The 112,846-nt window shown below is 40.4% G+C and overlaps 3 protein-coding genes across 5 annotated transcripts in view; all 3 read right to left on the reverse strand.

Moving 5' to 3' along the window:
* Positions 1 to 769: 769 nt before the first annotated feature.
* ptk6b (PTK6 protein tyrosine kinase 6b) lies at positions 770 to 17,613 on the reverse strand. The gene is made up of 8 exons (XM_047370665.1): positions 17,075 to 17,613; positions 9,318 to 9,439; positions 8,496 to 8,656; positions 8,244 to 8,406; positions 6,060 to 6,218; positions 4,887 to 5,068; positions 4,644 to 4,797; positions 770 to 1,469 (listed from the first exon to the last, which is right to left on the reverse strand). The coding sequence occupies exons 1-8, from the start codon at positions 17,431 to 17,433 to the stop codon at positions 1,243 to 1,245; spliced, it is 1,527 nt and encodes a 508-aa protein (XP_047226621.1). The 5' UTR covers positions 17,434 to 17,613; the 3' UTR covers positions 770 to 1,242.
* A 9,110-nt stretch (positions 17,614 to 26,723) lies between these two features.
* srms (src-related kinase lacking C-terminal regulatory tyrosine and N-terminal myristylation sites) lies at positions 26,724 to 60,756 on the reverse strand. Its single transcript, XM_047370675.1, has 8 exons — positions 59,663 to 60,756; positions 51,713 to 51,834; positions 49,367 to 49,533; positions 40,896 to 41,043; positions 36,276 to 36,434; positions 34,636 to 34,817; positions 34,158 to 34,314; positions 26,724 to 30,116 (listed from the first exon to the last, which is right to left on the reverse strand). The coding sequence occupies exons 1-8, from the start codon at positions 60,040 to 60,042 to the stop codon at positions 29,917 to 29,919; spliced, it is 1,515 nt and encodes a 504-aa protein (XP_047226631.1). The 5' UTR covers positions 60,043 to 60,756; the 3' UTR covers positions 26,724 to 29,916.
* Positions 60,757 to 68,484: 7,728 nt separating this feature from the next.
* LOC124875590 (nucleolar protein 4-like) overlaps positions 68,485 to 112,846 on the reverse strand; it is a 135,675-nt gene continuing 91,313 nt past the window's right edge. For 2 of the 3 annotated variants that reach the window (XM_047378016.1, XM_047377936.1), the window contains exons 3-8: positions 88,046 to 88,527; positions 81,452 to 81,643; positions 80,567 to 80,755; positions 78,277 to 78,390; positions 77,773 to 78,004; positions 76,131 to 76,562 (exon numbers count right to left, since the gene is read on the reverse strand). In XM_047378016.1, coding sequence (XP_047233972.1) covers positions 76,318 to 76,562; positions 77,773 to 78,004; positions 78,277 to 78,390; positions 80,567 to 80,755; positions 81,452 to 81,643; positions 88,046 to 88,527 — 1,454 coding nt within the window. In that variant the 3' untranslated portion in view covers positions 76,131 to 76,317. Of the gene's footprint in view, positions 76,019 to 76,130; positions 76,563 to 77,772; positions 78,005 to 78,276; positions 78,391 to 80,566; positions 80,756 to 81,451; positions 81,644 to 88,045; positions 88,528 to 112,846 lie in introns of those variants that run through there. The other variant, XM_047377869.1, reaches the window with a different exon arrangement.

The raw sequence follows: 112,846 nt of genomic DNA on the forward strand, positions 1-112,846 counted from the left end.
GAGATAAATACGGTGCTAGAAAAAAGGTTTTCATTTTGTTTTCACTTATATGACTGAAATGTTTCAGATCATAAAAACAAATTTTAACACCAGACAAAGATAACCAAAATAAATAGAAAATTCTTTTTGAAATGATGGAAAAAATTAATTCAGAAAGACCTGACCTTGTGTGAAACAGTAACTGCTTCCCTTGTTAAGTTGTGAATTACCTGCAGTTAAGCTCATTCTTTGGTAGGCTGAGCTCAGTTTCACTTCCCACATCCAGGCCTGATCACTGCGGTGAAACCACTTAAATAGAACCTGTCTGAAAACATGACGTAGGCTTAAGGAGCAAACAAATGAACATCATACAGACATTCAGGCATGGTGGTGGTAGTGTAATGGTCTGAGGCTGCTTTGCTGCTTCAGGAATTGGGCAACCTGCTGGAATAACTGGAACCATGGATTCTGCTCTCTAGGAGAAAGTGGTGAAGGAGAATGTGGGACCATCAGTTTGTGACCTTAAGTTCAAGGCACAGAACAATGATCCAAAGCTCACCAGCGAGTCCACCTCTAAATGTCACAACAGTTATAAAGTTGGATTGGCCTAGTCAAAGTCCAGCCTTTGACTAGGCCGCTCTGGTTGAGATGCTATAAGACAGGCTGGAGACCAAAATTCATCCAAAGCGACGTAAAAGACCCCCTGCCTATTTTTGCAAACACTTGCTGGCAGTACGGTAAAACCATTTATTAGGTTGAGGAAGTAATTACCTTATTTCATATAGCCAGGTTGGTTTGGATAGTTTTTTATTCTCTTAATAAATAAAATCATAATTTGGACATTTCTATTTGAATGTACTCAGATTATCATTGTCTCATATATAAAATGTATTTGATGATCTGAAAGGGGACAAATAATTTTTCACAGCACTGAATGTGAATGCTGGATAATTTGCCTTTAACGTTTGAGTTTGAGATTTATACATAAGATCCAAACATTCACAGTAACAGAACAGGTACAAGATTTAAAAGAGATGTAAAAGAGAAATTAATCACATTTGTAATGAATATTTGGACGATACATGTCATCCCTATTGCACATTTTTAAATGTTTAGCCTTCACAAGTAGTGTAAATCTTCATTAGAATTAGTCGTCCCTTCAGTAGCCTTTTGCTGCTTTGAGCAACGTAAGGATTATGTTTCAGTTATTCTTATGACAATGAAGAGTCTTCTTGGTAAAACTATAAAGGTTCCTGCTCAGTATCACCTTCTCTGCTGCCCCCCTGTGGTGGGAGGAGTCAAAGGGTGTTCCTCCAACTCATAGGAGCTACTTTCCAGCATGATCTTGACAGCTTTGAAGTCCGGCCTGTCTTCCGGCTTTTCCTGCCAGCATTTTAGCATGATGCTGTAGAGAAAACTGGGGCATTTGGTTGGTGCCTCCATCCTGTATCCGTCCTTCACTTTCTGATACACTTCTTGGTTGTTAAAAACTGATGGAAAGGAAAGGGGGTAGAGAGAAGGAGAATGAAAAAAATGCAGAAGTGGTAAATATCTCTAAAATATTTGCAGACAAGGGCTGTCTGTTTGATTACATCACTGCAGCACACTTTATAAAGAACCCTAAGAGCCTGAAACATACTTAAGTATAGTTTATCCTCTGATTCACACAGTCACATGCAAGAACTATTAGCTAATGCAGGTTTGCTAAACTTCCCACCAGAGTAGATGCAACTTAACTGGAAACATATTTCATCATGCAAACATGCAATACCCAATAACATTTAAGCACAGCAGACATAAAAATAAGCTTAGTGGGATTTTCTGAGGCCTAAATTTCACCACCACTCTCTTCCACTGCAATATTGCAACACATTTAAAGGACTACGTGATCAGTTCTTTAAAGAATGTTATGCAGACTGTATGGCTCACTGTGAGAGAAATACACTGCTCAAAAAAATATAGGGAACACTCAAATAACACATCCTAGATCTGAATGAATAAAATATTCTCATTAAATACTTTGTTCTGTACAAAGTTGAATGTGCTGACAACAAAATCACGCAAAAATCATCAATGGAAATCAAATTTATTAACCAATGGAGGCCTGGATTTGGAGTCAAACACAAAATTAAAGTGGAAAAACACACTACAGGCTGATCCAACTTTGATGTAATGTCCTTAAAACAACTCAAAATGAGGCTCAGTATTGTGTGTGGCCTCCACGTTCCTGTATGACCTCCCTACAACCCCTGGGCATGTTCTTGATGAGAAGGTGGATGGTCTCCTGAGGGATCTCCTCCCAGACCTGGACTAAAGCATCCGCCAACTCCTGGACAGTCTGTGGAGCAACGTGACGTTGGTGGATGGAGCGAGACATGATGTCCCAGATGTGCTCAATCAGAATCAGGTCTGGGGAACGGGCGGGCCAGTCCATAGCTTCAATGTCTTCATCTTGCAGGAACTGCTGACACACTCCAGCCACATGAGGTCTAGCATTGTCCTGCATTAGGAGGAACCCAGGGCCAACCGCACCAGTATATGGTCTCACAAGGGGTCTGAGGATCTCATCTCGATACCTAATGGCAGTCAGGCTACCTCTGGTGAGCACATGGAGGGTCATGTGGCCCTCCAAAGAAATGCTACCCCACACCATTACTGACCACCACCAACATTCAAAAGTGACCAAAACATCATCCAAAAAGCATAGGTACTGAGAAGTGGTCTGTGGTCCCCACCTGCAGAACCACTCCTTTATTGAGTGTCTTGCTAATCACCAAAGATTTCCCCCTGTTGTCTTTTCCATTTGAACAACATGATGTGAAATTGATTGTCAATCAGTGTTGCTTCCTAAGTGGACAGTTTGATTTCACAGAAGTTTGATTTACTTGGAGTTATATTGTGTTGTTTAAGTGTTCCCTTTATTTTTTTGAGCAGCGTATAATTTTGTTGTTGCTACTGCAGCGTTTAATGGCGGTGGATTGTGACTCATAGCTGAATTATCTCCTCAGGCTAATTTATTTCTCTTCATTTTGGGCCTTGTCTTCAAAAAGGTTTGCATGTACAAAACCACACAACTGATTTGCGTTTGCAACACTGATCTACAAACGAGGTACTAATCATATTGCGTGTGTAGAATCAGCAGAAGAGCAGGCGCCATGTTTTCAGCGTGTCTGCCTTCATGAATATGCAAAACATGATAATGACCCAAATGCGCATATTCATGGTGGAGGATATGCAAATGTCATCCCTTATCACCCACAACGCGATTAATGAAACCTGAAACGGTTTGCCGTGCTGTTTCCGCATCTATTTAGCACGTTTGAAATGCAGGTTCTAACTGGGACACAAAACTGTCTGCTGTCACTGTGGCCAGAAGGAGGCATAGATAGAATAATAGATGACGGAGAGAGAGAATCTTCTGTACATCTGTCAACAGATTTAGGTAGAAAAATAAATAAAAATATTAAAAATAGGGGAGAATAGAGGATTCTATGTAGGATTATCTTTTTTCTTGTGTCTGGATCATTCCAACCCACCATCACTGTCAGTGAGATCATCTGCTGCTGAAACACAAACCTGATTATGGTGAAGTGAACATAACTGATCAAGCACGCACAGCCTGTTAACTGTAATTACACATCATGCACAGGACCCACTGTGCTGTGATGCGATAATATAATTAATAGGAAAGAAATAAAGACATAATAAGGCAGATTCAATCCTTCATTTGCAAACTGGATGCTAAAATCACTTTTTAGCAGGTGAAAAATCACCATTTTAAGGCATCCTATTCCATGTGGTGAGAAAGAAAGTCTATGCTTTAACCTTGTCACTAAACAAAACTAATTGCATTAGTGACAGTACCATTGTGTCATTGCAGAGCAACTGGAGCTGGATCAGTTTGATTACGTTGTTTAAATGTGAACATATGCCAGGGGAGGGTTAATACAATGAAAAAGGATTTTGTCTCACCAAAAAACTATTTAAACAATTAAACACGTTGAATATTGTTCAAATATTGGCAAAACAAACAAAACGAATTCAGTAAAGTCATTGGAAAATAATTCATTTTTATGTATAAATGTTAGATTTAAATTCTTTGCAGGACAGTGATGTGACGTTATGTACATACAGATAGCCAACTTCCACAAACTACATGTTTGTTGTTAATATTACGTTGAGGCTTAAATGGCTGTTAAAGACAAACTCCAAACTCTGCTATTAACACCAGAACAGAGAAAGCTGTGTTTTCTAGCGAGGTCGTAACACAGATTATATGGGTTCTGGTATTCTGATCGGGGATTACAGTTTTATATTAACAAGGGTGATCGTCATGTGCGCAGATGGTGTTGCAGAGGGGAGAGGACCATTTCTTTCAGTGATGTTACCCTTGGCGTCTTGGCGTGGGAGTTTATGTCACCTTCTGTAGTCGCTTACTGGACGCTGGCAGTACAGCGCTCAGTCAGTGACTTCCTGCATCCTACCATTTAATCTCCATTGAAGATCACGCCTGCAACCACTGGGCAAATACAATACAACTTCAACCCATCTGCTACATATCGGCCAGTTCCGACGCCTGTACACTCCCACCCACTACTCAGTCTGGTTGCTTAAGCATTTTTGTCCATGAGTGTAAATACAGAAAAGCACATCACTTCACTAACCTGGGTATGGAATACCTCCATTGGTGATAATCTCATAGAGCAAAACTCCAAAAGACCAGACGTCTGACTTGTTGGAGAACTTTCCATGGCTGATGGCCTCAGGTGCCGACCATTTGTAGGGAATCTTTTTATCTTCTGAGATGTAGAACGGCTCCTGAACGAAAATTATTTTAATCTCCATAGCTGCAAATGAGATTCAACATCAACCGGCCAATAAAAACCACTTCTTCTCGCCTGACACACCTTGATGATTCGTGCCAGCCCAAAGTCAGCCACCTTGCAGATGTAGTTTTCTCCCACTAGAACATTCCGAGCTGCCAGATCTCTGTGGATGCTTTTTTGCTCTTCCAGGTATGACATCCCATCAGCCACCTGGATGGCCATGTCAATTAGCGATGCAATGTCTTGATTTTGTCCTTCTGGTCCTGAGACAGGAAACAAAACGGATGTAACATTAAGGTCTGACACATCAAACAGCCAAAGACAGATATTACCGACAAGACACCTTTTTAACATACTGTCAAATGAGGCAGCTTTTATAATGTATGATAACAACATAAGCAACTTGATATTGGTAAAAGTTTTACCGCATCCTCCGCACCTACTGACACTCCTGGTCAAGATGTGTAAAAAGCCCCACAGTGGAAAAATGTAGAAACAAAATTTAATTTGAATACATTTGTCCAGTGGTGTCAGAAATCTCACATTAAGAAATAACGCGAGAGTGAGGTGACAGCAAAAGCAGCCTAACACACCCTGTCCTGACACAGGAGAACACTGTGAATACACACTCAAGGGCAAAAGGCACACAAATATTTAGAATGGAAGCGCATCAAAAGCAACACGCATACAAAGACTTGAAAAGACTATCTGTTATACAAAATCACCTTCACTTCCTCACGTTTAGGACGTACATAACTCGTGTTTTTCAATACACCCGCATACATGCCAGGATGGAAAACAGCAGCTTCATGAAGGTACATTTTAAAAAACTTCATCCAGGAGAGGCACCTTCGGGTCATCAAATCTCCGTCACAACAATAAATGGTGTCTACATACCACATAGATGTTTAGGAGCCAGGCAAGAAAAAAAAAAGAAGCATTTTCTGTCCTACCATCACAAAAGTAAACTAGATGAAGATGGAGCTTTTTGGCAACAAACACTCCAGCTAGGTCTGGCATGAAAGGATGATAATGTGGAAAAGCACCTTATATGAACTATGGTATCCATCAACTCTTCATATAACAGAGTATTTTAAATACAAATCTGCAAGAAAAGTGAAGGAATGGTCAAAGATCTCTCTCTCTGTATGTATCTCTCTCTCTCTCAGCTATCATGTAATTAAACAATTAAATATGCGATATAAACAGTAAACAGGAAATTGTAAATATTTTGCCCTAAACACTAAGGTTTACCTCTGAGAAACTTGAGCAGGCTGCCTTTCGTCATCAACTCGGTGATGATGTAATACGGCGTCGACTCCGTGCAAACAGCAAACAGAGAGATGAGGTGACGATGATGAAGGTTTTTCAGGATTTGAACTTCCGTTTGAAACTCTTTGTTGTCCAAAGAGTCTGTCAAAAACATAAAATGTCAAAGGAAGAACCAGAAACCGATTAAAAAGAGCAACTGCAGCAGGAGGAAAAGAGGAGTTAGAGGAGAAAACTATGCTCTCCTCTTGGATGATTTTTGTTCTTCTTGGTAGAATTTGGTTAAGCCTTGTATGTCCATCTGTTGTCCTGTAGCTGTTCCATAAACTGGAAAATGCTAGCTGTTCATGTTAATTAGCTTGAAAATGTTTGGCATTGTTTGAAACAAGCAGATAACTTTCTATTTAAGTTGGTTTCTGCAGAAAACAACATGTTTCCACAGAAATACAGCAGTTATATTCCTCACCCTAATATGTCAAATGCCCAATGCCAGGACTCTTTAACAGGATGGGGTTGTTCTCTGCTCTGTATCATCAAATATCAGGATTTGCAATCATTTTTTTCTTTTATTGAAAATCAAGGGATACTTGAATTTCTAAAGAAAAACTAAGAAGTTTGGATATTTTATGATAATAATTTTGCAACAGTTATACATTTACTTGTTAGTATGAGTAAGGATAATTAGTCAAGAATGAGTCAAATTGTTCCTGAGCTGCTAACTTGCAGCAAGCATTTACTTACTATTAGCATCTAACAAAGGAAGACCTGAGTGCACAGGATGTTGCATAGAAATGACTAGATTAAGAAAAGCTGAGATAGTTTACAGTGAAGTCTTCTCAGTTTAGACTGCACATTACACTAAAAGGCTTCAGTGTTAAGCCCTTTCTTAGCTCTAATGCAACGTTTCAGAAATAAGGCAAATCTTGAGATCCTCCTCAGTTTGAAGGTAATCATAATCTTTTAGTACCTGAAAGATGTTGCTTTGCACCCTCCTAAAACTCTATGCATCAACAAGACCTTCCTATGTGGATTCTACCATGTATGATAACTGCTCCACACTTGCAGGCCCTGGCCTTGCACAACTCAGTGTGACCACATCAGGATGGAGGCATGTGCTACATAATCACCCCACACAAGCACAAAGCTACTACCGCAGGTATAACGTCGGTCTCCATGACCTTATCACAAGCTGCAGAACTTTACCTGTACATTATGGTAGGTTCCACTGCTTCAACCATCAGTTTCAAACCTACTTTGACTGAGCGACACAAGCAGTTTATCAGCAGCATAAATGGATACAGGTGAGAGTTTCTCTGAACAGAGAGCTTTGCACTGCTGATGTGTTAACTTGCATGCAGGTTCTAATAGAAAACAGCTTTGTGTTTGTGTTTCAGTCTCTGTGAGCTGATCATTCAAAGGCTCCAAAGTGTGAAGTAACCTTTTGTTTACTGCAAATGTCCCAAACACCAATACAGGTCATATTGCTCTCTACTCAGTCGCTTTCTAGTTGTCCCTCTGTCCTCATTTTTCTCTTCACTAAATGCAATACTGGGTTTTTTCTTTGAATGCATTATAGATGCATGCTGTGATCAAGCTTTAGTCTGAAAAGGTAGGTATTTTGCTTGGTTTCCCAGCGAACAGCAAAGCTGAGCAAGCCTTATTACTGCAGTCAAGTTGGGGAGGATGTAGTGAGAAAAATGGTGTGGAGAAATAGCAGGTGTGCTGCCAGGACAGTGCGCAGGATAATGTTGCAGCCTTGCCATGAGGCCACTGTGCCAGGTCAATTCTTTCTGACCAAGACACAGGGGTGTTCATGGGCACATCATGGACACGCTTCCGGTGTTGCCACCACACTCTCCAGCGCTCCACCAGGAACCCAGATACGCTGGCCCTGCTATAATAAACCACCATGTTTCCTTGCATGCTCAAACCAGCGGGGAAGTCTTAAACTCTGTCAAACCTATTTGGGAGCTCACTATGTGCCAAAAGGAATCTGAATGACATCCACAACATGGCTTATTTATATCAGTGTATATTAGGACTTATTAATCTTCTGTGGGAACAAAACGATTTGGAAGTACTTTGAATCCCTCTACCCAACATTCTCTGATAATTAGATAGCATTTCTCGGAACTAGCATTCAGTGAATCCGTTTGGTTGACAGAATACCATTTTTTAAGATCTTAATGGCAACATTGATGTGGTTCTTCCAGCGGCCATGGAAGACCTTAGAAAAACAGCCAGTGCCGAGCTGTTCCCCAATGGTGAACTCATCTTTTGGCAGAATCCAACCATCCAGCAAATGGTTGATATCTTCGATGTTTGGCTTTTTCTGGTACAAGAAACACACAAAGGTAGTTTTAGGTGACCTTCACAGTTAGAGTGTGAAAATTTTTACTTAATTTCATTTCTCCTTCTTACCCTCTTGCATACACTCCCCAGGGACTCTATGTTGTTGAGGCTGTTTTTGCAGTAGTGATCCACCAGGTCAACCAGAGAATTGAACCGTTGATTTTGCTCCACATAAAACGTCTCATCTATATGGAAGATCTTAAAATGCCGGACCTGACTGTTCGATTTCACTGCAGAGAGATTTACACAGTCAGACAGAAGCAGAAGTGGCACAAATCAAAAATCTAAAAAATAGGATGTGAAAACTAAAGTCTGTTCTAAAGAAGTTGGAAAACAGAAGAGAGCCACTCTGGCACCAAAGAACCAGTGTCTGGTTTACCAGACCTGGCTTACGTGATTGGAGACATGCTGATGTGCACAGGGACCACCTCATGGACACACTTCCGGTGCTGCCACCACCGCTACAATAACCACCACAACGCTGAACTACTGACCCTTTGGAGAGGTCTCAAACTCTGTCAAACCTATTTGTTAGCTGACTATGTGAAAAAAGGAAACTGAATGACTTCCACAACGTGGATTATTTATGTAAGACAAAGCCTCTAATTTGATAAGCAGCGAAACATCTAAAAGATGCAGCCCTGAAGAAGCCAAATGTCAACTCCTGGTTGAGATTATTTTGTGAAAAAGACTGTAAGGTGGCAGCAAAAGGGTTCTTGGTTCCAATCCCAGGACTTTCTGAATGGAACTTTCTGCATAGAGTGTTCATGTTTACTTGCATATTCTTCCTCAGGCTCTCAAATGACAATTTCTGAGTTGTAAAAACGTCCTCCTTTTAACCCCATGATGTCTATGTGATCCTTTGTTCATCAGCACCGCCTCTACTCTTGCCTGAAAGAACATATCCAACGCCGCCCCTCTCGCTTTGTCGGATGAGGAAAGCAGACTCCTGATTTGCTGGCTCCATCAAGTGGTTTTGGGCTTCGAAGCGACTCATTGTCCCGTAAAACCATCTGGATGGAGACAAAAAAAATATCAGTGAAATCTCTGGGAACGAAATAACTGAAAAACAGCATGCTCACGAGGAAAATATGCAAAGCTGAGGATTTCTGAAGGTCTTAGCTCACTTAAATGTTTCAGACTAAAACCCAATCAATTAAAACAAAGAGAAAGACACAGGCCAAAAATAGCATCCAAGGGAGAAAGTATCCTGATGATCTCCAACACTTTTGGAAAACATTATTTGGACTGACAGCTCAACACCTGAACTCCAGGAAAACCTCAAACTCAGATTCCTCGCAAAAAATGGGTCATTTTGGTGTCCTCATTTTCCAGACAACTAAAATGTATCTACAGGTCCTTCTCAAAAAATTAGCATATTGTGATAAAGTTCATTATTTTCCATCATGTCATGATGAAAATTTAACATTCATATATTTTAGATTCATTGCACACTAACTGAAATATTTCAGGTCTTTTATTGTCTTAATACGGATGATTTTGGCATACAGCTCATGAAAACCCAAAATTCCTATCTCACAAAATTAGCATATTTCATCCAACCAATAAAAGAAAAAAGTGTTTTTAATACAAAAAACGTCAACCTTCAAATAATCATGTACAGTTATGCACTCAATACTTGGTCGGGAATCCTTTTGCAGAAATGACTGCTTCAATGCGGCGTGGCATGGAGGCAATCTGCCTGTGGCACTGCTGAGGTCTTATGGAGGCCCAGGATGCTTTGATAGCGGCCTTTAGCTCATCCAGAGTGTTGGGTCTTGAGTCTCTCAACGTTTTCTTCACAATATCCCACAGATTCTCTATGGGGTTCAGGTCAGGAGAGTTGGCAGGCCAATTGAGCACAGTGATACCATGGTCAGTAAACCATTTACCAGTGGTTTTGGCACTGTGAGCAGGTGCCAGGTCGTGCTGAAAAATGAAATCTTCATCTCCATAAAGCTTTTCAGCAGATAGAAGCATGAAGTGCTCCAAAATCTCCTGATAGCTAGCTGCATTGACCCTGCCCTTGATAAAACACAGTGGACCAACACCAGCAGCTGACACGGCACCCCAGACCATCACTGACTGTGGGTACTTGACACTGGACTTCTGGCATTTTGGCATTTCCTTTTCCCCAGTCTTCCTCCAGACTCTGGCACCTTGATTTCCGAATGACATGCAGAATTTGCTTTCATCCGAAAAAAGTACTTTGGACCACTGAGCAACAGTCCAGTGCTGCTTCTCTGTAGCCCAGGTCAGGCGCTTCTGCCGCTGTTTCTGGTTCAAAAGTGGCTTGACCTGGGGAATGCGGCACCTGTAGCCCATTTCCTGCACACACCTGTGCACGCTGGCTCTGGATGTTTCTACTCCAGACTCAGTCCACTGCTTCCGCAGGTCCCCCAAGGTCTGGAATCGGCCCTTCTCCACAATCTTCCTCAGGGTCCGGTCACCTCTTCTCGTTGTGCAGCGTTTTCTGCCACACTTTTTCCTTCCCACAGACTTCCCACTGAGGTGCCTTGATACAGCACTCTGGGAACAGCCTATTCGTTCAGAAATTTCTTTCTGTGTCTTACCCTCTTGCTTGAGGGTGTCAATAGTGGCCTTCTGGACAGCAGTCAGGTCGGCAGTCTTACCCATGATTGGGGTTTTGAGTGATGAACCAGGCTGGGAGTTTTAAAGGCCTCATGAATCTTTTGCAGGTGTTTAGAGTTAACTCGTTGATTCAGATGATTAGGTTCATAGCTCGTTTAGAGACCCTTTTAATGATATGCTAATTTTGTGAGATAGGAATTTTTGGTTTTCATGAGCTGTATGCCAAAATCATCCGTATTAAGACAATAAAAGACCTGAAATATTTCAGTTAGTGTGCAATGAATCTAAAATATATGAATGTTACATTTTCATCATTACATTATGGAAAATAATGAACTTTATCACAATATGCTAATATTTTGAGAAGGACCTGTATAAACCAGAGGCAATGTAAAATATTAGCAAATACATTTCTCAGTCAAGTTCACTGTTTAATTTTCTCGCAGAGGGTTTTATATTTTCTAAATTTAACAAGTTTTTCACAGTTTGTTGAAACGTTTAACCGAATCAACAAACCGCAGCCCTGAAATGGGAAACAAAAGTCAGTCAAACTTTGTTTCTTGAGTCTTGAAGATTCAATCAGTCATTTAAACATGTCTTTAGCACATTCCCCAACCTACTAAACTGGTAAACCTTACCAGAAATCAGTTACAGAAAGTTTTTCAACCTTTTCAGGGAATACTGCTTGTACCTGCTTACATCTGGGAAAACCGGGGCCACACACTTCCCATTCTGTTGAAACAATAAACGGTGAGAGATACTGACATGGAACAACAGAAGTGGTAAGGATCACAGTCGTAGTGTTCGTGTCTCCGTTTACATGACTGCTCACCGGATTGGAATCATGCTGGTATGAAAAGCATGACAGGCATTTCTCACAGTATTCAACAGGGAGTTTTGAGCAATAAATCTTGGATCCAAAGTAAAAAAGAAAGAAACTTGGTCATGTTGTAACAGTGAACTCAAAACTGCTGTTCCATCCAGGTAGAAATGGATCAGTCCAGTCTCTGATTTGGACTGGTGAAACTGGTGAAACAAAAAACAAGCTGTCTGACTGCTAGATTCTTGACTTCCTGAGTCTTCCAGAGATAATATGGATATAAAAGCAAAGACTCACGCCAGTATTTTGGAACTGATAGTTGTAACAGTTAAGTTAATTTCCACAGTAGTTTCTAATTTTGTCCAAAGCTTTACGCAGATCTACCTGACTTATGTTTATACAGTCTAACCTCCTGATCCAAGTCAGCGCAATGCAAAACGTTCACCGTTGACCTTTATGATCTATTTGGAGGGCGAAGTACCCTTAGATTTGTCTTAGCTCCTAAAAAGGACAGATCACACCTAGTTGATATACCTATTTAAAACCTGTGATCACTTAATTGGTGCATCTTATTAAATTAGAATATCATAGAAAACTGAAGTTATTTCAGTAATTCAATTCAAAAAGTCAAACTCATATTTAGATTCATTACACACAGTGATACATTTCAAGTGTCTTTCTGATCATTTTGATGATAATGGTATAAGGCTAATTAAAACCCAAAATATTACATGGGACTAATAATATTATGCTGTGGTCATGGTATGGCCTACACAATCATGGGAAAAACTGCTGAAGTGGTCCTGCAGACAGCTGTTTTAACCCCACACAAGGAGACAGGCAAAGTCAGCACAGACATCTACCAGTAAATTTTAGAGAACTTCATGCTTCCCTCTGCTGATAGGCTTTATGGGGATGCTAACTTCATTTTTCTAGCAGGACTTGGCATCTGCACACACTGCCAAAAGTATCAACCCCTGCTTTAATGACCATGGTATCAGCAGCAAACTGGCCTGACCTGAACGTCTCTGAGAATATGTGAGGTGTTGTCAAGAGGAAGATGAGAGACACCAGAGCCAACCGTGCAGACGAGCCGAAGGCTGCGATTAAAGCAATCTGGGTTCCCATTACATCTAAAAAGAGCCACAGGTTGGTTGCATCAACACTGCACTGATGCAGTAACTCAAGCAAAAGGAGACCTGACTAAATACTGAGTACATATACTGAACAACAGTGGAAATACTTATCAGTATCGCTGTATAAAAACATTTTTTAAAGGCTTATGATCTATTTTATTTATTTCTGCAACTTAATTTAATCTTTTCATTAGCTGGAAGACATTTTCATCAGAAAAAAACTAAATAAAGCTTGATATTCATCACTTTGTGTGCAATGAAACTATAAATATTTTTCTAATTGAATTCCTGAACTAAATTAACACTTTAATTATACTCAATTTTAGTGAGATGCACCTGTATAACAAACTGATGCATTTACAGTCATATTCAGTAAATTAGAATATAAGTAACTCAAACACAAAGGGAACCATATTATATACAGTAGATTAAATCCACACAGGCTGATGTTTTATAGCCTTTATTTGTGTTAATTATGATGATTTTCTGCTTACGGCTAATGAACATAATGAGATTAATGATGAGAATATTTAATCAGACCAATTAAAAACATGTTTAATACAGAAATGTGGGCTTAATGAAAAGTCTGTTTAATAAAAAGGTTGTTATTTTCAAAAGGTACTTTTGATCGGACAAACGAGCCTCAGTTTATTGAATACGACTGAATATATTTGGTAAAGTTAAGAGTTTCATTTGAGCAAATAACCGAAGCAGCTGAGAAATAAACTCTGATTCTGATTCACATGTCTAGCCTACTTCCTTGCAACAGGAATCGCTCACATTTTTACGATAGGGAACTTTGAGCCTTATCAGTTGCAGGACATTGTCTCTGCACAGCAGCGCCTTCAGTCACAGGCTGCTGGTTATTTATTTACTACCTTGCAGTCCCATCATCATCATTATTCTGGGTGTTCACCATGTCATGAAGTGTAAATGTTTAGTTTGCTATAGAAGTTGCAGAGTGATGGTGACAACAATGTCTGTACAGTGCTAGCAGAAAGTATTTGCACCCCTTTGCCTTTTCCACCCTTTCTTATTTTACATACTTATTCTAAATGAGAGATGAACATTTTTTCCTCACAAAGATCCACAAACAGGGGTCCATAATACCAAGGCAAAATCAACCTTTAGGAAGGTTTATACAATTTTCTATCAAGACTTGTCAATCCAGTGTTTTATTAGTATTTATACCCATGTCTTGCAGTTGAAGTACATTTGGCAGCGATCATAGATTCAGATCTTCTTGGCCATGTCTTTACAAGCTTGGTACATCTGTTTTGGGTATTTTGGGTATGTTCTGCAGTTCTTCTCTGCGATCTTCTCAAGCTCATTTGGCTGGGCAACATTGGTAGACAGACATTTTTAGGTCTTTCCAGAGATGGAAAGATGGTAGATGCTGCTACCGCCATGCTTCACAGTAGGCATGGTATTAGACAGACCATGAGCAATGTGTTATCTTCCAGACATGAAGCTTGGAGGTCAGGCAAAAAGGTTATATTTTTGTGTTTTGTAAGATCAGCTCATTTTGCTTCCAATGATCATCTCTAAGTTGCTTTTTGGCTAAATTTAAGTGGGCTGCCATGTGCCTTTCAATGATGAGGGGCTTCCATCTGGATACTGTATCATGTAGGTCTGAGTAGTGGAATGCAGTACCAATGGTTGATCTGTATAACTATAAGAAAACACTTAAGCTCCGCTGTGACCATTGTGTCCTTGGTCACCTCTCAGAGGAAAGACCTTCTCTCCTAATTACTGGTTGGGAAGTGTGGGCGAGGCTAGAAAGGTGGCCAAGATAACATAAACCACCTCTGGAACCTGACTGAAAATCTCAGGTGCCAGCCCCCGTGATTGACAGGCCAGTGTTGCTTGAAAGAGTTAAGAGTAAATAAGGAATACAGAGGAAATGTCTATCAACTGGCTGTCAGGATTGGACTGAAAGGAGCTACTTCTATACATATTCCTGGGTTAGGTTTTAAATTAATGAATATTTAACATCACATGTCGGTGTGTGAGCAGACTATGGTTATGAAAGGCTACAACCTAAGGTTAGTCTAAAGTTACATTTTATTACATTAATGGGAAAAGAGAGGAAATCCGCATCATTGTGAAGACTTAAATTTTATTCAAGTTACTCAGTGCTGGTTAGTCAGCATGTTTCAGTTTGGTTTTAGAAATTTAACTCTGCCAAACATAATCTTGATATGTAACCAGGTTGTCTTATTTTACATAGGAACCGATAACAAAACAAAAGGAGGAAATTTCAGTGAGTTTTGAGAAGAACAATTCAGGTGCATATCAGGTCCAGACAGACTCCAGTACCAAAATCATCAGCCCTGGAAGTCAGACTGACACAAGAACCCAGTTTAACACCAACAGTTCAGAGGCAGTAAACTGGTTACCAGTTCAGACACTGAAAAATGCAGCTTTTAAAAGGGGGTTTGACAGTTTTTAACATTAATTCAGCTTCTAACTATAGAGGATTTTTTTTCTGTGAAGTCGTTGCCTTGCAGTTATATTAAAATTGACTGAATTTATGTTTTTAGAATTTCTTTGGGGGTGATAGAGAGCCAGGGGTTGAACTCCTCACATCTTCATAAAGCACTCAAAGGACCAGGTGGTGGCCCCGTACTTACCTACCATAAATGGACCTATTTTAGCTTTTCTGACACGATACATTATAGCAAACACATGTATTAAAAACGGCAAGATGACTGCTTACACATAAAACTATAGGTTAACCACACTATTTAATATTTTATTTAAGTATGTGTCCATAATGAGGCTGCACAATATATAGCGATATTATCAGTGTCACAATATAAGTGTGTGCAACATTCATATTGCAAAGAACTGTTTAGAGAGCTATACTTGTTGGTTAATATGTTCTAGTGTGTTATTAACATGCATTTTTTATGTCCATTTAATTTTTAGCCAGTTGGTCAGAGTCTAACGACAGTCAATCCTAAAACTGGACACAACTGACGTCGCCCTAACCTTAAGGTCACAGAGTGATGGAAGCACTGAGGAGAGAGGAAGGAAGAAAATAGATACATATCACAGCTCATATTTTTGTCCCAATATTTACCAATATTACTGCCATCACAATATTTTCTAATACTGTGCAGCCCTAGTCCATAACTACAGTACTTATACGCATTCTGGACATCAAGAGATCCAGAGAAGAGGGTACAGCTCAGCCATGTCTGATAAATCATTTGGGATTAATAAAGTATTTTTGAATTTGACTTGAGTTTGAATAATGTTGCCACAAAGTCAACGATTAATAGGAAAGAGGACACTCAACAACTCTCAGGACAAAGCTCAGCCGGAGCACACTGTTAGTCCCAAAGTGTTTTTAATGATTCTGGGTTTAAACTTTCTGCAAAAATCAGAGCCACACATGAGAGACAGAGAGAGAGAGAAATGCATCTGGGTAATGAAAATGATCAAGAAGGTATGTTCCTGAAGCACCAGGTTAGAGAAACAGAATATTTTCTTTATCAGTATATGGATCCTCTGATAAAGTGCACCATTTGGCCACCCTTTGAATAAAAATCTATCCGCCACTGTTGGCTGTCCAGATCTCATGAAGGTCTCAGTGGTTCCAAGTTTATTTCATTTCTAAATAATAACAACCACAATTTTAGGATGCTCAGTGCAGCCAAATGTTTTGCATCTTTCCCAGAAGTTGTGCTTTCCTTTCCCTTCATCTCCTGGTTTCTGCTCTAACATGCAAAGGTGACACCTTACATAGAGGGATGTTTCACTCAAAATCATATTGAATCAGCTGAATTTACCACTGATGGACCCCTGTTAGGCTGCAGAGGAATCCCCAGGATGTTCAGCAGCTGAGCTCGTAGTGTCATAGCAAATGGTTTGAATCATCATGTAGTTATTATGTTGACTTTTTTTTTTTAGAAAGAAACAAATGTCTGAAAACACGTTTTAACATTGTTATTAGGAGCTATTCTGTGTAGATCTTTTGGAAGAAAGTCAGGTATGCCTGACAACATCTCTGTAACGTAACAAAATGTGGGGAAAAGTAGAGGGGTGTAAATACTTCCTGGTGGCTCTGTGGATGATGTGGAAAAACTACTCACGGCTGCATCTGCAGGGATTCAGCCCTCGCCAGGTAATTATGGGGCACTATCCCGGTGCCCACGACGCACCCGTTCTTGCCGATCTTCCTTGCAGTCCACCAGTCTCCGTTGCGGCTGATGACATCGAGCAGATCCCCCTCCTGGAAGGACAGCTCGTCCTTGTGCCGAGCTTCGAACGACCAGATCCCCACGTAGATCGCGCTGTCTGGCGGCCTCTCCGGGGGCGGCGGAGGGAACGAGGGTCTCTTAAAGGGAGGATTATCCACTTCGTCATCATCACCTTCTTTAGGCTTTTCTTTGACGATCCTCCTCCACAGCTCCTCCAGGCAGGGGCAAGCCGCCCGCAGACACTCACACATTACCGTTCAGGAAACGCGTCCCTACTGCGCGCTTGGAGCCGCTTTCTGCTTCAGTGGAGCCAACACCACTGATTTACTAACACCTGTCGGACAGGTAGAGAGAAACGCCAAGAATCCTCGGAATGTCTCACAGATCTGGTTGGGTTGGTTCTGAGAGTGTGACTAACAAGTGCATTCAAAAACTTCCTTCTAGTCTGACAGTAAATGACAGTCAACCCCGCCTATGATGACAGTCATAAATCTTTACACTCTGCTGCCACAATGACTACAGCAAAATAAGACCAATATGCTTGCATGCAGCTTGGTAAACTTCAGTCTCTGCATTGAAATAAAAAAGACTGATAGAATAACTGGTTTTATCAACATGAAATACAATTCAAGTTAAATAAGGTTAAAAATAATAACTGTTTAAACAGACTCAAATTAGTTCCAAGACCTGATAGACTGACAGTTTTAGAAATGTAAAATCACAACACTCCTAGGTCGGTAGATGATCAGAATCAGAAAAGCTTTATTGCCAAGTACGTTTTTGGACATACAAGGAATTTGTTTTGGCGTAGTCGGTGCAATACAATACAAATTAAACAGTATAAACATATCTACAATATAATATAAATATATGTGCACAGTTTTAAGTGAGTGAGAGTAAATGTAGAGCAGTATAAGATGCAAGAGCAATACAACAGTGCAGGTGATCATTGTGCAAGTAAAGCAGGAGTCCAAGCTGATGATGCAGTCAGTTTGAGACTGGGGGGGGGGGGGGGGGGGGGGGGGGGGGGAGCAGAATGGGTGGGCCAGAATATGGTCTGGGGCTAGGGGGGGTTGAGGGTTTGAGGTATGTCTGTATGTGATATGACAGCAGGGGACTGGAGGCTGGGAGCACCTCAGTGGTGTCTGCAGTCCTGGCCTGTCTAGCGGACCTCTGGGTGCTGTGCTTGGCTGGACCGGATACTCGGACTGCTCCAACTGCGAGGGGGCGGCGGCTCTTCTGTGGATCCTCCCTCGTGGTTTCTTTGAGGTTCTGGTCTCCGGGCTTGGTTTGCGCTGGACTGATGTGTGTGTGCAGGACAATAGGGGGCCAGGCCCCCTAGAGCAGATTCATGCTGGCGCCTTGGGGCCCACCCTCTCCTCTCTCACATTTGTAACACCACACAGCAGTGGGGTCTTGGGTGTGGGACGATGAACCTTGTGGGCATGGGGGGAGCACCATGCAGTGCCCCCACTCTACTATATTTGGTGCCGTCCTGGACCTCAATTTGAGGTTGGGTTGAGGGAGACTCTGCTGTCCAAAAACTGTGGCATCTCGCACACTCAAGCCACAACCCCAGGTTAAATGCATTGTATTATTATTTAAGTCTTTTTATTGAGTTTAAACGTTTTAGAACAGTACAGCCCACAAAGCAGTAACAACAGGTGCTACAAATCACAAAGGCAACAGTAGCGAAGGCAAGAGAAAAAAAGACAGAGAAGGGGGTAGAGCTGGCCTTCATTTCAAGGAGAATTCAGTTTCAAAGTACAAACGAAATAGCTGCCATGTGATATTAAACTTCTAAATAGAGTCACTGACAGTATGTTTCAACTGTTCAATTCAATTCAGTCAGTCAGTCAATCATCTACCGCTTATTCCATAGTGGGTCGCAGGGAAGCTGGTGCCTATCTCCAGCAGTCTATGGGCGGGAGGCGGGGTACACCCTGGACAGTCAATTCAATTCAATTTAGTTTTATTTATATTGCACCAATTCACAACAAATGTCTCAAGGCTCTTCACAAAGGGTTTGGAATGATGCAGGCTTGTTGGGGAAGTTAGAATAAACTACTGAATGTTAGAGTTTGGACATTTTAGAATGGGCTATGTGTAGGGGTACTAAGTAAAATAATAAACTGATAAAGTTTGTCCATGTAGAGCCCACTGGTGGCCATTGTTACTAAAAACCACAAGGATTGGGGATACCTCCCTCGGTCAGACTGATTATAACCATTGGAAAAGAGAAGGTGTCATACAGGTAGCAGAAATGGAGGGTGTGTTTGCACCTCAACCATAACTGAGAGGGTTTAGGCTAAACCTGACTCCCCCTTACTCCATCCAACAGTGAGGGAGGAAGGCAGAGGTAAAAATAATTGGAGAGTGTTGTTTCCTGTTACATTGTGTGAAAGGAGGGTAACTAAAATGGGCTAAATCAATTCAGTCAAATCCTATAGATTTCAAGTCAGGTTCAAACATTCTAATTAATCCTAACTATCAAACAGTTCAGTCAGATTCAGTTATTTATTCAAATTGGATAAAATGTTTTTCTATCTAAGGAAACCCAGCAGATTGCATCCAGTCAGTGACTTGCAGCATTCCCTCCTCCTGGATGAGCATGTAGAGACAGTGGACAGTCACTGGCATTGACTTTGCAGCAATCCCTCATACTGAGCATGCATGTAGCGACAGTGGAGAGGAAAAACTCCCTTTTAACAGGAAGAAACCTCCAGCAGAACCAGAACCAGGCTCAGTGTGAGCGGCCATCTGGCACGACCGACTGGGGGTTTGAGAAAAAGTACAGCTGCCATACATGTCCAAACATTCATCATTTTTACTGACTGAAAATTTTTTTTAAATGTAAAAGTTTAGGTACCAGACAAATTACATCTTTCATTAACCATGTTTTTTTTTTTTGGATAAACACAGCAAGTGTTTTTAAAAAAAACCGAGTGGCCCAGATCCCATTCTTGTTGCTGGTAACAGACTAAAACAAATTAAACCAAGAGAGTAAGAAACATTTGTCTCAAAAAAGGTAATAACGCAAATGTTGTTTGGGATCTACATTGATCCTTTTCTACAACATCCAACTACTTTGTTTTTCATAAAAATATAATATATAATATATATATATAATATATACAAATAATATATATAATAATTTTTTTTTACATTTTGTGTCCTACTAGAGCTTTCAACTTGATGATTTTGGTCCACATGGCAAACGGTTTGGACACTACTGAACCATTCTATTGCAACTGTGCTTTCTGAATGGGGCTGGAAGGTGAACCTCTGCCCCAGTCTAAGGTCTTTTGAAGCATCTAAGGAGGTTTTCTTCCAGGATCGGTCAGTATTTAGCTCCATCCATCTCTCTGTAACTCAGACCAGAAAAGTATGCTTACAACTTACTCTGTCTGACCAGAGCACCTTTCTCCACGTTGTAACAGAAAAGTTTGGAAATGTCAAAGAATTAACAATAACTTTGCAAGGCAAAATATTTTATCTGTACCCAGAGTCTTCTATTGTGGTATGACCCGTTCAAGTCATGTTTAACTCTATTGCTTTAGATTTACTTTGGTTTTCCATTGGTTCTTTAAATCTCTTTTTTTTTTAGCAAATATAAAAATGTAAGGCAACCAAATTAGTTTACCATATTTTTTCTACTGAGAAGATAAAAAATGTGTCTGTCCACCCATTAAACTACATTGACTCCTTTAGCAAGGAACTCCTTAGACAGTTAGAAAGTGACTGGACAAAAATAGCATCCACAGGAGATTTTCTAGGCCAGACCAAAAACACAAAGGTCCAGCTCATATTTCCACCCAAAAAACATCTTGATGATCCACTTTTGGGAAAATACTCGCTGGACCTATGACAGGAAAGTGGAGCTAGGGTAAAACTAACAGCATTTCAGAGAGAGAACGTCTTACCAACAGTCAAGCATGGTGGTGGTATTGTGATGGTTTGGGTCTGGTTTCTTGCTTCAGGACCTGAATGACTTGCCATAATTGATAGAACCATGAATTCTGCTCTCTAGCAAAAACCTTGAAGGTCATCAGTGTGTGATCTTAAGCAGCAGAATAATAATCAGAAGTATCCCTGGCTGCTGTATGGCCATAAACATGCTCAGAATCCTTCCAATATGACTTAAAATACTGCAAAGCAGAGTTAGACAGATTCCTCCACAGCAATGTTGAAAGACTTGTTGCCGGTTATCACAAATGCTTTACGGCAGCTGCTGCTACCATGGGGGCTACAACCAGTTATTAGGTTTAGGAGACAAACACATTTTCACCTAGTGCCAGGTGGTTTGGATAGCTTCTTTCCATAATAAATGAAATCATTTAAAAAGGCAAGTTTGGAATTACTCAGAATATCCTTGGCTGATATTAAAATTAGTCTGATGTTCTGAAATACTTAAGTGTGACAAAAAACCAAAAACAGAAGAAATCTATAAGGGGGCAAACAGTTTTTCACCTCACTGTACTTAACAGGTTTATCTGCCAGGTCACACTGGTCACATTTATTGCTCCTGCTCCTGCTACATAAGTCATAATCTGGCCCAAATATAACTTAACACACAACAATACATTTTTGTCTTTGTTTTATTTGCATCCTTTGCCTGCCTTTATTATTTGGGTCAACCTCTGTGTGTACAAATGTCTTTCCAACTTCTCTTTTTTTTATTTTTAGATGATTATGACTTTTTATGGGGCTGAACGGAGACACACAGGACTAGGATTCCTATCAAACAGTCGACTTATTTTTCTATTGACCAGTAAGGGTTTTGACCTCCGATGCAGGCTGGACAACTGCTGTTTCTCAGCTTACCACAAAGGAATGTACATACTGGAATTTATCATAATTTTCAGATATTACCAGACCCACTGTTTATTTGTCAAAAAATGCCCCCCATGGGAATAAAATGCATAATCCCAATAAAAATTCATAAGTTAGCAGTGCTTATGTTGTTAAGCACGTTCTACAGTTTGAGACTGTTAATTAGAATATTGAACACTGTAGAAATAAATGGTCTAAATTAGTCATTATTGGGCATAAAAATGACCACTACATGAAAGCAAAGTGCTTTCAATGCTACGTGTGAAATATGCATCAACGGGCAGTGGGATACAAATGCCACCTTAGCTACATTAAAAAAGCAGCTTGCAACAATGTTCTACATGGGGTAAAACAGCTCAAATCTTTGTATCTGTATAGTTTTGTCTGAAGATCTCTTCAGTTTTTTATTCAGTTTTATTTATATAGCGCCAATTCACAACACATGTCGTCTCAAGGCTCTTCACAAAAGTCAGGTTCATACATTCCAATTAATCCTAACTATTGAACAGTGCAGTCAGATTCAGTTATTTATTCAAATTGGATAAAAAGTTTTTCTGTCTAAGGAAACCCAGCAGATTGCATCCAGTCAGTGACTTGCAGCATTCACTCCTCCTGGATGAGCATGTAGAGACAGTGGACAGTCACTGGTATTGACTTTGCAGCAATCCCTCATACTGAGCATGCATGTAGCGACAGTGGAGAGGAAAAACTCCCTTTTAACAGGAAGAAACCTCCAGCAGAACCAGAACCAGGCTCAGTGTGAGCGGCCATCTGCCACGACCGACTGGGGGTTTGAGAGAACAGAGCAGAGACACAAAGAGAACAAAGAAGCACTGATCCAGGAGTACTTTCTATGGGAAGGAAAAGTAAATGTTAAAGGATGTAGCTCCTTTAGTCGTTTCACCTAGAAAGAAAGAACAGATAAACTCTGAGCCAGTTTTCAAGGTTAGAGTCTGAAATATAATTAGTTACAGTAGAAGCTCAGTCAATTGCCATGTCTAGGAGAGAGAAAGGGTTAAACACTAAAAAACAGGGCCATGTGGGTCATCGGTAGACGGTGGGCATTAAGTTGTTGCCAGCAGAAGCTCGGACGATGCCCCTCTCTAGAAAGGTGTCACAGGTAGACACAGAGTCAGGCCAGGTGTAGCTTCTAGGAAGAGAAAAGAGAGAGAACAAAGTTAAAAGCTGAAATAACAGGAAATAATGCAAAATTGGAGAGTAGTGTGAGAATGTAGCGAAGAGGGTGAAAGTGGTCATTATGTCCTCCAGCAGCCTCAGCCTATAGCAGCATAACTACACAGATAGTTTCAGTTCAGATTATTTAGTTAAACGGGGCTTATTTACAACAATGTCGTCTCAAGGAACCCCACAAAGTGTCCTACTGATGGTCATTGTTATACTAAAAACCACAATGATTGGGATGCCTCTCTCTGTCGGACTGATTATAACCATTGGAAAAGAGAAGGGGTCATACAGGTAGCAGAAATGGAGGGTGTGTTTGCACCTCAACCATAACTGAGCCGGTTTAGGCTAAACCTGACTCCCCCTTACTCCATCCAACAGGGAGGGAGGAAGGCTCCCTCCCTGATAAACTAAGCCACTCTAACTATAAGCTTTATCAAAAAGGAAAGTTTTAAGCCTAGCCTTAAAAGTAGACAGGGTGTCTGCCTCACGGACTAAAACTGGGAGCTGGTTCCACAGGAGAGGAGCCTGATAACTAAAGGATCTGCCTCCCATTCTACTTCTAGAGACTCTAGGAACCACCAGTAAACCTGAAGTCTGAGAACGAAGTGCTCTGTTAGGAACATATGGACCAATCAGATCTCTGATGTATGATGGAGCTACAGGGGTTGGACAATGAAACTGAAACACCTGTCATTTTAGTGTGGGAGGTTTCATTGCTAAATTGGACCAGCCTGGTAGCCAGTCTTCATTGATTGCACATTGCACCAGTAAGAGCAGAGTGTGAAGGTTCAAATTAGCAGGGTAAGAGCACAGTTTTGCTCAAAATATTGAAATGCACACAACATTATGGGTGACATACCAGAGTTCAAAAGAGGACAAATTGTTGGTGCACGTCTTGCTGGCGCATCTGTGACCAAGACAGCAAGTCTTTGTGATGTATCAAGAGCCACGGTATCCAGGGTAATGTCAGCATACCACCAAGAAGGACAAACCACATCCAACAGGATTAACTGTGGACACAAGAGGAAGCAGTCTGAAAGGGATGTTTGGGTGCTAACCTGGATTGTATCCAAAAAACATAAAACCACGGCTGCCCAAATCACGGCAGAATTAAATGTGCACCTCAACTCTCCTGTTTCCACCAGAACTGTCCATCAGGAGCTCCACAGGGTCAATATACACGGCCGGGCTGCTTTAGCCAGACCTTTGGTCACTCAAGCAAATGCCAAACGTTGGTTTCAATGGTGCAAGGAGCGCAAATCTTGGGCTGTGGATAATGTGAAACATGTATTGTTCTCTGATGAGTCCACCTTTACTGTTTTCCCCACATCTGGGAGAGTTACGGTGTGGAGAAGCCCCAAAGAAGCGTACCACCCAGACTGCTGCATGCCCAGAGTGAAGCATGGGGGTGGATCAATGATGGTTTGGGCTGCCATATCATGGCATTCCCTTGGCCCAATACTTGTACTAGATGGGCGCGTCACTGCCAAGGACTACCGAACCATTCTTGAGGACCATGTGCATCCAATGGTTCAAACATTGTATCCTGAAGGCGGTGCCGTGTATCAGGATGACAATGCACCAATACACACAGCAAGACTGGTGAAAGATTGGTTTGATGAACATGAAAGTGAAGTTGAACATCTCCCATGGCCTGCACAGTCACCAGATCTAAATATTATTGAGCCACTTTGGGGTGTTTTGGAGGAGCGAGTCAGGAAACGTTTTCCTCCACCAGTATCACGTAGTGACCTGGCCACTATCCTGCAAGAAGAATGGCTTAAAATCCCTCTGACCACTGTGCAGGACTTGTATATGTCATTCCCAAGACGAATTGACGCTGTATTGGCAACAAAAGGAGGCCCTACATCATACTAATAAATTATTGTGGTCTAAAACCAGGTGTTTCAGTTTCATTGTCCAAACCCTGTACATCATTAAGGGCTTTATATGTGAGGAGGAGAATTTTAAATTCTATTCTGGATTTAACAGGGAGCCAATGAAGGGAAGCTAAAATAGGAGAAATATGATCTCTCTTTTTAATTTTCATCAGAACTCTTGCTGCAGCATTTTGAATCAGCTGAAGGCTTTTAACTGCATTTTGTGGACATCCTGATAGTAACGACTTACGATAGTCCAGCCTTGAAGTAACAAATGCATGGACTAGTTTTTCAGCGTCACTCCTGGATAGGATATTTCTCATTTTGTCAATGTTCCAGAGGTGAAAGAAGGAAACCTAGAAACCTGTTTAATATGGGATTTAAATGACGTGTCCTGGTCAAAAACAACACCAAGGTCTTTTACTATATTACTGGAGGTCAATTTAATGCCATCCAGGTTAAGTGATTGACTAAGCAGTTTCTTTTTTAAAGACTCCGGTCTAAAGATGACAACTTCTGTCTTGTCTGAATTTAGAAGCAGAAAATGTAAAGTCATCCAAGTTTTTATGTCTTCAAGACATGCTTGTAGTCTATCTAACTGGTTGGGTTCATCAGGATTTATGGATAAGTAAAGCTGAGTATCATCAGCGTAACAGTGAAAAGTTATCCTATGCTGCCTGATAATTTGACCTATTGGAAGCATATATATAGTAAAGAGAATTGGCCCAAGTACTGAACCCTGTGGTACTCCACAATTAACCCTGGAGTTTAAAGATGATTTATCATTTACATGAACAAACTGGAATCTGTCAGACAGATAAGATTTAAACCAGCCTAGCGATGTTCCCCTGATTCCTACAGCATATTCCAGCCTTTCTAAGAGAATATTATGGTCGACTGGTTCAAATGCAGCACTGAGATCTAACAGAACCAGAACAGACACAAGTCCATTATCTGAAGCCATAAGAATATCATTAGTGACTTTCAGCAGAGCTGTTTCAGTGCTATGATGAGCTCTGAAACCTGACTGAAACTCTTCAAACAGGTCATTGCTGTGTAAATGTTCACACATTTGATTAGCAACTATTTTCTCAAGAATTTTAGATAAGAATGGAAGATTGGATATAGGTCTGTAATTTTTCAAGTCATCTCGATTAAGCGAAGGTTTCTTAAGTAAAGGTTTAATTACAGCTACCTTAAAAGCTTGTGGTTCTGATCCATTTACTAAAGATAAATGAATCAGATCTAAAATGGGGCTGGTAATCAGAGGGAACACTTCCTTAAATAATTTGGTTGGGATTGGGTCTAACATACAAGTTGAAGGTTTAGATGAAGCTAATATTTCTGATAACTCAGGAAGCTCCACAGGATCAAAACAGTCCAAACACAAATCAGGTTCTGCAGTTATTTCCAATGTTGTCTCACTTGCTAAGGATGAAATAATCATCTTCAGGAGTATGTCAAATATTTTATTTTTAATAGAATCAATTTTATTTAAGAAGAATCCCATAAAGTCATGAATGCTAAGATCTTTAACATATTGAAGCTCCATTTTCCAATATATTTTCTTTTGCTGTTTCAGGTCAATTTCTCCTCTAAAAATGAGTGAATAGATGACAAAGACAGTGAAAAGCACAAGTTCTTTTTTTTGTAAACAAGACATTAAATGTTTTATTTTTTGCATAATTTGTGTTTGGTACCTGAACACAAAAAGCCACAAATACAAACAATGACTCATAATTTGGTGATTATGGCTCAAGTTTCCCGAACTTGGCTTCATCTGCTGCAAATCTCATGCATAAAAACACCCAGAATTGGTTAATTCATAAATTGCATTGCAAGTTGCAACATTACAGTTTTATATGCCTCAATTGAAGATAACCCCACAGGATGTGGCTATGCCACCATGCAAGTCTTTCTCGTCCAAATGTCTTTTCTGTAGCTCAAATATCATCAGTTAACTGTGTGTACAGTCTGTATTGTAAACATAGGCACCGTAGTTGTTACTGGACATCAGTGTGGCTCATTCAAAGAGCTTAAGGCATGGACATATGGCAATGTGTTCCAGTGGCTTTTCAAGCGCTGGGTTACTCACCATTAAATGCATCTTGAGTTAATAAAAAAAAGCGTTTAAAAACACTTTTGTTAAGATGTTTCAGATATGTAATATGTAGCCAAGCCTCCATAATTCAAAAATACTTTATTAATCCCAAATGGAAATTAAGCCCCTACAACAAAGGGTAAACTGTTTAAAAGACCTTCTGATAACAAGACAGACAGAACAGATCTGCATGAAGTCAGGAAACAAAGAAGTGGACAAATAAAAATACAAAAATAGATCTTTTTACAGTCTGTCCTGAGAGCAGCACTGGAGCACAAGCTGAACAGTAAATGTTTCAGCCCCTGTTAGATTATCAGCCCGGGCCTCACCTGTGTTTTAGAATCAGAGAATAGCAGGCTAAAGAAACTGTGCTGAGGTGCAGCATGTACCAAACAAATCTGCTATTAGATGCATGATCAATTACCATGCTAACATGTATTACGTTAACATGCTTCCACACGGCAAGCTGTCATGCTCATCAGCTTCGAAACAACAATTCAGTAACAATAAACATTATTGGCATTTTTAGCAAGAGTGAAATAAGAACCTTGGTACCACATGGAAGACATGGGCTGCAGGATTTGGGCCCAGTTCAGCATAGTGTTGTAGAAAAGCAACCAATCATGGCTGCTACAGTTCTTAGATTTTAGTGCTACAAGCAAATATTTAAAGAAGCTAATGCAGATTACACCAAAAACACCAACTGTGGGCTCTAAATGTGTTTGAAGAAGCATTTCTAACATCAGATGGAGCTAGGTTAGCTGGTTCCTTTTGTTTCTAATTTTTATGCCAAGCTAGGCTAGTTTTGAGGGCAATTATTCACCTTTTGCAGAAATCATGAAGAAGAGAAATGGATAGACGATACAGCAGTCTCCTCTAAAGGCTGCTGTATAGAATTTAAATATAGCCAAAAGTATTTAGATTTCTACCCATGAGCTCTGCTGTCGCTGTAGCCCATAAAATGGCAACTAGAGTATTTATATTTATGTACATATTTTAACCAGATGGCAGCAATATGCCATATAAAGATATGCAGCTATTAGTATGTTTCTAACCCTGTATAACAAATCTTCAAAATCATTTCATTTTCTCAGAAAACATCAGTACTTTTAGAAATTTGTTTTGTTTGTAATTCATGAATTTGTTGAACTGAACAGTTTGGGTATTTGTCACATCATATAGTTTAGAATATTGCAAAGTTCAGAACATTAAATCAGCTCAGACATTTTTTCATGGCTGTAGGATTTAATCAAGGTGGCCCTTTTGAATAATGTACATTTTAACAACAATACTGTGTTCACCAACACTGAAAACATATTAATATACACCCTAGTTGCCATTTTATGAGCTACACACAAAAAAACATGCGGGCCCCATATAGATTTTGTACAGGATGGGTCGGTAGTAAGTGGACCTGGGCTCACAATGGGCTTCTTCACTGTGACCCACTTGGGTTGACTAAATGGGCATGTAAACCTTAGCTGGGTCTCAAATGGCTTAAGAAAATCATTTCATGCTGTGGAAAACTTTACCCATAATTATCCGAATCAACTCCGTATGGATAATTTTACTTGAGGCCTCTATGTAACTCGTGGACACCCTGATCTGGTGCTCATTATTCAGCCCATTTCCTACTTATACTGGCCCTATATGTAAATATCAGCTGGTACAACAGGGGTTGTGCAAAGGTGTGAACAATCGGCAGCCATACTTTAAATTCAATATGGCAGCCGGAAGAGGAAGCACCTTCTTGGATGTTTTCTTGGTGTAGACAAACTTATATACGAAACCTTGTGCTTTCTACAAAAATGAACCTTAGTAATCATTTGCCACTTTGCCAGAGGATAACATTAGCCTAATTATCTACTGTTGTGAAAACAGATAAATTCACATTTAAAAAGGTGTTGGCTTGTCAGTCAACATTTGGACTTTTTCCAAGTATTCCTTAAACTAAAATGCAACTCTTAGCAGAAAAACCCCCATTATTTGGTGTAAAGTTTATTCCTGCAAAGACTTTGTTCTCTTAATATAAAAGAAACACTGAGATAAGGGAGCACTTTAGTAATCATTATGTTTGAATATGGTTTAATGAGAAGAAAGAGTTCAGTGGAGGCACCAGGTGGAGTCACATAAAAAACCAAAGCTGTTCTTGATGAAACTTAAAGGTCCTTTAAGACCAAACTGCCATCCAGTCTTTTCCTCAAGATATTTAGCTCTGGAGCAAGAAGTGTTAAACTGATAAAGGAATACAATTCATTTTCTCTAGACTAATTTAGCTAAATGTGGCTTAAAATCCAGCTTTCATTTAAATATTGGAGAAAATATCAATATTTCACAATTTGTTTGCATCCAAAACAGAAGTGAATCAGTAACATACCCCCCAGCATGTCAGCTCGTAATATTTCAAACATGGCACATTTCATATATTATAATCTATAAACACACGAGTAGAATTTCAAACCAGTTTCAGGTGTTTGCTGAGTTCCTATTTAAAGACTCATCTCTGGCGTCTTGCAGTCACTCTCTGAAATACCTTCGGTTTTCTTCGTCCTTTTCTTCTCCAGCATTTTATCCATGTTGGGCTGCTTGTGTTGCTCTTCTTTTTCCATCCTCTTCCTTTAATACCATAGTCTTTTTAAAGCTTTTACAGATACCTCACAGATTCCTCATCAACATTTTCTTCTGTCTTTGTTTTGTAGGCTTCCAGTCAGCAGAAGAAGGTCACTGTTTACCTTCTACACCTCTACAGTCTTGTAATAAATCCGTTCATATATGGAATCCAGCTCGCTCTGCAGGGCGTGGAACGAAGGTCTTTTGGACGGCTCAAGATGCCAGCAGTTCAACATGATTCGGTAAATGTTCTGAGGACAGTGGTGAGGACACGACAGCCGATGCCCTGATGTTAAAATTTCCAGAACTTCTTTATTGGTTTTTCCTAAAGGGAAAAGGGATATGAGGAGATAGAAGGGAAAAATAAATGTAAAAAACAGTAGCCACATGGTAGATTAGCTAAAATAAATCCACATAATGGGTTCTGAATTCTGCCTGATCTCATCAATATTATCGATAAGATAAGGTTTTAATTGTGGGTGTTATTGTCGTCTTTAAAAGATAAAATAACTAACACATCCACATGCAGTAGCTTGCTGATGTTCACAACTAAACGATGCAACACAGATAAATTCTGGATTCTAACAACAAAAGGATTTCACCGTCTTCGGACCCATCCTTTCAACCACAGTTGTTTTGTTATCAACTCCTACATTATTGGTGAGAATATTTTCCTCTAATGGAATAAGTTCAGTAACAGAAACACTCCCCGGATCCACCTTCCTGGAACAGCCTAACCGGATGTTTGCATAATTGAACCTACAGTAGAAAATAATTGAAACTTATCCTCTAAAGCTTTTAAAGTTGAAACACTTTAGTACTAGAACACGCTATAGTAATATAAATAAACATAGAATGGAAGAATTTCTAGGTTCCTCTCTGGTAGAACCGGCTCTCAGTCGGAGATCACAAAGCAAACTCGGTTTACTCCTAAACGGACGGTTCAGATACGTCACAATGGAGTTCTGTTGAGAAGGTATGACCAGGACAGAGGAAGATTTGCTAACACAGAGGCCCAAAAATGATACAGGGGCTCAGTCTTGTCCGATAACTGAATCAGACTGCAACCTAAAAATAAAGTCTTGCGAGGAGACTGATGCAAATCAAAGGTTTCGTTTTTAGAGTTTCGACCTTTTCTTGGTGTATCTTCTATATGTTGCAATAACTAACAAACCCTGTATACATTGCATATACTCGTCATAATAAAACGCTGTTGTAACCTAATCCAACTGTATTACTGTTTTCTAATTCCTTTTATAAAATCAATAAAAGCCTTCCCTCTATTCAAACAGCTTTCTCTTATTTAGTACTGAAGTCAGACTGACATTATATGGGTCAGGGTGTGATGTGTGAAAAAGCATCAATACTTTTCAAATGTATTTTAAAATCCACAGAACTGTGATAGTGTAAGGAAAGGATGTTTAGTTTATCTTAAAAATCCACAAATCAAAAAAATCTTTATGTATTTGAGATTTCTATAATGAAATTATTCCTGAAAAAAGATTTCAGATATTCACAAGAACCTTCTTTCTTTCCAAAGTATCAAAGTCAAAAGTTTTCATTTTAATTTTTCATGCAAGACATTCAAAATATCTTTCTAGATGTTTATTTATTCATTTAGTTATTCAGTTGCTTGTTTGACATTTAACTAGAAATAATGTGAGTACAGGATATTCTACAGTACAATAAATTACAAATATCTAGAAAACGTTTACATTTTAAATATCTAAAAGTGAGCATTCAACAGATAACATTGGGATTGCAGAGGTATAAAATGTTTATGTCGCTTGTGTCAGAAGCCTATTAGATACAATATTTTTTTTATACAAAAGAAGAATGTAGATGTTAATGTTAGGAGCTAAAAGCCAAAAACACCTTACTGAGAAGAGTGGAGTCATTTGTCCATGGAGGGAAAATGTTTAGGATTGCTGAGCTGACAGATTTAGGTACTTGGATACCTGAAATGTTCTTTTTTACATGGAAAAACCAGCCAGTTTATAGATATCTGATTTAAAGATCCTGGTTAACTATTATATGATAAAACAGCTTGCCATCTTTCTCATGATAGGGCTGGTTTTTTTTTTTTTTTTTTACAGGAATGTATTTAATACACACTTGTGCATTAATTAGCATTAGAAAAGCCAGTACAACTCCTCCTGCTTTAAATTGTAGCTCCTTATAAGTTATTTTTATCTGGTCTCTGGCATCAGGAAAAAAACAATTTGCTCCAAAAATTTGCATATTTCTTTCTCTTTGGTCAGCATTGCTAATGCAGTATTGCTTCCCTTTGTGCCTCTGTTTGTTTTTACACCTGCTGCACACTAGCAAGGCTATCTAATGCAAACATGGTGGTGGTCTAAAGGTTGATAAAATTGTATAAGCATGAACTGCAATAACATTTTGTGGACTAGAGTTGGTTTGACACGACAGAAATCCACTTTTGTTTTTGCTCTCCTTTGACCAGTCGTTAGCTGAACAGCTTATCTCTCAAAGTGAGAATGATGAGAGGGTCAAAATACAGCAGGGAAGACATTATCTATTCATAAACTCCCAACAAATCCCATTAGCCACCAACTACCTTTCTTTACTTTGCCCATTTCTCTCTCTCCATATGCAGTATTGTAAGTGAGTGCTGTCATCATTATCTTTGTTTTGACATGACTTGTTTTTGTGCTCTTTGTCTCCATGACTGCCCTCCCTACCAAGAAGGGGCAACAAAAACAGACAAACTGGGAATAACTAATGCAACCAAACTGTAAAATGAAAGAAATGAATTGAGTTTGTATTTGATTTCATTTTCCTAAACTTGTTTGCTTTCTTTGTGAAATTTCTGTTGTGAACTGGTGCTGTCTAGATTTTAAAACACTGGACAATTATGTTATATTAAATCACAAAAAGCATACAGGTCCCTGCAAAAGTATTTACACCCCTGAACATTTTCACCTAATGTTGGGTTATGACCACAAAACATCAGTGGGATTTATAAACCAACATAGTAGAGCATAATTGTATAGTAGAAGTAAAGTTACTTATAGTTCTTATCATTTTACAAATAAAATGTGAAAAGTGCAGCAGTCCCCTTTACTCTGACACCTCTAAATGCAACCCAGTGTATCCATCTGCCTTCAGAAGTCAGTTAACTAGTCAATACAGTCCAGCTGTGTGTATTTAAATATCCGTACAAATGTACCTGTTTGTTTCTGGGCTCAGAGGTTGGTTAAAGAACCTTACAGAACAAACAGCATCATGAAGACAGAAGGAACATAACAGACAGGTCAGGCAGAACGTTGTGGAGAAGTTCAAAGGAGGGTTAGGTTCTACAACAGTATCCCAAGCTTTGACCATCTCACAGAACTGTCCAATCCATCTGAAAATGGAGCGAGGATGGCACAATTGGAAACCTACCAACACAGAGTCGTCCACCTAAACCAACAGGTATGGCACGGAGAGCATTAATTAGAGTAGGAGCCAAAAGGCCCATTGTAACTCTGGAGGAGCAGCAGAGTCTGACCTCAATGGAGAGTGGCAAGAAGAAAGGCCTATTTAAAGTTTTCCACAAGTCATGTAGTAGACAGAGATGATGGGAAGGTGGATCAAGCTACATACAGGGCAATCCCAGAGGAAAACCTGCTAGAAGCTGCAACAGACTTAAAAGTGGGGTGTAAACTCTTTATGTCATTTATATATATTACACCACCTTATGGAACTTGGTTTATTCAGACTAAGTGCTTTATGAATAAAGGTGGTATTCTATGGTACAATTATGCATTACTTATGCATTACTTTGTCTATCACATAAAATATAAATAAAATAAACTGAAGAGTCTAGGGCAGGGGTCTGTAACCTGTAAGTGGCTTTTTGGACTTTCCACAATCGCTCTTAATAACTTGACAAAGAACTAAGTAATGTTTTTCAAATATAGATATACTAACAAATGTAGGGTTTAGTAGTTTTTTTCATGGAATAATTGCATTTAACATCAATGGTATATCAACATGTCATAGAAAAAAATATATCTATCCTTTTTTTGCAAACATTTTATGTTTGTCAATTACAAGCTAAAAATGGAAATAAAATGGTGGTTCTTTAAAAATGTCACGTTTCCTATAGTACATATTTATCAAAAATTATAAGCTGTCTTTTTTATGTAACATTTGTAGCTCTAAACAAGTTTTATTTAGCTGGACTGAGGGCAAAAATGCCTCTTTGGATTGTAAAGGTGGTGGACCCCTGGCCTAGGGTATGAATACTTCTACAAGGCACTGCAAATACTTTCAGTGTTCCTCTTACTTTTAATGTCTTCATCTGAGGAACAAACTGGTTTGTACACAAATGAAACAAAGGAGGAGGAAGTGACTACTGCACCTTCGTAAGGCATTTTGCCACGTGACGTAATCTCATACAGAAGCACACCAAACGACCAGACGTCTGATTTCACAGAGAAGCGCTGGTGCAGTGCTGCTTCAGGAGCTGTCCACCGTACTGGGATCTTTGTGTTTCTACTGGCAGTATATACACTGTCCTGCAGAGATGGATGGCCAGAGTACACAGATAGCGGGTCAGTTTCAACAAATTTCCTTTAAAAATGCCCTGCACTCAATTCTGCTGTATTTTTGTGCAGGATGAGCAGGATTAGTATCAGTACAGTCTTATCATCAGGTTAGGAGAACATACGATAGAGTCTCAAAAGTTTGACACATCACTCATAAAAGCATCTAAAATGTGTTAAATGACCTGATTTTTTTGTGAAATATCAAAAAAAAACAACATGTTGAATCTCTTAGGAGCCAAAGACTTAGAAGAAATAAATAACAGTTGGCCATGACTCCTCAACCCTGCTTACCTTAATTATCCGGGCCAATCCAAAGTCAGCCACCTTGCAGACCAGATCATCTCCCACTAGAATGTTTCTGGCAGCTAGGTCCCTGTGGACAATGTGTCTGTCCTCCAAGTAGCCCATGCCGTCTGCAACCTGACTGCTCATGTAGATGAGATGAGCTGTTTTCAGCATCTGGCCTTCATTTGCTAAGAACACAATTTCACAATCAGTGTCTTTTTTAACCCACACACACAAATGTGCAAACATTTCACTGGTTTTAACCTCACCGCGCTGGTTGCCTAAAATGCATTCTTAAATGCCTCCCATTTTAGGATGGTTTTTAAATGTTTGTGTTTGTTTTTAAATCTTTAAATGATCTTGCATGTCCCTACATCTCTTAAACAAATCTTTCTTAAAAAAGAAAATGAGGCTTTGTGTCTCTTTGAGACTCCTGTATAAATACACGTTATGAATAAATGAATGAATGAACCAATTACCAAGTTTTGTATTGCTTTTAAGCATGTTTCAATCAATGGGGAATTAGGATCCCTGAGTACCGAGAAGGTGGCTCCACACTTGCTGCTGAATATAAGGCTGTTTACTGTCAATCTTTCAGTGCCCATTTGGGCTGAGGTGCACGTTATTCGATAACATCTTCTTTTTCTTCAGCGGGTCAGTGGGTGCAGAGAGCAGAAGAAGAAGGAGCGCCAATCATGCAAAATTCATCACTGTTTCTGGGTCTGCCCCTGGGTTCCTTTTCTACGTAGACTTGGCGAAAGCTGACTCATCTCAGCCACTTCTCACCCAGCTGAACAACACTACAACACACACTAAAGGTCATGACTTCATCTTTCCTAAAAAAAAAACCAGAAGATGCCTAACAGATCCGCATCACATGCAAGAAGCAGATATCAGACCCTGAGGTTCCCAGACCAGACATCCTCCACTCTATGACCACACCTTCAGACCCCGTGCAAGAACAGAACCAACAGGATTGGGGGGAGAGGCGGAGTCCATCCCGCACTGTGCTGCAGTATCAACAGTATAAACCAATATTTATTCTCCACTGTCGCCACATGCTTGCTCAGAATAACAGTCAAGCAATCAGCTGGGAGATGACGTGACCTGAATTTGACTATATTGTGTTAATTAGAACCATACTGGACTGTATGTACTTGAATCTGAATTTAAACTGGTAGAAACCTGGATATAAACTGGACCTGTTTGTCTTGTAAAGAGCCTGTAATTACTCTTATTATTTGACACCAAATAGGTCAAATTAAATGACTTGTTCATGAATTGTTACAAGCAGAGTTGAACTTTTATTTAGTTACATTCTGTCAAAATCAATATCACGAGGAACACATGACAAACTAACCTCCTTCACATATAAACACTCTGTCACAATTTAATGCTGCAAACAACTACAGACTATTCATTTGTTAATTTTATGTTAAAAGCTGGCATAAATGGTGAGATAATCTGTTCTTGTGTGATTAAGGATGACCTTATGCTCAGTCACTGAAAACTGATCTAATTACAGGCAGCAAAATGAAAATCTCCTGAGAGGAGTAACACATTCCCTGATAAAACAGTTAAGCTACTAGAAGGAAAGGTCATCTGGAGCACTTTCAGACCAGAGGGCAACAAGTGTGTGCACTTACAGGCGAGGTAGGATTTGAGGCTTCCTTTGCTCATGAGTTCAGTTACAATGTAGACAGGTTCTCCTCTGGAGCACATGGCCAGCAGCTGGATCAGTTTGGGATGGTGGAGGCTCTTTAGTGCCTGAACTTCCTTTACAAACTCATCCTGCTTTGTGTCCTCTGAGGAAACAAGAAGAAAAAGAAGGTTTGCTCAGATTTATCTCTTTTTATCTTGATTCTGTTCTCAGTTTAAAAGTTTGGCCATATGTGTAGGATTTTAAATGCATAGAACATGTCCCCTCTTTGTGTCATAGAACATATGAATTGCCAGGATATACTATTCTTTCTAAATCAAAAACTAAGCCACATGCAAAAGAACTCGATGAAAAACAAATTCCAATCTGTCTCCATAAGATGAGGAATATAAGAAACAAGGAGATACTACTGATCACAGGCAGTAAAATTGATCATTATCAGAGCAATCACCTCTACTAATGCAGAGGTTTGGGCTGTTTTGCTGTTCTGGAGCACGTAGGTGCGTCTTCACACTATGCCAAGGCAGAAAGACATCAGCAATGACCTGAAAGAAGCCATGGTTGCTGCCCGTCAGAAATTATCCTGAATAATTTGTTCTCAGGATTAACCCTGGTGTGAAATGTTGAAGACAGCCGTCCTGAGAGTGGACATCCAAGAGTGTCCAAGAGCAGTTATTTTTAATCTGTTTACCCTGCAGTGGTTTTATTTTAGACACCGGATTCAGACACATTCTTACAGTGACATGCACTTTCTACTAGCTCACAGCCAGTGCTGTTTAATCCCCTCAATATAAACAGGCTGATCCACCAGTCCACATGTGGGTCAGCAGAGGGTGGGTAAAACAGGATTCTGAGCGTTGCTTTTGATAAACATTACTGGAGAAAAAGATGAAAAGAACACAACCCAGGTTTTTAACATTACATCTGAATGAACTACAAGACCTCTGGATAACTTTTGGACAGAGGAGAGGTACCCTGACCCATAGGAGACAAACAGCATAAACACACCATACCAACTCTCAAGCACAGCGGTGGAAGAGTAATGTTTTGCAGCCACGTAACCTGGACATCTTGCAATCATTGAGTCAGCCATGAACTTCTCTGTATACCAAAGTATTCTAGAGTTGAATGTGAGGCAATCTGTCCAACAACTGAAGCCTGACCCCAACTGGGTCATCAGCAGGACAATGATTCAAACACAGCAGCAAATCTATAACAGAATGGCTTAAAAAGCAGAAGAATAGTGGTCTAAACAAAGTCCAAACCTTATCAACATGTAAGATTTTCAATTTACAAACACAGTTCAATTAAGCTGTAATATATTAGCTTCTTATAAACATAAAAGCTAAAAGGGGTTAAATTCTGAGACTTTTTTTAGAGATTTTATTTTATGTAAAAGCACCTCTATGAGGGATGTCCAAGACAACGGTTCTCTGTAAATGTATAACATCCTAAATAAAGTTTTTATTGAAAGCATACAGTTTTGTTTCAGACAAAAGATGAAATTGATTCTATTAAAAATAAAATATTTGACATACTCCTGAAGATGATTACTTCATCCTCAGCAAGTGAGACGACATTGGAAATAACTGCAGAACCTGATTTGTGTTTGGACTGTTTTGATGCTGTGGAGCTTCCTGAGTTATCAGAAATATTAGCTTCATCTAAACCTTCAACTTGTATGTTAGACCCAATCCCAACCAAATTATTTAAGGAAGTGTTCCCTCTGATTACCAGCCCCATTTTAGATATGATTAATTTATCTTTAGTAAATGGATCAGAACCACAGGCTTTTAAGGTAGTTGTAATTAAACCTTTACTTAAGAAACCTTCGCTTGATCGAGATGACTTAATAAATTACAAACCTATATCCAATCTTCTGTTTGTATCTAAAATTCTTGAGAAAATAGTTGCTAATCAAATGTGTGAACATTTATACAGCAATGACCTGTTTGAAGAGTTTCAGTCAGGTTTCAGAGCTCATCATAGCACTGAAACAGCTCTGCTGAAAGTCACTAATGATATTGTTATGGCCTCAGATAATGGACTTGTGTCTGTTCTGGTTCTGTTAGATCTCAGTGCTGCATTTGATCCAGTCGACCATAATATTCTCTTAGAAAGGCTGGAATATGCTGTAGGGATCAGGGGAACAGCGCTAGGCTGGTTTAAATCTTATCTGTCTGACAGATTCCAGTTTGTTTATGTAAATGATAAATCATCTTTAAACTCCAGGGTTAATTGTGGAGTACCACAGGGTTCAGTACTTGGGCCAATTCTCTTTACTATATATATGCTTCCAATAGGTCAAATTATCAGGCAGCATAGGATACATTTTCACTGTTATGCTGATGATACTCAGCTTTACTTATCCATAAATCCTGATGAACCCAACCAGTTAGATAGACTACAAGCATGTCTTGAAGACATAAAAACTTGGATGACTTTAAATTTTTTGCTTCTAAATTCAGACAAGACAGAAGTTGTCGTCTTTGGACCGGAGTCTTTAAAAAAGAAACTGCTTAGTCAATCACTTAACCTGGATGGCATTAAATTGACCTCCAGTAATAAAGTAAAAAACCTTGGTGTTGTTTTTGACCAGGACATGTCATTTAAATCCCATATTAAACAGGTTTCTAGGATTTCCTTCTTTCACCTCCGGAACATTGCCAAAATTAGAAATATCCTTTCCAGGAGTGATGCTGAAAAACTAGTCCATGCATTTGTTACTTCAAGGCTGGACTATTGTAATTCTTTACTATCAGGATGTCCACAAAATGCAGTTAAAAGCCTTCAGCCAATTCAAAATGCTGCAGCAAGAGTTCTGATGAAAATTAAAAAGAGAGATCGTATTTCTCCTATTTTAGCTTCCCTTCATTGGCTCCCTGTTAAATCCAGAATAGAATTTAAAATTCTCCTCCTCACATATAAAGCCCTTAATGATCTAGCTCCATCATACATCAGAGATCTGATTGGTCCATATGTTCCTAACAGAGCACTTCGTTCTCAGACTTCAGGTTTACTGGTGGTTCCTAGAGTCTCTAGAAGTAGAATGGGAGGCAGATCCTTTAGTTATCAGGCTCCTCTCCTGTGGAACCAGCTCCCGGTTTTAGTCCGTGAGGCAGACACCCTGTCTACTTTTAAGGCTAGGCTTAAAACTTTCCTTTTTGATAAAGCTTATAGTAAGAGTGGCTTAGGTTATCAGGGAGAGAGCCTTCCTCCCTCCCTGTTGGATGGAGTAAGGGTGAGTCAGGTTTAGCCTAAACCGGCTCAGTTATGGTTGAGGTGCAAACACACCCTCCATTACTGCTACCTGTATGACCCCTTCTCTTTTCCAATGGTTATAATAAGTCTGACAGAGGGAGGTATCCTAATACTTGTGGTTTTTAGTATAACAATGACCATCAGTGGGACCCTTTGTGGGGTTCCTTGAGACGACATTGTTGTAAATAAGCGCCGTTTAACTAAATAATCTGAACTGAAACTATCTGTGTAGTTATGCTGCTATAGGCTTAGGCTGCTGGAGGACATAATGACCACTTTCACCCTCTTCGCTACATTCTCACACTACTCTCCAATTTTGCATTATTTGTTGTTATTTCAGCTTTTAACTTTGTTCTCTCTATTCTCTTCCTAGAAGCTACACCTGGCCTGGCTCTGTGTCTGCCTGTGACACCTTTCTAGAGAGGGGCATCGTCCGAGCTTCTGCTGGCAACAACTTAATGCTCACCCTCTACCGATGACCCACATGGCCCTGTTTTTTAGTGTTTAACCCTTTCTCTCTCCTAGACATGGCAATTGACTGAGCTTCTACTGTAACTAATTATATTTCAGACTCTAACCTTGAAAACTGGCTCAGAGTTTATCTGTTCTTTCTTTCTAGGTGAAACAACTAAAGGAGCTACATCCATTAACATTTACTTTTCCTTCCCATAGAAAGTACTCCTGGATCAGTGCTTCTTTGTTCTCTTTGTGTCTCTACTCTGTTCTCTCAAACCCCCAGTCGGTCGTGGCAGATGGCCGCTCATACTGAGCCTGGTTCTGGTTCTGCTGGAAGTTTCTTCCTGTTAAAAGGGAGTTTTTCCTCTCCACTGTCGCTACATGCATGCTCAGTATGAGGGATTGCTGCAAAGTCAACGCCAGTGACTGTCCACTGTCTCTACATGCTCATCCAGGAGGAGGGAATGCTGCAAGTCACTGACTGGATGCAATCTGCTGGGTTTCCTTAGATAGAAAATCTTTTTATCCAATTTGAATAAATAACTTAATCTGACTGCACTGTTCAATGGTTAGGATTAATTGGAATGTATGAACCTGACTGTTGTGAAGTGTCTTGAGACGACATGTGTTGTGAATTGGCGCTATATAAATAAAACTGAATTGAATTGAATTGAATGAGCCAATTCCTGTGTTGTGCAGTGGAGTCAACTGCAGCAATGTACAGAGTTGTAGACCACTTCACTGCTCTATAGGTGGTAGTATTGGTCGTAATTTCAAATGAACTGCAGGGAAAAACAAACCTGCTATTAAATGTTAGCTTTGCATTAGTCAAAACCCTTTTGGTTTCACCTCTTCAACACAAAACCTCTTGTTGCCTAAAGGACTGCACCTTGTTTCAGCGTCTTTATGGCGACCTTTCTGTTCTCTTTGGTCCAGTAAGCTTCCCATACTTGTCCAAAGTGTCCTTCTCCCAGTTGCTTATTGAGTTTGAACTCTTCCCGCGGTCTCTCCCAAGGTTCCATGTCGAAGAGTTCCCGCTGGACAAAGACAAATTGACTCTGGTTAGCATGGTTGTCAAAGTCAAAGCCAGGTTTATTGTCAATGTGCTCTATATGCAGGACATACAGTATATGCTTTATCTTGAAGGTCCAGTTTAAAAAATAATAATAATATTTCCCGTTTGCCTTTTAAACCTTTTAAGCTATATGTACTATACTCTGCGCAGCAAGTGTTTATATGGGGAGCTACAACTGATATTTATAAAATGAAGCCCATAGAACCACAGAAACACAGACAAAATTTAAGCCTCAAACAAACAATCCCTGTACAACAACTCCGTGTGCGTCTATAGAAGTCTTGAACCTTGAGTTGCAGAACCTTCTGCTGGCCACCCATTTAATCCTTATGCATCTATAGTGTTTTATGTAGGAGAAATGGCAGGTTGAAGTGAGCCTTCAGTGTTGCATTTTTAAGAGTTGAAATATAAAAGGGAGGTGAATGAGAGTTTGGGTGCGTTCACTCTGCTTTCTGGGCTGATTAGACAGAACACTAGAAGTCCTAAAGTACAGGGAGACTCATTGGGTGAAAGTAAACCAAAACAGCTACATTTTCATGACTAAACCACATTTGGAGAGGACATTACAGACATGAATGTAGCTTAAATCAAAGTTTGTGGACATTTTGCAATGTCAAAATCTAGATTGGGTGACAGAATCACTCTAAATAGGGTTTCTGCTGGAAGGTATGGAGCTCCAACGAGGCCTAAAATCAATTCAGCAATTATGAGGAAAATGTAGCTGTTTTTTTCTGTCTTTAAAACCAAAACGTGGTAGAATATATCATTTCGTTGAAGTCAAAACACAATCGGTCACATTTTATGTTTGAATTGGTTTATCTGAAACTGGGATATACTGGGAAGACTGACTGAAACACAATCACAATAATAAATGTGCATAAATACTTAGGCAATACTTTAAAGTTACATTAAACTCAACTTTTATTTTTAATCACACAACTGACAAACATATAACCATCAACATAATAATAGAAGAATGAACAAAAAGAAATATAAATGGACAATCAAGCTTAAATAAATGAGGAAAACATTTTTCAAACTTTAGGAAAAAGTTATTGTAATTAAAAATCTACAAATCTACGCAACAAAGGAAAATTCTTCAACAAACAAATGCTTAAAACATAATTAACAAATGGATTAATTAATAATTTTGGTGAGTATAAATTATCTAAAAGTCATAAATCTTCTTTCAAGAGATTGCTGATAAGTCCCACGAAGCTGCAGGAAAGCAACAATTTGAAAAAAATGAAATTATGTAGTAATTGGAAACAATGTGAGAAAAGATACAGTGAAAAAGTATTTTCCTCCTAACCTCTTTTATTTTTGCTTCTCATCTATTTTTCCCCTAAAAAATAAAATCATTGAAAACCTGCCTTTTGTACTTTCTCAGGTTATCTTTGTGTGAAATTGAATTTTGTTTGAGGATCTGAAACATTTAAAAGTGACAAAAAGCTAAGTAAAAAAAACCAAAACCTATGAAATGAATAAGAAATAAAGTGAAAACAAAACATTTTGGTGCTTTTAGCCACTAGAAAGGAAGTTAAGTGGGATGAATATTACTAAGAATAAGAAGATTTGTTCAGGGAGTTTCAGTATTCAGTCTCATGCAACATATATTTCAAAAGATTAGTCAAAACAAATCATACAGAGAATCAGGTGCCATTAAAACATAAGAAATACAAAATGTATCTTTTAATAAAAGGAAAATTAATTTTTGAATTGTAACAGAACAAGTATTGAAATAAACCAAGTGGTTAAAAGTGCTGTTGTGAATATCAGACATGCAAAAACCTGAACTGCATTCGCCAAAGGGAAAAACAGAACACCTCAGGTTATTTAAAGTGTTGGATTTAAGGTTAAATCCAGATATTTACATACGCTGTAGGAAAAGACACAAGTTTGTCTGATATTAAACCTGACTAAACGTTCCTGTTTTATGTCAGTAGCGATTATCAGAAGTATTCCTGCTTCCTTGAAGTCAGAATAATGAGACACTGAAAAAAGTAATGAAAAAATAAACCTTTCAAATTTCAAATTCAAAAGTTTCCACCTATTTCCTTTGTACCGTTTAAACTGTCTGACTTTGTTTTGGGTTCGTTTCCATGTGTTTCTCACAATAGTTTGCTTGAATTTTGGCCCATTCCGCCTGTCAGAACTGGAGTAACTGGGTCCGGTTTGTGGGCCACCTTGCTCTCTCTCTCTCTCACACACACACACACACACAGACACCTTTTCACCTCAACCACAAATCTTCTCTGGGGTTGAGATCAGGGATTTGTGATGGCCCCTCCATAGATTTTGTTGTCCTTGAGCCACTTTGAGACTAACTTGGCGTTATACTTAGGGTCATTGTCCATTTAGAAAGACCTATTTTAGGCCAAACTAACTTCATGGCTGATGTCTTGAGATGTTCTTTCAAAAAAAATAATATTCTTTGCTCTTGATGCCATCTTTTGTGTGAAGTGCACCATTCCCAATCCTTCCTGCAGCAAATATCCACACAGCATGATACTGCCAACCCCGTACTTCACAGTTAGGATGAACCTCTCAAGATTAAAGCTTCGCCCAGTCTTTTTTTTAGTTTCAAGAGACCGCAGGACATGTCTCTAGATATTAAGCTCTTTTTCAATTAGTTTATTTAAAAACTGTTATTTTATAGCTTCTTTGTCTCTGATTGGCCTTTCAGCCCATGCTCTCATACAAGCTTCAGCCATCATTGTCCAAGATGTTTTGCTTATATTTCATCCAAAACCTGTTCATCTCTGGGTCACAGAACTCGTCTCCTTCCTGAACAATATGATGGCTGAACAATCCCACAAATTAACTTATTAATCAGGAGCTTACAAAACCATGACACAGTCATCATCATCTGGGCTTTTCCTAATTGTTTAAAGGTATAACAATCTTAAACAATTCACTGTCATTATTCTGCCATGGAGCAAACAAACTATTCTGTTAATCCTAACTGACCTAAATCAGGAAAGGTTTGGTGATTTAATGCAAGTCAGTGAGGAAAAAAAAGGCTATTGTCCTCCTATACAGTGTTCGTGTTTTGTGCTTTGCTGCATTAAAGTAGTAATTATCGACCATCTCAAATACTTTGCTTTTGTTTAAACTACAGAAAACAGGAATGATGTGGGTGCTGATGGTATTCCCTTTATGTGCCGTGTGTCAACATTCCTGGTCTGTGCTCTTTTAAAAGTGGCCAACCCTGCTCAATACATGCAGGTGACATCTAGCAACGCATGGAGCAACGCATTGAGCAACGCATTGAGCAACGCATGGAGCAACGCATTGAGCAATGCATGGAGCAACGCATTGAGCAACGCATTGAGCAATACATGGAGCAAAGCATGGAGCAATGCATGGAGCAACACATGGAGCAATGCATGGAGCAACGCATGGAGCAACGCATGGAGCAATGCATGGAGCAACGCATTGAGCTGTGCATTGAGCAATGCATGGAGCAATGCACTGAGCAACGCATTGAGCAACGCATTGAGCTGTGCATTGAGCAAAGCATGGAGCAATGCATGGAGCAACACATGGAGCAATGCATGGAGCAACGCATGGAGCAATGCATGGAGCAACGCATGGAGCAACGCATGGAGCAATGCATGGAGCAACGCATTGAGCAATGCATGGAGCAAAGCATGGAGCAACACATTGAGCAATGCATGGCCAACCCTGCTCAATACATGCAGGTGACATCTAGCAACGCATGGAGCAACGCATTGAGCAACGCATTGAGCAACGCATGGAGCAACGCATTGAGCAATGCATGGAGCAACGCATTGAGCAACGCATTGAGCAATACATGGAGCAAAGCATGGAGCAATGCATGGAGCAACACATGGAGCAATGCATGGAGCAACGCATGGAGCAACGCATGGAGCAATGCATGGAGCAACGCATTGAGCAATGCATGGAGCAAAGCATGGAGCAACACATTGAGCAATGCATGGAGCAACGCATTGAGCTGTGCATTGAGCAATGCATGGAGCAATGCATTGAGCAACGCATTGAGCAACGCATTGAGCAATGCATGGAGCAAAGCATGGAGCAACGCATTGAGCAACGCATTGAGTAATACATGGAGCAATGTATGGAGTAACGCATGGAGCAACGCATGGAGCAAAGCATGGAGCAACGCATTGAGCAACGCACTGAGCGTAGCATGGAGCGTAGCATGGAGCAACACATTGAGCGTAGCATGGAGCAAAGCATGGAGCAAAGCATGGGGCAACGCATTGAGCAACGCATTGAGCAATGCATGGAGCAAAGCATGGAGCAACGCATTGAGCAATGCATGGAGCAACGCATTGAGCAATGCATGGAGCAATGCATGGAGCAATGCATGGAGCAATGCATGGAGCAATGCATGGAGTAACGCATGGAGCAACGCATGAAGCAAAGCATGGAGCAACGCATTGAGCAACGCACTGAGCGTAGCATGGAGCGTAGCATGGAGCAACACATTGAGCGTAGCATGGAGCAAAGCATGGAGCAAAGCATGGGGCAACCCATTGAGCAACGCATTGAGCAACCCACTGAGCGTAGCATGGAGCAACGCATTGAGTGTAGCATGGAGCAAAGCATGGAGCAAAGCCTGGAGCAAAGCTTGGGGCAACCCATTGAGCAACCCATTGAGCAACGCATTAAGCGTAGCATGGAGCAACACATTGAGTGTAGCATGGAGCGTAGCATGGAGCAAAGCCTGGAGCAAAGCTTGCAGCAAAGCATGGAGCAACGCATGGAGCAACGCATGGAGTACAGCATAGAGTAAAGCATACCATGAAGGGTGACAGGAGCAGTGGCTGAAAGTCTGTTCCGGCAAACAGAACAGGTATCTTGTATTTAAGGAAAAATTTATTTTTCACTTTGGAGAGTGCCTGTGCATTAAGTGTGTCCCTGTATCCATGTTCACATTTGCACATAATGTGTTTACATGTGTGCATAAGGGTGTTTCTGCTTCAGTGCCCACGGCCTCAGACTCACAGCTTCCGCTGGTAGGGAAGAGAGAAGAGGGAGGAATCACCGATTGGTCTTCTATGAACAACTAACATATTTTTATTTATCCACTATGTTTTAAATGCCTCTGTCTGATCGCTTAGCAGGTGATGAGTAAGTCATTGTGTTGGAGGTTTAGAGAAAAAAGACAGCGGATACTGAGGAATGCTGTCTAGTTCTTTGCGGTCGGCTCCCGCTGGGCTCGAACTGATGAGCCATGAATACAGAAAGCAGCTTGCTGGGAGTTTAAAATAGCTGCAGTGCAGAAATAGCTATGTAATTGCTGCGTCTCTACATTGACACTCAAACTGTTAAGCATGCTTTATCCTGCTTAGTGATGCATTACAATCTAACCTCAAGTCTTCAAAAGACACAACAGACTCCAACATATTTTCTCAACAGAAGCAAAGACAAAACACACATGTGCTTTGTGAAAAACTAAGTACACCCCATGATTCAGCCACAGAACCACCTTTAAAAGCATAAACTCTAAGCAGTTGTTTTCTGCCTGACCTCATCGGTCACTCTAATCATTGTGGAGGAATTTTGTGCCATTTTCCTTCATTGTGTTGCTTCTGTTCATTGAGGTTTGCAGACATTTGTTTCTGCTCAACTCTCTTAAGGTCCTGGTGTTGTTCGATTCAGGCCTGTTGGACCCATGGCCTTACATTTGACTCTAGAATACTTTAGTATACAGAGGAGTTCAAGGTTAACTCAATGGGTAAGATGTCCAGGTTCTGCTGCAGCAAACCATTCCCACACCATGACTCCTCCACCACTGTTCTTGAGAGTGGTTATGAGGTATTTTGCTGTATTTGGTTTTCTTCGTGGTCATTGTTCTTGAAGTCATGTGGTCCATTCAGATACAGCTTTACAAACCTCGGTCATGTTGCCATGTTCTTTTCGGAGATGAGATGCCTTCTCCTTCAAACCTTCCAATCCAAGCATTCGTTTTCAGTCTTTTTCAGATTGTCCTGTAATGGACTAAACATTTGTTAACTGTGGCTTGTAGGCTCTGAGATGGAGCTTGTGGGTTGTTTTGTCAGTGCACGCTGTGTAATTGGGGTGAATAATCTCTGAAGTCCACTGCTGGGTAGACTGGAAGCTGTCTTAGATGTTTTCATTTGCTAATAATCTCTCTGTAGAATGACTGACTTCAAACTGTTTGGAAATGACCTTATAACACTTCCCAGATTGATGGGCAACAACAGTCTCTTCTCTAAGGTCATTGCTGATGTCTTTCTGCTGTGACATTGGCAAACTATCCAACTCCCGTTTTATACAGGTGCTCACACCGATAATGTAGTGAAACATTGCATTTATAAGTAGCGCCTAGCTACTACTTTCCCTCTCAAACTCTATGGAAGCAGAATGGGTGTACTAAGTTTGTCCACCTCCGCAATGAACATTGACAAAGACGATATAGATGATATTGAGAGATGATGTTTTCAAATTATAAACTGAAGAAGAAAAGCATAGTTTTTTAAATGATGTTCTTGTTCCCAGCATGTTTCCAAAAAGGTGGATCTCGTGTTGCGCAGATGTTCTAAATGTGAGCTGCAGCAGATTTGTGTCCTGTGATGCAGATCCATATGCAGTGTCCCAATATTGTCCCAAAATACAACCTCCCTAATTGCAGTCCGTTCATTTCTGTGCATATGTACAAAAATGGTCTAAATGTTGTTGTTGATGATTGGAAGAGTATTAACTATATTAATTAGAATTACATTTGTCGTATATATATATATATTTTTTTTCTGCAGATGACGTGGTCCTGCTGGCCCCCTCTAGCCAAGACCTACATCATGCGCTGGGGCGGTTCGCAGCCGAGTGTGAAGCGGCTGGGATGAAGATCAGCTCCTCCAAGTCCGAGGCCATGGTTCTCGACTGGAAAAGGGTGACTTGTCCTCTTCAGGTTGGAGGGGAGTTCCTGCCTCAAGTGGAGGAGTTCAAGTATCTCGGGGTCTTGTTCACGAGTGGGGGAAGAATGGAGCGGGAGATCGACAGACGGATCGGTGCGGCTGCCACAGTAATAGGGGCACTGTGCCGGTCAAAATAGCAAAGCTCTCGATTTACCGGTCGGTCTACGTTCCTACCCTTCACCTATGGCCATGAACTTTGGGTCATGACCGAAAGAACAAGATCCCGGATACAAGCGGCTGAAATGAGCTTCCTCCGTAGGGTTACCAGGCACTCCCTTAGAGAAAGGGTGAGGAGCTCGGGGTAGAGCCGCTGCTCCTCCACATCGAGAGGAGCCAGTTGAGGTGGCTCGGGCATCTATACCGGATGCCTCCTGGACGCCTTCCTCGGGAGGTGTTCCAGGCACGTCCCACCGGGAGGAGGCCCAGGGGACGACCCAGGACACGCTGGAGGGACTATGTCTCTCGGCTGGCCTGGGAACGCCTTGGGCTCCCCCTGGAGGAGCTGGAAGAGGTGTCTGGAGAGAGGGAATTCTGGGCGTCTCTGCTGAGTCTGCTGCCCCCGCGACCCGGTCCCGGATAAAGCGGAAGACGACGAGTACGAGTACGAGTTTTTTGTTTTTTTTCAGTCTGAAAGGTTTGGTCTTGATCTGTTATTTAGGAAGAAGGAAAAACATCCACACATCAAAACAGCTCCTAAACCTAACCTTAACCCTTTGCATGTTTTGTGCACAACAACCTTGAGATGACCAGATTTATTCATCTTAGTCTAAAGAAGGCATTGTGCCCAAAATGTACCTGTGTGTGGATCCAGTTCTTCTTTTTTTAATATGAAATTATTGTGTTAATTTTTACGGAACATTTCAATTGCACTGAGTTGTGAGAAAATGAAAGTAAAATAAAACAATAAATAAAAATTCCAATAAAAATAAAACTGAATACAAAATACATAAAATAAATTAAAAGATTCAAATGTACCGAAGCAAAGTAGACTTAAATAAACATAGTAAATATACTTAAAATTTAAATATAAAGAAAAAACCTAAAAAACAATATAATTATTAAAATTCTCTATAAAATTAGATAAATGTGCTAAACAAAATAAATACAAAATAGCTAAAATAATGGAAAAAGGAAAATAATAATAATAACTAAATTAAATAAATCTAGTAAAATAAAATAACTTACAGATAAAAACTAAATAAACTAGGCTCTATGAAAAAAAATTTAAAAAATAGATACAGACAGGTTCTGGTACAAAAAGACCCATAAGTCATTAGAATGGATGTGTCTCTCCCACTAGTAGCGAGAAGGTTTACATGTTTGTTAAAGAGGATAAATTTTGTATCATCTTACCTGCTGGGCACATGGCTTTACCAAGTTCACTCCCAGGTTATGTGGGTTTTTCTGGTAGTACGAGATCAGCTCACCCAGGGTGGCGAAGGAGAGCTTATCTGAGAAAAAGTATGCTCCAATCACAGAGCGCTGGATCCGGAAGTGGAATACTTTCCCCTCACTTCGGGCTGAAAACAGTAGCAACAGTTAGTGTGGTATTTAGAAAGGCCAGATCTACAAAGAGGAAATCAGAAAAACTGATGTAATTGTGTCTCTAAATATCTTTAATGCAGATGGGTGCCGAAAGAACAGATGGTAGATATTTCAGAGAATCTGAACAGAGAACTCTAAGCTGCAAAATTGTTTGCTTTGGAGTCATTCAAATCAGACCAAAAACACAATCATATGAAACACTGTGGACAGCTTAATTTAACCTGCGAGCTTTTCTAATATATTAGGACCATTGGCATTGGATATTTAATGTCAAGTTTAGGAATACCGAGAAATTCAAGTACTACAAATACAACAAAAACTGAAGAAAAGGGCAATTTAGAGAGACCAAATAACCCAACAGGCATGTCTTTGGAGTCTGAGAGGAAGCAGGAGTATCCGGAGAGAACCCACGCATGCACAGGGAGAACATGCAGAAAAACTCCAGACCGGGAGTTGAACCCAGGACCTCCTTGACCTACCAACTGCGCCACTATGCAGCCTTCCCTTTAAACATTTGATGTAAAATATAATAAAAAAGCAACAAAGTGAGGAATAAATTAGGATAGTTCATTTTTTTATTATTCTCACTTAAAATGGTTAAAAATCATATCAGGTGCAGATGATTAGAATATCATTAATCTGCATATTTAAAGGAGGTTTGCCTGTTTAATAAAGGGGAGATTAAAAGAGCTGTTTGAGGCCTTCAGAAATCCGAGAAAATCCACCAAAGACTGGCTGAAAATTAATAAATGGAAAGTCCTTGGCCTAGTCAAAGCCCAGATCTTGATCTCAATGAGATGCTGTGGGTGATTTAAACCAGGCTGTACATGAAAGAAACCCCTTAAACGACAGAAAGCAAGGAGCAGAAAGTGAGGATTGGGGGAACTTTCCTCAGACTGATGTCAGAGATGGTAGACGGCTGTTAGAAGCATCTCGATGAAGGTATTTCAACCAAAGGGGTTAACCCTAGCTCTTACCAGGTAGGGTTTCCTAACTTTTTCCTCAATTAGGATACCCTTCCTTTTTGTTCATATCATTCTAATTTATTTATATAGCGCCAATTCACAACACCTGTCGTGTCAAGGCATTTTACAAAGTCAATTCAATCGAATCATAGAGATTTCAAGTCAGGTTCATACATTCCAATTAATCATCAACCATTGAACAGTTCAATCAGATTCAGTTATTTATTCAAATTGGTTAAAGGTTTTTCTATCTAAGGAAACCCAGCAGATTGCATCCAGTCAGTGACTTGCAGCATTCACTCCTCCTGGATGAGTATGTAGAGACAGTGGACAGTCACTGGTGTTGACTTTGCAGCAATCCCTCATACTGAGCATGCATGTAGCGACAGTGGAGAGGAAAAACTCCCTTTTAACAGGAAGAAACCTCCAGCAGAACCAGAACTAGGCTCAGTGTGAGCGGCCATCTGCCACAATCGACTGGGGGTTTAAGAGAACAGAGCAGAGACAGAAAAAGATGTGTTCAGTTTAATAGGTAAAACAACTTTTTAATTTGTTTTTTACCTGTAATAAAAACACTTTTTGAAGAATGGATTATTTACTGGGTTGCTCTAATTGTTTTGTGACTTTAGGTGGGGGATGAAGGCATTATGTAAAAGCTACACAAGGTAGAAACAATGGAGAAACAATTATGGAGAAAATGAGAGAAAGCGAATGAGTAGATTTTAAATCTCCCTGCACCTCATTCTCAGAAGGGTTATTCAACTTGAAAGGAAAGAAGATGCCTCAAATCAACACATTCATATGCTCTCGGTGTGAAAGGTGAACAAAAGGAAAAATATGGTTTCATAAAAATAACTCGGTGATGCGTGTTTAAGTTCAACACATTCAATCAGAGGCGTCTCCAGAGAGTTTCCAAAGGGTGGCCAGAGGGGGCCCATTGATAATCTTGGGTTGATACATTAGAATCTACTCCATGACAGAAAGTATGTTGTTTTAGTCTGCCGTTTTCATAATAAAAGTCTACTTTTATTATGGGGAACAGGGCTCAGTGACATGCTGTGAAAAGGTGGAATAATACGTAAGGAACTAGTAAACATGAAATGTAAATTCGCTCAGTAATTCCTGCTAAGTATCTCGGTATGTTGAGAAGAGATGTTAAATGCTTAGTCGGGCATGTGGACCCACTTACCAGATATTGTGTACTCATCGCTGTGACTCTCACTGATGCGCACCAGGAAAGCTCCATCCTTATTTTGTGAAGCGAGCAGCAGCTTCTCAGATTTCATGCGGTTTATGTTCCCATAGTACCACCTAGAGAGGGAGGAGATGGACACGGAGGAGGATGAAAAGGTTTCCCTTACAAGAAGTCAGGATAAACGCAGAATTTCAGAGGACAAGAGCAGATAAGCACAAAGATAGACAGCACATTCTGGACCCTGCAAGCTGACACAGAGGGAAAACTGAAACATGGTTTTTACTAGTCCACCAAGTCAGCTGCAAACAACAACTTTTTAAAAACTCTGCTAAATTCTGTGCACAGCATCTCCTCCAGAAGGCCGCAGTAATGAAACGCTGCAGTGGTACAGCTTGGCTGAGTCCAACCTGTTTGCTCATTTCAGAAACTGATGGGTATTTACCCTGAGTTATCCAGGTGGGTGGGTCTGCTCTCTGTGTGCTCGAGTTTCACAGAAACTAACAACAGGCCATCAGCCAGATCTCAGATAAAATGCTGGGAAACCTTCAACAAATATGAAACATTCACAGATCGTCTCCTAAATGACTTAATACTATTATTCAAAATATTATAGGTAAACATTAACAATTATACAGCTGATTGATCCATTGACTTGCACATGCTTATACTGACACACACTCTGAAGACACGTTTTATGGTCCAAACAGGATTTTTGTGTTGCTGCAGAACAGAGGCGTTGAAAAGGGAAGAATAGGGAGAAGGATTCTAGGGGCCCATGATTGACAGGGGCCCAGAGAGGTCCCTAATGCAGTTATAATACTGACAAAATGATATGACACTCAGTAATAAACTTACAATCGAACATATATTTTATTTACAAATGTATTGGTAACACTAAGTTTATTTGTTTTGGAAACATTTCTCAATTGTTGTCCATCCCTAACTTTGTCCATAGTTTATAAGCTAGCCCACTTTTCTCCCAAATTAGCTCATATTTCTGAAGAAAGCTCTGGATTTATACATTTCACTGTTGTTGTAATTAATCAATGCAGGCAAACGTCTAGCAAGCTGCCCTGCTAAAAAAATGTTCCGAACAGACGCTTCAAGACCAGCAGCAGTCATCTGTCAGCTCCCCCCTGCACCAAGCAAGCCCAAGTACCGTCTGAGGAAGGAGGTGAGCAGCTGTGTGTTGAATTAATCGATTATGATGGAGAAAAAACATTAAAGAACAAAAAACCATTCTGAAATCAAAAACGCATATCGTCTGTATTTATTTCAGAACGATTTCAATGGCTTAAAAAGCATCAGCTATCACTGAAATATAATTTTTGGTCAGAACAGAGGACATTTCTAGTGTGTGCATTTTGTTTTTGATGGTGTTTTTTACTGAGATTTTATTTATATCTCCACAGATTATAATAGGATTTTATTTTAATGGAAGAGGTTAATTTGTATTTAAGTTTTGTATTTTTGGGTAATTACTTTTAAGAGAATATTATGTTCAAGTATTTAAAGCAAGAGATGTCTTTTGGAATATATAGTATCGGTCTTGCAGCAAATAATTGAGTCTAAATTAAATTAAGTAACTGTCTGTTTTTCTTTTCACAAATGTAATAACCAAAAATATCATTAAAATGGGGGAGATGCTGCAGAATGTTTTACATTCATTGACAAAAAGCTCCCAGACAGAAAACTGAGTGTTTTCCAGACACTAATAAAATCAGCCTCAATGGAGAACAGAGTTGGTGAACAGTAAAGGGCCCATGTCATTAGGGCGTTGCACCCCTTGAGCCAGCATACAGGGCGTAATTCATTACAGAAATGTTGTTCCCCCAAGGATTTACGTCCAAGCTGATCCCACACATGTTCTACAAGACAACCTTTAATATGAAGCAGACTGTGAGTCTGTGGAGATGCGTCTTCTTGTGGAAAGACTGTATTCATGACAGGTAAGACCTGAAAATACAGGATGTCACTGATGTCAAGTTGTGCCACCAAGATCCTCTGCTTCCCTACCAGAGGTGAATTTGGGGGCTTTGGCTCAACGCACCTTGGTTTCAGGAGGAACCTCAATGTACATCTTTCTCTGTAGCGTTAGCAGGCTCGGTCCTGTCCCCAGAGTTAAGACGGGTTGCTCAACTCGACCCAACACCACTCATCATTAGTCCCTGCTTCCCTGTGATGCTTCGGGTCTGAAGGCAGCCCCTGCTCTGTTCTTAATGGATGGGACAATGAGCCAGTTTATAAGACGAACAACTCTAATCTCCTGCAAATTAGTGCAATTAAAAAAAAAAAAATTTAAAAAGTGCTTAAATGCAGAAATATTTAAGAGTTCAGCTGTTTTTTTTAAAGGGAAAAAAAACTCCTCATCTGGACTAAACAACTGAATTTTTTCTTTTCTCAGTGTTTGACCTCTAATATTCTGTAGTAGCTCCAGCGTCTGACACTGACATCATGTGTTGTGTGATTTCCACAGTAGGAATGGAAATTCTGAGTTTGCTATCCGAGGTGTGCGTGTTGGCTATGCAGTGTGAACATAAGTCGAGAGAGTTTTGCTGAAACATGATGACTCCATGCAGGCTGGATAAATAATGGAGGCGCTGCGGCTGCAGGGTGTTGGACACTTGCATGAGCTCAGCTGCTGCACAGGAAACGAGTCCCGCTCAGCTAAGATGCTGCCAAGCACTGTGAACACTGAACCTAAGACTTCATTTGTGGTATGATTATAAGATTTTGTTAAAAAGACACTCTAAACAAATTAAGTGAGTAACACATTAACACCAAAACCTTCTTAATTTAACCTTCTCAATCAAAACTAAAGGTTTGCTGACTTTTTTGCCTTTTTTTAACAATCACCTTAATTTCTAACTACTGGTGGATCGCAGATGTGCACCAGACCATTATAAATAATTTAAATGCTTTTGTAACATTAAATTTGGCATACAGTTCAACTGAAAAACATAAATCTGTTAGAATGTTAAAAAAAAAACTTTAAATGCAATATCTTGTTACCAGAAAATAGCAACACCCTAAAATAAATTCTTTTAAAAAACACTTTTTCAGCATTCAGTGTTCTTTGTTAAGAGTATCAACATCCTCACATCTGGAAAATAACTAAAGTTCTAGAAATATCTCACACTGTGAGGACATCTGTTGCCCACAGACCTTTAAGGTGACAACACAGATTTTCTGTCTGATTTACTTCTGAACTTTGGTTAAGCCATTCCAAAACTTTTATTCTAGAACTGCAATTCTCTGGTCTGAACTCTTTGTTCTTGTAGCTCTTCGGGCTCCTCATTTACCCTGTTCTGAGGTGCATCTGAGAACAACTCGTTTTGGTAACGTCTCTTTAATTGCTGTTGAGGTGCTTCACACCCTGCCCCCCTTGAGATTAAGACCGCTCCACTTTGACCCGTTCGGCCATTTTTGTAGTTTGACAACAATTATCTAGCATCACAGAAACAAGACAAAAACAGCAAAAACGATGAAGACTGTCTATGTAATAATAATATTAAAACATGCAGTACGGTTCTGTCCTCAAGAAGCTAAAAGCAGCACACAACTCTAACATGTGCAGATATCATGATGCTACTGCTATCAGTATAATGACCAGGAAGTCATAACCACATAAAATAAGTTCATGTCTAAAATAAAGTTAGTCATTTTAGCATTATTTGCAGCTCACCACTTTGCTGCGTCTGTCTGTCCATAGACAGAAGGAACAAACAGACTCTGGTGCAGTTCGCTTCTGGTGTACAAACCGGCCTTAATTCGACCCAACTACAGTTAAACATACACCTTCTTGGACTTAACGTCAATGCATTGAAGTCTGTTGTTTTGCAACGCTGCTGCCAGCCTGCTGTGGCTCAGGGCATGCAGAGGACATTCTCCTTTGGCTTGCAGCACGCATTCACCGACACCGTTCCAAAATTAGAAATAGAAGGTTGCAAAACCTGTGATGAGTGAGGTGCTCTTGACTCACAATGATTCTGCAGCTGCAATAACGTCACAAATATGCAGAACAAAAATGCAGCAAGCATTCTTTCTATGATAGTTTTCCTTCATTTCCAGGTCTGTGATGTGTCCCGCCCAGGTCATTTCTGTCCAGTGGGAGCGACGATTGTCACGCGTGTGGGTTTGTCTACAGTATAATTCACTTGTACAATGTGAAAGTGAACCGCACCAAACAAAAAAACTAAAATAAAGTCAGCTATTGGTCTGTACCAAACTAGGGGACCAAATTATGTTCCTGGTGTGAATACACCCTCTGTGTTGCCCTGTGATGGACTAGTGACATGTCCAGGGTTTACCCCACCTCTTGCCCCCTGTGACCCTGCATGGATAAGCAGGTATAGATAATGGACGGATGGAAAGTAGTCACAGAGCATAATGCTGCCACCACTGTGTTTCACATGATGTTTTTTTGGTGGATAATGCTGTTCTCCTGACTGATACCTTTGAGCAATAAGATCTTTTCTGACCTCTCTACAAACTATGGGTTTAGCTAAAGGATGTGAATGTAAGTAAAATCCAAGTAGGATAGCTCACAAATGGTATGACAATAAACAAGACAATAAATCAGAATAAACTTTTCCTGTTTTTGGTCAGTTAGGTTCACCAAAATTAGAAATGAGATTGTTCTATTATCACCTTAAAATGCACAGGTTTTCTCACACTAAGGATATTATTTCTTTAAATTGGGGGTGTCTAAAGTGCAGCAGTGAAACTGGTTCATGCTGACGGACACGTTAACATTTTTTATGGCAAGATTTTCACTGACATAGGAAACCCATCTTCAGATGGTAAATGTCATGTTTAGCATATAGCATTCATAGTATTTTGATTTTAAACAGGAGCACAAACATGCAGCGCCTTGGGTGAATCCCTTCATTAAACTTGGCTGAATACAGCTCGTCCTGTCTGTGTTGCTGAGCACAGATTAAACATTTTCCTGGACCCAAATAGTATACAATCAATCCAAAAAATAATCAACACTGTTTGCCTTGTAATAAATGCAAATGTGCAAAACCACATTTTTCAGATCCACAATGATTTAAAGACAATCTTCCTACAAAAATCAAACTGCTTTCTTTGTTTCATGAAAATGTTGCAGATTGAGCTTATTATTGAACAAATTACAATAAATATTTTGCTGTTTTTTTAATAAATGAAGGAAATCCACGATTTGTGGTCTGAGTACTTTCAACCAGATGATTTTGGCCAACATGGCAAAAGGTTCTGACTCCACCGCTTTAGACATCGTGGTAAAACCCAGATGATGTCATGGCTTTGTAAACCGTAACATCTGAGTTAGAGGGAGGCAAGCCTGTGGATGCACCATCATCAAGGAAAAATCCAAAGCAATTAGCCAAAACATCATCTCCGGTTCAATTTACAGATGCCTGAAGGAGCTACGCTCAAACAATGATGCACGCACACACTGACCTAAAACAAGAAGTTTATCCAGTTTTAATATCTGACAGTTAGGAAAAAGGTTCCTTGTCATTTTATACAGTCTATGTAAATATCTGGTCTCAACAATGAATGAGCAGATTGGAGACAAAGTTGGTAAATTAGTGTGCTCTGGATACTTCAGGATGCAGTCTGAGGAAGCTCTGGATTAACTCTGATTTATGCCAACAATATCTCACAAGTCTAACGTGTGGACTAATAGTATCCTGAGGCTGCTGTAAGAAATGGGAAGCTTAGCTTTGAGACTCCCAGGAGCTTTTCATTCATGCTCTGATTGCTGGAAACGTGTATGGCCAATCGGACGGACCCTCGCTGCCCTACATGCTCACGATAACGGCTGCCATAGAGGTTCTGATTGCATCCGGATAAATGAAGGCAAAAGGCTGAATGCTTTACAAAAGCAGACGACTGATGTGCATGTACCACATCCATAAATTACAGTTGCTGTTTCCACTGAGGAAACCCTGACGTCAAACCTAATATGGCTGCTGCACTAATAAAATATCCTGAAACAAACTTTACTGGCATCCATAACATGCAGAAAAATGCATCACTGGCAGCTTGTGGTGAGCCTGCTGATCAAAATGTTGCTGGTTTTTCTACTGGTAGGCCCCTACCAGTAGAAAAGCCTCTGATACTGGTAGGAGGTTTTATTTAAAAAGGCAGATGACACAGACATGCATCGAATCAAACCTTGAAGTTGGCCAACATTCCCAGCAGTAGTAATTTCAGCAGAGCTTTTCTGCTGCTAAGCTGAGGTAATCAGTGTGCACACAGTGCAGAATGGTCTCATCCAGGGGGCTTCAAAGCCTGACACAGAAAGCCTTCCTGCAGGCAATGTCTGAAAAAATTTGACTTCACATTTTAGACCAGATTTGATTCATTCTGGGGAGGTAAAAGATCATAATGAAGCTGTTTAATCCTAAAACCATCTCAGGACTGTTTAACAGCAGTGCACTGTAAAATGCAAAGATGTTATTCCATGAATAAAGTATCTGAGCTCTTTCTTCTCATCTCCAGCACTCAAGTTTTTTTAAATGTAATGTTTTCTCACCTCCTTTGACTGTAACTTCCCTGAAACTGGGGGTGGGGTCTCTGGTGTTGGTACTCAGTCATACAGTCATGCAAACTATGGATGTACAGATCGGTTTTTTCAAGGCTGATACAGATTTCCAGTTTTCTTTGGGTTCTGATCTGCTGATTGCAGTTTTGACAGATTCCAATTTTTTTTCTAAAACAACATGGTTCTCAACCCTGGTCCACAGGTTCCACAGTCCTTCCTTGTTTAGATGTGCCTCAGCCTGTTAATCACCCAGGTCTGTGGAAGCAGGGAAACACCTAAAACGTGGAGGACAGTGAACCCTGAGGACCAGGACCTTACAAGCCCTTCACCCCCCAGGTTTTCAGAAAATGGCCTTTTGTTGGTACGTACAGTTAAAACTAAAGCTCCTGGTGAGGCGTCAAACCTTTGTTTTGCCGTCTCTAACCTCCCTGAAGTCCCAATGGAAACTGATTTAAAAAGCAAATCAAAACTTGTCTTTACAGCCTGGGTTTTACGTTTGTTTTGTTTTAGCTATGTTCTGTTCCTTTTTAATTTGATCCTAATCCCTGTAATTTTATATTTTTAGCAATATTTAAAATTTCAACATAACTGAAATATACTTTTTACATTTTGTTCATTGTTTTTATTATTGATTTATTTTTTTGTTTGCTTTAGATTTCCCCCAGATTGTCTTCCCATATTCTGTTAGGTTTCCTGCATTTTATTTGACATTTTAGAATATTTGTTTAATCATTATTAATAACTTCATTTAGCATTTTTTGTGTGTTTGTTGCTGGTTGCTGGAATACTTGTTTCACGTTCTGTCATAAACATCTGATCAAGTGCTCTATAATGTCTATCTAATTGGTTTCTGGGCCTAATTAAACACAGAAGATGCACCAAACAACAAGCAGGTTGAGCGTGTTTTTATATGTAAAATTAAGGGAATTTTTGATGCATTTAATGACTTGGGACTAAAATGATCAGATTTTTATTTTTCTGATAATCAGTTGGTCGAAGGAAAATTGGCTTTTCTGATCTCTGTAGGATTAATTGGTGCCAGCCTAGAACCATCAACACTCCAGAAACCTAAGAAAACATTTAAACGCAGATTTGAGTTTCTTCCAGATTATTTCCCCCTCAGTGACATTTGATGCATCAACAGCTCCCTGAAAGCAGAAAGGTCATATCCGGGTCACTGTCACTTTGTTTCCATTGAGTCTCAGGTGGAACAGGTTCTCCAGAACCACAGGAACTATTTAAACTGACTCTGTCCTCAGTCTCATCACACATGTGCTTCAGTCTGTGGGCTTTAACTGTCTGAGACACATCCACCATCAGCTGAGATAACTGATCGGACACAAACGATCAGGTGTCCTTATAATACAAGGCAAACAGGCATGTAAAGGAGAAGGTTCGGGAAGACTCACTTGTGTTTGGCGAACTCGTCCTGCAGCAGAGCCACATAGTTGGCCGGGATGAGTCCGGACTGCGGGGACCCGGTCAGCTTCTTGGCCAGCACGAACTCCCCTCTCTTCTCGATCACCGACAGCTTGTCCCCCTCCTTCACCGTCAGCTCGTCGTCGCTGCGGGCCTGGAAGTCGTAGAGCGCCGCGTACAGCTGCGCCGGCCGCTTCTTGGGCAAGGGGACGCAGATCTCGCCCGACACGGTGCGGATCTCGTCCGGCCGGGCCCCCGGGTTGGCGATGACCAGGTTCTGATTGGGGATGGGCGGGTAGCGAATGCCGGGCCAGATCCAGTTCCAGAGCTGGGTCAAGCAGGGACAACAGGAGCGGCAGCAGTTCTCCATCCCGGGACATTAAGGAGCGATCAGGCATTAAAGGAGCACCGAACCCGGCCTGGGACACACAGTCAGCCGCCTCTCTGTCGGGAAACATAACAATGAAGCGCCAGCGCAGGATGGGCAGATGAGCTGGAGGAACCGGTTTTCTTTTCTGTTGAGATCATGGATCTTAGCTCCACGCCTACAGTGCGCACGGCGGCTGCGGGATTGCAGAAACTGGAATCTCGTCGTTTTAAGACGGCTCGGTTCCCTGCAAGGACTTGGCTCCGTGATCCGAAATGAACCGCAGGACAAGGCATGGCTTCCGGGGGAAGATCAGTCCATCTCAGTATGAGAGGACAGCAGGAGCACCGCTGCGGCTGCACCCCGATGTTCAGGTGTGGAAGCACAGAAGTGACGCTGAAGGTGAGGCTGCAGGACGGTGCGTAAAAAGGTTTGGCGCTCCTCACAACATCCGGCTTCTGCAACACACACCTGCGCAGGATACTGAGGAGAGAAGACAAGGTGCAGCAGAGAGGGTGGGGTGGAAAGCGTGTTTATTTTTGCCTCTCGGGAAACATTTCCCTGAAGTTTGTTTCAGTTCAACACAACAAAGGAGTGTCATGTTTTGAGTCATCTCAACTAATGTGTATAATACCAGAACTGGGTTTAATGTGTTAGTTAGAAAAACAAATTAAAGCTAATTTATGCCGTCAACGGCTGTTAATATGTGTCCTAAAAAACTTGGATTGAAATCATTTGTATCTACCGCAATAATCAGAAGCAGCTGAGCGGCTCGCAATTCACTCTGTTTTTAGATTATTTAATTCAATTCAATTCAGTTTTATTTATATACCGCCAATTCACATCACATGTCGTCTCAAGGCACTTCACAACCGTCAGGTTCATACATTCCAATTAATCCTAACAATTGAACAGTTCAGTCAGATTCAGTTATTTATTCAAACTGGATAAAAAGTTTTTCTATCTAAGGAAACCCAGCAGATTGCATCCAGTCAGTGACTTGCAGCATTCACTCCTCCTGGATGAGCATGTAGCGACAGTGGACAGTCACTGGCGTTGACTTTGCAGCAATCCCTCATACTGAGCATGCATGTAGTGACAGTGGAGAGGAAAAACTCCCTTTTAACAGGAAGAAACCTCCAGCAGAACCATGAACCAGGCTCAGTGTGAGCGGCCATCTGCCACGACCGACTGGAGGTTTTAGAGAACAGAGCAGAGACACAAAGAAAACAAAGAAGCACTGATCCAGGAGTACTTTCTATGGGAAGGAAAAGTAAATGTTAATGGATGTAGCTCCTTTAGTCATTTCATCTAGAAAGAAAGAACAGATAAACTCTGAGCCAGTTTTCAAGAATAGAGTCTGAAAGAGAGCACATAGAGTTAGTCACAGTTAAGCTCAGTCAATTTCCATGTCTAAGAGAGAGAAAGGGTTAAACACTAAAAGACAGGGCTATGTGGATCATCTGTACAGGGTGAGCATTAAGTTGTTGCCAGCAGAAGCTTGGACAATGCCCCTCTCCAGAAAGGTGTCACAGGCAGACACAGAGCCAGGCCAGGTGTAGCTTCTAGGAAGAGAAAAGAGAGAACAAAGTTAAAAGCTGAAATAACAGCAAATAATGCAAAATTGGAGAGTAGTGTGAGAATGTAGCGAAGAGAGTGAAAGTGGTCATTATGTCCTCCAGCAGCCTAAGCCTATAGCAGCATAACTACAGAGATAGTTCAGGATAACCTAAGCCACTCTAACTATAAACTTAATCAAAAAGGAAAGTTTTAAGCCTTGTCTTAAAAGTAGACAGGGTGTCTGCCTCACGGACTAAAACTGGGAGCTGGTTCCACAGGAGAGGAGCCTGATAACTAAAGGATCTGCCTCCCATTCTACTTCTAGAGACTCTAGGAACCACCAGTAAACCTGCAGTCTGAGAACGAAGTGCTCTGTTAGGAACATATGGAACCATCAGATCTCTGATGTATGATGGAGCTAGATCATTAAGGGCTTTATATGTGAGGAGGAGAATTTTAAATTCTATTCTGGATTTAACAGGGAGCCAATGAAGGGAAACTAAAATAGGAGAAATATGATTTCTCTTTTTAATTTTCATCAGAACTCTTGCTGCAGCATTTTGAATCAGCTGAAGGCTTTTAACTACATTTTGTGGACATCCTGATAGTAAAGAATTACAATAGTCCAGCCTTGAAGTAACAAATGCATGGACTAGTTTTTCAGCGTCACTCCTGGATAGGATATTTCTAATTTTGGCAATGTTCCGGAGATGAAAGAAGGAAATCCTAGAAACCTGTTTAATGTGGGATTTAAATGACATGTCCTGGTCAAAAATAACACCAAGGTTTTTTACTTTATTACTGTAGGTCAATTTAATGCCATCCAGGTTAAGTGATTGACTAAGCAGTTTCTTTTTCAAAGACTCCGGTCCAAAGACGACAACTTCTGTCTTGTCTGAATTTAGAAGCAGAAAATTTAAAGTCATCCAAGTTTTTATGTCTTTAAGACATGCTTGTAGTCTATCTAACTGGTTGGGTTCATCAGGATTTATGGATAAGTAAAGCTGAGTATCATCAGCATAACAGTGAAAATTTATTCTATGCTGCCTGATAATTTTACCAATTGGAAGTATATTCATAGTAAAGAGAATATGCCCAAGTACTGAACCCTGTGGTACTCCACAATTAACCCTGGAGTTTAAAGATGATTTATCATTTACATGAACAAACTGGAATCTGTCAGACAGATGAGATTTAAACCAGCCTAGCGCTGTTCCCCTGATCCCTACAGCATATTCCAGCATTTCTAAGAGAATATTGTGATTGACTGGATCAAATGCAAATGTGCTTTTCTGTGATAATGAGGAAATCAAAAGTGGAACAGATTCTTTAAAGGTTGTTACAGCATTGTCTGATAATGATCTACTATAATGAAATTTTCTTTCAGGTGTGGAGTACTTGGTTAAATTAAACTCAAAGGTTATTCAAAAATGGTCAGACAGAACAGGGTTATGAGGAAATATCGTTATGTCTTTCCACTCAAAGCCATATGTCAGCACAAGGTCCAGAGAAGGAAGACAAAGGTGGGTATGTTTGTTAATGTTTTGAGCAAAGTCAATTGAGTCTAAGATAGCATTAAACGCTATATTTAGCCTATCACTTTCAGCGTCAACATGAATGTTAAAATCCCCCACTATAATAACTTTATCTGTATTTAACACTAAATCAGATAAAAGATCTGAAAACTGATCTAAAAATTGAGAGTAAGGGCCTGGTGGACGGTACAAAACAACAAACAGAAGAGGTTTTAGTGCTTTGCAATTTGGATGAGGAAAACTAAGGATTAAATATTCAAAGGAGTTGTAGCTATTGATTGGTCTGGGGCTAATCAATAAATCAGACTGAAAGATGGTTGCTACTCCTCCTCCTCCTCGCTCGGTATTTCGAGGAATGTGAAAATTTAAATAATTAGTAGTTGACTCATTTATAGCAACATAATCCCCTTGCTGCAGCCAGGTTTCTGTGAGGCAAAATAAATCAATCTGATTGTCACAAATCAAGTCACTAACTAGCAAAGTCTTTGAAGAGAGAGATCTTATGTTCAGTAAGCCACATTTAATTGTTTTATTTTTCTTTTTAGTCTGAGTTGTGTTTATTTTTATTAGATTTTCCTGATTTCCTCGTTTTAGTCAGTCAGTCAGTCAGTCATTTTCTACCGCTTATTCCATAGTGGGTCACGGGGGAGCTGGTGCCTATCTCCAGCAGTCTATGGGCGAGAGGCGGGGTACACTATACAATTTTGGCCGTGGGCGAGACACTGTCTTAATAGGGTAATGGGTGGGTAGCAGTACAGAAGCTGCAGAGAGGAGTATTAAACTACGACCCTGCTTCCTGGTCTGAACCCTGGGTTGTCAGAGGTTTGGAGAACTAATAAATTCAGCCAGATTCCTAGAAAGAAGAGCTGCTCCATCCAAAGGGGGATGGATGTCGTCTCTCCGGATCAGACCAGGTTTTCCCCAAAATGTTTGCCAGTTATCAATGTAACCCACATCGTTTTCTGGACACCACCTAGACAGCCAGCGGTTGAATGACAGCATGCGGCTAAACATGTTGTCACTGGTCAGATGGGGGAGGGGAGAAAATGACGGAGTCCGACATTGTTTTGGCAAACTTACACACCGAAGCAACACTAACTTTGGTGACCTCCGATTGGCGTAACCGGGTGTCATTACCGCCAGCGTGAATAACAATCTTATGGGGTAAGAACGCTGTCAAAAACAATGTGTATGTAAAGACGGAAATGTGTGCATATTAGTCAATAGTTGTGCATAAGTAAAATCCAAAAGAGGTATTGTATATTTTCTCTATAAGAATACAAAATAAAATGTTACAGCTTCAAGAAATTACAAACACAAAGTTTAAGTTTACACTTGTGGTTTATTCTTTATGAATACAATATGCTATAACAGTTTGTGAATACGATTTATTTTCTTTGAGAATACGAATTTACATCAGCGACTTGGTGTCACATGATCTCAGGCTGGTTAGTGGAGCACAGAGTTAGTCGCGTTGCGCATGCGCTGTCACACTCCTCACCGCCAGTAAACGTAGTGCCGGAATGGAAGATAATTCAGTCTAAAAGGAATATCAGGAACAGAGGGGAGATAGGGAGGAAATCAAGAGTATTATAAATGAAGCATTGTTCTTATTTTTATGAAATACAAAACTAAAACAGAATATAGTGGGTGGAGTTATACAATGATGTACAGTAGGTGGCAGTATGCACCTCTGAATTTCTTGTGCACCGCCAGCAGAAGAAGAAGCAGCGGCACTAGCGCCAAGATGATGGACCAAGAGCATATATTAACGACATTAAGACATATATAAACTTTTTACCATTACCTGGCTTTGTACCGTAGTTTCTTGGTCCGTTCTTTTGGCGCTAGTGCTGCTGCTTCTTCTTCTTCTCTTCTTCTGCTGGCGGTTCGCAACAAATTCAGAGGTGCATACCGCCACCTACTGTACATCATTTTATAACTCCACCCACTATATTATGTTTTAGTTTTGTATTTCATAAAAATAAGAACAATGCTTTATTCATAAGACTCTTGATTTCCCGCCCTATTTCCCCTCTGTTCCTAATATTCCTTTTAGACTGAATTATCTCCCATTCCGGCACTACGTTTACTGGCGGTGAGGAGTGTGACAGCGCATGTGCAACGCGAATCGACCATGGCCCTGTCCCAATACCCGCACTTCCACCCTTGTGTCCCTGAATTGCGCGTTCCCGTTGATGGGTTCGAGTGTGTGGTGTGTCCCAATTCTCCAGAGTGGTCCTTAGCCCCGCCCCCTTACTGCCCCACATGCGGACTTCGCCGAAGTATATTCACTGCTGCAGATGACGTTCTGAGCAAAAACCAATCACAACCGTCAACGTAACCAGCCATCAAATCAGAATAATAAGAACTGCGTAAACTTTAGACAGCAAGCCGACAAATATATATTTTTTTTACTGGTTTTCCAGGCTCAACATTGTAAGATACCACTGGGTTCAGAGTGAGTCTGGGCAGTCAGTAGGTCATAACACTGAAGTTACCTTTCAAACAAACACTGACGCGGCGAGAGTCTGGTGTATAAGCCTCCTTCGCTTCCTGCACTGTTTTCTCCTCAAAACAATTGCTTGTTGCAGTTTTAAATTGTTTTTTTTAGCAGCAAGACTGTGAAAACAGCGCTGGTTCCCGCCCTTTTTGATGTTGCAGTTACGGTGCAGAGGTGCAAGTTGATGACGTAACCCCCACTGTCCCAATTCTCCAATTTTGCAGGTTGTAACCTGCGCACTTCAACCCTTACATGCACTTGTTCAAAGTAAACACTTCATAGAGGGGCGTAGGGTGTAGTGTGGGTATTGGGACAGGACCCAACTCTGTGCTCCACTAACCAGCCTGAGATCATGTGACACCAAGTCGTTGATGTAAATTCGTATTCTCAAAGAAAATAAATCGTATTCACAAACTGTTACAGCATATTGTATTCATAAAGAATAAACCACAAGTGTAAACTTGAACTTTGTGTTTGTAATTTCTTGAAGCTGTAACATTTTATTTTGTATTCTTATAGAGAAAATATACAATACCTCTTTTGGATTTTACTTATGCACAACTATTGACTAATATGCACACATTTCCGTCTTTACATACACATTGTTTTTGACAGCGTGATGTCAGCGTGAGGTGCTCTTGACTCACAATGATTCTGCAGCTGCAATAACGTCACAAATATGCAGAACAAAAATGCAGCAAGCATTCTTTCTATGATAGTTTTCCTTCATTTCCAGGTCTGTGATGTGTCCCGCCCAGGTCATTTCTGTCCAGTGGGAGCGACGATTGTCACGCGTGTGGGTTTGTCTACAGTATAATTCACTTGTACAATGTGAAAGTGAACCGCACCAAACAAAAAAACTAAAATAAAGTCAGCTATTGGTCGGCACCAAACTAGGGGACCAAATGATGTTCCTGGTGTGAATACACCCTCTGTGTTGCCCTGTGATGGACTAGTGACATGTCCAGGGTTTACCCCACCTCTTGCCCCCTGTGACCCTGCATGGATAAGCAGGTATAGATAATGGACGGATGGAAAGTAGTCACAGAGCATAATGCTGCCACCACTGTGTTTCACATGATGTTTTTTGGTGGATAATGCTGTGCTCCTGACTGATACCTTTGAGCAATAAGATCTTTTCTGACCCCTCTACAAACTATGGGTTTAGCTAAAGGATGTGAATGTAAGTAAAATCCAAGTAGGATAGCTCACAAATGGTATGACAAATGGTATGATGTCGCCCATTCTGGCCCCTGGCAGACATTTGACTATGGTCGCTGGTGTCTCTAGTGCCACGTTTCTGACTATGGAGCTGCCAATTACCAGAGTTACCTTCTCAGCGGGTGTGTCACTGAGCGGGGAAAATCTGTTAGAAACACAGACAGGTTGGTGGTGACTTGTGGGCTGGGATCTAGGACTATGCTTTCTACGCACTGTCACCCAGCCGGCCTGAGGCCCCGGCTGCGCGGGCTCTGCTGGAGGACTGCTACGGGGAGCTACCCTCGGTGGCTCCGCGCTGGCTAAGGGGCCTCGGCTATCTGCTGGTTTTTCAACAGCGCGGAGCCGGGCCTCCAATTCCGACACCCTCGCCTCCAAAGCTACAAAAATGCTACATTTATTACACGTCCCATTATCACTAGAGGAGGCAGAGGAGTAACTGAACATCTGACACAGAGAGCAGGAGAGAGGAGAAGACTCAGAGAGAGAAACAGCAGAACGGGTAGCCATGGGGGAGCTAACGCTAAGCTAGCGACCCCTTACCACTACTAGAAAAACCGTGTAAAACAGAATGAGTCCCCAAATGTTAAAAGTAGCAACAGGAAGTAAGTTGCAGAGCTTTTAGGCAAATTTGTGAGTGAGTGAGCTCCCCCTGTACGACCCTGCACATGAATGGTCTCAGGATGCTTCACTGTTTGCACAACACAGGCATAGCACTCATGGTAGCGTCCACCAAGAGGGCTGCAATGGAGAGAAGAGCTTTACTCCATCTGCACTTCCTGCAGAATTTCAGGCTGTCTAAAATGTTTTCTTAGAAAGAAAATTTGCTGCCCATCTGGGCACCAGGCCAGCACCCAAATGTCTTTGCCTAACTATGTATGCAGAAACACTCCAACCTGACTGCTGCTATTCCTGAACAATCTCTGCACTGGTGGCAACACAATCCTGAAGTTGAATCCTCTTGAGATGTTCTTGACACATATCAGAATGTTTGGGGTTCCCCAAAGCATTTTTCAAAGCAGGTGAGCAGTTTTTCCAAGGTGTTTTTATGCAACATATGCACACCATTTCCATAAAGAATGACACTAATAGTGTAAAGGAGTTTCATTTTTATTAAGTGATTTATTTGCCATTTGGCTGCAAATTGCTTGCTTTATTATGTCATTTTCTTTAAAAATGTCAGATTGAGGAAACTGTATCAAACCTAAAGCCAAAGATAAATGTTTGTTTCTTAATTTAAAAATCTAAAATATCCCAGACTGCTATAAAAACAAGCAATTTTGTTTTGCACAGTCATGTTGCTTTTGTGGCTCTAAAAGTTTGTTTAGCTGGAGTGAATGCAAAAGGAGAACCATGGTAACTCTGGATGACCTGCAGAAATCCACAGCTCAGGTACAGGAATCTGTTGACCGAATAACGAAGTTGTGCGCTTTATAAATTGGGCCGGTATGGAAGAGTGGCAAAAAGATAGTCCTAGTTGAAAATACATTACAAAGTTCTGACACACAGAAAACATGTAAAGGTTCTTTGGTGAGATGGGACCAAAACTGAACTTTTTTGGTCTACTTGCAAAATGCTATGTGATATGAAATATGAACAAATATGAAATGAACAAACAAGACAGGCTTGTTCCATAATGAGCACACTGTTTTATTAGTATATTTAGCTTTGTGACATACAGCTCAGGAGGAAACAGAAAAAAACCCCAAAATGAACAAACTTAAATAGTCACAAATCTTTCAAGTCCAGGAAAATTTCAGCTTTAGCAATGACATCACATAAAGTAAAGTTTCTTTTTTGTCATCATGGACCAGAGTGATATGTTCTCATTTCTGGGCAAAACAAACATCTCCCAGGCAGTTAACAGAAAAAAACAGATTTTTTTTAAATCTTTTTCCCCCTTCATGTATATTATCAAGACTTGTCTAGGGAATCCAAATATTCAAGCACAGGAAAAAAGGTATCCACTGGTAATTATAATAAACACAATAAATATAAAAAGAATTTTTGATATAATTTATGTGTTATCAAAGAGACGGGGAATGGGCCTTCAGTGGTTTTGTTTTTACAAAAACGTGTTTTCCTGAGGTTGAGGTTTTTTTTAAGTTCTGCTAAATACACTAATAGACTCGACACACCGGGTCTGTAATGGCTTATCATTCGCTGAGGAATTCATTCTCTCCACTGGACTGGGTTACACCAGCGGAGGGTCACTGTGATTCTGTGCCCACCCACTCTTAGAGACAAACCAATACAAATCTCAACCCCACCCTACCCCAGAACCAGGACGCCTCGCAGACATCAGCTTCAACTGGGTGACGTTTCTACACGTTTAGCATGGGTACAGTACAATGCTGATAATGGTATTTTAAACACTGTCACCTTTCCCTTCAGTGTAAAGGATGGAGAGATGGATGGAGGAGGGGGCAGGAGAGGGAGGGTACAAATAAGGGAAGAAGCAAGCAAAAAAAATCAAGCCAGGGAGATTTGCAAAAATCTGTACATGTAAACATCACACTTCCACTGAGTCAAATAAGAGAAATACAGGTTTCACATTGGTTTTACTGGAGGTACAAAGGGCTGGCAGAAGAAATCAAGACAATCAGGAGTGCCAGCATAAAGTCAGGAGAAGACAGACGGAAAGAAAGGAGAAACGTACAGATGTTTTCAGTTGTAGCTGTTCAGTCTGGTCTATTAGAATAACACAAGAATAGGCTGTTGTGATTTTTCATTTATGTGTTTGGTGAGACTTAATTCTGTAGCAAAGAATCGTGACCTGAATGACACCGTGATCTTTATCATGGACCAGAGTCAAACATTGTCATTTCTAGTCATTTTATCTTGTTTCTAATACTGAATACTGCTGGAGGGAGGTTAGTTTGACAGCTTTAGTTTCATTCCCTGGATTTGAACAAAAACTTCTACTTGCTTTGGAAGTATTTGTATATAAATTGTTAGCTGTCAAGTTTTTATTACTAAATATTTTTGGAGGTTCCTGATAAGGTCTTTGGGGTCTTAGCAGGGACCCTGTAAGGTCTTGTTGAGGTAACTGGGCTACTCATTTCATGTGATGGAGCATTTTAGGTCATGAAGGATTTTGACCATGTATGAAACGTCTGTAGCAATGTTAGCTTGGCTGAATATTGTGGTGGAAGTATTGTGGATTATGGCGGGGCAGGATAACAGTGTTTCCTGCTGAACTGGCCATGCTGGCCTCATGCCTGGGCATGATAAACAATTAGTAAAGTTATTTAAATTTGACCTAAAAGCTGGGAACTGCAGAAGTTTTAAAAATCAGATAACAGGTGTGTTTAGTTTTTCCAGTTTTTTATCCCACATTTTCTCCAGGAATGAGCGGAAAGAATTATGTTAGACATTTGTTTCCCTGCTGCTTTTTAATCTGTAACTAAATAAAAAAAATATAAATCTTGGTCAAAAACCTACAAAGTACAAAGTTTATGATAATATCTCTTTGAAAAGTTAGACCTACTCTAACTTTAAGAAATGTATTTTGGAGCAGAAATTCAATGCAGTTAACTCAGTTCAATGCATTCATTTTAGGCTTTGATTTGATGTTTAAGGACATGATGCCAGTCAGGTCCATGTTTGGAATGTTCTGTATTGGAATATCGACTAAAGATGGGGGATAAAATACCTTGCTCCCCCCTACAAAATACATCTAAAGAAACTTTTTTAGTAACAGTTGTATTAAAAAGTAAAAATCTGATAGAAATGTAATGGCTGTTTGCCACTGGAATCAGTAACACCTGGAGAAGTTCTGAAGGGAAAACGCTTGGATTTTGGTTCCACCTTTCTATCGATTGTCCTTTGCTACGTTTTATGTTGTATTTAACAGTTTTTGGGCGTTTTAAATTATTTTTATCTTTTTGATGGGGGAGGCAGGGGTGCGGTACTGTGGATGTCTAGTTTTGAGGTAAACCTTTTAATCAAAATCTGACTGGATGATATACACAAGACCATAAACTGCTGATAAACAGCTGCTTGGTCCATAGACCTCCATTTGCTCTCAAGATTACCAACAGGAGACCTTCCAGGTCAACCACAAAACCTAATGGGTGTTGGGGGAGGCAGAACAGCAACAAAAGCCACTTGCCCTCTTTTAGAGCTCCAGAAACAGCAGAGTTTGGAATGTCGTAAAATGGGGGTTTTTTGGCCCTTTTTCCCCCCTGTGCACCACCGGGTCTGTTTCTCTCCAGTTCCGCACAGAATCATACATCCATAACGGGAAGCTTAATCCCATTTACCTTTGCTGTTGTAAAAACTCTTCCTCTGAATGGAAAAAAAAAACTACCATTGTCATCCTCTTCCAGACAGCAGGGGTAATTAATCAATACAGCTAACCAAACAGCAGTCAGGCAGAACGTTTCCTCACACCCCTCACAGTGGAAGAAGACTTTGTTTACGATGTAAAGACGTTCATGACAACTTAGATGGCGTTTGCAGGATGGACTTGGTGAGCTTTTCAGTAGAGTGAGCAGTGGGCACCCTACAATGCATGTTGGAGCTGGAGAGTTTCCAGAGAGGTTTAAGCATCCACACAATTCTGTAGCAAAGTTGTGGTGGTTTAAACCCATGGTAGCAGCATATCTGGGCCTTTGGTTGAGCATGGGGAGAGTGTTGGCAGTGTATCCAAGAGGTAGGGCTTTGCACCCTGTGGTGAGTTTGGTTGAAGCAGAACCAGGCCAGCTGTCACCATGCAGTTGCAGTAAAATCTTACCCAATCCTTACCCACCCAACAGACAGTTAATGCAATGCTCTTGGTAAGACGTCTGCAACAGATACGCTTTTCAACTGTCGTTCTCTGACCACCAACAGCAGAATTACAATCTCACCAAGTGGCTGCAACAACCAATCCCCAATGTCAATATTGTAGACACTGGGCCAGCTCAACTGACCTTTATTCACCTTTTGGACGCAAAAGACCAAAGCTCGACAAGGTTGTGGAAACAACCTAGTGCAGCTATAAAACCCATGATGGTAGTGATCTACTACATGAATCTTCCCCTAATGATGTTTGGATTAGTTGTGCAAAGGTTGGGTATAGTGTCACCATAAATTGTATGTGGGGATAGAGATAATAGCAGTGAAAAACTCATCCAGCCACTTTCTAATGAGTCATGCAGGTTAGGAAGCTCATAGTATTTTCTTCATGCAGTGAGGAGGGGTGTAAAAGGCAGTAAAACACTCACCTAACTATTATCCCTTGGTTCTAGGTGTGAACAATCCAGATTCCTGACCAAAGCAGCAACTCAGAAATTAGCTGAAAAATCCTTCAAATTAGGATTAGGAAGGAGCATTTCTCTCAAACACACTTAATTAACTAATTAATTTAATTAACATGTAGGATTTCTGTTTCAAATCAGGTTTAAACTTGATTGTAGTTTCTTCAGTATTCAACCTCTTCTGCAAAGGTGTTGCAGCACATGTCTGAACTAATGGCATAATTCTTTCTTGCTCTGTCCTAACCTGATCTTACCTTTGCATATAATTCTCATGATTCATAGATAAATGCACTGAAACAAATATCTCTATAAAAAAGGGTTAAATTAAGTTTTTACTGTTATTACTTGCCATGTGTCATCCAAACAAAAACAGATGATTATCAACTACATTGCAAGATTTCTCCAGTGTACGTTTAAGGTTGTTCTCTCCAGGACAACATGCATTTAGTCACACAATCATAGAAACCTCCCCTTTAACACCACAGATCACTGATGTTTGGTTCACTGTGCAAAAACGAGTGAAACGTTGAGCCACAGCAGGAGCACAGTAACCAAAACGTTGTGAGCCAAATCTAACGATGCCAACTGAATTCATCACCAGCTAAATTCAACAAACTCCAATGACAACATCTGGAATTTTTCCTGCCAGCTGAACCAAAACATAAACTCACAATTTGCATGTGAAAACTAAAGCTACTTGTTGCTAATATCTTTTATTAAAAGGTCTTATGACATATTGTGGTCAAGCAAGTTTGATTTCAGATTTAGATTTAAACCAGCTTCAGGTAGCTGACATTTCTGTCTCAGGTTTGGTCAATTAGTGACGGAGAGGTCAAACTAATAGATGCTACAGGTGCAACATTGCATTAAGTAGTGCATGAATGTTAGTGAGCGACTGCTCCTCTGGTAGTCTCAGTCTGAGCACTGATCAGAATTAGTTCATATTCTGGTAAATATCCTTACTGTGTGGTGGAACTCTTATTTTGTAAAGTTAACCATGCCCAAGCCTACAAAATACAATGTTTATCTTTGCAAATTTGAGGATCAGGAGTAAACCATCTATTTATTTTAGCTGTAAGAGCAACATCATCCCTTTTATGGCTTAATCAAACATAACAGCTAATTAATTAGCTTCTGATGTGTCCTTAAGGTGGATTTGTGAACCAGAGCCAGACAGTAGCTTATTTTGTTTCTGTTTTCAAACCTAGTGAGGCCAAGCAGCTGCAGTCCCAAAGTAAATTAAATTAACCAACAAAAACTGTCAGACACCCAGCAAAGGTCCAAATCAGACATGATTTGGACCACATGCAGACCAGTGATGCTTATCTTAGTGATTCAGTGTGCAAGGAGCTGACATGTGTAGCACAGGCACCAGGGAGCAGAAGCGGTGCCATCATGAGAGGAATGACTAGAAGCTTCATAGACATTTAAGACAGCATGACACATTTTGGTTTGGACAGAGTTGAACAGCTGCTTTGTGCACCAGCCCCTGGTGATAAAGTTGTTTTTTTACTGGTTTTCCATAGCCAGACTGCCAACTCATGTCAATCTCTCATTTAAAATGTTTAATCCTCTCTTGTTTTCTGAATTTCTGCAGGATGGTAGTAAAGGGAGATGACTGAACTAAACGTCGTCTGAATATACAGCTAAATAAATACTTTTTATGATCCCAACAGGCCTTTTTTAAATCTCTGAACAGCACCAGAACTAGTTTTTTGTGTCACAGAAAATGTTTTTGGTGGAAACAGACAAAGAATGGTCTTAAGAAAGCACTAGTACTGGTTTGGTGGGAATCAATTCCCCTGAAAGTTACCAGATGTTGCAACCAATGTGCATCCTCAGACCAGGTAATGTTCTTCAAAGCAAATACCTAGTGTGGTGCACAGCTGCGTGATAAACAAGGCCTCACGTAAACCATAAACATGACTCTTAAAAAATGCTGTGAAGTGCTGGTAACTCTGTCTAACAAGGCATCCTCTGTGTCTGGTGGCCCTCAGTTGTTTCTTCTCATTGACCATCCAGGAACCTTCAGAAACTGCCAGTAGGCTCCATTCTTGAAGCCCCCACTAATGCTTTTTTGTGTCTGTTTTAGACGTGCCAACTCTTAGCAAACCAAAACATTTTTATTCCCATCACTGATCTGCTTGTGGGCCAATTTATGTCCAAATCAGACCCTTCCTTCCAGGAGCTGCACTGTTTTTAATCAATGAGTGTATTTAGGGCCAAGCCCCTATATGGTCCTCAAGAATATATTCTGTACTAATCTGCTTTGTTAACAGGTTGAAGTGTCTGCAGTTCTCATGGAGAGAGTTGTCCTTGGGCTGTAAAACCTCATAATACATCCCTTACTGCGCCCCCTGAAGGAAGAAAATATCAGAACAACAAGAAATAAAGGCAAAAAAACTGAGATTCACAGTTAGAAGTCACAACCACAACATGAAGTGAGCCCTATGAAGCAAAAAAGAGGCGGCCAGCCAGTGTGAGACGGAGGAGAAAAGCTAACAGAGTCCCGGTGGTTTGGTTACAGTTTGAGGATGAGGCAGCAAGAAGCCTGCGGGTCGGTCAGGTCTCCACAGAAATCTGCAGCCGCCCAAACGAACGCACGGCCGGGTTGAGGTTTCAGGTCTGTGGTAGAAGGTCCGGGTTCTCAATAGCAGCAGCGACATGAAAGTTCATAGAATTATCATAATAAGAATAATAATAACAGTAACAACATTAACATTAGTAATGGCCATTTCAGAGTTTAAAAAGACAAAAACACAGAAAGCGAGAGCATTCCTCGTCTGTCCTCCAAAGCCTGGGCTGGAGACCAAGAGGAGGATGTTTAGGTCCACGACGAGGAGGAGTGTGGAGAGAAGGTCCAATGAGGAGGATGGGAGGGGAGGAGTAAGAGGTATATTTATCCGAATGATGCTGAGGTGTTCGTTTGTAAAGAGAGAAAATAGGATCAGGAAATAAACCTCTCTTCCATCCCCTCTGCGCACACACTGCACACACACACACACACACTGCACACACACACACACACACACACACACTGCACACACACACACACACACACACACACTGCACACACACACACACTTTTCCTCCCCTTTAAGAACAAAACTATCTCACAGAGAAACACACTCCTTCCGGCTTTAGCTCAGATTCTTCAAGTTTCAAGTTAAACTGGTTATTTACAGCAGCACATCAACAGACCCGCACAGAGAAAACAAAAGTTCAGAGTTCAATAAGTCCTTGAAATGCTTCAAATCTGCAGGGGAAAGACAGCAGGGGAGAAGTCAAAGTAAACTGGTTTTTGGTTGGGAGTGTACAAGAACCGAAAGCAAGGTTGGCAGGTGTGATCTGAGGTAATTCCTGGTGCTCAAAAAAATGGCGTCTTGAATGCATAAGTAAGTAGCAAGTTGCTCCCTGGGTAAAAACTGTGAGATTCAGGAGGTTTGAGGAGAGAGAAAAGTGCTGTAGGACACAGAGAGCAAATATGTACAAGCAAGCTCAAAACAATGAAAAAAAATCTCTTTTTCTCCTTTAAATTAAAGATTCTTCTTCCCAGTTTCTATCTTTACTTTGTCTGGAGTTTTAGGAAATTTAGTGCTGAGTTTTGAGATCAATCAATTAAAGAAGCAAAGAAACAAACAAATGCTGCTGCTCATTGAAAAAAACAATCAAAAGTCATTCTGGGACTCATCGGATAATAGCTTAAATTGTTAATGATCAACGTTTCAAGAACTTTACCGGAAAATAAAAAAATCTCTTCTCTACTCAAATCTGGAAAGTCTTTAAAGTACCATCAGTTATTCCTCCTTTTCCAGATCACTTCCGTTTTCCTCCCCTCTGTACAGCTGATTGTGAGGCGCTTCCAGACAGGAGAGGAGGGAATGTTCCTCTGGAGTCCAAACTCCCTGCTCCTTGTTTTCCTCAAAAGAAATATTCCCCACAAAATATATATATATATATATTATATATATATATATATATATATATATATATATATATATATATATTTTATATATATATATATATATATATATATAAATTTATATATATATATATATATACACGAATTTCCAAATTTTCACTCCATGGCCATACTTCCAGCAGGGACAACAGATGGAGAATAAGGAGGTCTGGAGACCATCATATGCGAAGCAGACACAAAACAAGGATTACATGAGGTGTGTGTGTGTGTGTGTGTGTGTTGTCTCCCACGTTTTTCTCAGTTCTGCTGCAGGATGAGGTTTTCCAGCTCATCAGCCGAGCGAAGCAGGAAGGCCGCCGACTCCCGGTAACCTGCGATCAGCTGACGCACGGCTGTGATCTCCGGTTGGCTGAGCTGTGCGGATGCCCCGCCTCCTCCACTGCCCCCGCCACCCCGCCCACTAAGGTTGTTGGTGGTGGTGGAAGAGGAGACGTTAGTGATGTTGGTGGAGGAGAGAGACTTCATGCTGAGGTCTGTGGGACCTGGAGAGGAGACGGTGGAAAGAGACACGGGGACAGTCGATCCAGACGTGGAGTGTGGCCGGAGAGAGAAAAACAGGTTTAGTTAAAACTCCTGAAACATAATTAACTTTTCAAAATGATTTCCCTAGGAATCTTACTATAAACCTCTGGTGTTCCGTTAAATCATCTTATGGACTTTAACTGCAGCTGGGAAAGAACTGAAGAGGTAAATTAAACCGACCAGCCTCAATATAATTACTGTGGATATGAGCACCGATTTTACTATCTTTGAAAATGCATATACAAATCTGACATGAAATGAATTCTTGTGATTTTGACTCCAACTGTCTGTGATGTTGTGCTGCTGCCATAGACCCAGAAGACGACTCTTCTACGGCATGGCCCAAAAAATAAACAGCTGCAGACTTTCAGAACCTCTGTGAAGCATTGAAAAGACAAGATCTTGTCTGGTTCCTGCATATGCAGAGGAAAACATTTCTAATTTAACTTCTACTTCTAGTGTATGGTTAGGGCTAAATGTGTGAACTGGCAGCACCGGAGAACAATGCTGGCTGTTGGATGCTTCATATAGGATTGGTATATAGGCAAGGCAAGTTTATTAATATCACACATTTCAGCAACAAGACAATTCAGTGCTACACATGATGAAAAAAGTGTGTGGTGATGTATGGCTGCTACCACAAGGTGGCAGTAATGCACTCTTCTTCATCAGAATTTTGATAAAGAAGTGGAAGAAGATGATTCGTAATCAAAGTGTACATTTATAAGGAATACAGTTTAGTATACAGCTGACTGTTGTGTTCATTGTATTAATTATTATTTAATAACCTCCTACATTTATTCTACTTTTAATGAGCTCCCTTCCAAGGGAACAACAATGACTCTGGATGAGCTGCAGGGATTCACACCTCAGGTGGGACAAACTGTTATCAGGACAACTGTTAACTGTTAACTCCACAAAACCTAATCTTTATGAAAGCTGCAAAAAGAAGTTCACTGTGTTAAGAATTTCTTTTCATCATGAAATCCCATAATTTGTATGCTGTGTCGTCCTCTCCGCCTCATCCCTTACTCCCATGCCTGCTGTTTCTTTTCATCCCTCATCAGTCTCATTATTCTCCCAGCTTCCCCTCTATTCTCTCTCTCCACATCCATCCTGCGCTCCATAAGGCTAACCCCTCCCGCTCCATCCCCTCAGCTCTAGGCTCACCGTTGCTCTGAGTGGCAGTGCCGGTCGTCAGGGAGATGGGATGTTGAATGGCAGCGCTCAGGCCCGGGTATCCACGGTAACCGTAGCTGAGTCCGGCCCCGTTGATGTAGAGCTGCGTGTCCTGGGAGGGGAAGGCTGATGCAGCCAAGGAGTAGGCAGAATGAGCGAGGGACGCCGGCTCCCTCAGAGCAGCGCCACCGCTGGACGGCTTCTCCAGGGATATCTGCTCATCCTGGCAAAGGGACAGGAAGGCAGGAGAGTAACAGGAAATGATTAAAACAACAATGCAGGGGGGCGGGGGGAGAGTACAACTGATCTCAGGGAGACAGAGACTGTTAGTTATTGCTGTTTTTATTTGTAAAATGTTTCTCTTCAGGACCACCTCACACATTAGTGTTCCTTTTATTGTGACCCTGATTTATACCTAAAATCAGCATCGTTGACTCTTCTTTGGAGCATTGAGACTTTAGATGGATCCATACACACTGACCAACACACACTTACGTGGTAGGCTTCGAGGCGCATCCTCTTTGCGGCGTTGCGTGATTCGCTCTCGCAGGCAGCAGCCAGGATGTTCTCAGCCATGGCTGAGGTGAGGTGAGGTGGAGTCGGACGGGTCTGAAAACAGCACATTGTTACAGAGAGAGACTTATGTATTTGTTATGTGTGGTTCTAATGTCAGTCCTGTGTTACGGTTTAAAAGATCCATTATAATCCTTTGACCTGGAGTAGGTTCTACTGAGGACTTTGTGCGGTGAAAGTTGTTGTAGAAGCGATATTTTCAATGTTTTCTAGTAAAACGGAGAGAAAACACAGATCACTGCAACTCATACTAGATGAGGCCACAGAGGGGCAGTACTAACATTAGCATCACTTCCTATTGAAGCCTCATCAGTCCAGGTTAATTAGGAGAGGCAGTGGCATTTGCAACCGTTTCAGTCCAAAGAGCCATTTTTGCCCTTCCTAATATAGAATTTATCTAGAGCCACAGACTCTACACAAACTATTGTATACAATAAATAACTATGAATAAAAGTAATAATTTACATGTATTAAATAAATGTTGATCAATTAATAAATTGCTTGTTTTTTGGTGAACTTTAAGAACCACAATCTCATTGTTATTTTTTTAGATTTTAAAACAAAAGGAAAACATCAAACTTTTAGAGTAAATGAATAAAAACATGTTCCTTAATGCAGTGCAAGATAGACCTGTTAGGACATACGTAAAAATTCATACAATAAAAATTTTTTTGTTACCTTTTATATGTCAGAACACTGCTCAGATTTATATTAAATAGCGTTATTATTATTGGCCACTGTGGATGGCCTAAAGAGCCACATGTGACTACAGAGTTGCAGGTTGCAGACCCCTGGTCTGTGTGTGTGAGGGTAACAAAGCTACAAACTAACATCTAAATCTGAAGAAATAAGCTCGGTAAGTTTTCAGGTACAGTTTTATCCAGACTCAAAATTTCAGGGGTTTTCAGTCACTTTTCAGTATAAACACATTATGTTATGTTTATTCAAAGCGTTTGAAATCCAGTGGTTAAAATATGAGTTATACTCTGACTAGATATTTTATTCCTATAACCAAATCATTTCTAGAAAGTTCCAGCTTTCACCATGTATATCTAATACACCCTAAAATAATTAAGATACATGAGATATATCATTTTCGAATATATTTTATGAAGTATTAACAGATTTCTGAGTCAGGGGATGGGGTGCTGTTGGAGGACAATTGTCCAATCGACACATTTTTAAACCATGTATGAAACCTAACTAAATAGACAAAATTACTACGCTACAACTAAACGAACTCACCTATAGGTCTGTTTTTTCAGATTTGCATCATTTGAAAGTCAGAATAGGATACAAAGCAGGAAAAGAAATATGCTTTTCTGTATCTGGAAAATATCAAGACATATTCCATTCTTTTACATAATGATCAACACTAAAACAAACGCTGTTTTTATGAAAATAAAATTACTGTGGCATTATGAGCTTTTTAAAACCCCAGTTAACACGATGCATGCATGCATATGCCAGATTGTGCTTATTTTCAAATTACCTTGAAAACTTCATAAAGACCACAGAGTGAAAATAATTGCACAGTCTTAACATTATTTAACGATAATTCTTGTTTCAGCCACTCCCTCTAGAGGGAGCCATAGAAGTGTCTCCTTTTCACCCTGGGAATCCTGTCCGTTCTCCTTCTTTACATCCATGGACCTTCTCTGTGGGCTTCCTCTTTTCCTCTTCTCTCCATCTCCAACATACCAATATTTCCACTATGACCTCTGTAGATGTTCAGACCACCTCAGCCTTGCCTCTCTAGCTTTGTCTCCAAACTGATCATCCTGAGTTGTCCCCCTGGCCGATCCATTTTAACCACCCCTGGTGAAAATCCAACCTTTTTCTTCTTCGGTCCACTCCTGATCACACCCATCTCCATCCACTCCACCCTACCTGCACTCGTTTTGGACGCTTGACCCCATGTAGTTTAATTCATTCACCCACAGCATCTCTACTCCTGCACATCTATTCTGACTTGCTGCTACAGACGGTCATTGGTCTTCTCTGCAGACCAGACGTTCACCTCTCCAGCCTCTGTTCCACCATTGCCCTTCTACTACTAATTTAATATTAATTATGAGCCAGAGAAATCATTAGCAGTCACATTGATAGTTAGTAAATATTTAACAATATTTGTGCAAAGGTCGATAGTGTATCCTAAGACAAGACTATAAATACCATCCGTCCAAAGACCCAGCAGGTAAAACTATCGTACCTCCATGCCGTTCTTTTTCATGCGTCGGCAGGATTTGAGGTAGGTGCGGATACGCTTGCGGGCACGTTCCTGGAATTCTGGGAATTGTCTGCTGCAGGACTCGATAATGGCTTGGATCTTCTCCTTAGGCTGCTTAGAGATCGGTACCATTCGGTCCAAGTTCTCATCCACAAACAGACGAACAAACATCTGCAACAAAACACAAGATGGCTGGTGATGAAACTGAGTAATCTGCTGAGGTAAATCAGGGGTTTATTGGAGTCCAACCAGTTTGAAATTGTTAAGTTAAAAGTAGCCCGGGGCCACAAAAATGTGATTTTTAAATTAAAATGCAAAAAAAGATTCATTGTGATTTGTTTTTTACTTTTACAGACTGAATAAACTAAACATGGTATATAAGAAATTAAGCCGACTGATTTTTGTTGAAAACTGGTTCTTTAATTCATGTTTGATCTGAAACATAAAAACAGTGTTACCTAATTAAAAGAAAGACCTATAATGTTCAATAATCTTCAACTCTGCGACAAGAACAGGATATGGGTCACTCATTCCTGTGCTGGTCGGTCAAATTTGTTCCATTCTTGAATTGCAATTGGGGGCCGCACCAAATCATTCTGAGGGCCTCAAATGGCCCCCGGGCTGCACTTTTAACACCCCAGGTTCGGGGGGGTTTATGTTTTCGGGTCGGTGTTCTGCATGCTTCACCTTCCAAGGTTTTTTAAAAGAAAGCTGGCATTTAAAACTCTCTAGAGGTTAAGATAATAAATGGAAGCAAATCAAGGTGATGATGTCAGATATCTTCCTCCAGACAGTTTCTAAAGACACAACAGAGTCTTTCCACTGGGAACGTCGACCATTAAGTAAGAAAGGAATCTCCTGACTTACATTAAAGGCCTTTAATCTCTCAGGATCGACACCCTCTGTGTCGTTGATCTTGTCGTTGTCGTCATGGTCGTCGTGGTCATCGTCGTCATCATCAGGAGCGACCTGGGTGCCGTGACGGCCAATGGTGAGGTCTTCTGCGCTCACTTCCACCTTAATGCTGTCGTAGCTTCCCCCTGAACTGTACTGTGGGGACTGAACACAAACGTTTAATTATTCTTCTCTAAATCACATTTACAGATTCAACATTTTGTTGTTAAATTACCTGGTTCTGAGGTTGTGTAAAATAAATGATCGGAACATTTTTTAAGCTGATGGATAAACCTTAAATCAGACTGAGTTCTGGTAACTTATTACAGCATTTAAAGTAATGCTTTTCCTCTGAAACACTGAAAATGTTTCAGCAGGATGGTTAAATGTGAATCCTGCTCCCATTCTAAAGTTTTAACGTATTTATCAACACATTCAATCAATTAGTTGATGTGTTGAGCTTCGTTTGTTGGGTTAAAAGTATCTTCTGAAAATAACCTCTAAGCAGATATTAAACATACTTTTTATTAAACCCATATTTCTGTATTAAAGATATTTTTTTATATTGGTCTGATGTAATTTTCTAATCTAAAATGTTCTCAAGTGTTTTTGTTTGCTGATGGCAAAAACTCATCATAAATCGCAGAAATAAAAGCTTTTAAACATTAGTGTGTGTAATTAATCTATATAATGTGTTTCACATAGCGATAGAGTTTTTGAAATAAATGAACTTTTCAATAACATTCTAATTTTCCCGTATAACTGCTTAAATCTTCACTAATTGGACAATGAAATTCATTCACAGTATGATGCTTCCAGCTCCATGCCTCAGAATGGAAGTTATGTTATGAAATGATGAAACTTATTGGACATAAATGTAACATTTTGTCTGAATTAGTAGATATATTTCCATTCAGAGGTTAACATACACTTATCAATAACAATGTCAGTAGGACTGTTTGAATTCATTGTGGATTTTTATAATCATACAAGATCAAAATTACAAGCATAGGTGAAAATATTTACATTCACCTATATTCACTTTGACACAAGAAGAACTTTGAAGCTGCGAACATGAAAAAGTCAAAAAAGCTTTCAGAATGAAACTATTATAGTCAGATAAGATGAAGACTAAGCTGTTTGGTCACAATCTGTGGTGGTAGCATCATGCTGAGGGTCTGTTCTGAGAAAGGTCAGAATACTGAAGAGCCAGGATTACATCCAAGTTCTTCAACATCTCTGCAAATTAATGTCTACATGGTTGAAACCTGGACACAGCTGGACGTTCCGAAAGCCCAATGACCCCAAACACTAAGCTTTATGAATGGTCCCAACATCGATCTTATGGTAAATCTATGGACAAGTCTTAAAAGCTCAGTCAGTCCCAGAAAAGCAACAAAAACAAGCGAACTAATCTGCAGCCAGCCAGGACCTTGCTGGTGGGAAAAAAAGTGTGCTTTCTCTCCGCCGTGCTAAGGGGCATCGGGTCAGCCATTAATCTGGGGGGTTTGTACATTTGTCAGCATGTAGGTATAATTTTCTCCTTGTGTGGATGAGAGAAACGCCATAAAAAGTTCAAACTTTTGCACCAAATTCTTGTTTTGAAAAATCGCAGATGTTATTTGGGGAATTAAAACGGTTCACATAAATGATTTTTGAACTTCTAACCATAACTGTCTGCAATTTTAATGTAACAAAAAGAGTATCTGCTGCCATCGGTTGTTAGCTTAAAGCTTCAAGGTGAAGCATATCAGAACACCTCCAGTTATCCAAGACCGTGGTTTAGGAGCTCAAAAAAGGGGAAACATGGATATCTCTGTTCCTGGTCATGAACTCACAATCCTCAACAGTAATCCAAATAACTTCCCTAATCATATTGTTGTCATTATTCGCATCATCAAACTCATTTTAATGACAGACGTGAAAATATAACTGCTCCCTAAGCCTATTAACCCTTCGTTTCGCCCTTGGCAGCAACAACCGCCATCAAGCATTTATGAATATGGTAACGAGTCTTCAGCACCACTGTGGAGAAACCTTGAACAGCTCCTTCTTGCAGCGATGCTTTAATCAAGCCACATTGCTTGGTTTTGAGGCACAGCTGCACAACACCACATATTTAACTGAAATCTCAGTTACTAAAAATGTGCATCCTGTGTGGGCATTGAGGGCAGATAAGAGTGCATCCAACTGGCCCCGTATATTACTGATATGTAGAGTGTGAATGCCTGACACGTAAATTATACCATCCAACACAATATTACATCCAAGTAGTACGTTGCAGTTCTGACACTGAGCACAGTGACTGTGCAGCCCCATTTTCAAGTGTGAATGGCATGTTTAAGATTATGCCACCGCATGAATTGGATTAAAGTCCACACTTTGACTAGGCCACTGCAAAAACCTTCATTTAATATTTTTATAAGCCATTCAGAGGTGGATTTACTGGTGTGCTTGGATTATTAAGCTTGCTATTAAGCTTGGGTTCATGATTTAACAGGGGGGTATATTTTCCCATAGGGTCAGGCTTGTTAGGAATGTTTTTTTCCCTTAAAAAAGAAATAATTTGTTTTAAAATGAATTTTGTATTTAATCTGGTTGTCTTTGTCATTAAAATGAATTTTATGATCTGAAACATTGAAGTGTGACAAAAAAAGGTGAACAGAAAGAAATCTTACAATCAGGGCAAGTGTGAATAAAGTGAAAATGTCAGAAACCAAGTCGGCAGGTTGACTCCACCCGATGGGAAATCAGTGAGTGAAGTTCTTCCACTCAAACAGCAGAAAGAATAGTTTTGAGAAAGGGATAAATTAGCTTTCCAGCTTGCAAACATTCACTGAGGTGTCGAGGCCTGCTGTGAAGGTTAGCTGTCATGGCAACAGATGCTTTGCTCTCTTTTCTGCAGCTTACCAACGAGTCACAAAATAATTTTCATTTACTAAATATATCTTGCTGTCTTTAGACCTGCTCAGTTTATGATCATGTTTTGATCCACCTGCCTATTCATCGACTGCTTTATTTCGAATCTTTTACTTCGCTTTTTAAATGTCAACTTCAGAAAAACTGTACAAACTTCTTGGTTTCTGCTTTCTGTGCTTAATGTGAAAAACCAGTAATCTAAACCAAAACAGTTACATTCTTATTTCAAAGTGTATCTGTGGGCTTTATTAATTTCAGTACATCTTTACTCTGACTGCTGTTGTTTTTAACATACAATGACAAATTCTGATTCTGAAATTGCACATGTAAAGATGAAACTACAGACAGGTCATCAAAGTAGTTTAATCAGAAAGTTTATTAATATTTATGTAGTAAAATCCAAAGAAATCTTAAAAGTTGAACTGTGATTGTGTAAAAACTGTAAATGGTGACCTAATGCAAACACTGTCAGGGGGAAAATCAATGTTCTGAGAGCCATTTAAACTTTGAATTGTGTTTCTATTGAAAGATATGCAGCAACTAAGAAGGCTGGCTTTTCCCATTTCCCTCACCAATATCCCATTATGATCTAGGTGGGAAATTTTATGTTTTTCCTTTTTTTAATAAAACACTTAAAAACACTTCAAACACATCAATGTCACGAGTACCGAACAAAAAACCCTTAAAGAAACTGAAGAACAGGAGGTACAAACATTCTGCACAATAAATGTGCTTCAGTGCCTTTAAATTGGTAGCCTTGTGTCATACATTTAGTATAATTGAACAAATCTTTCCACCACTGCTGATCCTGTAGGACTAATGATGCTACAGACTGAATGCAAAGACGAACAAACTCTCAGCTGACCTTGTGTGTCACCTGCAACACATTCATCCCTGCCAGATACACCATTGTGCAAACATACACACATTTACACTCAATGTAAAGTTATAAACCTTCAGCAAAGTAAACGGCAGGAGAAAAACAGAGTGACATGCAGAGTGAACTTTACACACCCCCACAACGCTGGCGGTGAAGAAATGTTGCGAGGAAATGTGAAAGAAGTGTTTGTTGGCTCCATAATGGCAGCAGGCTGAAAGTGTGTCTGTTTCTGAGACTAATGTGAGGGGATAGCGAAAAGCTGCGCTCATGTCCTACGCTCGCTTGGCTCTGGCAGAAATATATTTACCTTCAAGGCAGGCGGTGCGTATTGTTCGTTAGTATCTGCCATTCAGCTTCAGCACAAAGATGGTGAGAGGAGGAAGGTAGGAGAGAGAAGCTCCCGCTTTTACTTCCAGTTTTTGATTTTTTCTACTTCAGTGTTAATACTTTACAAAATGAGACAACGTGGGTGTCCTTAATAATTAACCAAGCAAAGAGTTCATGTTTCTATAGATTACTTCTTCAGTTTTTTTCACACTGAGCCTGAACAAAAGGAGAAAAAGACTTCTTTCAAACAGACTCTCTTCAGCGCACAGTGGCCACAGAGAGCAATGAAAATCACAGTGAAGAAAACATGGCTTTTCATTTTGTTTTTATGCTTTCGCATTACTTCTATCTTTTCTCATAAAAAAGACCCAATTTCATTCAGTTATTGTTTGTTATACTTTTCACCAAGCATGCACCGATAAAAAACTTGGGCCGATATTTACATCCAGCACTAATATTGCTGTTATTGCCGATATTTACTGATATATATATCTCCCTACCCTTTCATCATTGTTAAAAACAACCACACTGCTGCACATTGCTTCTCTGCTACAGTTAAACATCCCACAATCCTGTGCTGCATCACTATCACATGACCAAACAGATACCACAAGGCCAACTCCGCCCCTCCCTGACCAGAAACACAAACGGCAACAAGACGGAAACAAACATCGGTTGTTAACATCGGCAACAGTTTAGCAACTAATCACAGTTACAACATAAGATTTTAGTTTTTACCCTCTGAATCAATAACCTCACATTCGTACATGTTTCTATCAACAGTGGAAAACCTAAAGAGGAAATATTACAAGTGTCTTGATGGTAACTATGGGTGTCATAAAAATGTAACTGGAACCAAGCGTTTTGGCCGGGTGAGACCAGATGAGGGACCGTTTCCACAACAAACATGCCAAATGAGTTTGGTCTGAAACAAAGGCTGAATTTAATTGACTCCAAAACTGGAACTCTTTAGGATTTCAATTAAAAAATCTTGCTTCTAAATGTAAAATTACACTTTATATTTAAAGTCAGATGCTCTTTTTGAAACCTTTCAATGGATATTTGTGGAACCACAGGGAGAGAATAAAGCCAGGCCAACTTTACACAGAGCACTGACCAAAAAATCAGAAAGAATAAGGAATTAAATAAACAATAAAATACAAGCAAAAGCATTGGTAATGATACAGAACATAAAGATCATAAAAACAATAGAGTTGGTTCTCACAAGAAAACTAAGATGATCAAAAACTGAGAAAAATATTTTTCCACGAGAGCAACAATATGCAGAAAAGCATCTCATGCCCACTGTTAAGCACGTTGGAGGACCTATGATGCTGCGGATCTGTTACTCTTCCAAAAATCCTGTGTAGTTTATGACCTCTCTAAATCACCAGGAGATTTTAAATGAAAATCTGGTGGCGAAAATGGGTCGTCACTGAGAATTTTAGAACGGTAATAATGCAAAACGTATAGCCTTAAAGCAAACCAAGTAAATTTATGATACTTTCTGCGTTGCCAAGAAATGACAAAACCAAGTCAGCTCTGCTGTGTTACAGTGTACACATAGGTCCACACAGTGATTGCTGACTTTGAAAAGCGACTTGTCAAATCATTCGCTTTGGCAAGTAGAGCACTTTATCCCTGATACGATGCACCAAGCTGCTCCGTCTCCGAGCTGCTCTAACGCTCCGCACGTTTGATGGTACAAACCTGTGATAGCAACCCTTCTCTGTGATTCAGATGAACAATGAATCAGAAATTCGTTCCATCAGCAGTCACTGCACAATTTCCCTCGAAATGATCAGACATTGCTTGATAGAGTAAAGAGAGAGGTGGCAGTGGGTGCAGCTGGCACACTGACCGAGCGCAGACCACTGATTCAAGCTTACAACCAGAAATTAGTTTTCTTCCCAACAAAAGATGTTGCCAACAATGGCCAGTAATCACACAGTCTAAAAGGTTTCCACAAGATTAATGAACTTGTTCTCTGACGTTCTCTGGAAGTTATATCAAGTCCCAACTTGAAAGACAGAAATTATGAAGGAAATGCTAAAAAAATCTACAAAAAGAGCAAACTATTAGGGTGATGGCAAGGAGCCCTTCCAACCTCAAACACTTAAGAACTCGTCACAAAAGATAAATCATCAAAACACCAGTGGAAATATGCAAAAAGCTGCTCAACAATTATAAGAAAGGATTGATTGTTTAAATGCCAATAAAGATTTTCCATTAAATATTAATAAGATTAGGAAAAACTTTCAGCATGTCATTTTAATAAAATGTTAAAGAAATTAATAGTAAGAAGGGCATTGGACAATTTAATGCAATTTATTTGACTAAATCTGTGTGAGATAAATGAAGCCTAGGCTGGATTTCTGTTGGTTTTCTTAGGGGAGATCTAGGTTTGTGTTTTGTAGGTGTGTGGCTGCATGTGCATTCACCTTGCTCCCGTAGTCCCTGCCATCTCGGTCCAGTCGAAGCTCTGCAGCATGTGTGTGTAATGGAGGGTGTGTGTTACCAGTGTGTGGGTTGTGTGTGTGAGGAGTGTGTGCGTGTGGCAGAGGCAGGGCCGGGTGTGGAGCCAGGGGAGGTTTGGGAGCCACCGGGTACTTCCTCCGGAGCTCCTCGGGTGCGTTGGGATGCAAAGCGCCGAGCAGCGCCGCAGCTGCTGCAGAGACAGTGATGGGTAGGTGTGAGGCAGACAGGGGCAGGCGCTGAGAGGGCGGCTCGCTCAGGTTCACCGGCTGCTGGTCCTCAGATGATGAGGAAGAAGAAGTCGGCCTGCTGAAGTCGAGAGGAGCGGAGCTGCTGCTGCCGTTGAGCCCCTCCGTTTCCCTGGCGATGGCACCGTCCATCACAGCTGAGGTGGGTGGGGTCAGGGCAGGTAGGCCGTTCCCGCTTCCGCTTTCTGATGAGGAATCATCTGAAGGTAGAGACAGAGACAATAGTTGAGCTCTGCTTCTTTGCAGAGTTCCTTTTTTTCTTGCTAAGGATAAAAAATAATCCTAACCTTATTTTCCCCCTCAAACAAAGCTTCAATATGATTTAAAACTAAATTAAACAGCCTCATTAGTCTTATTAGTCGACAGTGTTGTAGACTCTCACAAACCCTGGACAGGCAACTTATTTTAATAATACTCAAAATTGCTACACAGTTTCACCTTTTTTTTAATTGCAGAAAATGCACTTTAGAAGTCATTAATTTCAGGACAGAGGGGAATGAAATTAATCACTTAAAATAGCTTAATTATTTAAAATAGGGATCCTCTTGTTAAGTTAAAGCCGTCTTAGATTCTGTTTCCAGCTGTGAGTCTCAGGCTTTAAACGAGTTAAACGTTCAGTAAACCATGGATGAGGTAAATGTTGCTGAATGTCTTGCACTGGACAGACAAACTGCAAACAAGCCCAGGGTGTTGCTATGGACTGGCTGTGGAGATGATAGTGGAGCATCACCCCCTGTGTCTGCAGTGGACCACTTCCTAGGAACCACCATTTCTCGAGACCAAACCGTTCCTACAGTTTAAAATCCTTTTCATGAGATGCCAGGGAAGGTATCAGAGGGACTATAGTTTTCTCCAGCTGTTTGAAGTATAGAGTGCTACATCACAAACTTTCACCTTGCTTACAGAAGACACGTTTTCAGCTGATTGGACATATTTCTGGTAACAAAGACACAAAAAGTGTGAAAGCTACAGGAACGATGTCCACCACTCTCATTAAAGTAAAATTGTTTTAAAAACACAGCTGGCTAGCTATGAGGATGTCTGTGAGTATTATTCTGCTTGATCAGCATAATATTAAGGGTCTGATTTACAACACAAAAACTCCTAAACTACTATTAGAAGGTGCTTAAGTCCATGCATGCATCAAAACCAGCTAATAAATAAATGTTAGTAGGGATGCAAAGATTTACAAAATTTAAGCCAGGGTGATTGGCTGCAACATTTCCTTCAACATGTCCTCCAGGACTCAGAGGCGAGCAGGAAAGATTACAGCTGACCCCTCCCACCCTGGACACAAACTGTTTCAGACTCTCCCCTCTGGTAGGAGGCTGCGGTCCATCAGAATTAAAACCTTTCATAACGAAAACAGTTTCTTCCCATCTGCAGCTAGCCTCATAACAAGGCCCTGGTCCCCCACCGACATTTTCCCTTCCAAATAGTACGAATATCTCAGCACGTGTAAATACTATTCCATTTAATTCTATATTGCTGTTATTGAATATATTGAATATTTGCCAAGGTGCATTTCTGTACAACTTGTTTCTGTTTTTTAACTACATATTTCCAAATGTATTTATGTCAGCTGTATGTTTTTCTATGTGCAGCACCTTACCACCAAAGGAAATTCCTTGACCATGTGAAACACTACTTGGTAATACATTTTTTTCTGATTCTGAATATTGATATCTGATAATAATCTTTACCAATTACCTATCAGACAAGTAACCTCATGTTAAACTCTAGAATATTTTGCTACACAGAAGTTTGTGATTGACTCAACAACTGCACGGTGCCCAGGAGCCGTGGCTACAAAACATGGCCAAACCATCAGCCTCCCACCGCCGTGCTTGACAGTTGGTGTGCGCAGAACAACCGAACACTTCAGTCTCATCTGTCTGCGGAAGATCACTGCAGAAGTCTTATTGTCTTAGACGTTATTGTTCATACAAAGCTAATTTTAGCTTGGTCTTTGTGAAATAAATAGCTTTCGTTTAGCAGGGACGGGAGAATACTTGGAGTCTCAGCTGCTGTATGGTGAGAAGGAGAGAGGGGTGAAGAGGTGAAGAAGTAAAAGTAGGAAAGGTACAGTGAGGCAGAAAAAAAGAGGTCAGCAAAAGGGTGGGAGGAGGAGGCAAAAGATGAAATGGGGTTGGGGGGTCATGGCTGACGGGGTTGGAGGCAGAAGGAGGAGAGAGGAGAGGTTGAGGCAGGAAAGACATGGGGGATGTAGGGGGAAGGGTGCAGAGAGTCTGTTACAAAAGGATGGACACATGGGGGAGATTCTGCATCTTTATCCTCGACCGCTTTCAGTCCGTTCTTTTATTGGACATCCCACTTTATCAAGCATGTGCAGAAAGGCATGTAAAAGCACATGCATATGTATGTTTAATTATACAGTGGGCTCAACACTACATTCTTCACCACTGCACATTCATCTCAAACAACCTTCAATCTGAGGAATGCATGGTTGAGATTTATGTGAAGAAAGCAAGTGAAAGAAAAGGAAAAAGCTCTGCGGCGTGGCGGCGAGTGTCCATGAGTGTTGAAGGATCATCCATGTAAGGAGAACATGAGCCAGGGTAATTCCTGCTACGCTGACACAAATGTCCCCTCAGGACTAAGACCACTCTGGGAGGGATTCTCTGCTCTGCTTTGCTTCAGCTACATGTACATGACACTTTGGTCTATCTGTGCCAGCTGAACAGGGTGTGGTGCTCCCTTTCCTATTTGCTGCCTCTCCTTTCGCTTTCTGTAAGCCATCAACCTCCAGTGACCCCCCCCCCCCCTCCGTTTACTCTCTTCTTCTCTCTGACTTCAGCCACCAAAGCAATCCTAGAGCTCTTGCTTTGCTACTTCTCCTCCACATCTCCTTGTAGGCTGGAAAACAAAACACATCATTTCCCACTGAGTGGAAGAAAAAGCTGGTATAAACAGTTAATCTATGCTGGTGGGTTATTGCTGCTTTTCATCATGCTACCTTGCCCTCTTTGTTTAAAATATGAGTAGAAATAAAAACTCTGAAAAGTGAATCAGCTGAATACGCTGAGAGTTGTTTTGATCTCTTGTAGCTGTTGTTTTATAAGAAAGGCTGAATAACCGCATACAGCTGAGCTGTAGCAGCATCCACTCATAAAACATTAATTTTCTAATGATTTAAAAAAAAAACAATCACCAAAGTAAACAAATACAATAATAAATATTTCACCAGTTCTACTCTACTGCTACAGGGAAAAGCTTTCGGATTAAGAAATACGAAATTTCAAAAGAAATTTTAATTTTATCAAGCTTTCACTGGTCTCTCAGGAGTTTAAAGGAAGGGGTTTCACGGTTTATAATTCTGAATTATAAGATTTGACTTTCATTGGTTGACAGTTTAGGAGGAGGAAGCCCCAATGCCAAGGATAAAACAGGGAAGAGAAAGGGCTGTTTTTGGAACTGCCAAACCCAGACCCAGCTGCACAGAGAGGCAGAATTCGTTGTTCCTGAGAACATGCCTCCGCTAGGATCCAGTGGCTGCGTGCTTCACACCAGGGGATCTCATGCTTTGCATCGCACACAATGATGCAAGGCTTAGATGCAGCTGCTTGGCCTTGGAAACCGTTGTATGAAGCTCTCTGATCGTTCTTCTGGAGCTGATCTGAAGCCCCATGAAGGTTCTACATTTGTAGCGATTGACTCAGCAGAAAGTTGACAACCTCTGCACTCTGGGATTTAACATGAGCGACCACTTAGCTGAGATGCTGTCCTTCCCGATCGCTTCTACTTCGTTCTAACACCACTAACAGTTCACTGCAGACACTGAACGGTGAGGAAATGTTATGACTGGACTTAATGCACAGGTGGCATCCAACACAGCACCACGCTGGAATAGACTAAACCCTTGAGAGCGACCCCTTCTTTTACAAATGGGTGTGGAAGCAGTCTGCATGCCTATGTGCTGGATTTTAACATCTGTGGTCATGGGGTTGGTAGACCATCTGAATTAAATGCTTTGGATGGATGGCAATATAGTCTACATTAACCCTGTACTGAACATGCGACACACAGGCATTCAGATAAGACTCTATGAGCATGTGGGAGTGATAAAATAGGGATTCATAGACACCATCAGTGTGGGATAAGAGGCTGTTATGGCTAACTCTGCAGACCATCAAGCAGATTTGGAATAGACTAATAATAGTCATTATTAATGTTTTTACCTTTTCGGTGTTTTAATATTAAGTCTCGATACAAAAACGTTTTTCCAAACTTCTCTACGGTTTTCCATACGTAATTTGCCAGACTCTTTAGGACTATGAAGGAACCCTGAATGCACATACTAAATAGCAGGCAGCCCAAACTCCATCACTGCCCAACACAACATGTCTTCTCCAGATTTATGAAATCCAAGTTAAGTGGACTTCCAAACTGCATGACCCCCCTCAGCCTCTCAGTGAGGGTGAAGGTCTGCTCCACCGTTCCATGAACCAAGAAAAGCCACACTTCTTCTGTTTTAGAGGAACCTTTAACACCAGAGCTGACTGATAACTTCCCAGGTTAGATGTTTCATTTCCTCCATCTCTACCACACGTGTTTCTTCTTCGCACCCTCTCTCCTGTAGACAGTGGACAACAGTGCAGAGACTGTGACGCATGGCAGTATTCAGTGCTGAGGGGTGTCCCCAGAGGCAGCAGGACACAGGGGCCCTGATGTTGTTCAGAGGGGCAGGTGTCTGCTCACATCAAGGGCACACATACACACACAAACCTCACCCCCTGTCCTCCAGACGGAAGCTGGGCTTCCACAGTCAATCACTCCTGACCTGACAATCCACTGGGAGGTGGTGGTGAAACAGCAGCTGACCTGGCAACAAGCATCTCTCTCGACAAGTGCTTCAGAGTGGACCTTGAGCTCAGAGAACCGATGTGTTTCAGGATCCTGTGTGTTTGCATGTTTAGGTGAAGGTGTGCCAGCTGTCACATTTTATAGACAAGCTGCTAGCTGAGGCGGACTTTCACTCTTCGTAAATCATGCACACCATGCTCTCTTCAATTACTCCAATGTTGCTCTGTCACTCAGATGAAGGGTGAAAAACACACCGAAGGTGAATGAGAGCATCATGGTCCTTGAGACATTTAAAACGTTGGCATTTTCTCTGAAGAGGAAGACATGAAAAAAAAAAATCAGTCTTCATCATCACATGTGATTTTTGAAACCAACAAAACATATTCAAAAAGAAAAAGAAGTTGGAAAGTCCGGCTGAATTTCAGTAGTTATACTTTGTTCTGAACTGCCAGCATCTCTGGGGTCAGAAATGGGACCTGCAATGTTTAACATAAAAATTAATGCATACTTTATGTTTTAATGCAAAGTTTGGATCAAGGTGTTGTGTACTGTAAATTATTCTGAGATGTTTAACCAGCAGCGTTATGATGAGCGAGTTCAATGCAATTTGTCTTAATACAGACATTTAAAAGGTAAAGTTTAAATTTTGAAATAAACAATATCAATGAAACTGTAGTTGTGACTGTATGTCTCTCTGGTTACTTTTGAAATTCTGCTTTAAATGCAAACATCTTCAACTTTATTTATGCTCTTTATCCTCTATATGCAGAACTTGAAAAAGAATGCATTACCTTTGATAACATTAAGCAGCTGCACCAAGATAATCATATTTTTGTAAGTTAACAGGAAGTCACTTTGCACAAGCTGATTCTTTTTTAATTAAAATGTAATTATAAAATTATATTATGTTGTTTCACTTTGCTGTTCAGAACTTTCATTCAGGTTACATGGTTTAAAAAGTGTTCTATAAATAAACTACTTCAGTCTCTGAATGATACTGAGCGACCTGACCGTTTGAGCCAGTTGGATTTAATATGTTTCTCATTTTAACCACACAAAATGAGAAAACAACAAATCAATGTCTGCATTGTAGTGATGAGGGCAGTTGTGCCCTGATTTAAATAAAGCAGGCAGGCAGAATGAAGCAGAATGGCACTAATTAAGCAGATTGTTCCTTTACTGCAGCGAGGAATAAAGGCAGCCTTGGGGTGCATGGTCCAATAGGAAACCCTGCCCACTGAGGGGGAAAAGTTCTGACTCGCTCCAGTCTTGAACCATCATCTTTCTTCATCAAGCCTTCAACATGTTGTGTTCTCATGCAACACAACATAAGAGCCTGAACAATGGAGCAAGCAAAGCAACTGCTCCCTCAGCACTTATGTTTCTCCTCCACCATTTTTCAAGAGAATGAGGCAAACATGCAACGCAAGCTTGAAAAAGAAATACCAAAAACTTACAAAAACTGATTTATCTCTGCAAATGTCCCGCCGTTGTCTTTGTTGGTCTGACTACAGGTGGTGATATGGCTGCATGGTTGCAGGTGGGGCTGAAACAATTCATTGGATTAATCATGATTAATTGATTATTGAAGTATTTGTCAATTAATTTAGTAATGAAAGAAACCTGAAAGAAACATAGTTGTTGAATACTGTGATGGCAAGATTGATTGCAGCTCCACAGACACCAATATCTCGTTTCCATCAATGGTCCTATCACGCTCCTCTCAGCTTCATGATCTTGGTCACTGAGATCTACGTTACGTGTGCAGCGAAGGTCCATCTAAGTTAACCCCCCAACCCTGTACACACTAAGCAGGTTTAGCAAATGGATGGAAAATATGTGACTAAAAACAGCTTTGTTTGCTCTTTCAACCGCTGTAGGTGTCTCAATTATCATAGATTCAGTCTTCAGTATAACTAAAGTATGCTAAAAATAATTAGTGTCAATCAGAGGGATGTGTGCTCACTTTGACAAAGAGGTCAGGAAGGGGCCTGAATGCATCAGCAACCAGGCAGGTTTTATCTGCTTGCTTTATTCTGATGCCTTACGCTCATGTCAAAATCAAACCTGTAGCAGGACAATTGTTGGAAGCTCAACAACAAGTCCCCTCCAAGTTTTGGAGTAGCCAAGTCAAAGTCCAGACCTAAATCTCATGAATATGCTGTGGTATGACCTCAAATACGACATTCATGCAGATAAACCCTCCTATGAGCCTGAATTAAAACAGCTCACCAAATAAGGAAGGGATGAAATTCCTCCAAAAGGACATGAAAGACACATTGGTTGTTATTTTGGCCCCAAAGCTGGAATAAGTAGTTATTAAGTTTAAGGAGGGGAATAATGTTTTTATACAGATCCAGGTTGGTTTGGATCGTGATTCCCCTAAACAAACTAAATATTTCATTAACTTTGATCCTAGAAAACCTCAAAGTAAAATAACATGAGGAATCTATAAGGGGGCAAATACCCTTACATCCTGAACAGCGAATAAGTGTGATTGAATCATTTTTATATACTTATTTCAAAAAATAAAAACAATTGATTTTCACTCTTCAGAGAAGACATTCCAACAAAAGCGTTAGGAGAGGACTAAAAGTAATTTAAACAATTTTTAAAGAGAATAACAAATGAATAATTGATTTCAAAATAAATTCCCTGCAGTGCTTTTTCCTATTTTATAATTATCTGTCAGCCATTAGGAACAATGGATCGATTTGTGTGCCATTAGCAGGACTCTATTGCTGTATAGAGTTCAAAGGTAAAGGAGGAAATCAGGAGAGAAAACTGAATAAAACAAAAGGACAGATAAAAAAGCTGCAGAAAGAAGGGGAGAAAGATTAAAGAAATGAAGAAGAAAGAAGCCAAAAAAAACACAAAGACAGGGAGAAAGTATGAGGAAAAGGAAAAATAAAGAACGAAGAAGGAAATTTGATTCAGAAAGTGGCAGGAATATCAGGGAGTGGGTAGAAATAAAGGTTCAGAGAACAGTAGAAGATGGAGAGGGGAGTGCAGACGGGTGGATGGAGGGATGTGAAGAGGAACAGAAAGGGAGAGGAGGGGTAGAAGATCTAATGGCTCGCCCCTCGTCGTATTTCATCTGAAGCTCCACTATCCAGTGCCAGTTAGAGGCTTTTCTCCTCTGTACCTCTCCTCCTCCCTGGAGCTAACCTGACCAGGGAGTAACAGATGCTAATTCCTTCATCAGCCTCCTCTACCCCCCACCCCCCTTTTTTGGGGGATCATGGAGAAAATGAATGTGTGTGAAGTGTGTGAACAGGTTAGCTGTCTGGCATGGGCTAGTGACATCCCCCAAGTGGGATAACAAGGATTATCTTTACAGGACACGGCACCCCATCTTCCTGGCTCTCCGTGCCAGCCTACCACACCCAACCGTGCATCCTGTGGGTCATGTTTTCCCCGCATAGTCATAGCAACCCCCTCCAACGCTTCAATTGAGACACACACACACGTTACCCCTCCTCCTCTTGATGGTGATGGAGAGCCCCTCTCTGATGGGACTAGCTGGTACAAACAGAACCAGACACAGCCAGGCTTACGGGCTTCCAGCTTCCGGGGGTTATCCTTTCACAAGACAAGTATTCATGCTTTGGTCCCGAAACGTATTGATTAAATAACACAGGATGGATGGATGGACGGATGGATGGATGGACGGACGGACAGACGGATGGATGGGATTATTTTTTTTAGCCAAACACCCGAGTAATGACAGAGAGAATGAAGATGTTTTATTACTTCCTTTAGAGTCACAAGTTTTCATACACTAACATTTCATTGCCTTTAAACAGTTAATTCTGTTAAAGTCCAGAGGATGATGTCATGGCTTGTAAGTAACTAACAGGTTTATGTACAACATTTGAGTTAAATGAAAACACACGTATGGATGTCTTTTAAGGTATCGAACAAATGATTTCTTGTGTGACATCATGGAATAAAGCCGAATTAATCAGCCAAGATTTAGTGAAGAGAGTTGTGGACCTCCACCAAACTGGTCATTCAATGGGTACAATGTCCAGATGGCTGAAGGTGCCACATTCATCTGTTCACACAATTATACACGAGTATAAACAGCATGCCATCATCCAGCTTCCAGCCATCACACTGTTCAGGAAGGAGACGGGTTCTACTGGACATGGACGGGCTTTGGTGCAGAATGTCCTTCTCAACCCCGAAACAAACGCAAAAGACCTTGTAAAAATATGGATGGAAATATGGAAATCAGGAGAGTTAATCGCACAACAATGCAAAAGTGCAAGAAACATTCCCTGTGTTGGGAACATGGAAACATGTCTGAAAGATGTGTGGTTTAACAAAATCTGGGAGAACAAGCATGGCCTTTGTAAATTAGTGTGTGTATGTGTGTGTGGTGGTGGCGTTGCGGGGGTGGGTAGGGAGGGTCATAGCTTCTTCAGTGTATTGGGGGTGGGTTGGGCAGAAGGTCAAATAGGAAGATGGTACAGTTAGCAGAGGAGCAACAAAGACACTGCTGTCACAGCCTGCCACTGCCTGTTCACCATACCCCCCAATACCCCTAACACACACACACACACACACACACACGCACACACACACACACACATCTAAATTACCCCTCATCTCAGTAAGCTTTGTTTCACAGACAGCACCTCCTTTTAGGCAGTCGCTAGCCCAAAGACACACACACGCTGCATGTTTCTGGTTTGGGTGGGATCCAGTTGGGTCCAAACACTAGCCTGGGTCAAAGTGTTAGAGAAGTGCAGCCTAAAATAAGAGTGTACACAGTATTAGTAACAACAACAACAAACTCACAGCAAGGAGGCTCTTGCTGTGGTTACAGTGACCAGAGAACCCCTAGAAGTTTTTACTTTGATATTCCAAATATTAGGAGCACAAGCAGCTGGACCCATTTCAGAAATGTTAATCATCTAATGTTCTTCAGATTATATGAAGGCAATCTTTTAATTTTCTTCAGGATATTTGTTGGATTACCTAAAATTATGGATAACAAATGACAGAATAACCTTGGTAAATTACTCAAACCCAATGAGCCAAATGCTACAGACCAGATGGAAATTATTTTTTAGGGTTTGTTTAATTTATCATCACTGCTAAGGATGATAATGAGGCAGGATCCTGTCTGTCACGCTTTAATACAGAGATGACAGAGCAATGCAGGTTCCATGCAGTCAGTCAACGAGCTAATAGGATGGGACGAGCCCAATGCCAGCATCATGATGGCAGCAGGGCAGCAACAAACAGGAGCTGTCTGCAGGGGACACACAGCCTCCTGCACACTCTGTCATTTACAGTTCTGTCTTACACCACACTGGCTCAGAGCTACTGTTTCTCCCTCACACTCCATCCCACTCTCTACCACGCTCTACAGTCTGATCCATGAAGCTGCAGCTCGAGGCTCGGATGAAAGACTGACATCAAAACCTCAGCACAAAGCTGGTGGTGGTCATCTAAAAATGTATTTAGACTTTTTATTCAAGACTTCAAATGAGTCAACAGAAAGCAAAGGATAAAATCTTTTCCATTTTCTGTAATAATCTGTAACGAGGGCTAAATGATTCTAAGAAAAAAATAAATATAATGTCATATTAACCTACATTCTCCTTACTTTTCTCCTTCTTTTCCATCATTGTGACATCCCTATCACTGTCCCTGACTGTTAGCATCTTGGTCACTAAGATCTATGTCAGGTGTGGGAATTTAGGGCAGATCCATTTAAGTGGCCAAACATATTATTGGCTGAATGATATTTTTAGGAATGCTGGTATTTTAACTATAACAGCCTACCAAACATCAATACCAAGCAGTTCCTTGCAACTGAAATTGTGGAAACGCTGAAATCGTGATGACGACTGTGATTTGATAAACTGTGCAGCTCCTTCAGTGTAAATGGGTAAAAGTGCCATTACAGTTTGGTGCATCTTTTCATTTGGAAACACAGCAGCTGCTTGTGGAGGAAGGTTAGTATGGAGCAGTTAAATAAAAACTGTCATTATTTTCTACTCTGCTGTATAAAGCATCGAGTATTTAAATTTTTTTTTTCAACTGGCATCAAGTTTACATTTTTAGTAACAAGACAATCTTACAGAGAGCACAACGGATATACGTGTAACCGTATGCAGACAATACTGAGCTATTTTCTTGAATTTAGGGGGAGAATAATTTTAACAAAGACCTGCATAGCTTAAATGCATTAAATTAGAGGCAACCAAATTTCTAATCTTTGCTGCACAAATAGCTACAAAATACCAGAAGGAATCTGTTTCACTGTTCTAAAATAGCTGTGGCAATATGTCCTTCATTAAACTTTAGTAGAAGGTCTGCTTTTCTGCAAGTTTTACAGGTAATCAATATTTAAAGTGCAGAAGTGAATTTCTATTTAAGACATCTGCTTCTTGTATGTCAGCCATGCAATAGAAAAACAAAAAACATCTTCTCTCGATGCTGATGCTGATGATGCTAAGTACAAGAGATTAAATAAATAATAATATCACTTTAAGCAGGAAAACATTTCAGATTCAGATCTTTCTCTTTTAATTTATAAAATGTTACTGATAGAACTATGCAGGAAGTGAAAAGGGAGAAAAATGTCCAAACAAATATTATAGCAAGCGGAATGAATATAGATGACAAAAATAGGTACAAATTAAGAAAGAAGTAAATCCAATTAAAAGATTTTTTTATGATAAAACGGTGAAATCCATGACATAATGAAATTAACCCTTCACTGATATTTCTCATTTCTAAACACCTAATAACCTGAAAGGTGCTAGAGCAGGTTTCAGGTTATTCAAACATCAGGAGAACATTTTAAACCATGTCCTCATATTTGGTTGGCTCGGATTCGTTGAGCTGCTGGGTTTACCCAACAGGACCTCGTCACACTGACAGAAATATTTCATGGTTGCATTTTTTCCCTCCAAATGCTGCAGGGACAGACACGTTATGTCAGTCACTATAAGCAGCACAGTTCATCCTGCTGGTCGCAATTTAAAGCTGAACAGATCAATTTCCCCATTTAATGAGAAGTAATCCTCTGTGCCAATCCCCCTGTCACTCATGGAAACTGAAACCGACTGATACAGGAGCAGAAAGTAATTTAATGTAATACCTAAATATTAGAAAAACTCATTATATATGTATCTTTGGAAACTTTGACTCATTTTGAGCCTTTTAGCTCATTTGTGTGCAAGAGGTCAAAGTTAGAACATAGTGTGGAAATAACCCATTTTCACTGTGCTTTTACACAAAATGATGAGCTAAATTCATGTCAGTCCAGTCATATCATCGGGACAGTTGAAGCAGTGAACGAGTCCACCTGAAACACTCTATGCATCCGAGTAGCAACTCGGTCGAACCGACTGCTGTAAACAGGCTGACGTCATTGTCTTCTTGTGTTCGGGATGTTTACCTTCAAAGAAAAGCATTTATTCATGTATTATGTGCAGGAAAATGATGCTGTTATTGTTGCAGTTGAAAAATCAGTTTCTGAATCAACAAGGACTTCAAGGTGAGATGATCAGCTGCTTAGAAGAAGGCTTCCGGACATCCAAGAGGACCATTCAAGCTCCATGTATGTCTCCCTCCACCATAGATTTTACACAGTCATGTTGCCACCAGTGCAGAGCTTGATCAAAATTTGGGGTGTACATCTGTATGCACAATGAGATGAAGACTTCTAAAGAATATGTAGAGTAATTTTTGTCCAATAAAGACATCAAGGACAGACTGAAATTCCAGTACAAGGAAGTACAAGGATCTTTATCTCTAACGAATCCAACTTCTCCAGGTGTTTGGGATACCTGGAGAAGAAAGGGTGAGAGCTGCCATAGGCCCTGTATGGTGCCAACAATGAAGCATCCTGATACATCCACATTTGGGGTTTCTTCTCATCCATGGGAGTGGACTTCCTCCCAATTCTGCCCAAGTACTCCGCCATGAACAAAGATAGGGGTGAAAACATCATACAGGGTCAACTTCTTCCAACAATCTGGGAAAAGTCTGGAGATGATCTGTGGATTTCTCTTCATGATGGAGCAAGGCTTCCCAAGGCTTAGGTGATACCCAAGTGGCTCAAAGATCAAAACATGCACAAATTTTGCACCTGTGGCAGGAAACTGAACCCCAGTGGGATTCTTCTGTAGTCCAGAACCTTTAAAACAGATACAAATATTTTATTCTGAAGCTTTCTGGTTCAAAACAGCTTACAAATGTATTTTTTTATTTTTTATTAAAAGCGAAGGACTGTATTTAGTTGAGTAATAATCAACGTTAGTATATTTAACGGAAGGAAGTTGCTGAAAGTAGAGATTTGTTAAATTAAAATGTTGTGTAATACCTTTAATGGTTTAATGCAGACATTCTCCACAGATCACAAAGAGCAGAGTCTTAAAATCCTCTCCAGAAATCAGACAAAATGATAATGAATAAGTATATTCCTGCTGTATATGTTAGGAGATACAAACAGAACTTGCATTGAAAACAAAAGAACATTAATTGGCTGTTGATGCTGTTTGTGCTCTCCTTACATCTCTGTGTAGGGTCAGAAAATGAAAACTTTGGGAACCACTAGTTTAATTGTAAGCTGTGAATATAACATATCATCCCACACATCCTCAATAGGAATAAGATCTGGAGAACCTTGAGACCAGGTCAACACCTCATACTCAATGCTGTGCTCCTCAAACCTTCCTTGAATCCTTTTCGCTTTGTGGCAAGGAGCTTTATCCTACTTAAAGAGACTACAACCACCTTCCAATGCTCCATGGTTCAGTGTTGATGCATGCATGGGCACACAGGCTGTGCTCTGCGCATTCTGACACCTTTCTATAAGAACCACCTGTAGCTTTGAGCAATTTCAGCTATAGCAGCTGTCTGATGGATCGGACCCATAACCAGCTATCTCTCACCATGTGGATCAATCTCTGCTTCACCACTGTTCCTTTCTTGATCCAAATTCGATAGATACTGGCACTGCAGACCAGGAACACAAAAAACACAGTTTTGGGGATGCTCTGACCCGGTCGAGACGTCAAAACAATTTGGTCCTTGTCAAACTCACTGAAGTCTAAAGTCTAATTTTTAACTTGTTGCGTTGTGTTTTCAACCAACTAACAGGTGCAATGATGAAGAGGTGGTCATAATGTTGGACCCGATCTGTGTAAATAACATTATTGTAACTGAAACAATCAATTTTTCATCTTATTTTAGCAGCAGTTGGAATAATTGTTGTTTTTCTGTCTAAATTATGTTTGCTTTGAATGCTACCACATGATGCTGTGGTATTTTTACTCCAGGTAAATGCTGCCATATACCACAGCCAGAGAATCACATACTGGTCCATGACTAAATGAGAGTTAAGATTTATTCACAGCAGATATTGTCTTACCATAAAACAATGTGAAACCTGCAGCTGGAGTCGACACTTGTTTTATAACAAATTACCAGTTTCAGAAAATTAGAGGCAGACATTTAGATTTTTAGCCTAAAAATAATAACAACACTACTTAGAATCACAGAATAACACACGGGGAAAGAGATGCTGTCAGCTGTCTGAAGTGTTAATGAAACGCTCCTTCAGGCCTGCATCACAGAGAGGATGAGAGATGAGAGGAAACCAGCATTTATCCCACTGCTGGGGATCGAAGGAGGAACTGATCAGGCGGATGATGCATCAAAGGTAAGAGGCAGAAAAGTGTGAGAAATGAGGGGGAAAAGAGAGAAGGAGAATGGGTGTGAGGGAGTTGGTAAGAGGAGAGAGAAGATGGACAAAAGGCGTGCAAATAAAATGTGAGTCAGGAGGAGGGGGAAGGTTGGAGAGGATGGAGCAATGCATGGAGTGATGCAGAGGGGGCAGGGCTCAGTGGGTGTAGCTTTCCCTGCTAGAAGCCTTGACTCATTATTGTGCATCTGACTAGTCTGCACTGTACTCATCATATAACATTATGTCAGAGCCATCACAGATGCATGTTTCTGCAGAAAATTGAGTGTTTATGCATGCAGGACGGAACTGCATGAATATCACAGCTGCACTAGCATATTACAAACACAGTTACTGTTACAGTTCAGCATAATAACATCACCACATTCATCACTCCAACCAAAACTGAACTCATCTTCCCACCTTTATTATACAAACTGCATTAAGTTATATATTAAAATGAAATGAAATTAACACTAAATGAATGCTTAGTTGTGCAGCATTTAAGAACAGCTCCATCATGCATCAAAAGTCTAATTTTCAGGGGCTTTTTTCGACATATTTAGGGTGGGAGGGATCACATGATGTCTCACAAGAGCATAAAGACACTCCTTCTTCCTGCACTCGTCCAATTTTTTATGCTCCTCTTGTTCCCCCCTCTGCCCTCGCCATCCTCTGCCTTCTGGCTCTGCTCCTCTTTTCTACTCTTTCCATCCACTTATCTGCTTTCTTTCTCCATCTGCTCTGCCTCCATGTTCTCCTGTTTTCTCATCTTTTTCTCCTTACTTTCCCTCTTGCTCTTTATTTAGTTGATTATAGAACATTTTACTTCAGACTCTGATATTCCTTTGACTTCCCTTCTGGTCCTCTGCAGCTTGTCTTCTACTTTCCTCTCCTCTGTTCTCATTCCTTCCCTCCTTTTTTTGCCCCTTCACTTCAGCTTCCCCAGCTCCGGCCCAACCTCTGACAAACGTTTATCGGAAAAGCTCTGTGAATGCAGTGAAGGCGAATCAGCACTAATATCACGCTGATCTGTGGACTGATTCCTCCATGATCTCCTTGACTTTGTGTTGCTTTTGTGCGCCTGTGAGTCAGTGCAGTGAGCTAAGCTGCTCACCACAGTCCAGAGGCTGTAATGGTCAACATTGCCAACATTGTCCTTGTGACCTACTTTGCACACACCGCAGTAATGAGGGGTGTGTGTGGTTTTCACATGCAGATAAAGTGCCATCTGTTGTGCATATCTCACAGACTTGTATGAGAGGAGGTCACTCTTTATTTAAAGTTGTCAGTGTAAAAGCAGTGAAACACGTTTATTACCGTTTCTTCAATTCGCCCCTCCTCCACCAGGTTTAAAAATCGAAACAGACGTAAAAATTTGCAGCTCGATCAGTAATAGTTACTAATGATGTTTGGTAATGAGACATAGCATGGTGTTTGCAGGGTTGGAAAATAATTTCCCTACTGGTTCTAATAGTAGTTTGGTGTAAGCAGTAGTTTGGAGAACCAATTTTACAGAAGAAACATCGTTCAAAGTTTAAAGATCGCACAGAAAGTTTGACTTCTCCTGACTAAATTTTTATTTTGATACGTGTAACAGCTTTTACCCAATCAGAGTTTAAAGTTCAGTGTGATGATGATGAAATATTCTGATGAGTTTGTATTCAAACAACCATCATCCCCCCAGTTTTATCTCCACATGTACACTTTACCCGTCATGACGAAGGTATTTTTGTTTTCTTTCACTCAGTGGGGTTTCCACTGCTTTACAACCTGCAGTTTTCTGTAAAAATCCCCTCAGAGTGCCGAGAGCTCACATTCAGCCTCCATTTCACTGCCTTTCTGTTTCAGTTCTGAGGTTCCTCTTTAATCTGCAGCTGACTGCTCTCTTTAACCCGTCACTTTTCCTGCCTGAAACACCACAAACATGACAATCCCAGGTGAGGCCACCAGATATCAGCCTCTAATAATATTCCTGGTTTGATTCATTTATCTGATAAAACTACGTCATCACAAATCAACTCTGATGATTAAACAAAAAAACACTACTCAGATTCAACGTTTGCTAACGTTTTACTAACAGACTGAAAGGCTCCATTAAAATGAAACACAATAAATATTATAAACACTCCTGTTATATCTATGCTTTGAAATGGCATAAATATTTCAGTGGGTGGGGTACATAAATAATTTCACGTTTAATGCCTCAGGATAAAACATGTGTAGTATCCTCAGGCAGGAGGTGTGTCAACTGCAAATACTGCTCAATGGGTTGCATGAACACTGTAATACTTTCCATTTCCTAACATTAAAGGATTTTGAGGGATACAAAGTAAACTGGTCCCATCTGACTTTAGGAACACCCAAGGCTGGCAAAAATGATCTAAATTCAAATGATCCAACTAATTTACAGTCCAGCTTAAAACAAGCATCCTAATGTCACAATCTCACAGTTGCATACAGAAATACATGTATTTTTACTTTGTAAAATGATATCTGTGATATCTGCTGCCCCCGCGACCCGGTCCTGGATAAGCGGAAGACGACGAACGAACGATATCTGTGACCTTTCTGTGTTGGATTTGCATGTTCTCCCCCTGCAGCTGAGTGGACTATGTTAACTGCTCGCTCACAGCTGCTGCCAAATCCAGGTAAATCTAAAACATTTCTGAATCTGAATCATTTCTTGTCATTTCATTTTTTGACTGGGTTGTACCAGGAAATGGGGAATTAATCAGTGTTCTCATTATCCAGTGAAACAATTCATTGTTGAACAATATTTAAAACTTTAAAAGCCAAAAAGCAGACCCAAAAACAAAATGTTTGTATTTATGTTTGAATATGATACATTTTGCTTTAATAATCCATGATTCCCAGTTAATCCCAACAGAATTCCCCAGTTTAACTTCCGAGAGAAACTTTCTGGAAATGTTTTGCCCCTTTGCAACGCCAGTGTTTAACATGATAAAAAATAAATACTGGACAAATGTCCCACCATGATGTTCACAATATTTACGTTTTTTAACACTGTAGGAGAAACAATGGATTTAATTCCTGTTGAAAAGGGAACAATAAGAAGGAACCAGACGGTAAGAAATGTGCTTTAAATGATTTGTTTTGCACAGTTTACTATTCTTTAACACGAATCATCATATTTCAGTAATTCTGAGAACCGAACCTTGGAAACTGCATCTGGCTGTGTTGATTAATCTGAGCTAATACACACGAGATACTTCACACTGTAATTATAACTGGGATATGAAGTCCAGTTACTGTATGCACCAAGCAGGGAACATAAACCTGTTTCTGTGTCACAGTCTGGGCAACCCTATGAAACATATGTGTCTCTGCAGCTGGTTCAGATACATCTAATCTGTGTGCAAATATCAGATCAGGGGAAAAATATTCATCTTTGATGAATTTGACGGATCGATCTCTTACACAACAAGACTTGCCTCGAGTAATTTTTTGGTAGCTATTATTTCTAAAAAAAATAAAAAACACCCATATAGACAAGCCTGTCCCCGTTCAGACAAACTAAAACTAAAACAGAATGTTTTTCTACATGGAAAAAGCCAAGCTGGTGCATTTAAGAGCTTCAGTTTTGCCACAGAAAAAGAGAAAAACTGAGAACATCCCACTAACAACCTGGGACAATGTTGACTTATGGTAAACCAGGTTTGCTCTATATATTTTTTAGTTTAGGCATGAAAGATTTATGTTAAGGTGAACCGTATGTAGGCCAGGGAGAAGGTGACGGCTACTTTCATGAACTCTATCGCACCGCTCTGCTGCAATGTTAAACTGCCGCGCTGTTCAGTGAGAGTCACACCGGGTTCCTGCTGCACAACAGGGTCAGGTCTGATCTGCTTCAATGAAAATGTTTTCCTTATTATTTCTTATCTGCCTCAGGCTTCACTTCTCTTTGATACAACCAGGCTCATTCACTCCTTTCCCTTGCTATGCTATTATTCAGATACTATAAGGCAGAGCTGTATTAAAACTCCATAATAGAAGACAGCAGCAATGGCAAGTTGTCCAGGTCCTGAAGCAGCCCCAGATCATCACTCTCCCACCACCATGCTGGACTGTAGTTACATCTTCCTGACATGCTGTATTGGTGTTACACAAGATGTGACGAGAAGCACGCCTGTGCAGAAGAAATTCTGCAGAAACAGGATGTCTTCCCTTTTTTCATTAAACTGTGGAGAGTAGCTCTATCCAGCACTAAGTCCATCCTGAATTTCTTTCTCTCTTTTAGTCAGAATCCATTCAGCTACCTGCTTCTGATTGCTCTTACTCCAGCGAAGGCTTCTTAAACTCACTAAATCAAGTGGCGTCGGTTATGTTTCAGAGTTTCCCGAAACAGAAATGTCTGTCATGTATTAATGCAGCACTGGGAATTTCTGGTCTTAATTCCAGTGTCCTGCATGTGTTAGATGCCCACCTTCTTAAACAAACAGCTCATCAGCTGATTCCTGCAGACTGAGGAGACTATTTGATTCAGAGGAAGTGGAGAAGTGGAATAAATAAAGTACGCTTTACTTCAGCCCTGAAGCACTAGAACTGTCTGCCTCTGAATTAGTGCCCTGTTGTTTGAACAAGACGAGCCACCCTAACGCATCACTTCTGAGTGTTTCTGGCTATATTTTTAATGTTAGAATGACATTAAGAACCAGGGACTGGAACTCTAAATGATAGAATAATTTATCTTAAAAATAACTGTTAACACCCTGTCTGTTTTTCCACTGGTTTTAATCATCTTCTCTTCCAACCTCTCAGTTTCCAACCTCCATTCATCTAAGCTCTTTTTCCTCACACCTCTTCTTCAACTCCATCCACCATCATCCCCCTCCCACCATCGACTCCCGTCTTTCCTCCACACCTCTCATTTTGCTCCTTCCTGTCCATCTCACCCCCTTGCTGCACAGTGTGTATGTGTGTTTTATCTTTTGTGGCTCCGTCTGTGGCCTTGAGAGGTGAAAGATAATGCCGGGAGCCCCTCCCTGCCAGCCTCCCACTCACACGGCAGCATGCACACAGACTACTTGAGGAGCACAAAGACCCAGACTATGGAGCTGCTCTCTCCCTCAACCTCGCTCGATGCACCACTCCTACACACACACGATTTGCATAAAGCCAACTATACTGAAACATACACACTCTCTCTCTATGTCAGCTCTGGGGAATGATGGAGTGGTTGTCTCCGCATCATCTGTGCCTCCCAGGTTATCTAGATCTCTTCGCCATAGAGTCCAGAATCAGCTGCTAACTCACCCTCCAGGAATCTCCTCACATTATACCACTGCTGTTTCTAGTTAGATTATTTTCTCTGAGACTTGCATTCAACAGTGTCTTCTCAAAACCCCCCATACAGTCAAAAACTGCCTCTACCTTCCCGTCTTAATACTGTTGTTGGATGACTGGCAATCAGGTTTCTCTTGTCTAGAAACTGACTACATTAGTTTTAAAGAGAAGTGAAGACCTAATCTCCCAACTCCAGGACCAACTTTCAGAGAGTTTCAAACCTCTCAAGGATATGGATCCCAAAACCCAGACTGTGTTCTGAAAGTCATTTCAGAACAGATGCATCGTCTGTTCCAGGGTCTCTTCCAGGGTCTCTTCCTAATTAGATGTTCCCAGACAACCATGGAGGCTTCCTAATCAACCATCCAAATCACCCCAAATGACTCTTTTCAAGGCAGAGGAGCAGCCACTCCAAACTTTCCTTCATCATGGAGCTCCTCACCTTATTTCCCAGGGATCGGGCTCTAATTAAGGACTTATTGTGCCGTAATCCACACATGTATGGAGCACCGAGATGACTAACATTATAACCTGACACAATAAAAATTCATTTACATAAACTTGAAGAAAATTGAAGACCCAAACCCGTCCAAACTTCAGATTTGAGAATGAGTCCTAATATAACATCTTGTCAGAGGTATTCAAGACATTTTAACATTTGCTTTACCTGAATATTAATAATTACACATTATTCTCAACTAGAGGAGTGAAGTAGGAAGGAAAGGTTTCCTTGACAACCATATGAAGGTTATTGAGTACATTCTGCAGAACAAAGGAGGACATTATACATTGTATATTTCAGATTGTAAAGTAAATACTTATGGCTGCAAGACGACTGACTTTCGTGGTTTTGTACCACATACAAAACTTGTCTGAGAGGGCAAAGTTTCTTCATCTTTAAGGAAAACTTCTGAACAATATGACCAAATAGAAACCAGGTGAGAATAAAAACAGCAAAAAAACCAGCATTTTAGCCTTTTTTTTTTTGCCTTCATTTGCTTTTAACAGCAGATGTGTTGGTTAAATGTGTGAGTTTCACCGAAAGGATCACAGCTTCATTTACATCCACCCACACATGTACAATAAACTCGTCCAGCTACTGTCTTAAAACGTAATTTGTCAAACCTTCCTGAAAACCTGAAAACAGTTTATTACATCTCATCTACGGGTTGACTAATGGTTTCTATAGCTGCTCACATTAAAAAGGAGGCAGACCATTTACGAAACAAGCTCCTCTCCAGTGAAAATGGTTCTTAGTTTTGACCCATGTCTGTTTTTAAGGCTTTATGGCTGGGTTCCCATAGGCTGCTAGATGACACATAAATTACTTCTCACTAATCTTCACTCTCTTATCTCTCTATGAATGCAATAATTGCAGTTATTGCTGCCATTAACTTTGTGTTCTCTCTTTCGCTTCTGTTTGTAGCCGAGACAGACCCAAAGACAGCTTCTTCCCTGGAGCTGTCAAAAACATCACTCCCATTTAGACCTTCATACAATCTCCCATTAAGGCAGGACACCGTTACATTAGTTAATTCATATTGTTACTTACTGGGCTCTGTTGGTCACTGCATTATATACTGTACTCTGCTGGTTATTTCACTATTTACAGTAGTTTATTGTTCATTACTGCAGTTACATCTTATCTTATGTTTTTATTATGGTGTGTTACGTTGTTTCACTTTAATGTTGTGGAAGCTGTGATGCCCCCAAACAAAATTCAGTTATGTATATGTTCCTGTTTATGCAAAATGACAATAAAGACAATCTGATTCTGGTTCTGATTCTAGGGTTATCACTGATGATGCTTTGTTATACTTACTTTGTTTTTCTGTCCAACAGAAGTCCTCCTGGACCAGCGTTGGGCTGATTCCAGTCCTAAATATATTTGTTTTTTGTTATTCTAATTTATGTCCTACTCACTAAACAGTAAGACAGTAAAAGCATGTTAGGACTAGGAAAACGTTACACAGGACATTAAAACAATCCAAATATTGTTTTACTGACTGCCAACTCCTGTCGTCTCTCTCTGAAAGTAAAAACCTTGACCTTAACTTGTTACAACTTTATTGCTAGTGCATGTTGGTGCAAAAAGAGGCCAGCAGCCCATATACACACCTACAAGCAGCCGAGGTTATGGGGTGAAGGTCCCTCCCTCCTAAATGTCTGCAATGGACAAGGCCAAGGACTGTTGTAAAACCAAACTGCCTATTCTCTGGGTGTGTGTGTCTGCTGCGGCTTTTCACTATCATCTGAAGTTAGTTCAAAACTGCAGCGAGTATCTTCATGTGTCCATCCAATAAAATAAGATTTAAATATTAGAGGTCAGCTGTAAGTGTTTCTTTAAATGGATGCTTGAGAAAGACGGAGAAGAACACGGAGGACAGAGAAAACACCTGAGGACATACTGGAGATGGGAAGTGAGTGCAGTGGAGGGAGATAAAACGTCTGGGTTGTTTGGGATGAAGAGGCAGAACCTATCCATCCTCTGACTCTAAAACATCTGTCTTACCTTGATCACCTTCAGGGGAAGTCTCCGTTCCAGACCTCAACAATGTTTTCATCCCCTTTTTCTCATTCTTACTCATTTGTCTGTTTTCACTCAAATCACTCGATTCTCACCCCATTTGGCTTAACATGTTTCAAATAGCATGACCTAATTCTTCTATGGGTGAAGATTTCAGCTGTGAACCTGCAAACACCATCGACAAGGAAGCTTCAGTGTTGGATCATCAAGAACTTAAAGGTAAGACTTTTAGTTAAAGCATAAAAAAAATTCAGGGTGCCCAGGAGTGTCCAACAGAATCATGTTGTCACCAGTGCAGAGCTTGCTGAACACTGGCAGCAGGCTGTGAGTGTATTGACACAGAGACATGAGGACTGTTAGACAACAGTCTGTTCAAGAAAACATCATAGAAAGACTGAAGTTCTGCATGAAGTAACGGGGACAGCAGAACCAGGTGCAAGGTTATTTTCTTTGATTAATCCTTCATCTGATTGTTCAGGAAATCTGGAAAACAGGTGAGCTACCACAATCCCAGCCTCCTGATACATCCCATTAATAAAAGTGGCATAAAAGCTTTTTCCAAGAGCAACTTCTCCCAACAATCCAAGAACAACTTATTCTTGATTTGTGAACTTCCTGAATAACTTGGCACTGGGGTCATATGGGTTAAAATGATAAAGTGGCTCCAAGGACAGAACACCAACATTTTGGACCTGTGTTCTAGAACCCTACGCAGAACCTGTGTTCAGTTCTCAAAAGGCAGGTTGAGAAACAGAAACCAATAAACTGGGATCAAAAGTGATAAAACAATAAAGAAACGCGTGTCTTGGAAAGGACTGTTTGTCTTGGCTGAACAACCCTGAGGAACACAGAGAACGTCTTAACAGAACAGAAGGTGCTGCTGATGTGGGACATTATGTCCCAGAGGAGGTGGAAGTCAATAACTATAGGTACAAATTTCAGACTGAAACCCTTTTTATGGAGTCAACCTTTGCACACCCTCAATCACCCAAAACCATAAAGCAATAAAACACACAGACCTTCCCAAGCTCTTAAAACCTCCTGTGGTGCACATGTACACACTCCCAAAGTCATAACAAAAGACAAACGTCCACCAAACAGGGTTTGTTGAACAAGATTAGGTTGGTTGGAAAGAAAAAGTGAAGGTCAAGACTTTGTGCCAAGCTGAAATCTTCTTCTTTTGTGAAGTTTTAGCATTTTCTTCATTGGTGTGACCAGAAACCCAGCAGCTCTGTGAGGCTGGACTTTCCCATACTGCTGCCTTAACAGGATTGATGGCATAATTGTTCATAATGATTTGTTTATTGATCAAAACTCACATTATTCATACTTTTTTAACCAGTAAAGACCCACTGAAATTTACAAACATGTTCTGGCCAAATATAGACTTTGAGTGGAATTAGCCATACGTCACATCACCCAGTAGCAGTGCTGGTTCTAAACTGCACTCATGGGATCACAGTACCCAGGGGGGAGACACTTTTCTATAAAATAAGGGCTACAACGCAAAGCCTAAGATGCTAGACACCATAATCTACAACATGTTGCAGAATTCAATTTGATGTCTCCGGTTGTAGTTACTGTGACCTAAAGGCAGGCCGCTTCACTTTGTGGTTGTAGTTACTTGGCAACATCTCAAATTATCTCCAGAATATAAATAATGGTTTGGGTTGGCTTGCATCATTCCTTTAGATTACACTAAGTTTGCACAACCTTACACTTCCAGTGGTGTTCCTCAGGGCTAGGTCAGTGGTCCACTCCTTTTTATAAATTATCTACTCCTTCTCTTCTGTTTAGGTTTTAGGAAACATAATATTCAATTTGACATTGATAACTGCCAGCTAGACGTATTTGCTAAGCCAGTCTCAAAAACCTCTGCCCACTTCTTTGTATAGGAGGAATTAGTTTGCCCAAAATCATCTTAAACTCATGGTGATGAAACAGAAATTGTTCTTTTTTGGTTCAAAATCCACCTCACTAAATCTCCTCCAAGGACTGCACTGTAAAACTATCCTTAATCGTACATCTCTATTGGTCCCTGGACTGCACTCGCCTTACTCTGCAAACATACTCCCAACTCTCTGGTCTGTGTGCCAAACTTTCCATAATCAGCTACATCCCATCACTGGAAGTCTCTACAGTCCAATCC

The sequence above is a fragment of the Girardinichthys multiradiatus genome, chromosome 1, assembly GCF_021462225.1.
Source record: "Girardinichthys multiradiatus isolate DD_20200921_A chromosome 1, DD_fGirMul_XY1, whole genome shotgun sequence".
Classification (NCBI taxonomy): Eukaryota; Metazoa; Chordata; class Actinopteri; order Cyprinodontiformes; family Goodeidae; genus Girardinichthys; species Girardinichthys multiradiatus.

Excerpts from the sequence above, each read along its gene's own strand:
- ptk6b (XM_047370665.1), bottom strand. The coding sequence starts at position 17,433 with ATGTGTGAGTGTCTGCGGGCGGCTTGCCCCTGCCTGGAGGAGCTGTGG. Across the intron at positions 4,798-4,886 it reads GGCTGGCACGAATCATCAAG|GAGCCGTTCTACATCTCAGA; the intron begins GTGTGTCAGGCG and ends ATTTTCGTTCAG. Across the intron at positions 1,470-4,643 it reads TGGAGGTATTCCATACCCAG|TTTTTAACAACCAAGAAGTG; the intron begins GTTAGTGAAGTG and ends CCTTTCCATCAG.
- srms (XM_047370675.1), bottom strand. The coding sequence starts at position 60,042 with ATGGAGAACTGCTGCCGCTCCTGTTGTCCCTGCTTGACCCAGCTCTGG. Across the intron at positions 49,534-51,712 it reads CGATGAGTACACAATATCTG|CCCGAAGTGAGGGGAAAGTA; the intron begins GTAAGTGGGTCC and ends TACTGTTTTCAG. Across the intron at positions 41,044-49,366 it reads TAAAGCCATGTGCCCAGCAG|CGGGAACTCTTCGACATGGA; the intron begins GTAAGATGATAC and ends GTCTTTGTCCAG.